This window comes from Mauremys mutica, chromosome 1, assembly GCF_020497125.1.
Source record: "Mauremys mutica isolate MM-2020 ecotype Southern chromosome 1, ASM2049712v1, whole genome shotgun sequence".
NCBI classification, from domain to species: Eukaryota; Metazoa; Chordata; order Testudines; family Geoemydidae; genus Mauremys; species Mauremys mutica.
This window is the reverse complement of record NC_059072.1, coordinates 331981176-332125354: the sequence shown is the minus strand read 5'-3', so window position 1 is coordinate 332125354 and position 144179 is coordinate 331981176. Positions and strand designations below refer to the sequence as shown.

At 43.4% G+C, this 144179-nt stretch overlaps 2 protein-coding genes across 6 annotated transcripts; one reads left to right on the top strand and one right to left on the bottom strand.

Moving 5' to 3' along the window:
* Positions 1-43847: 43847 nt before the first annotated feature.
* On the bottom strand, positions 43848-83176 carry ANGPTL5 (angiopoietin like 5). Its single transcript, XM_045019372.1, has 9 exons — positions 83020-83176; positions 66093-66328; positions 64013-64160; positions 63119-63222; positions 62590-62683; positions 61303-61403; positions 55583-55703; positions 46457-46642; positions 43848-45020 (listed from the first exon to the last, which is right to left on the bottom strand). The coding sequence occupies exons 2-9, from the start codon at positions 66189-66191 to the stop codon at positions 44701-44703; spliced, it is 1173 nt and encodes a 390-aa protein (XP_044875307.1). The 5' UTR covers positions 66192-66328; positions 83020-83176; the 3' UTR covers positions 43848-44700.
* CEP126 (centrosomal protein 126) lies at positions 82967-143632 on the top strand. 5 transcript variants are annotated; one of them, XM_045019226.1, is made up of 12 exons: positions 82967-83243; positions 85206-85325; positions 90471-90616; positions 92734-92845; positions 97072-97270; positions 130253-131831; positions 134665-134820; positions 136294-136418; positions 139746-139833; positions 140324-140533; positions 142525-142589; positions 143217-143632. In XM_045019226.1, the coding sequence occupies exons 1-12, from the start codon at positions 83086-83088 to the stop codon at positions 143322-143324; spliced, it is 3066 nt and encodes a 1021-aa protein (XP_044875161.1). In that variant the 5' UTR covers positions 82967-83085; the 3' UTR covers positions 143325-143632. The 5 variants fall into 5 exon arrangements, with proteins under 5 accessions (XP_044875161.1, XP_044875153.1, XP_044875144.1 ...); XM_045019218.1 differs by having other exon boundaries at positions 130253-131846; XM_045019209.1 differs by having other exon boundaries at positions 130253-132443.
* Positions 143633-144179: the final 547 nt, after the last annotated feature.

The following is a 144179-nucleotide window of genomic DNA, read 5'->3' as shown; positions in this document are numbered from 1 at the left end:
GCCATGCCTCTTCGCTGTCACCTGCCTATAAAGGTGAGTTCAAAGGGGGGAATTAGCTACACTTAGTGCTCTGGTCCTCTGGCCAGGCAGAACAGTACAGCAGTCTATGAGCACTTGGTCAGGGTAGGGCAGCAACAGTTAGTAGGCTCTGACCTGCAATCAGGAGACAGCAATTAAGTACTCCTTGATCCCCAGGCCCTCAGCCAGAGTGGGGCAGCAAAGCAATGAGTAGGCTCTGGCCGGCAATCAGGACAGAGCAGCTAAGCAGTCTATGAGCTTAGGTTAAGGTTGCCAACTTTCTAATTGCACAAAACCAAACACCCTTGCCCCAACCCTGTTCCACCCATTCCCTGAGGGACAGTCCTGATTTTTGGGTCTTTTGCTTATATAGGCTCCTATTACCCTCCACCCACTGTCCCGATTTTTCACACTTGCTGTCTGGTCACCCTACTGCCGTGCCCCTTCTCAGAGGCCATGCCACCCACTCACTCCAACTCCCCTCCCTCCGTTGCTTGCTCTCCCCAACCCTCACTCACTTTCACTGGGCTGGGGCAGGGGGTTGGGGTGAGGGAATGGGTGCAGGCTCTGGGAAGATGTTTAGGTGTGGAAGGGGGTTCCAACCTTGAGCAGGGGGTTGGGGTGTGGGGTCCAGCCAGGCAGCGCTTACCTCAGGTGGCTCCCGGTTGGTGATGCAGTGCAGCTAAGGCAGGCTACCTACCTGCCCTGGCTCCACGTTGCTCCCAGAAGTAGCCGCCATGTCCGGCCCCTAGGCGGACGTGCAGCCAGGCGACTATATGCAGTGCACACTGCCCATACCTGAAGACACTACCCCCACAGCTCCCATTGGCTGTGGGTCCTGGCCAATGGGAGCTGCAGAGGGGGAGCTTGGGAAGGGGACAGCGTGCCGAGTTTCCCTGATCGACCCTGCGCCTAGGGCCTCAAGGACATGCTGGTTGCTTCCAGGAGCTGTGCAGAGCCAGGGTAGGCAGGAAGCCTGCCTTAGCCTCGCTGCGCTGCCAACTAAACTTTTAACAGCCTGGTCAGTAGTGCTGACCAAAGCCGCCACGGTCCCTTTTCGACCGGGCATTCAGGTCAAAAACAGTATGCCTGGCAAACCTAGCTCAGGTGGGGTGCCCGAGAAGCTCTGGCCTAAGGAGGGGAAGTACTTTCACCCAGGGGTAGGGTGGCAGGGGGGACACAGGCCCGCCCAATTCCATCATGTCTCAGCCCAGGGCCCTAACAGTGGTGGAGTGGTCTGCCACTGGGTCAGTGGGGATCCTCCCACAACACATTGACCTTGCGTCAGGCCAGCTCCCAACTATACTGTTGCCTGGTTTCCCTGGGCTGCTTCCTTCTCTCCCTCTTGGGTGCACCTGAGTCTGTCATCTCAGGGAGCTCTGGTCAGTCATCAGGCGGCAACCCCAGCAAGTCCTCAGCGTCTTGGTTGATTAGCGGTCCTGGGAACTCTGGCCAATCCTCAGGAGGCAGCCCTGGCAGCTCCTCTGCAGGCTCCAGCAGCAGGCGGGATGCAACCATCTCCTCTGGTGGCTCCCTGCCCCAAATGAGCTGCAGGGCTCGCCCTTTGTACTTCCCCTTCCTTGTCTCGCTCTTCCATTTCCAGAAGGGCGGACGTGGCTCTCCTGGTTTGGTCCACCAGGTAGCATGTTGTGATCCCTCCCTGTCACTCTCTAAGGGAGGCCATGCCTCCTCACTACATTCATGTTTCTTAAACCAATTTCTATCTAATCCTACCTAAACTATTAGGGATTAGAATAAAATCTTCCTGGAAGGCAGATTACATCACATCTGCCTGCTTTGGAGTTTCTTGCACCTTCTGCTAAAGCACCTGAGGCCAGCTGTCAGAGAGAAGATACTCAGTTAGATGGAGCTCAGATCTGACACAATATCATAAATTCTGTGTTCCTATTGCGGTGTGGGAAAAGGTCATTTTAAAATTTGGAGTGCTAAATAATTTTATCCTCAAAATTACTAAAAAATGTTTAGTCCAGAGAAACGAGAAATGATAGACCAGTTCTTACTAATTGTTTCCCTTACTGCCAATTCAGGGGTGTAACTCCCACTATTTTAGTCACAGGCTAAGTTCGCACTAAGCTGCATGCCCACGCAACTATGCAGCAGGCTATCAAGGGCCATACAGGCATGCAGCAGGGAGAGGTGCCTCTCCCCAGGCCCAGACCCCAGAGCTGCCACAGCCCAGGAGAGGTGCCCCAGCCCCAGAGCTGCTGCAGCCAGGGAGAGGCACCTCTCCCCCAGCCCCAGCCCTGGTCCCAGAGCTGCCACGGCCAGGGAGAGGCACCTTTCCCCCAGCCCCAGGCTGCTGTAGCAAGAGAGGGCTGGAAGAAGTCCTCTCTCCCCACCGCAGCCCTGGGGCAGCCCGCACCCCAAACCCTCATCCCCCCATACCCCACCCCAGAGCCTGCACCCTCAGCCAGAGCCCTCTCCCCAACCCACCTGCTCCAGCCCTGATATCCTTCCCATACCCCAAACCCCTCAACCTCAGCCCCACCCCAGAGCCCCCAGGCAGAGCCCTCACCCCCACACACCCCCCAACCCTCTGCCCTAGCCCTTAGCCCCTTCCCGTACCCCAAACCCTCATCCCCCCCATGCCCCACCCCAGAGCCTGCACCCTCAGCCAGAGCTCTCTCCCCAACCTTCTGCTCCAGCCCTGATATCCTTCCCATACCCCAAACCCCTCATCCCCAGCCCCACCCCAGAGCCCACAACCCCAGCCAGAGCCCTCATTCCCCCCACACACCCCAACCCTCTGCTCCAGCCCTGAGCCCCCTCCTATACCCCAAACCCCTCATCCCTGGCCCTACCCCAGAGCCCATACCTCCAGCCAGATCCCACTCCCCAACCCTCTGCCTCAGCCCTGAGACTCCTCCCACACTCTGAACCCCTTGGCCCCACCCCTGCCACACATCAACTCTATATTGGACCACATAACAAAATTCATTCCATACATGGGTGTAAAAAATTAGGGAGATCATTTGTCGCAGGTGCTCTTTTACATATCTTAGGGACACCATGACTAAAACTAAGATAAAACACCTCAATTGTTAACAAGGACTATTTTATTATTAAAGAAAGGAAAATAAAACATTAAACACAAATGGTTACATCCCTTACTATTTCTTCTGTATGCCTCTCTGTGGAGAGTTTTCAACTGAGATTACACCTTTCAGAGCAGGCCTGCCTTTGGGGCGACACTTTCGGTAAATTGAGACCAAGGTCTTATTTCCCAAAGTTATTGTGAGTCCATTCTTAGTATATCATTACATAACTAAAACTGTTTATCGATGGGCAAAACAATTTTATTTAAGGGCAGGTTTATCCTGTTTGGTCATCAGAAATAAAAAATAATTTATAAATAGCTAAGATAAGCAATTTTAACTAAATTGGAAACTGAAGAAAATATTTAAACTACTTACTTAGAAGAAGCCATCTAAGGAGCTGTCTTAAGACAGGCTAATTAATGAATAATAAGCATCTTGCATCCAACTAAATCCTGTTTTTTTTCTGTTTACCAATGTTTGGCCCGTCTCCTCTCAAGAAATACATGGTTTAACCCAGGGGTGGCCAAACCACGACTGACGAGCCACATGCAGCATTTTTACAGTTAAAGTGTGGCTTGCAGAGCCCCCATCCCCACTCTCCGCCTACCAGACTGGAGGGGGAGCTCAGGGCTTCTGCCCTGCAGCAGAGTGGTGGGGCTAGGGGTTTCTGCCCAGCGGGGAGGGGGGATCTTGAGGCTCAGCCCCATGGGAGGCACCTGCCAGGACTCGGGGCTTTAGCCCCACTCTTGCTGAAGCCCTGAGCCCCAGCAGGCACCTCCCACAGGGCTAAAGCCCCTAGCCCCACCACCTGCCACAGGGCAGAAGCCCTGAGCCTTGGCAGGTGTGCCCAGGACTCAAACTTCTGAAGATTATGTATGCAGCTCAGTAAGTTTGTTCACCCTGGTCTAACCATTTGATGATTAACAGGAGAAACTGTTAACATCTTAAATTATAATGCATTTCCATATCCCAATAAAATCATTATCTGATTTTTACCTCTAACCCCTTGGCAGTACCTTTGGCTACTTACATCTCACCATGCTGAAGTCTTGTTTGTCATCAGGATGGCTTCTTGAGGCTTCCCTGTTCTTAGCTTTCACTTTTCAGCTTCAGTTTTTCTTGCAGAGATGAGCTGTTTTGAGTGTGTGTTTTATGTGAAAGCAGAGAGAATTTTATACCTTTTTCCCCTAATAATTTTACTAGAGGCAGAATACACACCTTTTTAGGACTAGTTTGAATTTAAATATTTTCTGTTGCTCTTTTTGCATTGGCTCAGTCCTTCATGGGTTGGTTTTGGTGATGCCTTCAGCTCCTGAATATGCAGTCTGCCTAATGAATATGCAACATGCTTCAAGTTGGCTTTGTTCTTTTCTGGTAGGAAAGTCTCAGATAACCGTTAAAGTTCAAGTTTTAACTCTTTATTTTTATTCAGTCCATTGTCTGTGATTTCTTCAGTTTCACTAGGGTTCACAAGGAAATTAAATTCTGATTTTAAAAAAGTCCAGACACTTCTTCCGTTTTTTATATAAAAGTTTTTAGTTCACAAAATAGTCCCTCAAATTCAGTAATTCTCCAAGAGGGCCTTCAAATCCAACTAGCCACTAAGGAAAAAGAATGACCTCCTTAACAATCTTTGATGAGGTGATTCTTCTTCTTCTGACAAATGGGGGAAGAGAGGCTTAAATTTGACAAATAACTAATAAATTCTCAGTGAACAAAAATATTCTATACTTAAATAGCTTCTTACATTAGCAATCAGACTAGCAAGGTCATTAGATTTCAGGTTGGTGTACAAAGCATTTTACAAAGAAACGATATTAGGAAATTATACTAGGTATACTTTTGCTTTTCAAAAGTGTCATTTCAACAATTCAGAAGTAAAGAAAAGGTTTTCCACAAAACATTCCCAACTGTACAAATTTTTCCTAAATTGTTAAGCAGAGACTTTCCTATGCAAAGGAGGAGGAGAAAGTGCCCAATTTACAACTTAAGACAAGGATCCTCAGTGCTGCTTATCTTTGAAATATCCTTTCATTCTTTTAGATAATTAGGTTTATTGCAGCATCTGTTTCCTTCAGATAAATAATCTTATACAAGAGGAAGTTTGGTTTGTGACCAAAGGAGTGTTTACTATCTACAGTTTTTTACAACTTGCAATTAAAACTCCTATCAAGTATTCTATACAAAGCATCAATCAGCATAATTAACATATATATAAAATCTTTCAGATCACAGAACAAAAGCAAATCATATTGTGATGAAGCAGGGCGGATTTGACCTGGGAATGTTTTTTTTTCATATAAAAGGGTGTTTTAATTTGTTTACAGAAAATACAGCAATATGCATGATTTCAGAATTGGGAAATACTATAAAATGAAAGGAATTGCATGGGTCCAAGCACTAAACATCTCACACCTTCTCTTTGACATGGTCGCTCAGAAAAATAATGTTATCTGCTATGATTGTTGTGGCCTGCCGCTTCACATTGTTTTTATCTGTATATTCACCGTAGTCTATCTTCCCTTCCACATAGATTCGAGCACCCTTCTAATGTTGCAGGGGAGTTACATTGGGATGAGAAGGAAGCTACCTGAGCCAGGAGCGGGGTGGGGAGAAGTGACACCTTCTGCCAGGAGACTGAACAAAGGAGAGGAGGAGCAGAGGGGAGGGGGGAGAAAGCGGCTAGAGGAACTTTTTAGTTCCACAAAAAGAACAGGAGTATTTGTGGCATCTTAAAGACTAACAAATTTATTTTAGCATGAGCTTTCGTGAGCTGCAGCTCACTTCTTCACTTCACTTCACTCCTGTTCTTTTTAGTTCCAGTTTGGGCTGGGTGGTGCAATGCAGGGAACCCCAAGCTGGGGTCTAAGTTCCCTGAACCCCCAGAAGGACTTGATTGAGGGGTTCTGGTTGTGCCTACAAGCTCTGCTGTAGACTGCATTCCTATTGTCCAATAAACCTTCCGTTTTACTGGCTGGCTGAGAGTCACAGTGACTCCCAGGAAGAGGAGTGCAGGGCCCTGACTCCCCGACACTCCGTAACACATATAAAGGTACTTCGGTCCATAATCCCCAGATTTAGTCACCTGAGGGCAAGTCTTGACTACAAAATTAAGTCGGCCTAAGTTACGTCAACGTACAGCCTCCAAAGTAATTACATTGCTTTTGTGTCAGCAGTGCACATCCTCACCAGGAACACTTGCCCGATTTAACTGACAGTGTGGGGCATTGTGAGATGGCTTCTGAAAGGCAACAAGAGTCAATATAAGCAACATAGTATTTACACAGACACTGCGTCAACCTAACTACATCGACCAAAGTGCTACACCTCTCGCAGAGGTGGAGTTATTAAGTTGGTGGAGTGAGTGAGTTACATTGGTGGGAGCTACATTTTAGTATAGGCACTGTGATGGGGCATCTGCCCCACTCTGGCAGAGAATGGATTAAAAGCAGTCTAAGGAGGCTGTTTAGAGAGCAGTCAATCCAAGAGAGGTTTCAAGAAGCCGCCAATCAGGCCCATATAAAAAGAGCTGCAGGGTCAGAGGTGGTCAGTTGCTGCAGGGAGCTCAAGGGAGAGAACCGGAACATAGCACCTCAGAGAGGACAGCTACTATCAGAGAGTGGGGGAGCTAGAGAGAGATCTCCTGGCTGGCTGCTGGGACTTGATGCCCAGAGAACAGGGTGAAGAAGGTCCTGGGGCTACAGGGAAGTGGCTCAGGGAAATTAAGCAGCATTAATGAGAAGTTAAGAAGAGGTAGCGGGAGGCTGCTAACTACAGGGTCCCTGGGCCGGGACCCGGAGTAGTGTGTGGGCCCAGGTCCTCCCCCTCACCACTGGGGAAGTGGCTAGACTCTAGAACGGAGATAACCCTCCCCAGAATGGGGAAAACACGAAAAGTGACACCGCTAGAGGACTGAGCCATGAAGAGGTTGCTGCAGTAGTTGGACTGAGGCAGGACTGCAGGAAGGACGGGGCGCCAGCAGGAGAGGATGCACTGGCAGAGCTAATCCCCGTGACGGCCAGCAGGAGATGCCACAGTGATGAATTTATATATATAATATATAGTGACCGAAAGGTTTAAATTAAAATCTATGGACCAGATTCATCTCTGCACTGGTGCATGTGCCAGAATGGGAACAAAGGAGAGGCACTTGAATTTTGCCTATTTAAGGCTGAGTGGGGCTGGTGCAGCTCTCGGTACAACCCTAACTTGTGTTTACAATAGCCACTATGGGCCAATGCAGGGGCATAAATCACTGGGGCACAGGTCAGCGCCATCCATGCCCCCTTTTGCATCCAACTCCATTCCATCCACCCTTGGTGTATATTATTTATGCCTGCCCTGGACACTAATATAAATAACAGCACAAAGGAGTGCAACAAGACATTGTAAGAGATCACTGGTCTCAGACCCAGGCTCACAGGCCACAACTGCCACCCAGCAGCTCACCCGAGTAACTAGAGGAGGGTTAGCGTGCAGAAAGCACTGCCCCCAAAGCTACCAATTGGGGGAAACATCAGGTCCCTGATTGGCTTAGGAGAGCTATATAAACCAGGAAGTAAGAAGAGGAAATTGTCTGAGCAACTAGAATTGCTGGCTGGCTGCTACTGTATTCATGCTTGCTCCAAGTTCCTGTCTTCCTATTCCACATTCCAGTTCCTGCTGTCCTGCCCTTCTCCAGGTCCCCACCCCTCTGATTTATCCTTGATTCCATCTCTGGCTCTGACTCTTGGTGTGGCACCTCATGCTGTCTTAGGGTTTGATTCTTGGCTCTGATCACTAGACTTGACCACCCACATGCCAGTCATTGCAGAAATATGCCCAGTTAACATGCTGGTCTGCACATTGCTTCCCCAAACAAGTGTGTCAGCAAGTCAGGGATTATGTCCAGCCCCTCAAATTATTACCACATACCCTAGAGAAGCAGCATGTGCTAACCAGTAGATGGTGAGTGTGTATGCTGCTGCTGATCACAGGAGCAGCAATAGAACCCCACAACACAAAGCCCCAGCCTTCCTCTTGGAATCCTACCCTAGCCAGAAAGATCCTGTGGCAGAGGACAGAGCAGGATGCACCTCTGTGCCCCATCCTGGCATCAGCTGTGCTAAGACAAGATTGGTGAGCCAAATTCTCTAATGGTGTAAATGGGCAAAACTCAGTTGATGTCCACGGAGCAGCACCCACTTACCAGAGTTTCTAAATCTGCTTACTTTACTAATTACAACAAGCCTGGACAACTTTTAGCCCCAGAGAAGAGTGAGTTGGGTTATACTCTGCCTCACACATCATCAGCTAAATTCATCATAATTAAAACCAAAAATTTCAATTTGGAAATGCTACTGCAGTGCCTCATGGGAGTTGAAATTCAGGTACCTCACACTCCTCCTATGGACTGGGCTCCCTGGCCAGTCTATGGATTCCATGATGCACTGCAGTCTCCTGTCTTGTTGAGCCACCATATTTCATCATGGAAGTCTCTGGCTAAAGTGCATCATGGGAGATATAATCTAGCCGGGGAACCTAGCCCACAGAGGAGAATGGAGGCAACCAAACTAAAACTCCCATGGGACACCACAGTGACCTTACAATATAAGTATTTTTGTTTCTGGGTGTTCCCTTTTTTGACAAACAGTCAAGATTTTCCACAAATACACTTTTTGCAAAGAATTCATTTGATCAAAAACCCAGTTTTCCATGTAAAAGTAGTTTTGACACAATATTCCACCTGCCTTACATATAAAACCAAGGTCCTGACCATCTGCAGTCATTAAAATATGATGGAATTTTTCAGAAGCGTATGAATATTAATATAGATGTCCTGCTCAAATTTCTACTTGGGCAGTTACATCATGCCAACCTACTAAAAATTCCCCAAATATCTTCAGTCATATGTGCCAAAGATTTATCTTCTCATTCCCAGTTATTTTAAACCATGATCTGTGGATAGCTAGCTGATCAGAAAGTGATAGCTCCTCTTTATTTCCACTTGTTAAAATACATTATATATATATATATCTATATATAGATATATCTATATCTATATATATCTATATCTATATCTATATATAGATATATAGATATAGATATAGATGGAGGTTATGCACTTGCAGATCGGAGAAGGGTGGTCAGTGTGGTTACAATTAGGAAGTAAGGGGAAGATGATTATGACACATTCTCTCTACTAAAATATGATCCTCAGTGAGCATATCTGAGAACTCAAAGTCTCTGCTATTCTTCACTGTCAGTGCTAAATGCTAAATTGTTGTGCTGTGTTTTCTGCATATCCAGGTTCTGATCCTGCAAGGTGCTGAGTGCCTTGACTGCTCACTGGAGTCAAGATCAGGCCCTTAAACAACTGTCACATTTCAAGAGTGGCTGTATTTTAATAGTGGCCAAAGTGATTCTTCAATATACATTATGGCAAAAGCAGTCATTTGTTCAATCAGCATCTGAAAAGCTCTTTGAGACTGATCTGGATATAGAAATGTAATCATACAAGCAACCATGTTTTATTCAAATGAAAGATCAGAAGAAAGGAAAAACTGCTCATGAAATAAAAAGGACAGAGTTGGAAGAACAAAAAGTTTCTCCAAGCTTCTAAGAAGGTTTAACCAACAGAGTGTAAAACAAATAAAAAAGCATTTAAAAAATTGACTGTCTCTTTAAATATTTGTCTAAGAAGCAAATCAAAATGTTTCCTTTTTTCTTTTCTATTACAATTTCTGTCACAAGAAAAAAGTTATCAAAATTTTAAAGCCTATTTACACTCTGTGAATCATAATATTTCCTTGACTTTTTCAAACTTGAGAGTTTTCATTGGCTGGATTCTGGACATGTTATGTCTTTTCTCCACATGTTACCTTGACTTATTACCTAAGGACCAGTGAAATGAATAACCAATTAATTTAAAGAGTACTATGAAGCTCAAAGATATACCATACACTGCTATAATGCAGAGACTATATTAGGTATTGATTCCAATACTTCATGTTTGAAAGAAGAATTGAAACAGTTCTATAAACAAATTAATTTATTAACAGGCAGAATAGAAAATGTATAAAATCAACCAGGCCTTTTATACACATAAGTTGGTAATTTTGTGGTCTGCCTCAAGTGCTAAAGTCAATTGCTTTCAATAATTGACCTTTTTGTTTATCTTTGCTTACCAATTATAAAGAACATACAATTATTGGATTTTGATATTCTTTATCTGCCAGTTGAACAAAATTAGCCAGTGTAAATATTGAATTTTCTTAGCTGTAGTCACCTATCAGAAGACAGTTAGAGTATATCATGGTTATAAAAATACACATATTGCATTTGCTGTTTTAGCTGTAGTTGACCTGTCCCTGGTTCAATTTAACAGTAATTGGCAGAAGGAGCATTTGTTTCTAGTTTGTTGACTATCTAAAGAGAATTTGGAAATAAATTATAAAGTGAGGAAAAAGAAAAAGGGAATAGGAGAGGGGAAAATCAAGAGATAAAGGATTGGGAGAGTCCTTTGTGAAGTAAGATATTTTCATATGAACATTTATAAATAGACTTCTTGTATACGGACAGATCAGAACAATCAGAAAAACCCTTTGTTACAAGGATGTACAGGCACTAACAGTTACATTATTTGTTGGCCTGTAATTGCAAAAACAGTGAGAATATTTTAGCCTCCTCAATGGAAAGTTAATGGCCACTGAAAACTTAAAGGATTTTCAATGAACCTTATACCACCTACCAAAACTGTAACTTAATATTAATGCAGATTTGGGGCTCTTGACTCAGAAGAATGTGTCTGTGTGTTAGCTTATGGGAAATTACTTGGTTAATTAAATCAGGAACTAAGGTGAGTCTCAGATTCATTGGGATGCTTGAGCTAATCTGATCATAATTCAACTCAATCTAGTCATTCTTATCTTAAGCGAAGACTATGTGATAAGAAAAATGTACCTGCTCTGATTCTTTCTTGTATAATTTTGTTCTGTGAATAACTCATTGGGGAATGTCTATTTTACGATTTTTCTAAAGTGCCCATCATCAAAGAATGTAAGAATTTAGCAGATAAACTAGATGGACATAGAGGTTTTCTATTAGATTTCTTGTATTCTTCTCCTGTCCCTAATTATTGAGACCTTTCTTGGAGTAGGGAGTTTGGGGATGGAGGTTGTGGGGTTTTTTTAGTTTGTTTTTAATTTTGTGGGTGTCTCTAATCTATGTAGGTGCTTATCTGGCCTTTGTCACCGTAGTACTTGAGCGCCTCTACTTATGGTAGAAATGTTTTATCAACATTTATTTTTATATCTTCTCTATTTCATCCTTTAACCTTGTGTGTATGTTTTACATTATAGTCACATAAAATTCAATGAGATTACTCATGTAATGGTTACAGTAATGGGCCCCTATTCCTTAAGCAGCTTATACAGGCAAACCCACCTTTCCAAAGCACACTTTGTGTGAGCTTCTCATGGCACTGTACAGAGTAAATATAAAAATATACTATATAAACCATAAAAATTCTAATACACGGTCAAAATACAATATATTAAAGCTTTTGATTAACTAATCATTAGTGGTAACTCTATTTTGTAAATACCCTGCTGATGAAATGCAAGTACTGGTGTGTTCAGTAGCGGAAGATAACAGGAACACAATACTGTGTTGACCGGAACAGATTGTCCCTTCTTGTTGCCATTAGTTTCTATGGAAACATTAACTTCCAAGTACGATAGGCCAATACAATATATGGTACATAAGCACAACCTATGTCAAGGCAACTGGGAGGACAATTTGTGCCAAACTCCAACTGATGTTCAAAAAAATTAAAAACACTTATTGGAAAATGGAATCTTCTGAAAACCAGACGAATCAAGAAACAATATTTTACATTTGTGTTCTTTAAGCAATACATCAAGTGGAATGCTATCCTCCACATGGTGTACTAATTAAAGAAGAGCCAAAACAAGGAATGAACTCTGAAATGCCTAATGCCAATCTTCAGAGGTTGGGATAAATTGGCACCCAGTTCCAAAGCCCCATTGGTATTGGCTGTGCAAAACCAATAACCAATTGAAAAGTTTTGCAAAACTAAAGCCACTGTCAGTTTGGTCTATGCTGAGTTGCAATGTAGTTGCATATCCAAAAAAACTGATGTGGCCCTGAAGCTACAGGTGAGGAAGATTTATTTGCACCATTGCAGTTTTCAGTCAGGTTTAGTACTGCCAGCTTACTGTCTGTTAGATTTTCTAGATGGGTCTCCATCCAGGCTTACACTGCAGAATTTATTATTTAAAAGAAACATTTACACTGAGGCTTGGATATTGAAAAACAAAATGCCATATAATGACCCCATGTCAACTCCTCAAATGTCCTGGAAATAAAAGCAGCTGTGTAAAGCAGTCTTATGCATCAGTAAAGAATACCGGGACTAAATATAATTAACTATGTGGTTGTATTTATATAAAACAGTTATAACTGAGGGATGCAACTGAGGGATCAGTGTTTTTTATTCTAAGGCTACTAAAACTCAGATTTAAGGTGTCTCAAGTTGGGATTTCAGATATCTAAGCACACTACATTAATAGTCACTTCTGAAAATGTTGATTTAAGTCAGAGGCGGCACTAGCCTCCTCCGGTGGGGAGGCTGAGCTGGGATAGACCGAAAATTGGAGGGGGCTGCGCTATATTAATGCAATTAGCTAGGCTGCTGTTGATAGATGGGGTGGGGGGCTGGTTACAGGTACAGCCCAGCACAGCTGCAAGTTCCTTTTGAAGAGACAGTGAGAGAGAGGCCAGCCAGGGAGGAGCTGGCCACTGGGCGCTGGAGGAGGTGGAGTGAGAGGGGAGTGTTGGCAGTGACAGCCGGGGGAGCTGCAGAGGAAGGGTGCTACAGTCTCAGGGAGAGCTCAGCTCACTGAACACTCACCCAGCATTGTTCTCCGGCTCTCCCCTTCAGTGACCCAGAGCAGGGGGGAAGCACAAACCCTGAAGTCGTAGCTCAACTGTGCATTTTACCATGAGGATCCCAATAGCTCCCCTGTGGTGCTTGGCAAATCCCTGAGCTGGGTGCCTCTATGTGAGCCAGCTGGCAGGCCTTCTCAGCTGAAATAGTTTGAGTTTGCTTCCTCTCACTGTCTCTTCTCCACTGCTGCTGGCGGTGGTGCTGCCTTCAGAGCTGGGTAGCCAGAGAGTGGCGGGTGCTGGCCGGGCTCTGAAGGCAGCACGGCCACCAACAGCAGCGCAGAACTGCAAAGTAAGGGTGGCAATGCCATACTGCGCCACCCTTACTTCTGTGCTGCTTCTGGTGGTGGCACTGCCTTCGGAGCTGGGTGCCCAGCCAGCAGCCACAGTTCTCAGGCCACCCAGTCTGAAGGCAGCACTGCCGCTAGCAGCAGCGCAGAAATAAGAGTGGCAATGCCATACCATGACACCCTTACTTCTGCCTAACATTTGACCTTTGCACTGGCTACTGGGGGGCTAAGGCAAATTTTGGGTTGGCTATAGCCAGGGGCGGCTCTAAGAATCCCGCTGCCCCAAGCAGGGTGGCGCGCCGCGGGGCGCGCTCTGGCGGTGCAGGTCCCACGGCTCTGGGGGACCTCTGGCAGACGTGCCTGCAGAAGCTCCAACGGAGCCGCGGGACCAGCGAACCCTCCGCAGTCATGCCTGCGGGAGGTCCCCCGAAGCCGCGGCTCCGGAGGACCTCCTGCAGGCATGACTGCGGAAGGTCCGCCGGAGCCAGCTGCCGCCCAGCCGGCAAAATGCCGCCCCAAGCGCGCGCTGGGGTCTGGAGCCGGCCCTGGCTATAGCTCTCCCCCCCCCTCCCGCCCCACAGCTGCCCCTGATTTAAGTCCAAGATCACACACAAAGTCTCTGGCAGAATCCATGTCTCTAGACTCCAAATCCCATGCCTAAAAGAAAATTAGTGTCCATCATCACTACCGTACTTGTAAATGTTAGCAAAGTAATTTATTACTTTTAATGTAGCCTTTTCTCTCTTTTATTCCACTTATTACTGTTGGTCAGCATTCTGTCTCTGTGTTCATCTGATTCTTTCTTAAACCAGTTGCTTGGTTGTAACTTACTATCTAATTATTAATTTGTGTGGTTGTGCTGCCACCATCTGGTTAACTTATTAGCAATGGAATTGTATATGGTAACGAGAGCTGGGCAAACTATTTGGATTAAAAGACGCAAACCAAGTGAAACATGTTACCCATCAAAAATTGATCCAGGTTTTCTGGGGTCTATCAAGCTTTGGGAAAACCTGGACATACATTCCAATTTTGGTCTACTCACTCCTTCCCCATGCAATTCCTTCCACACCCTTTATCTTCTGCTGAGTTCTTGGGTGCCCGGTGTCCTGCAGCTCTTCTCTGCTGTTAGCTTAAGAGGCAATTAGCTGGCCCACTCCCAACCTCTTCACCATCACCAACCTCCCTAGAGCTAGTGCAGCCTGCCTGCTGGATCTTCAGGGAAACAGGCTATTTTCTCACTTCAAGTAGGCAGCAGTAGCAAGCCCTAAAAGGGGCTTCAGAATGTACTGTGCTATCATGCATGAATTGGGTCCTATGTGAAGTTATGAAGAGAATGAGTGATCTCCCCACCCCCACCCCCCAACAAAGTCATCAAGAGGTAGTGGGGAAAGCTTGGGCCTATTGAGGAGGTATGGGGGCCTTATGGAGAAAAGAGTTGTTTTAATAGACATGAATGGTGTGACCAGGAGGCAAAGGTGTAGGAGTATGTTGAATGGCCAGTGATACAGGCTGGGATCCTACGATTGGAGACAGAGCAGCTCGATACCTGTTTGCATTCCTGAGGGTCCTGGTATCACAGCAAACTAGGTCTGTCTTCAAACCTGACCCCCTTACTCCAGTTCCACTCATCATACTGCAATCCTGGCTTATAGATTTGTGTAGAAGCCATGCAGAGCTCCCCAGCATCACATTAATTCCAGCCTCAAACCAGGTGAAATTCAGTCATTTTGGCTGTTTCTCTTTGAGTTTTTCAGGTACATTAAAACCTTTCTGCCTTCTCCTCTGCAAACTGATACCAGTTTGAATGGTCTTTATGGCAAAACCAGATTGGCCAGCAAGCTGAGCCTGATAACTGGTTCTGAGCTCTCCTATTCTTGTGATGCAAACTACCTGCTGAGCATAGACTTTTATAAAATAAAAACTAAAATGTACAAAGCTTGTGAACCAATGGAAAAACTTAGGCAAAGCAGAAAACTACACAGAAAACATAAGCACATGAGTCAATTTTATTGTGGTCTTATCAAGTTGCTCCCTCTCTCTCTCTCTTTGTGCATCGCACATTTGAAAGAAATAACTAGATCTAAGCAAAATATAAATATTCAAATTGCTCAGGTTTGAAGAGTAACAGTTTTCAAACATTTCAAAGAAGTTTCTTTGCCGAAGTTTGAATCCATGGAACATACTCTCCTCATCAAAGGAGCAGGCATTATATTTTCATGAAAAGACTGATGCATGAAATACAACCCTGAATACTGCTGTTTTGTGATTTCTCATGATATAAAGGATTTATGACTGTTCCCTATAATAAGAACTTCTCATGATGGATAATAATAAATCATTATGGCTAAACCTAATTCTAATGCACTGACTGTATTTCAAAAGCTGTTTTTCTTTTCTCATTTGTAACTCTTCCTGCAGGTTGTAAAATATAGTGAGATTTATTTTTATACAGTGACCTTAGATATTATGAAATGTCAATACTCAGCTCTATGTGCATGTTTTCTAAGAACTTTTAATAAAAGGGAAAGGGAACCAAGCATTAATTTGGGAAAACACCACAACCACATTCAAAAGCATGCAGCCATAAGCAAAAACCCAACCCACTGTGAGTTGAGCAGTGCCATTTGCCTCAGTTTCCCACTGGTGGGAAAGTCTGGCACACAAATGTCCCTTTAACACAGGGGTCGGCAACCTTTGGCATGCGGCTCGCCAGGGTAAGCACCCTGGCGGGCTGGGCCAGTTTGATTACCTGTCGCGTCGGCAGGTTCGGCCGATCACGGTTCTCACTGGCCGCGGTTCGCCGTCCCAGGCCAATGGGGGCAGCAGGAAGCCATGATCAATACGTCCCTTGGCCCGCGGCGCTTCCCGCCACCCTCATTGGCCTGGGACGGCAAACCGCAGCCAGTGGGAGTTGTGATCAGCCAAACCTGCTGACACGGCAGGTAAACAAACTGGCCTGGCCCGCCAGGGTGAGCTGCGTGCCAGAGGTTGCCGACCCCTGCTTTAACACATCACTCCCCTCTCCCTCTGCTGCACCCCACTCACAGTTGGCTGTCCTTGGTTAGCGAAGACTCGTACTTCAGATGTGTGTTCGCAGGGGGGTTGCCTCCCACCCCAGAAAAGGGGGGAAGTATTGAGCAAAGTTACTAGTTGCTGTGCACTTCTGCAACTGGCTGTTTGCCACTGCTGCTGCTGGATGCTCCCTGCCACTTCTACAATGCCATGTTCTGGGGTTCTACCCCTTAACCCCAATCTTTAGTGATTTCAGCTCTTAGTGATTTCACTAGGAAGCAAGGAACCTCACTGCCAGTACAGCATCTGCATTTTCTTTTCTTCTACTACTGTCCCAACAGCAGGTCTAAAATATAGCTTATCAGCAATTCAGCTTTAGTAATCATGGAACAGTGACTCTCCATTAAGCCTAATTTAAACTCTGGAGAGAGTAAGGTCAAACAGTATCTAGAACTCTTTCAGAAACAGCCATCTCAAGAAGTACAAACTCACACTCCATCTTTACTGGGCTTTGGCATCCCTACCCCTGCTTAGCAAGTAAGGTTCAGTTTAGGGTAACCCCTCTCGATCAGGGCAGAGTAAGTACAGTTCAGCTGCCCTTTACTCTTTCAATAAGGATAACAACATTTCATTACCCCTGCACTCAAGTCGAAAGTGATTTGTAACCCAACTCTAGCCAAAAGTGATCATTTTGACAAAGCAGCTCCATCATGCCACACACCCAGGCACAGTAGGAGTGTCTATGCAAACACTGTCTGTTCCTGAAGTCTTTTCTCCCAGCTCAACACCAGATGTCAAGAGAGAGCTCATTCGCACCCTGCTTATACGTCTAATAAAAGAAACAATGATACAGACATGTATCAGGACAAAAGGCGAGGTCACATCACTTTCTCTGTCTAAGAAGTCTCTGGAGCATCCTGCTTCTGCTACCATCACCTGGAAGGGCCTATTAAGAACATGTAACACAAGAATCAGAGTAGATTTTGGGAAGCAAGAAGGAAATCCTCTTGAGCAACTCTGCTGCTGCTACCTGCTGCTGTGTTTCTTGCAGGGCCACAGTGATTCTTGGCTGTTTTAACAACAGGCTGAAGTCATACACTGTCTGGTTTGGGTGCCAGTCAGTCTGGTCATTTACATCCTTAGGGAGTAAAGTGACAAAGAAGTCCCAGTTCCCTCACTGGCAAACTGGAGAGTTGATCAGAGGCTAACAAACTGCCAGAGCATCTGGCTGTCAGGTGTAAGAGCTGCCAGCTAGACACTAGACCCTTTGTGATATCTGCGCAAATAAAACCTGTTAATCCTCTGCATTGCCTAATATATTACAACAGTCAGTGTGCCAGCTGAGTTTCTGTGTGTGGCACATCCACAGACAGCTCCTAAAATCTGTGGCTCCTCCCAAAGCTCCTGATTCAGGAAGTAACCCTGAGAGTAAGATTGGAGAGGTGGTGCTGCCTGCGGTGGGGAGAAGTGAAAGTGGTTTTGGAAGCAGCAGCACCAGGAGGGGAGCTGCTTCTGTCCCCTCTAACAGTGATAAATACATGTTCTGCCATTAGTGAGCTTGTGCCAATGTCATCGTTCTGTGGACCCTGCCTGCTTGTGCTGCTAACCTACCAAAACAGACCATGAGGTCACACAACAATATATAGATAGTAGTACGTGAATTTAAGTCTATTATAAGGGGAGTGTTATTAGTTTCCTAAGGATTTGGAGGAAGTGAGAAAAGGAGTAATCTTATCACCTCTCAAACCTTTGTGATCTCTTTTTTCCAGTAGGTCTGTCTGGGCTCTTGCTTAGTGTTCTTCACAAAGAGGTGAGCTGTGTAAGCATGTTTTCTGAGATAAGGAGACTTCCTGAATGTTTTCCCACCTCCTCCTCCTCACCTGTACTTAAGTGTGTGTGCATGCAGACAGTTGTATATGGACTTCATATTAAGAATTTGTCCATAACATCAGGTTTGGACCCACATACACCCCTCCAACTCTCATGATTTTATCAGCAGAACATCGGAATGTTAGGGTTTTGTTTTTAAGGATCTCCCAATTTCTTCCATCAATCCTGCAAACTCTTTCCCTTATGAAAAATGGCAGCCACTTCCCATTACCTGTAATTTTACCATGTGGAAGCAAGGCTGTCTCTAGTTAATATGGCCATTATTTCCTATTGTTTTCAGTAAGACTGAAGCCAGGCTTCCCGCTGGGAAAATGGCATCCTCTGGGCTTAAAAGTGAGGAAAATGGCCCGAAATGGTTAGGAAACTAGGGAATATGAACTGTAGAACTAGGAGGAAGAGATTTTTAAGGTTTATAGGCATTAAAATGTGCCTTGAAAATCTGTTGTTTTTTCAGTTCTCTCTCTCTCTTACACTTTCTCTCCTCTTTTAGCTATCTGGTGGCAATCACTCCCAAGAAATGGGACATCTTGTCTCAGGACTCAGGAGCATTAATGAAGCTAAAGCTAAAATATACAATTCCCAGGAAAGGAAATCACTGATGCTTGACAAGTAAGTTTCCTGCTATTGTTATTTTCTCAAATTAAAAACTCCCATAATTTACTTATGGGCAAAATTTCCATCTCCCTTAGTCTAGCTAAGGAGAACCACTGCAAGGTGACAGGCAAGAATACTTGCTCAATTTCCTGTGTAGAGCCCTATTGTCTCCTATATGTTAATTAAGAACCAGAGAAGTGGAAAAACAAAATGTAGGTTTAAACCAGTTAGGAGTTGGTGACCCAAAAACCAGTTAGAAGCTGGTGACCCAAAAACCTGAAAGTTCCAGAGGTCAAACTTCCTGATGCCTCAAGAAGTCTCTATGTATCATTGAATCATTGAAGATTAGCACTGGAAGAGACCTCAGGAGGTCATCTAGTCCAACCCCATGCTCAAAGCAGGACCAACTCCAGCTAAATCATCCTAGCCAGGGTTTTGCTAAGCCAGGCCTTAAAAACCTCTAAGGATGGAGATTCCACCACCTTCCTAGGTAACCCATTCCAGTGCTTCACCACTCTCCTACTGAAATAGTTTTTCCTAATATCTAACCTAGACCTCCCACACTGCAACTTGAGACCATTGCTCCTTGTTCTGTCATCTGCCACCACTGAGAACAGCCTAGCTCCATTTTCTTTGAAACCCCCACCCATCCCCTTCAGGTAGTTGAAGGCTGCTATCAAATCCCTCCTCACTCTTCTCTTCTGCAGACTAAATAAATCCAGTTCCCTCAGTCTCTCCTCATAAGTCATGTGTCCCAGCCCCCTAATAATTTATGTTGCCCTCCACTGGACTCTCTCCAATTTGTCCACATCCTTTCTGTAGTGGGGGGACCAAAACTGGATGCAATACTCCAGATGTGGACTCACCAGTGCTGAACAGAGGGGAATAATCACTTCCCTCAATTTGCTGGCAATGATCCTACGAATACAGCCCAATATGCCATTAGCCTTCTTGGCTACAAGGGCACACTGCTGACTCATATCCAGCTTCTCATCCACTATAATCCCCAGGTCCTTTTCTGCAGAACTGCCGCTTAGCCGGTTGGTCCCCAGCCTGTGGCAGTGCATGGGATTCTTCCGTCCTAAGTGCAGGACTCTTTATCTTTCATCCCAGTTAAGAAGATACACATTTTGTTTGCCTGATTAATCAGATAGACATCTCTCTTCATTCAGTTATTTGTCTTGTTCCTCTAATGTAGTGTCTCAGTCTATCATAAGCTTTGATAGATATGATGAGTGTTAGATATAATGAAAGAATATATGAATCGTGTCTACTGCATTTAGAGGAACTATATAAAAGACTGTGTGTTCTCTAATGCAAGTCATAAACAGAAGAGATAGGAATGGGATAGCACAAGAAGGAAAAAGGAATGTTGAAAGATAATCACCTAACCAGGGTATAACTTTGGAATATTAAGAGCCATTGTTTAAAAAGAGGGATCCCAGTTAATAGTTAGGGAAAGTGAACTACAATACATGAAATTAATTAAACCCTCAGACTAAAACAAGCATTTGAGAAATTTGTTATACACTGACACCATCTACTGGATAGCAATAGAAACAGCACAAAAACTGAGAAACTTGAAAGCCGAGAGCCATTTGGCAAATGGCCAGTAGAAATCACAGGGTATCCCCATCCAATGAGCCCTGATATCAGGGTATATAAAACTGAGGAATCAGTGAAAATCCACCCACTATTCCCTGTCCCACTACTCAGTCAGGCCTAAGTAGATGATAAATGTTAGAGAGATTTCAGACACACAGAAGGAAAATAATTATGACAGTCGATTTATCGCAATTAACTCACACAATTAACTGCGATAAAAAAAAATAGAATACCAATTTATATTTATTAAATATTTCGGATGTTTTTCTACATTTTCAAATATATTGATTTCTATTACAACCCAGAATACAAAGTGTACAGTGCTCATTTTATATTATTATTTTTATTACAAATATTTGCACTGTACAAATGATAAACAAAAGAAATACTATTTTTAATTCACCTATTACAAGTACTGTAGTGCAATCTCTCTATCGTGAAAGTGTAATTTACAAATGTAGATTTTTTTTGTTACATAACTACACTCAAAACCAAAACAATGTAGAACTTTAGAGCCTACAAGTCCACTCAGTCCTACTTCTTGTTCAGCCAGTTGCTAAGACAAACAAGTTTGTTTACATTTACAGAGGATACTGCTGACTGCTTCTTATTTACAATATCACCTGAAAGTGAGAACAGGCTTTCGCATGGCACTTTTGTAGCTGGTATTGCAAGGCATTTATGTGCCAGATATGCTAAATATTCATATGCCTCTTCATGCTTCGGCCACCATTCCAGAGGACATGCTTACATGCTGAAGATGCTCATTTTAAAAAAAAAGCGTTATTAAATTTGTGACTGAACTCCTTGGGGGAGAATTGTAAGTCTCCTGTTCTGTTTTACCCACATTCTGCCATGTATTTCATGTCATAGCAGTCTCGGATGATGACCCAGCACACGTTCGTTTTAAGAACACTTTCACAGCAGATTTGACAAAATGCAAAGAAGGTACCAATGTGACATTTCTGAGGATAGTATAGCACTCGACCCAAGGTTTAAGAAACTGAAGCGCCTTCAAAAATCTGAGAGGGATGAGGTGTGGAGAATGCTTTCAAGTGTCTTAAAAGAACAACATTCCGATGCAGAAACTACAGAACACGAACCACCAAAAAAGAAAATCAGCCTTCTGCTGGTGGGATCTGACTCAGATGATGAAAATGAACATGCATCAGTCCACTCTGCTTTGGATCATTATCAAGCAGAACCCATCATTAGCTTGGATACATGTCTTCTGGAACGGTGGCTGAAGCATGAAGGAACACATGAATCTTTAGCACATCTGGCATGTAAATATCTTGTGATGCCAGCTACAACAGTGCCACACGGAAGCCTGTCCTCACTTTCAGGTGACATTGTAAACAAGACATGGACAGCATTATCTCCTGCAAATTATAACCAAACTTATTTGTCTGAGCGATTGGCTGAAGTAGGACGAAGTGGACTTGTAGGTTCTAAAGTTTTACATTGTTTTATTTTTGAATGCAGTTATATTTTGTACATAATTCTACATTTGTAAGTTCAACTTTCTTTTTAAAGAGATTGTGCTACAGTACTTGTATTAGGTTGTAATCAAAAATAAATATAAAGTGAGGATTGTACACTTTGTATTCTATGTTCTAATTGAAATAAATATATTTGAAAATGTAGTAAACATCCAAAAATATTTAAATAAATGGAATTCTATTATTGTTTAACAGATTAATCACGATTATTTGTTTTAATTGCTTGACAGCCCTAAAAAATAATCCAACACTAATGCATCCAGGGTGTAGATTCAAATCAGCTTATGTTGGAGATCATGACATTTTATTAGAAACCAGATTGTGACAATCCAGCTATCCTTTTTTGTTCAGAGTTGCAACACCTCAGCTAAGTGCAGGCAGCAGACAGGCAGCAGCGATCCCATGATCCCCAAGGACTTTCATTAGAAGTCAGGGAATGGGCCCTTCCTTTTTAGGCATAGGGGTATGATAATCTCTTTTTCTATAGAAGCTCCCAGGCTTTTAACCCTGAGGCCTTCTTTACTCACCATCCTCACAGGGAGAATGATATGTGAAGGGGGATCCTGCCCCTTTATCCCAGTTCTTATTCCTCCCCTTTCTTACTTCCTTAACTGTATTCTACATTGCAGCACAGATCCCATGGCCAAAGGGGATGCATCACCTCAACTGAGTCTAGTGCCTCTTTGCAGCCTGACATTTTGGAAGTCTATGAGCAATATTATCTGCTCCTTCACACCAGAGATTGCCACCATCACCATGTATCATTCCCATGCACAAGGAATGCATTTTGCCATTATCTCTGAGCGTTATTTGGTCCATTTCAGATCTTCTTCCCCGTCAGTAACATGAGAGGCTGACAGGAAAGTTGTGAATAACACCGAGTCTAGTTACAAACCAGAAATCCCTCTCACTTTAGCCTGGGTTGTGGATGATGCTTCTGGACCAAATGGGATACTCAGACATTCAGGAAAAAATCTGCAAGAATGACATCAAATAGACTTCAGGGCAAGTTTCTCCTTCAATGTAAATGCTCATGTAGCACCCCGTATCCACCCGGTGTCCTCCTTTAATGACAAGCTCCTTACAGGTTCTGATGGACAAGCCTGGGTTCATTTGGATCCAGCCTCCTGCTCAGCAGGGTGTAACTTCTTTATTGTCCTCCCACATTAATTTATTTAGCGGTGCCTCCACCCCTGTCATTCCTTCCTGGCAGGGTCACCAGGACAACTTGGAAGGAAAATTCTAAACACAAGGTAACCCGCACTTACATGCCAGATAGTTGGAGACTCCCAAGAAATAATACAAACACATACAATATATTCAACACAGTAATTAATATTAAGCAGGCGGTAAATATAATATAACAGGGTAAAACACTATTCTTAGAGTCACCAGTCCCCTGGCTGACTCAGACACCATGAGGGCAAATAGTGAGGGCACCTGCACTGACTGCCATGTGCCCTTTGTGGGTTGGGAAAAGCTGAGCCATAGGATCAGAAAGCAGGCTGTTTTCTCCTAACTCTGAAGCATTTTGCAGCAGGGGCTTTTAAATCTATACACTTCAATGAGTGGTTGGTTTAATTAGGTAGCTGACTAGTGAACTGGGTGATTTCAGCAGAGGAGGAGGGAGAGTCTGCATGGATTCCAGCTGAAGATTTCTACAAGCAAGCTGTGGGAAGATGTTGTTGCAGTGCATTTGTCTCAGCAGACTGTATAGATTTTGGTGATCAAACACTGTAACTGAGACTCGGGTGAACTCAGCCTAAGCTTTTGGGAACTCTGAGTTACTTCTCAATGTGTTTCTGTGGGGACTGACCTCTTTAGATTTAAATTGTTTTCTTTATTTCTGTTTATGTACAAATGTGACGATAATGTATGTGGATTATAAAGTAGCCATGTTATGTTGTAGAAATTAAGTTGTTTTTATTATTACTATTATTGTTATTATTACTATTATGTTTCTTTAGCTTTATAACGTTGGTACTTAAGAATTAATTTCATTCCTTTTGTTCTCTTTGAACCTGAATGTGGGGAGGTTGACTCTGAGCAATCCTTGCTGAAAATCCTCAGTGACTGAATTCTGGGTCTCCTGGTGCTTTTCTATGGGAGTTTGGGTGGTTTTAGGCACCAGAGAACGGTAGTGAAGTAAACTCTAGCCCACCCAAAGGTTATACATATATGCCTGCTATCCTCCCCTGAGTCGACAGGGGCCCTTGTCCTTCTTAATAGTATCTCTCCTCTCTCCCTCTTGGTTGCCTCAAAAACTTGGAGTCTGCGCTGGACTCCCCATTCCTTCCAGGGATAGTGCACCTCTCCCTGAGCTACCAGCACACAGAGTCCCAGGGATGTAGGTTTGTTCCTTGGGGTTACACTCACCTGACTCTGAAATAAGTTAGGAAGCATCCTCAAACTTACTATGCCTTGAGACACCTCACATGACGAGTTGTAGTTGTACTACAATTGTAACATGAGACCCAAGTTCAATGTTTCTCTCCTCTGTGTTATCCCTTTGAATTTGAGAGAATGAATGAGAACTGCTATGGAAGAAAGGAAACATAATCAGCCTGTCCTGCCAAACCAAAATCACAACAGGCTCAGCTATTTCCAACTTGCCATTCTGCTGTCACTTAATTCCACCCAAGCTGCCCATTTATATCAACCACCTAACAGCCTTTTTGCTAATATCTGTGTCACAGAAATGCTCGCAGGTATGTCCCCATTTTGAAGCTAATCTTAAAGTGACTATGTCAGAAGTCATATTTTAAAATATTATACACACACAGAGATGAAGAGAGAGGAAAAAACTAAAATTTGAAATACTAAACATTGCCAAAAAGCCTACTTATTAAATATATTCAATAAGAAGTTTTTTTTAAAGGAATTGACATTTCTCACTCTTTAAAACACTATATCCACCTTTTAATATAGTTTCATTTTCAAAATCTTTTTTGTAGCATTCAAGATTAATTTTATTTTACTGAGCTTTTCTGTTCTTAAAGTTCTAAATATATTGAAATGGAAATAGGGCTGCATCAACTAACACAGGGATTCTCAAACTTCATTGCACCGCGGCCCCCTTCTGACAACAAAAAAATTACTACATGACCCCAGGAGTGGGGACCGAAGCCTGAGCCCACCCGTGCCCCATGGCCGAGGGTTGGGAGGCCAAAGCCAAGCCCCTTGGGCTTCAACCCAGGCAGTAGGGCTCAGGCTTCAGCTTTGGCCCCGGGCTCCAGCAAGTCTAAGCCAGCCCTGGTGATCCCATTAAAATGGGGTCGTGACCCACTCTGGCGTCACCCACTGTCTGAGAACCGCTGATTGGATCATTTGGGGCTGGGCCTTTCTGCATTTGGATTGTCTTGCTATTCTTATTTGTATATCTCCATTTCTACCCCTGCTCACCCAGTGCATTCTAGCATCTATGGACCTCTGCCTCAGCATGGGTGGAGACATCCTTACATAGATCCCACCACCCATGTGCAGCAGAACTGCTCTGGCTCCTGTCAGGGGACTGAATGGTGGAAATTTGATGTCATTTATCTGAACTAACAACTTTGCCAAAATGTTTTGCTTTTATGGAAAGAGAGTCCCTCAAATTTGGGCCACTTTAATTCTGAATGAGTGTGTTCACCCAGGTTTAATGCAGTTTAACTAGTTACTTTAAATTCACATCTTTACTTAATTTGGATTAATTTTCCTAAGTGTCCCCATGTAGACAAACCCCTAGACACTTAAATGGAAGTGGTCTGATTTTCAGAGGTGTGGAGCACTGGCAGTTCCTGTCAACTCCACTGGGAGCCAGGCTTGGTCAGCACCTCTGAAAATCTGGCCACTTTTGTTTATGTTCCAAAGTATGGATTTCAGTCACCCACATTCAAAAATGTTGACGCAAAAGTATGTAGGGTCCAATCTCCCATTTTTGCAGTTCACCTCCCTACAACCTCCTTGAGGTCCTACCCTGTCAGCTCTTCTTGCTACTGCTTTTTACATAGAAGCCTAGGAGCTTGTTGCCAGTAGCATCACCAAGCAGACAGCAGGCCAGGTGCCCCTCTGCATCTTCAGGGGACATCTCCTCACACTCACTCCCTGCTGTGGGTGGGGACATCCCCTTCTAGCTCTTCCCCAGGAGAGATTAGGAGCTTCTTTCCTCTCTCTGTCCTATTAGATTGTCTGGAGTTCCAGGGGCTTTTCTTTCACCCTTTGTCTCTCCACTTATGCCCCCACTCCATGGGTATGGTAAAGGAGCTTCTCCTCTCTCACTCTCTCCCTCTCTCTCTCTCTGTTGGAGGGGTCCCACCCCCATTTCTTGCCCATGGGTAGAGATGCCCCTTCTGCAGTTCTCTCATCTTTCCTGAGGCGCAGGGCTTCATCTGTTCTTGCAAAGGATCAAATAGGGAGGGAGGAACAGACTCCTTGGATTTAGGTCCATTGGTCACCTCTTCTCCTCTGCTGGGAGATTGGGAGTAGTGATTAGTTCAGGATGTGCTAACTACCAAGCCCCCAGTAAACCCATTTTACCATTATCCCGAAGTGTTATTAAGCCATGTGGCATCTTGTGTCTCCTCAGTAACATGGAGGGCAGACAGGATCACAAAGTTCACCTCAGTGTTAGCTGTGTGTCTGGCTTTTGAATCAATGTATTGTCAGACAAACCGGGAAAGATCTGGAGGAGCAACAGAAAAGAAATGTCAGATCAAGTTTCTCTCAGTGTAACTTCTCATCTGCACCTGAAACAATCTGAGGGGCATCCTCAGACCACCTATGCCCTGACATCATATTTTTTTAGATTACAAGCTCTTCAGAGCAGGGATTTTCTCTTACTATGTGTTTATATAGCACCCAGCACAATAGGACCCCCAATATTGATTAGGACCTCTGCAGGCCACTTTAATAATAACAAATTTAATTAATAATGAATAATACATTACATTAGACTGTCATTAAATGACATTGCATAATTGGGAAACTGAGTGCAAATTATTGAATGTAACCAAATAATTTTTAATCAAAATTCGACATCACAAAATGTATTTGTTAATTTATCTTTACAACTGTAGTTCTTTTATAACACTTCATAATGTACAGGTAAGTGTATTATAGAATATTGTGCAAAAAAAATAAAGTCTCAGTATAATTTGCACAATTTCATTGCACTATTTTATGAATCTGTTCCTTAATCCAGCATAATATAAACATATAGGTCATTAATAAAGTCTTAAATGTAAATTCACTCTAATGGAATACACTGGATAATTCAAGATTATTTTATAATGTCTGAATTTACAGCAAAGAAAAAATGTTAGTAATCTAAGTAATTTTGCAAACATTTTACTGTCCAGTTAGAAGCTTTCCTAAGTGGAAAATGAAAGGCCTTTGATTATACTGTTATTTCCAGATGTTTAACACACACTGAATGCTACACTGCCACGTCAGATATATTCAAGCTACCTAGTTGCTATGGAATCCCTGTTGTCATTTTTTTTTATGTAACCGAAGCATGAACAAATTGGGTCAAAACCTTTGCATTCACCAAAGTGAGATTTACCAGTTTAATGCCATTTGTTCATACCAGGACAAACTACATGTTCTTTAAAGGTGATTTTTATAGTCTGGACTGTCGTTCCTGGAACAGATATTAAATATCATTACCAAGCTTCATTTGACTTGGAACATTAAAGCTGGTTTCTCTGAGTGTGTCATAGCCTTGAAATGTATTTTACTTTCTGTTCAGGAGAAACAAATCACTATGTGGGCTGATGGCCATTTGGTCACTGGCTTTAAATATCTGGCCACCAAAAACTTGGGTATGGTTAATAGCCATCATTTTAAATACTGAACACAAAACACTGGAATTAGTTTTGTGCCCCTTAAGTCTCCATTCTAGATAAGTGCAAGAAAAACAGGCCAAGGAATTTAGAATGCATCTCATTTAGAATCGCTTCTCTCTCTTATGCTATCATGAGGTCTCACAGTCCCAAGCGGTAATATATGTCCTTGGTGCTTCATATGGGCTAATTTCCCAAACTTGAGGAAGACTATGAGCAAAACTGACTGGAAGGAAATATTTAGTCAGAAAAATGAGAATGAAAATTGGGAGTCCTTTAAGAAGAGTCTATTAGATGGCCAAAAAGCCACAATATCACAATCAAGAATGAGGACAACTTTGGCTAAAAGCCCATTCTGGTATAGTGGCAAAGTTAAGGCAGCAATTAGAAATAAAAAAATATATACAGCAAATGGAAAAAAGGGGAAATACATAGCAAGGAATACAAGTTATGAGGAGTATGTAATGAATAAGATACGCTAAAGACAGAGAAAAATCCATGGCTGACATGACTAAAACAATAAAATGGAGGTTTTAGTGCATTCGGAACAAAAGAAATCCTAGCAATGGTATAGGCCGGGGGTGGGCAAACTTTTTGACCTGAGGGCCACATCTGGGTATGGAAATTGTATGGCAGGCCATGAATGCTCACAAAATTGGGGGTTGGGGTGTGGGAGGGGGTGAGGGCTCTGTCTGGGGGTGTAGGTTCTGGAGTGGGGCCAAAAATGAGGAGTTCAGGGTGTAGAAGGGGACTCCAGGCTGGGGCAGGGTGTTGGGGCGTGGAGTGGGTGAGGGCAACATCTGGGTGTGTGGGCTCTGGGGTGGGGCTGGGGATGAGGGGTTTAGAGTTCAGGAGGGTGCTCTGCACTGGGATGGAGGGGTTTGGAGGGTGGGAGGGGGATAGGGGCTGGGGCTGGGGGTTGGGGTAGGAGGGGGGAGAGCTCAGGGGTCCAAGCTCCAGGCTGCGCTTACTTCAAGCAGCTCCCAGAAGCGGTGGCATGTCCCCCCTCCAGCTTCTACATAGAGGCATGGCCAGGTGGCTCTGCGTGCTGCCCCATCCGCAGGTGCCACCCCTGCAATTCCCATTGGCAGTGGTTCCTGGGCAATGGAAGCTGTGGGGGCAGCGCTAGGGACAGAGGTAACGTGTTGAGCCCCATGGCTGCCCTTATGCATAGGAGCCGGAGAAAGGACATGCCACTACTTCCAGGAGCCACGCAGAGCCACGGCATGTGCAGAGTGGGGCAAGCCCCCTACCCCGCTCTCTGGCTGTAGCACTAGAGTGGGACAAGCCCCAGACCCTGCTCCCCAGTGGGAGATCGAGGGCCAGATTAAAACATCTGAAGGGCCAGATGCAGCCCCCAGACTGTAGTTTGCACACCCCTGGTATAGGCCTATAGATCGAGATGGTAAAATTGTTAATAACATTGCAGAGAAGGGTTCAATAAATATTTCTGTTCTGTATTTGGAAAGAAGCAGGATGATGTATTTTATCACAGGAAAATGAGGTAGTATTTTCTAGTGCATTAATAACCAAATAGAATGTTAAACAATGTCTACTAGGGATAACTTCTACTTGGGCTGCCACCTGGACTTGGTGGAGAAGCTTGCATATACTTAAGACCCTAAGAGCGATGCCATCTGGAGTCCTGTACTCCTGGTAGGGTCACCCATGGCAGTAAGCTCAAAGGTGAGGTACCAAACAAAGTGCAGCCCAGCACAACGCAGCCCAGTATAAGACCTCAATGGCAGAACCGGTGGATGAAGCAGGATCACCTCTCAGCGGCTACGAAGGCGAACGAAGGCTGCAATGGAGGAGACACCCCTGTCATCTTGGACCTCCTTGCCACTGAACACAGGTCCCTCTTCCACCAAGATTTGTGTGGCTGCTGGTGCGCATCAGCTCCCCCACATTAAACTACTCATGCACCAGCTTCTTTCACAGGAAGAACTGTTTCCCCACCCCTACCCATAAAAGTCCTGTGACGATGGGCGAGTGGTGACGAGGATAGGTGAAGTGATCACCAGGAGTCCCTAGTCACAGACCCACATGCAATCTTGCCCTCCTCCACAATGGTCCCAAACTCATCCCTGGACTCCAATGATATTATCTTCTTAAATTTGAGCATAGAGTTCCATCAGTTAAAATTATATCTGCTCAAGACGGCCAGCTGATTAGCAACCCTGAGCTGTAGGCCCCTCATAGAGTAGACCTTTCTACCAAAAAGGTCAAGCTTTTTAGAGTCCTTGGACTTAGGCATGGGTCCCTGATGCCCCTGCCTTTCATGTTCATTAACCGCAGACACTACCAACCAGCAGGGCTGCGAGTGGGAGTATAGATACTCGTAACCGTTGGAGGGAATGAAGTATTTGTGTTCTATTCACTTGGCCATCAGGGGAGTGATACCAGACACCTCTCTGTTCTTGGGGAACCAGGATGTAGTATCCAGCCTGACTCATGAAAGACACCTCCCCCACCCCCAGCCTCTGCTTAAACCAAAATCCATCAGAGGAAAAAACTTGCAGAGAGCAGTGATGGGTGTTGGGAGACACACCTAGACCCATCCTGACAAGGGTGACAAAATTAAGACATCTCCATTAGCATACAGAATGGAGAGCAGAGACAACTCCCCTAACCTCATCTGCATGAAAGATGCGACAGGAAGACATCTCAATTTACATACAGAATGGAGAACACAGAACCACACTGAACTCTGGGACCAGAAAAGACAGGGAAGCACTGCATCATGGGAATCTCTGCTCCAGACGCTAATGAACCTATGTCTGCACACACCCAGCTCAGCAATTATCAGACCAATTCTAGTAATGAATCCTTAATTGATATTCAAATACTGAAGCAGCCTAGTTGCATTGTGAGCTCCCTGGAAGAACATACCACCTGTAGCCAAGAGTGATCAGCTCCTATTGTCTAGTCCAGGGGTAGGCAACCTATGGCACACGTGCCAAAGGCAGCACGCGAGCTGGTTTTCAGCGGCACTCACACTGCCTGGGTCCTGGCCACTGATCGGGGGGGCTCTGCATTTTAATTTAATTTTAAATGAAGCTTCTTAAACATTTTTAAAACCTTATTTACTTTACATACAACGATAGTTTAGTTATATATTATAGACTTATAGAAAGAGACCTTCTAAAAACGTTAAAATATATTACTGGCACGCAAAACCTTAATTAGAGTGAATAAATGAAGACTCGGCACACCACTTCTGAAAGGTTGCCGACCCCTGGTCAAGTCTAAAGAAAACCCTTGAGTCATCAGCTTACCTATAAACAAATCAGTTGTTCTCCCTTGAACAATTGTATTTTCTCTACAAAAATCCCTACTCACCCTCTAGTCAGGGTTCTGATGCTTAGATCCAAACTAGGCATCAGTTCCACTGGAACTCCATCTTCTCCTGACTGATCGTGCTGGGGGCTTTGCCTGTCTCCAGAATTCAGGACCCTCCGCTACCACCATTACCTGGGAACCACAACCAGTTCAAGCCTCATGGAGTTGGTGAGCTCCCCCTCTCTTTCTCTCTCTCGGTTTTCCTTTCTACCTTAGGTATTAACCTTTAATAATGTATGTTATGTTGGTTTAGGCTCCTTGTGTAGTTACCACTATTATTCAATAAATAACTTTTATGGTTAAGTTGGTTGCTTCTCTCTCTCTTGCTGAACTTTACTCTTTTGTGTTTTTAGCTTCCCCCATTTACTCTGCAGCAACGCTTCTTTTACCTAAGCTAAATATCCCTGCAGCGCCCAAAATACAGTGTGGTTTGCTCATCAAGTAGGTTACTGCCAGTACAATTGTGTTGTGAAAGTGGGGATAGGGACGTGCTGAATCTGGGACGCATAAGGGTAACAGCTTGAAAGTGCTGCTTGACCCAGTCCATGGAGTCCAGGGGCATATAAGGAGAGTCAGCTTGAAAGTGCTGCTTCATTCAGCCCAGTGAGTCCAGAGACATATAAGGGGTAAGCTTGACAGTGCTGATTGACCTGGTCCACTCAGACTTGCTCTGTTAATGTATGTGTGGGTGTGTTCATCCGGTTTTAGGGCTGAAAAAACCCAGCCCTAGGGAACCTAGGTCCTGCAGGATAGCTCCATTGGGAGGGGACTAGCGGCAGAGAGAAGTAGAGCTCCATATGAAAACACAAGTGACACTAGCAGTACATTGATAGAATTACAGAATCCCCTTCCCCAGAAGAGTAACCCGAATAAATGAGCATACCCCAAAGAAATGGGCAAATCTGGTAACAGGGGTGGAGGCCGGGGTTTGCCACACAGTTTTGGTGTTGCTTTGAATGGTCCAAATGAGTGGCAGCACCACTCGGAATGGACCTTCTGGGGCCAAAATATCCACCATTGGATCATCCTATTCCACCACCTCCTCGGCTTGCAAGCCCATGTTGCACACCACCCTGAGGAGTAGGGTGGATGTCCTGAGACCGAAGTTCCCACTACCGCCTTATCCGGGGAAGAGGACGCAGGCTGGGGAACCGGGTCATCCTGGGCCTGTTGGTCCATTGGGACCTCCTGATCGACCTGCTTTTCCGGGTCGATGATCCCCCGTTTCACCATAGGGGCAAGGGTCTGTGCTGGTGAAGGTGCTGTAATGGGAATCCCTTCAGCACCTTTGGGTGCAGGGTGGCTGGTCGACGCCATCGGCAGCCTGGGCTCGGATGCCACCGACCAGCAGCCTGTAGCCTGATTTGGGGTGGGTTAGTAGGGACAGTGGAATTTATCCACTTAATTTAGTTTTATTTGGTAATTAATTTTCTAATTAATTAGTAATATTAATAATAATTAATCGATATTAATAATATGGGTATGGCTCGCCAATATGTGTGATCAGAAGATAAAGTTCATCTTGAATCAGGCTTCACAGAATTTATACAAGGAGATTGGGGTATATGACAGGAAATTACACTGAGACAAAATTAGTCAATCAAGACCTTTTATTTAAAATCAATAAAACAAGAAGTAAATGCAAAAATGTTAAAAGCAGTTTGAGATTACAAAGTTACAAAATATCACAGTTCTTTAAGAGAAATACCTATGATAATTAACAGTTTTAAATTCACTAGTGCAGTAGCACTAGGGTGTTCACACCTCTGAGAGATAGAGGAAGTGATGAAAAATGGTTATGAGTTTTAACCCTCTATAAACTAGATGCTTAGAGGTAAAGCAGAAATTAGATTCCTTTTATACTTACAAATTTGAAAAGAAATAACACCACGACTTATCAGTAGTTGACAGCTTTCGTAGGTGTAGGCAGGGTGAGACGATGGAAGATAGAAAGATGTATCGCCTACCTAATGGTGGATTGTCACCCTTTTTATAGGGAGAAATCCTTCCTCCTATGCCCAAATTTGTCTTTCCCCCATGGAAATGTTAGGGTACCTATTCTCATAGGCTGACCTTTTATGTGCGTATTAATGACAGATATGTACGCAATTTGTGGTGTAAGTGTGAGATTTGTGGGCAGAAATCCCCCACTCTTCACCCTATCTAGGTGAAAGGTTAGCAGACATTCAAAAGGTCCCTAGACATTTGTGTAGGTTTGTATTCTATTATTACTTTTCTGAGTAAGGGTCTTAAAGGTTGCTTTCAGCGTCACGCAGGAAATTGGCCAGGGTGTCTGGCCTGGATGTCTATAGGTATCTTGCATTACAGCTTATTATAAAAATTCTATAATCTATGCAGCCAACACACTTTTATCAAAAAGACATGTTATACAGACCAACAGATTAATCCTCAGGGCTACAAGCCCTTGGACAAGATACCCTGGGACTGGTGATATGCCCAGGGAGTCCAAAAAAGGCCATTGTGCCAGTCCTTGCAAATGGGGTGGTTATGGCATTGTACCCCATTAGAAGTGGCCCAGAGTCCTGGCCAGGGTCTTCCCATGAACAAAGTGGCCCACAGAGGGAATAGCATGAGCCAGTGACGTGACCTTGTGCCTATGAGGCCAGGGAATGAGGAGTTGTGACCGAAATCCCCCTATCTGTCAGTCTTTCTCCAGCCAGTACAGTCACTTTGCCTGGAACTCAAAGCGAGGTACTGCTCTGCTCACTGTGGGTCTATCACCTACCCATTAGCCACTGGCAGCTGGTCATAAGCCCAGATCAAGGTTTTATCCTCCTTCTGATCCTTGATGAAGTTAGTCACTCTAATTAGAATGTTCCCCTCCTTGGGCGGGGACACCATTTCATTTTTAGGTAAAACCTTCAGAGGGAACTTCCCATGGGCCAGATCCTCCCTCTCCAGGATCCAACTGCTCACCTACACCTGCCAGTGTTGCAGGTTTGAGACCCTGACTCCCGGGGTCCCTTGAGTTAATCCCTTTGGGAACTCTAGGGCTGTTTTAAATCCCAATCCCAATGCAAGATAAGGGCTAGGCTAGGATTAAGGCCTGCCCCACTACAGGGAACTTTGTATTTTCCTCTACAGTCAATTGCATCTATGCACTGGGAAAAGGTTTGACATCTCAGTGAATACACTTCAGAAAAATAGTCTTTCCAGGGCTCTCAGTATTTGGGACCAGGTTGTGCTAGTCCAGGGTCTGCTCAGGTCCAGAATACATCAGGCCCATCACCTCTGTTCCATTTATCCAAACAGGTTATATTAGCTGGGGTTCACTTATGGGCGAGGCTGTCAGTGGTCCACACCTGTCCATAACCACACTCCATATAGGGGCATTCATAATGACCCGGGCACCCGCATGAAAAGCAAACCCTCATTCAGTCAGACACTTGAGAAGTCGCGCAAGACCCATGTTGCCTGTCCTACCAACCTACACCCTTAGGTCTAGGTATTCAACCGCCAGGGTCATTCAATCCTGCCCCCTCCCCAGGTTGGGAAGGGTACCTGAATTCTCCACCTGTTGTGAAGGAGTTGACTCAGCGCTGGTGCCTCCTTTGGGCCAGTCAGAGCATAGCAACTCTCTCTCCAATGGATGACTCCTGCCAATGGCCACTTCTCCTCTACCTCTTCCTGTGACTTGGACCTCCAGCCAGGGTACTTTAAAGTCTCTTCCCTTCCAGGGTCGTCCACAAACAAAATGCAAGGAGAATTAATACAAAAAACCTGAGTTCATAGGAAATAGAGGGGAATGATTCCTTCCCAAGGTGCAACAGAATCTGGTCCTCCCTCCCATCATGGAGGGGCCTTGGGAAGCAGTCATCTGCAATGCTCCTGCCTTCAGATAGCCTTTTCCTCAGAAGGTGAGGGTTGGAGGACTGTTCTCTTCCTTGATCTGCTGACAAGTGAGCTGCTCTGCTCCCCTTTTAAGCTCCTCCTCCAGCATATGCATGTCCAGCAGGTATGGCAGGGTGGAGCTGCCTGAGCCCAGAGCAGCTTCTTAACCCCTTGTGGTTCAGTGTGAAGTTGAGTGGGCTGAAATGTAGGGTGGGCTGAAATCTCATTGGCACTTCCCTGGGCACCCATCTGGATGCCAGTATGGCCAACGGCATTGACATAATTATCACATGCTGTGCACTCCATAATGTTTGTGAGGATAACGGGGAGTGCTTGCGTCCTGATTTGGCATCGGACAAGTATGGCTTACAAACTCTGTACAGGTAGCTGGATCCCACCTAAATGCACTCTGGTCCTGGTTCCCAGCAGGCATGGGAAATCAGGGATACCATATGTGCACACATCATGGAACAGCAGGGAGGCAGAAAGTGGCATCTCCCTGTGCCGAGGAACACCTTCACACCCTGGGCTGTTATTGGAAAAGCACATAGGGGAACATTGACATATCCATGTGGGGCTACATAGCTGTATGAGGGTTTTGTTCTGTTGCCTGATTTTAGGAGCTTAATATTATTGTTTAGATAATATGGGTTATAGGCTCGCCAATTAATCTGATCAGAAGATAATGAGGGTCTTGTCCCAAAATCAGGCTACACAGAATTTGCAAAGACCCTCGAGATGTACTTTATGTTTTAGCTCATCATTACCTATCTAGGATAAAGGTCTCGAACATATGTATGCTAACTTGCCTTAGCTCAACATACAGGATCTAGCCTGTAGGTTACTTGTGTTACAGCCAGAAATACTCTAATACAAATCTATAAATCTATTGTAATAAAACAAATAATCAAACCCATAAGAAAATATATATAAGCAAGCAAGCAGGCTAGCCCTATAGACTACAATTCCCTGTAGCCGATGGTCATTAGCTGTTTATTCCTGTGACAATTCACATCGCCTCTCCACTGAGTTATTATCTTAGGGTGGGATTAGTGCTGTTGAGAGTGGCGGCCAAGTCATACTGCGGTCATTGTGCGAGGCTTGTGTCATAACTGTTCACGCTTGTTTGCAAATCTCTGTTATTGAGAACTCTCAATCTCTCCTGACGACCTTATCAACATTTGCTTTTGGGGCGTGCATTCATTCTATTTTTATAACTGTTGTTTTTCAGTAATGCTAGCTGCACTTAGCAACTGTTAAGGAGCACTAATCCCAAGGCTGAAACAGGTCAAGGGTTTTTGTGGAGGTGGGGGACACGACAATGAAAGTTAGTATCAGATGCCTGTATTGATATTTGATTTGTGTTTCATTTTTCTGCATGTGAAACAAGCCATAAAGATGCTTATCTACCCATTTCCTGGGTTGTGAATTCAGCTGCTTTTAGAACAAGTAGTGCTTTCTGTAAGCACGTAACACTAACTGTACTTTCCCTGTCCCTCCCATGTATCCTTGGGACTTCAGATATTTCTTAACCTGGGGGGCAGGGCTGTGGTGTGGGACAGACAGAAAGGTGTTCGCAGTATCATGGCACCAGAGAGTTACACCATTGCTCTTCATTTGCTGTAAATCCCAACCTGAAAACATCTCACATACTTAGGAAGGGGGTTCCACACACAAGTCAAAGAAACTATCATATTTATTCAAAGTAGTATGTGGAAGGTGTAATTGCAATATTTTAAAAAAGAAATGTAAACCAACAAAACATAATGGGACTGAAACGGTGAAATATGGCCAAATGTTAATGTTTCTGCTAACCACCCTAAGCAGCAGCTGGAGCCAGAGTAGGCAGGGCTGGTGGTTCATGGAGAGGTGCAGAGAACATGGCAGCAGGCGAGCCCTAAACTAATTCAGCCAGTAATTCTATGAGCCTTTCCATTAGGGCATGCTCCCCTGCTCTAAGGCATGCCTCCTTCTCCATGAACCAGTTCATCAGCATCTCTTCCTGCTGAAGAACCCAATCCTTACATACCCTAAGGAACTCAAACTGCTCCTGATTCCTATTGTCCACGCCAATGAGCAGGTCCTCCAGGGTCCTTCTCCATCTGCCTCTGCGGTGATGTCCTGCCTTTCTGGTGGAATGATTTCCCTCTCAGGAGCAAAAGGTCCTGGCAATTCAAAGACAACTGTAGCATTATTTTTTTCCTTTGGAAGAGGCTGAGAAATTATCCCACATACAAAATGATGGGGTCTAAATTAGCAGTAACCCCTCAAGAAAGAGATCTTGGAGTCATTGTGGATAGTTTTCTGAAAATATCTACTTAATGTGCAGCAGTAGTCAAAAAAAGCTAACATTAGAACCATTAGAAAAGGGATAGATAATAAGATATTATTAATACCTCTGTATAAATCTATGGTATGCCCACACCTTGAATACTGCATGCAGTTCTGGGTGCCCCATCTAAAAAAAGATAGATTAGAATTGAAAACAGTACAGAGAAAGGCAACAAAAATTATTAAGGGTATGGAACAGCTTCTGTATGAGAAGAGATTTAAAAGATTGGCACTTTTCAGCTTGGAAAAAAAGACGACTAAGGGGGGGTATGATAGATGTCTATAAAATCTTGACTGCTGTGGAGAAAGTGAATAAGGAAGTGTTATTCATTCCTTCACATAACAAAAGAACCAAGGGTCATCCAATGAAATTAATAGGCAGCAAGTTTAAAACAAAAAAGGAAATACTTCTTTGGCGAAATACTTTGGCGAACAGGGGCTGCTAACAGGGAGTTTCGCAAGAGAGTTCTCCAGGTGAAGGAGGAGCAAATACAGCATCTGTGGGGTAAGTGACTGTCTGTAGTGTGTGTTTGTTTGTGTTTGGGGGTTACTTGTTGTGTGCTGAGCTTGTGTTTGTCCCTAGCTCTCAGGGTGTCAGCCAGAGGGGCGTATTTCTCCAGCTTTTGAGATCGGGCATAAGGGAAGGCCAGGGTCCTGTTTTCAAAGACAATTGTCCCATCCCCAACTGGGATGTTTCTAAACCGGCCTCTCCCTTCCTCTGGTCAACATGGCCTTGGGACCATCACTGCCTGCATGCTGGCTGAGAAATGCACAGACACAGAGGCACAATGATTATTCATCAATATTCTGTTTCATAGCTTCTACCAAGTGCATAATAGTGGTTCATTGAAAATCAATAAAATCATTGATTTATAGCCGTGTCTTGCTGGGGGACCTTCTAAGGGTTGAAGTAGAGCAGCGGCTGAGGTTAAAATCAGGAATGTATCACCAGAGCAAAAGGGGATATTGGTGGGAAGGATGGGGGTCCAGCCATGGCTTGGTGTTCTCCTCAGGTTCGCTGGCAGTGTCTTCCTCCACCAGCTTCTCCAGGTAGAGGTGCAAAATCACATGCCTCTTGTCCTCTGGGTCTTCCTAGGCATTCTCCATGGTCCCTGCTGCCTCCTGGCTCTGGGCCTGATTGGCAATGAGGCCAATGGGTTTGAAGAGGCAGTCACGAGCCACTTCAGGCTCAGTACTGGGGGATCTTGACAGCACCCAGTTAAGCTCCTTGTAGAAGGGGCATGTACGATAAGCCCTCCCAGAGTGACTGTTGGAGTCTTTGGCGCTCCTGCGCTGGAGCCTCACAGGCTTGATGCACTTCTAGCATTGCTGGGCTGGAGTCCACCCAATGCTTTCCAGCCTCCGTGAAAGTTCCTGGTAGTGATGAATGTTCCTGGCACTCTGGGCGAAGTCGTGGAGGACAGTGTATTCCGATCACATGTTGATCAGCATCCGGGTGTGGTTGGTGAGCCAAGCAGCTGCTTTCACAACAGAATCCATTGTTCACTTGTACTGATCAAGAGTGCAATGAAAAACTGTGCTGATGTGGTCAGCTCAGCTCACTACTACTGGTGAAAACGGGGTGTAGCGGGGCAGTCACCCCACTCCAGTTAAGAGGGGTTAAAAGCAACCCTGGAGAGGGCTGCAGCTGAGGAAAAGGCTAGGCTAATTGGGGAAGCAACCATAGCTGGGGCCACACCCCAATCAGGCCACAGGTGGTCCTATAAAAGGCTGTGGGCCAGGAGCTCAGGCACTCTCACCCTAGCTGTGGAGAGAGATGGACCTGGCTGCTTGGGAGCTCGACAGAGTACCTAGAGTGGAGCAGGGCTGAGGAAAGGCCATAGAAGCTGGGGAGCTCCAGGCTGGAAAACCCCCAGGCTGCAGGCCTTGGTAAAGGCCGGGAAGGGTACTGGGGTTGCAGAGGTGCAGTCCAGGGTTGGCAAAGGCAGCAGGTCCAAACCCCCCTTGCTGATGATGAGTGGTATAGACTGCAGTCTGCCCCAGTGAGCGGGGGTTAGATGGTGACTGGCAGTAGCCACTGAGGCGAGGTGGGGGTAGAGGGTTGGGGGTTCCCCTGGGTGAGGAGACCCAGAGAGTGTGGATACTGCCAGGAGGCAGCACCCAAGGTAAAGGGGCACCAGGGTCTGGGAGAGACACAGGGCCAGCGGCAAGGTGAGAAACTGGCCTGCAGAGGGTGCTCTGGAGCTGAAGACCTAATTCCCTGGACGACCAGCAAGAGGCACTGTGGCAGTGAGTTTTCGCTTCGCTACACAGGGGGACAGGGACCTTATAGATTGGGTAAGGGTCATGCAGAAAAGGATGCCATGAGAGTTATGGAAACTTGAGACCTGGTACAGTGCACCGAGTGCACATGGGTACAGGGCTGTGCCGCAGTCTGAGACCCATGCTTACCCACATGCCTTAGACATGCTAGCTTACTTGTCCTCGACTCACCCTCACACATGTGCTTCTGGGGTTTTGATATAGACAATAGGGGGGTTATGGCACAATCACGCACATGGTACAGTTAATAGTGTAGACGTAGCCTAAAAATTTGGTTGCTAAAGTTAACTGCATAGATGTAATATACTTAGACTTTTGTATGGCATTTGGCTTAGTGCTGCATGAGATTCTGATTTTAAAAAATAGCACAATATAATATTAACAGAGTACACTTTAAATGGATTAAGAACTGACTAACTGACAGTACTCAAAAAGTAGTTGTCAATGCAGAATCATCAACACATGGAGGTGCTTGTAGTGGGATTTCTCAGGGATTATTGCTGGAAGAGAATATATAAAATCACTGCTGATAACATTTGCAGGTGACACAAAGATTGGCAGAAAAGTAAATAATAATGACCATAGGGCAATCATACAGAGTGCTCTGGATTGCTTAGTAATCTGGACTCATTCAAACAAAGTGCATGTTAACACTGTGACGCTACACCCCATATTCTTAATGGAAATATGGTTATGTTATGGATATGACATAACTGAAATGTACTTTATGCAAGATGGCTCATGCAGGGTATCATTGGAAAGGTTATGAATTACTGAATGTATCATTGTTGTATCTGAAGTTGGGAATATTGACCATGTCTCTATATTTCAAATGAGCTATGTTGGATGAGGCCAAACAACGTTAGTGGCTTATTGAAGCAATGCACACAAGCATAAGGATTATCCCAGGAACTGTGTGCAATGTATGTATGTATGTTCGTCCATCGTTTTCGAAGAAGACCTTGACATCTAGCAGATTGTGAGCTGTCCACAGTGCGTCCGCAGGTGGCTGATAAGGCCAATACGGGCACGAAATGTTCTGCCACATGTCGGGCAGACATGTATGGGCACCACTGTTACAACATTTACAGCTCTGGCTTTACGGAGTGCTCGCTTCTCTTGTGCTATGGTTATCCTTCTGGCTTCAGATGTCTGGCAGCCTTGGTGGATCAGCGTACGCCATGTCGATCGGTCTTGTGCCAGAGTTTCCCAGGAGGTGATGTCAATATCCAGGGATTTAAGAGAGGCTTTCAGCGTGTCTTTGTATCGCTTCTTTTGTCCCCCGTGCGATCACTTTCCTTGAGACAGCTCACCATAAAAGAGCTGTTTGGGGATGCGGTGGTCTGGCATCCTTACAACATGGCCTGCCCAGCGTGTCTGGGCTTTCATAAGCAGAGTGTAAACTGACGGCAGGCCTGCTCTGGAGAGGACTTCTGTATCTGGCACCTTATCCTGCCACCAGATCCTCAGAAGTCTGCGGAGGCAAGTCATGTGGAAGTGGTTCAGTTGCCTAGCGTGCCTCCTGTATACAGTTCAAGTCTCACTGGCATACATCAGGGTAGTTAGCACTACTGCTCGGTAGACCTTAAGCTTTGTAGCAAGGCTTATTCCACGGCGGTCCCACACGTTGGTCAACAGTCTGCCAAATGCAGAACTTGCCTTAGCGATTCTGCAGTTGACCTCAATGTCAATTGTCACTGCGCAAGAAAGGGTGCTGCCAAGGTATGTAAATTGGTCCACTGCTTGCAGCTTTTGTCCCTTCACTATGATGGTGGGCTCTTGGTGTTGGGCTTTCGGATCTGGCTGGTGCATCACTTCGGTTTTCTTTATGTGCAATAGAAACCTCTCAGAGACAGCTCTACATAATGGGGACTGTTTGACACAGGTCACAGTGAAAAAAGCTTTCCAGCAAGTGGGGGGAAGATCTAAAAGAGGAACAATGACAACATGAGGGGTCCTCACTCTCCCTACAATAACAAACATGAAAACACTGGAGGAACAAAACGGAACTGTGGGAAGTGATGGTCCCAGGCTAAGATCTTTAGCCAGTGTTTGAAAACCTGGGAAAGCCAAGGCAACTTGTGCCTTAAGAATCTGCCAGCCTGTTTATCACTCAGGGTGAGAATTTGTTAATCTGTATTTTACCTATCTAGTGTGTTAAACTCAGTCTGCAGCTTTTGTTTCATTTGCTTAGTAATCTGCTTTGTTCTGTTTGCCTTGAACCACTTAAAATCTGCCTTTTGTAGTTAATAACATTTGTTTTGTTTATAATATAACCCGGTTTCTGTAATTTCTAATGCGGGGAGGAGGTGTGCATACCTTCCTCCACATTGAGGGAGGAAGCAGATTTCATAATATGCCTTGGGTCTGCACTCCAAGGGAGGTGGACACCTAGTGCTGAAGCAAGTCCCTTAAAATGAGTCTTCCCAGAGCTGATCTGCAGCTGGGTGTGGCCCTGCCTGTGTGTGTGTTAGAGGAGGCTTTAATAGCCTGGCTCAGCAAGACAGATTAAAGGGGGCCCATGCTGGCTGAACAGATAGACTCAGTGGTATCTCAGCACATCAGGTGGCATCCCAAGGGGTCCAACCCATCACAAACATAGTCAAATGCAAATGTATCTAGAAATAAGGAATACAGTCTGTACCTAGAGGATGAGGAAAGCAAGACGTTTGAAAAAGATTTAGGGGTCACAGTAAACAAGTGACAAAACTTGAGCTTGTTGCTGTGGCAAAAAATGGCTAATGGGATCCTTAGATGTATAAGAAGGGGAGTAGCAAGCAGAAATAAGGAGGTGATTGCTGAGACCAATACTGGAATAGCACATATAGTTCTGGTATCCACATTTTAAAAGGGATCATGAAAAATTGGAGAAGGTACAGAAAAGAGCTACAAAAGTGATTTAAGGGCTGGAGAAAATGCTTTACCATGACAGCCTTAAAAAGCTCAATCTGTTTAGTTCGTCAAAAAGAGAGAGAGAGAGAAAAAAAGATTGAGTAGTGACTTGATTACAGGCTATAAGTACCATCATTGGGAGAAAATATTGGGTACTAATGGGCTCTTTAATCTAGTGGAGAAAGGCATAACAAGAACCAGTGACTAGAAGCTGAAGCCAGAAAAATTCAAATTAGAAATAAGGCAGAATATATTTTAAATGAGGCTGGTTAACCATCAAAACAAATTACCAAGGGAATTGGTGGATTCTCCATCTCTTGACGTCTTCAAATCAAGACTGGATGCCTTTCTGGAAGATTCTTTAGCCAAAACACAAATTATGCTTTAATCAAACATAAGCTATTGGGTTCAATATTGGGGTAACTGGATGAAATGTAATGGCCTGGGTCACACAGTCAGACTAGATGATCCAATGGTCACTTCTGGCCTTAAATTCTATTCATCAATGAAAGTTAACACCCACCTCCACCCTGCCCAAAGATGCCAGCCTTCATCACCCACTTGTTACAATTTCAAACAAGAACCTTTGTGCTTTCACCCATGCAAGCCCCTTGCACTTGGGAGGAGCTCCCTGTAAATATTTGCAAAGCCAACTCATTGCCCCACTTTAAATCGTTCCTCAAATCTCTCTTTTGCCATGTTGTCTACAAAAAACTTGACACCAGTTAGACAGCTGGTGTGCTGACCAGTATTGTCTCATTGATTCTTATGTTCCTCTATCTGTCTGTCTACACCTGTTGTCACTTGTCTTAAAGTTCTGTGTTTATACAGTGGGACAGGTGACTAGTGTAATTGAGATCAGAATCCACTGTAAGGTTTGGATTAAAAATGTATTGAAGATAACTGGCATTTAGATGTGACTGTCTACACCTACGGGGCCTGATTTCCCACTGCCTTGTTCTCTGTGTAGTTATCTACATCTGTGGAAAGAAGGTGTAAAACATGACCTTTCTGAACAGATCATGTTTCACACTCACTTTTTACAGATGTAAATGATAACCTAGGGCCCAAGGTTATGGAGAATGTGGCCCATAGACACCCTTTTTAGGTTTACAACATTGCTTACAACAGTTACTCTTGATTAAAACTGAAGCAAAAGACGGACGAAACAGGGACAAATACTTTGTGCAACAAGGACGCCAGACTCTGAAACAACATTTGCTCTGACAATATTCATATTTTTATTGATAGCCCTGCATTTTTACTGACAGAAAAAAATACAAACAATCCAGATTACTTAATTTAATAGGCACTTCTATAGAGTGAGAGATGCGAGATCAGGTCCATAGTCCCAAAAATTACAATTTCAAAGACGTTTTGAAATTCCTACAAGTTCTGTTGGTGATCAGGCATGTCGTGCATGCATTCATTTTTAGTGAATTCATAATTTAGGCCATTAGAAAGCCCTACATCTGTTTTACATATTAAGGACTCACTTGTTAAAGAAATCAGCCATGCATTTTTGAGTGCAAAATAGAGCTATAGTTTTGGGGCGTGGAAGTGCATGCCTAACTAGTTTACAAATCAGATCTGAAAGTATCCTTGACCATGTTGACCCTACTTTAATGGGATTTCTATTGAAATCCGTGAGAGTCTTGCTTAAGTAAGGATTGCAGGAGTCTGGAAGTTTATGCCAGATAAAGGAAATAATGTATTTTTCTAAATTATCTTAATGACACACATGTGTTTTGCTGCATTTTACTGATGATAGATTTTTTTTCTGATTGTTTCTTGGCAACTCAGATATGCAGAGAAACTAATTTCAAAAGTCAGCATTACTGTCACTTTATTATTTGAAAAAAATGTAAAATGCAAAGATGTGTGTGTTAAAATGCTGCCATCAGTTCTGAGAATTTCATAAGAGGCAGCTGAATAGAGATTAATGAATGTGAAAAGCCTTGTGCTCATATGATAAATATTACACGTAGGACCTTCTCATTCAGAGGTGAGGGTGCTAACCCATGAGCTATACTGACATATGGTAGTATAATATCATCAGGCATAATTTCATAAAGGAAATAAAATTGATTAAGTAGTGCTGAAAAGTGCAGTTAACAAAGTAGTACTGTATGTAAATAGTTAACATAATTCATAAGACTGGATTATTTAACTACAAGTGAGAGGCTTTAAGATTATGCTGATATATCAACCAGCATAATTGCTAAAAGAGCTATAATTCTATGTTATTAGGCTGCTATTTGAAATACGGATTATAGGTTCTTCTAATTTTCATTGAAACTGATTTAATTCTGATTGGCTTATTATTCTCTGCCCATGTATCCCAATGAATCCCTGTTGCAAGAAACTTTCCTGTGAAACGATGAACACCATTGAGATTTGCAAGGCCACACTGATTGAACCACCAGCCAGTGTTATCGCTGAAATTACTGCAGCTCTTCACGGGCTGCTCTTGGATAGAACATACTGGGTTGCATCCATCATTATCTACATCAAAAGTGCTGAAAGGCATTGCATTCTGATTATCTTCCTTTCTGTATCCTCGAAATGCATCACCTGAGTGAAACAGACCAGAAAGAAACTGCCATAAATGTTAAGATAATTATTTTTGTACAAAAGCAAAGCCCTATAATTAATGCATAAATTGCATTTTTTTAATCCTCTTTTGTTGGAAAGCTGCATTTCTTCAAACATCCAGGGTGATGTGTTGTGGCATGACACCACAACTGTGTGTGTGAGAGAGAGGGGGAGAGGTAGAGTTATGTGCTGGAGAGAGAGGGAGAGAAAGGAATAGTTATTACTGAAACCAGGAGAAATACTGAGAAGTGCAGGAGAATTTGAAAAGTGTCAGAACAGATCATGGCTTTAATGTGGCTTTCTAACAATAAGTACTTAGCATGCATGTAATCTAGAGCTTTCTGTCCTCAAAAATAGAAACAAAAGATGGGGAAACAGAAAAAAGAGAGGTTGTGATTCAGATTTTCAGTGGTGGCCTCTAATTTTGATTGCCCATTTTTAGACACCTAAGGCCTGGTTTTCAGAGGTGCTGAGCAACCACAGCTCCAGATGAGCTGTTTCAAGTTGGAATCTAAAATATGAGGTCACTTTTGAAATCTGGTCCATTGTGAGTGGCTCAGGCCCCCGAGAGAGAGGCAATCTGTAAACTATTTTCATTATAACACAGGAGTTCTTGACTACCAGTCCTGTACTTTAACCAGGAAATACTACTTCCCACAAAGAAGTACATCAGGTTAAATAAGACAAAGGACTGTCTACTGCTGGCTACCAAGAGAGACAACATGTGAAGAGAAGTGAGCAACCATTAGTATAGTTTTGGAGGAATACTGATACATTTTAATAAACAGGAAAACAAAAGGGCTGAAATGAGATGAAGTGTAATGTAGGCTCATTAATAGAAAATTGACATACCTTTACCCGTTTGGAATGGCCTTAACTCTTCTTCAATACAAGTACTTAAATTGTGATTTCATCCACTACATTTACAGAACTGCCAGTGATATCAATGGAAATTCTGCACACTCTGGGCTTCATTTATTCTGTTCAGTTTTTTTTTCACCCTCATCAGCATGGCATCGAAGCATCTTCCAGTAGTCCATTAAATAACGTGACTAACATCTGAAAGACTCTTATTGACTTCAGTAGGCTTTAGATCAGGCCCCGAGCAGCTAAAGAATCAGACCCTTATTGCATAATATATCTCACACTTAACTTGAATTTACTCAAATTCCTTCTTGGGGTGGGATGGGGGGGATTATGCCTACACAAAAAATAAACCTTAATCCAACCAATCACCATAGCATTAATAGTCACTCACTTCCACAACTTTAAAATTCATCATGCACAGAAATAATTTATTTTATAGAAAAACACAAATTAGAAACGGACATTTTTCATATTATCCTAACTAAATATTTCATCATCTCCACCTTTTTTAGACAGACTTATTTTAATACTTAAGAGCGTGGTCTTACCAGCAGTTCCTGAATAACGCCCTAAATGGATTTTAAAGGAACACGCTTCATCCTCTAGCCAAAAGTTGTCATAAGATGCATAGGCATATCTGTCATCTTCAGATTCCAAACCCACATAAAGCATAAAGTTTGTTCTTTTTTGATTTACTATATGAAAAACTTTCCTCAGTCCAAGCCAAAAGTCCCCTGTGAAAAAAATATAATATAAATCACATAAACTTTGTAAAAAATATCTATAGAAGCAAAATTATCTCTTCCATTTTCCCCACTCTATTTCCCTTCCTAGACCAAAAGTAATGAATATTGTGCTGGTTGAAAGGAACATGCTTACTTAAAAGGCTTAGGAAGGAGGAGAAGATTCTCTAGTTCATTGTGAAAATCTATTAACTAGATTCTCCTGTAAACATGTCCTTACTAAGGGCTGGTCTACACTAACGTTGTGAGTTGATCTAATTTACGCTAGTTCAGACACTCTCCCATCGACATTGTACTCCACCTCCCCGAGAGGCGGAAGCTGACATCAACGGGAGAGTGCTCTCACATCGACTTAGTGTGTCTTCACCAGACCCGCTAAATTGGCACTGCTGCATCGATCACAGCAGTTCCAATTTAGCCAGTAGTGTAGACATGGCCTCGGTGACATATATACAGAAGTGAGAACTAAATTGCAGTATACACTGCAGGTGTACAAAAAATTGGGTGGATTGTCTGCTTGGCCACACATAATCCAGTGTCAATCTTAATAGTAACATTGCTAATTAGAGCCACATCAAATCTCAAACCCTCTTGATAAGAACATGTTTGAGGTGTGATGCATTTATGAGCCTTAGGCCATGAAAGTTTGTCCAGCATGGGTTGTGGTTGTTTATGAAGCTGAAAAATTGCGAGCTTTCCTTCCTTGAACAAGCCCTGGTACTCCTCTGAAGGAGGAGCTGTCCTTACACAGAACTTTTCATTTTCTGATCTTTTCATTTGCTCACAACTTTCAGAAACTTGCAGCTATTGGAATGAAATTTTACAGGACCTGGGCTCTGCTTCAGGAGAAAAAAACTGGAGTATAAGCAAAAAGAGCAGAGCCTTTTTAAGTATGAAATGAATGGGGGGAAAATACACTTGATCCTCCAGCCCTTGTGCAGCTAAAAATCCCTGGAATTCAGTGGGAGTTGTGACAGAGTGTGCCCAAAGAGACACTCTGCACCCCAAATTCACCATATTAATACATAATTGTGATATGTTTTATACAAAGTATGCCTTGTGAGGTATCATTTTAAAAGTCTTAATCTGTTGAACATTAATATCCTGCTAAGTTGTGAGGTTGGGAACACCCACAAGCAGCCTTTCAGGTACAACAATAAAAAGGCCAAACAACACGGCTGTCTCATTGAGGAGAATACAAACACTCACAAGGATTACCTCAGGAACTGTGTACAACAGGAGCGGATTTACCCCAAAATATACCTTGCTGTGGCACGGGGCCCTCAATGACAGGGGGCCCCAAAACATAGGTGCGAGAACAAAGGATGTGGGCGGTGCTGTAGCACCCCCACATTTTATGCAGGGCTCTGCTGCCACACGTCCGGGGTCCCGGCTGCCGCCCCATGCCACTTATGTTAAAACATATTGTTAGGAGCCCAGAACCACCTGGGCTCCTGGGGAGACAGGTAGGGCCCGAGCCCAGCCACTGGGGCTGCAGTGCAGCTGCCACAGCTAAGGGGGATCACAGCTGTCTGCTTTGCAAGGACCCAGCAGCCGGGGGAGGCGAGCAGAGATCAGTGTGCGGAGGCAGTGAGGTGGCTGCTCATGGAGCCGTATCCCCCCTCCTCACCTTCAGGTGGGTCTTCAGCCTACATGGATCTCTGCCCGCTTCTCCGGACCAGACAGCGTGGGGCCGCCATGTGCCTGAAGCTGTCCTTGGCCATGAAGATCTTGGTGTCTCCTTCTCCAGCCCCATGGTGGCTCCACTCATGCCTCCAGGGCATGTGGGGTCCCAGCTGCCACCCCACACCCAGTGCTCTGCGGGCTCTACTGCCACCCCACAGCCCGTGCCCAGGTCTGGACCTGCGCCAGGGGTGGACAGAGGTCTGGCTTTCAGCACCCCCACTATTAAAAATGTTCCAGTGCCACTGGCATTAAACCTAATTGGGTGGTCCAAGGCCCACCCAGGCCCACCCATGGCTACGCCCTGGCTCTTTCAGACATTTTTAATTGGCCTAAAATTGAGGTCAGTTTTTTAGAAATAATGAAGTGACAGTATGAGTCTGGCAGTCAAAAACGCAAAAAAATGAAGGCAACGCAAGAAGACTAAGCTAAGCGACAGTTTATCATCTTATTTTAAAAAGCTTCAAGTATTGAATAGTGGACATTCATCAAAAAGTATGGGTGAGGAAACATCTGAATTATATGATCACTTGCCAAGTTGTGGGGATACCACAATGACTGCAAAAGTTGAACAAGTGGACTCTGAAGTGACAATGGAACTACAATGTATTGGTAATTTTGTCAAAGTAAGGGAAGACATCTACCCTGAAGACATTGCATTATGGCCAAAATCTGTTTCACTGGATATGATAGAATATTTCTTAGAAAATAAACCAAAAAATGTAGATAATATGGAAAATTTGAGAAAAGAGTATGAGGTTGGAGGTCAAAAGCAATTAGAGGTCTTCATGAGTCCCATTTTCTGAGGATGAAGAAAAATGGGATGACAGAACTGAGAAATTGGTTGATTTTATTTATTTATTTTTTTGAAACTGTTAAGGCAGTCTACTGTTATGTTTGCAAATTATTCCCTGACCATAGTAAAGGAAAGCAAACATTCATCAACGGGCACTCTACTTGGAGAAACATTGCAAGACATATTGCTGATCATGAAACTCCCAAAGCTCATATTAATGCTACGTGTAAATTCGTTCAAAGGTGTAAATTATCTGGAAGAATTGATTCTGTGTTATCGGCAGAGTTTGAAAAGGAGTGTTCTTATTGGAGGAAAGTGCTGAGATGTGTTGTTGCCATGATCACTTTGCTGTCTTCTTTGGGACTATCTCTAAGAGGACATAATGAGTCATCATTGTCAAATCGAAAAGGTAATTTTTTAACCTGCTTTGAATATCTTAGTGAATTTGATGATTTTCTCAAAGAACATTTGAAAAATTATCAGTTTTGTGGCTCAGGGAAATCCAACTTTTTAACACATCAAACCTACGATGAATTCATCACTATAATAGAAGAGTGGCTCAGAAACCAATTCACTGATAAAGTAAAGGATGCCAAGTACTATCCCATAATAGTCGATTCAACACCAGATGTGAGTCATGTAGACCAATTAACATTAATTTTAAGATATGTGACCGCCAATGGTGAAATTGTAGAGCAATTTCTTTGTTTTGTCCTGCTAAAATTCCACACTTCTGAATGTCTAGAGACAACTGTTTTGGAAATCATTGCAAATTTAGGTTTGGACATCAAAAACTGTTGTGGGCAGAGCTTTGATAACGCCACAAATATGGCAGGAAAATATTCAGGTCTACAGGCAAGACTGAACAATGCAAGCCCCTGTGCTTTATTCATACCATTTTCCAGCCATTTGTTATATTTAATCTGCAATGCTGCAGCCAAATCTTGTGAGGGAGCTACACATTTTTTTGACTTTGTTCAAAATGTGTATGCCTTTTTTTTCAGTTTCCACACATCGGTGAAGTATGCTACAATCATGCTTGGAGCAGGCAAATGGAAAACATTTGACAATCAAAAGAAATTGTGACACCAGGTGGTCTGCTCATGCAGATGCTGGTTTGGCTTTGAAAATGAGCTATGATGATATAAAGAAAACCTTATTAGACATAATCACATCAAATTCTGAAAAAACGCATGCAGAAACTGAAGCAAAATCCTTAGCAATATAGTTTGAAAAGTATGATATTGCTGTTTTCACTTTTTTGTGGAATCGTTTACTTCAAAGAATGAATGCTGTCAGAAAATTCCTGCAAAAGGTTGATACAAATTTACTGAATGCTGCACAATTGTTAGTCTCAGTTAAAAGTTTTGTCATGGAAGTTCGAAATAACTATAGCTCGGTGGAAGCAGAGGCACTAACATTAACAGAAAATATAGGTTCCTCTGATATGTCTGACGAGAAGCCTAAAAAAACCAGGAAGTTATTTTTCTATGAAACTAGAGACAATGAAATCAATTTAAAAGGGAAAGAAAAGATCATTGTTGAGATGTCAATGTTATTTGTGACACAATAATAGTACAATTGAGAGTAGAGGTGAATCTCTAAAGAAAAGTGTTGATTTATTTTGCATGTTTTTGAACTAGGAATGAAAATGCTAAAAGCCACTATAGTAAGAAATTAAGTGAATTCTACCCAGAGGACATAGACACAAATCTTTTTGAAGATGAAGTGAAACATTTAATTCATTTTATAGAAAATGATGAGGTCTGTGCTTCGAGATCACCAGTTGATTTGTATAGACTTGAACATGACGGTTTGCAGGCAACCTTTCCAAATATAGAAACCATTCTGAAAATATTTTTAAAAATACCGGTCACAAATTCTTCTAGTGAACATTCGTTTTCTGTATTGAAAAGAGTTAACAATTATTTGCAAAATACGAACATTTGACAAGTTTGGCAATATTGACAATTGAAAGTGCGTCTTTACAAAATATTACTTACGATGACTTAATTGATAATTTTGTAAAGAAAAAGTGTAGAAAAAAAGCTATCTGAATTTTTTTTTTCAAATTGAAAATTTCTTCAGAGGAAGTTAACTTTTATTTTTCCATTCATGCATCATCTATACTTTTTATTTTTACCCATTTTTCACATTAGCATAATGCAAATACAAGATTTCATATAGACCAGAAGTTCTCAAGAACTCCATTCAGGTGGAGCGAGGAAAGGTTATTAAGTTTTTTTTTATAAAGCACTCTTACCCAAAGCACTTTACAGTAGTTAGCTAACGGTACAAACAACATTTGGAAAGATCATTAAGTGATCCGCCGAGACCCTCAGCAATTTCTAAGTGGTCCGTGGAAAAAAAGTTAGACTACAAAAACAATCAAGGTACCTCACTTATTTTCATTTACTTCCTATTACTTATAATATAGGAGGAAGATGAAGGAAAAAAGAACGAAAACCAGGGTGGGGAGATAAGAGAGAATGTTCTTTTTCTTGGCTGAGTCCCAGGGGGAGGGAGGGCAAAAAATGAAGCTGCGCACAGGGCCCCACTAACTCTAAATCTGCTACTGGCATACAATACAAACCTCTCAGAGATAGCACATACCCAAGGGAGACTTGTGACGGGCTGGATCACAGAAACCCCCTGGGAGCTGCCACCTGATGTGCCCAGACTACTTCTACCCCTGCTTTCCCTGCCAGCTCGGGACTCCAGCACCCTGTCTTGCTGAGTCAGAGACTCCCGTCTGCTCCAACACAGACCCAGGGTCTGAATTACCTGCCCCAAAGCTGCAGGTTTACCTGAAAGCAGCTCACAGAAGTGTTCCTGTCTTTAACACTCAGATGCCCAACTCCCAATGGGGTCTAAACCCAAATAAATCCGTTTTACCCTGTATAAAGCTTATACAGGGTAAACTCATAAATTGTTCGCCCTCTATAACACTGATAGAGAGATATGCACGGCTGTTTGCTCACCCAGGTATTAATACATACTCTGAGTTAATTAATAAGTGTCATAAACAGATAGTTAAGGGTTAATGTCTCTTTTACCTGTAAAGGGTTAAGAAGCTCAGTAAACCTGGCTGACACCTGACCAGAGGACCAATAGGGGGACAAGATACTTTCAAATCTTGGTGGAGGGAAGTCTTTGTTTTGTGCTCTTTGTTTTGGGGGTTGTTCGTTCTCGGGACTGAGAGGGACCAGACGTCAATCCAGGCTCTCCAAATCTTTCTGAATCAGTCTCTCATGTTTCAAATTTGTAAGTAACTAGCCAGGAAAGGCGTGTTAGTCTTATGTTTGTTTTCTCAACCTGTAAATGTTTCTTTTTGCTGGAAGGATTTTTACCTCTGTTTGCTGTAACTTTGAACCTGAGGCTAGAGGGGGTTTTCTCTGGGCTATATAAATTTAAGTACCCTGTAAAGTATTTTCCATCCTGATTTTACAGAGATGATTTTTACCTTTCTATTTCTATGAAATTAATAGGCAGCAGGTTTAAAACAAATAAAAGGAAGTTCTTCACGCAGCGCACAGTCAACTTGTGGAACTCCCTACCTCAGGAGGTTGTGAAGGCTAGGACTATAACAATGTTTAAAAGGGAACTGGATAAATTCATGGTGGCTAAGTCCATAAATGGCTATTAGCCAGGATGGGTAAGAATGGTGTCCCTAGCCTCTGTTCATCAGAGGATGGAGATGGATGGCAGGAGAGAGATCACTTGATCATTGCCTGTTAGGTTCACTTCCTCTGGGGCACCTGGCATTGGCCACTGTTGGTAAACAGATACTGGGCTAGATGGACCTTTGGTCTGACCCAGTACGGCTGTTCTTATGTTCTTATGTTATGTTATTTCTTTAATTAAAAGCTTTCTTTTTAAGAACCTGATTGATTTTTCTTTGTTTTAAGATCCAGGGAATTGGGTCTGGACTCATCAGGAGTTGGTGGGGGGAAAGGAGGAGGGAATGGTTAATTTCCCCTTGTGATAATATCTAAGGGGTTTGGATCTGTGTTCCCCAGGGAAGGTTTTGGGGGGACAGAAAGTGTGCCAGACACTGACTTCTGGCTGGTGGCAGCTTTACCAGATCTAAGATAGTAAATGAGGTGAGGCCTCATCTGGAGTACTGTGTCCAGTTTTGGGCCCCACACTACAAGAAGGATGTGGATAAATTGGAGAGAGTCCAGCGGAGGGCAACAAAAATGATTAGGGGGCTGGAGCACATGACTTATGAGGAGAGGCTGAGGGAACTGGGATTGTTTAGTCTGCAGAAGAGAAGAATGAGGGGGGATTTGATAGCTGCTTTCAACTACCTGAAAGGGGGTTCCAAAGAGGATGGATCTAGACTGTTCTCAGTGGTAGAAGATGACAGAACAAGGAGTAATGGTCTCAAGTTGCAGAGGGGGAGGTTTAGGTTGGATATTAGGAAAAACTTTTTCACTAGTAGGGTGGTGAAGAACTGGAATGGGTTACCTAGGGAGGTAGTGGAATCTCCTTCCTTAGAGGCTTTTAAGGTCAGGCTTGACAAAGCCCTGGCTGGGATGATTTAGTTGGGTTTGGTCCTGCTTTGAGCAGGGGGTTGGACTAGATGACCTCCTGAGGTCCCTTCCAACCCTGAGATTCTATGATTCTATGATTCTATGAAATTAAGCTAAAAGTGTCCATGCAGGTCCCCATATTTGTACTCTAAAGTTCAAAGTGGGGAAAGAAACTTTGACAATAAGAAAAAAGTGATTTTATTAAATACAGAAAGTAGGATTTAAGTGGTTCCAAGTAGTAACCGACAGAACAAAGTAAGTCACCGAGCAAAATAAAATAAAATGCGCAAATCTATGTCTAATCAAACTGAATACAGATAATCTCACCCTCAGAGATGCTTCAGTACGTTTTTTCCTCAGACTGGACATCTTCCAGGCCTGGGCACAATTCTTTCCCCTGGTACAGCTCTTGTTCCAGCTCAGGTGGTAGCTAGGGGATTCTTCATGATGGCTCCTCCCCTCACCTTGTTCTTTTCCACCCCTTTATATATCTTTTGCATAAGGCAGGAATCCTTTGTCCCTCTCTGGGTACCCACCCCCTCCTTCTCAATGGAAATGCACCAGGTTAAAGATGGATTCCAGTTCAGGTGACATGATCACATGTCACTGCAAGACTTCATTGCCCACTTGCCAGCACACACATATACAGGAAGACTTACAGGTAAAACACACCCATCTGCAGACAATTGTCCTGGTTAAAGGGAGTCATCAAAATTCCAAACCACCATTAATGGCCCACACTTTGCATAATTACAATAGGCCCTCAGAGTTATATTTCATATTTCTAGTTTCAGATACAAGAGTGATACATTTATACATATAGGATGATCACACTCAGTAGATTATAAGCTTTGTAATGATACCTTACAAGAGACCTTTTGTATGATGCATATTCCAGTTACATTATATTCACTCATTAGCATATTTTTATAAAACCATATAGACTGGGTCCTGGGGGGAGGAGGGGCGAAAATGAAGCTGCGCACAGGGCCCCACTAACTCTAAATCTGCCACTGGCATACAATACAAACCTCTCAGAGATAGCACATACCCAAGGGAGACTATTTGACATATGTCACAGCAAAGGATCCTTCCAGCAAGTTGGAAGAATATATAAAAGGGAGAAGTGACATCATGAGGCTTCACTCCTCTTGCAACACAGCACCTGAAAAGACCTCAGGAACAAAGACTGAACTGGGGAAGGGGGGCCCCAGGAGGGAAAGAAGGAAGCCTGCCTCTGTAAGGAAGCTTGGTGGGCTGTTTGTACTATCTAACAGGGTGAGACACTGCTTGATTCAAATCCTATCCAGTTTAGATAATTTAGATTGTGTTTTTGTTTATTTCCTAAGTCATCTTCTTTGATCTGTACACTTATCACTTACAATCACTTAAAATCTATCTTTCTGTACTTAATAAATCTATTTATATTTTACCTAAAAACAGTGTGGTTTGAGTGAAGTGCTTGGGGGAAAATCTCAGCTCAGTTAACAAAGGCTTATACACATGCCTCTCCACACTGAGGGAGGGGCGAACTGGGTAATAAATGTATACTGGTCAGGCTTTTGAACAGGGCAAGACAATACAGCTCTGGGGTCCGAGGCTGTGGAGCTGGGAAGAAGCCTTCATGTAACTGCAGCTGCGCGGATCCCTGCCTGTGTAAAAGTTTGCGTGAGTGCAGGACTCAGCATGGTCCGCAGCTTGTCCCAGCAGCACGGTGTGAGAGGGCACCCAGGCTGGTGAGACAGAGCATTCAGTGGTACCCCAGCTCCAGGTTGCACCCCAGGGGGGACCTGTCATAGGAGTGTCGCCAGCATTAGGACATCATGATTGGGTCCAAAGCCCTTTTTTACAATAGAAAATATACTTAGAATCTGGAAAATTTAGAACATTTCTCTCTTGAACATATTAAATTAGTACCTGAAAGATCTCCAAATCCATCCAGGTATTCTGACCAATTTCTTTGGAAGTCAATTATCCCGTCGGTTCTTTTCTGAATCACAGTCCATCCACCTCCTTTAAAATCCATATCACACAAAACCTAAAACAGAAATGTGAATGGCTAGTGAATATCCTCTGATGAACCACTTACTGATGCAGCTGCAACATGGAAAATAACTTTTAAAAACCAGGACATTTTCCAAAATAACATCCCTTTAAAATGTATCAGAAAAAGTACTCTAAGATAAATGACTGGAACCAATAATGTTATAAGATATTTCTATATTGCCTCTTAATTGATTGGAAGGCTTGATCAGAGAATTATTGAACTAGTGGAACCACCTTACATATATATATGAATAAATATATTATCAGATGTGTTGGGGGAAGTATGTGTGTAGACACAGACACACACACCAATAAACATTATACTATGTTTGTATTTGTCTCTGTTTGAATTGGAAACATTTGCAATGAGTATGTATTAATAATGTTCAAAATTACATATATGTACAAGAATATTCAGTATTACATTTCTACTTCAGCAGAACAAAATTGGAAAAAGACATTAAAGGTGACAAATATTTCATCACCATTTTGTGCATTTTCCTCCTTTGCTTCCTACTGATCCTCTTAATTTAGTTTTCCAAACAACTTTTTATCTGAGATTTTTTTTTCCTTTCCAGTATTGTTTGTTATGCACGGGAAACACAGACTCCTAAGTGAAGGACTCACCAGGTACAGGAAGTAAAGAAAGAACTTCTTTTCAGACATATCAGAATCACACTAATTCACCCTAGTGGGATGGAAAACTCTGCATGAAATAGATCCTGATCCAATCAAGCACTTAAGTACATGCTTAACATAGGCAAGCGTGTAGTCCCATTGAATGCAGTGGGACTACTCACATGCTTAAAGTTCTTTGCTGGATTGGTACCTTAGTCAAATTTATGCTGTAGTGTGTGTTAGAGATAGAGTCAATGTATGCGAGATCACATTCCCCAGTAGGGAATATCACATCATGTGCTTCACTTTCTCCTGATGTTCAAAACTTTTTGAACCCCAATATAACCTGACTCAAATATTGGCATACTCACCCATTGTCAGGGCTTGTGTACACTAAAGATATTTTTCAAATATTTCCCACTATAGCTAATGCTAATTCAGCTGCACAGGTGTTATCAACATTAGGAGCCCTAGTGCAGAACAGTGTGCACCATTTTAGACACCGCGTCACCTAAACTTGTTCAAAGGAGGTCTAATCATCACAGGGCTTAAAATGGCAGTTGCAGACAGTGACCTATTTATCTCTAGGCTCCAAATGTTACTAACACTAATGGAGCTTAACTCCTTAGAGCTGTAAGTCAGTGGGAGTACTCATGACAACAAGGGTAAGTACTGAGTACACTGCTGTTGCTCAGTAACTGATAATAATATAAGTAAAGGAAGGAATCCTGGAGCGAGTTTAGAAAATTGTCTCCATGTTCTGCTGAGTGAAAGCAGCAGAAAGTTTATGAGCCAGATCCTTAGCTGTGCCACAGCAGCATACAGCAAAGCAAAGGAGAGGAGTTGTAACATTGGTCACCTTTGCCACTCCCAGAGCCTGAGTCTGGATAGGAGCCAATTTGGACCTCAACACAAGTTACAGCAGCCTCAGGGCTGCACTCTGCTGCACCCAGTTGCTTATGTCCCCAAGTGGCTTTTCCTGCAACCAGGGACTGCAGGAACACTGCAGCATCCTTTCCAGGCCCTCTTTCCTCTGGAAACATCCCTTATGCTAGAGCCAGGAAGGGGATAGCAGAGCTCACTATGCTGAATCTCTATAACCTGGGGATTCCTGAATCTCAGGTAGCTGAGTAAGTCAACTTCCTGGATGCTTTGAGCTGGCCCTAAATTGTGGAAAGAAAGAACAATGCAGGTGCTAGAGCAAGTCAGATCTGCTTGCTGGGAGAATCACAATGAGCTACAGGGGCAGCCTAAAAACCCCAGTCTGAAGAGAGAAGGATACAATTCTCTACCCATAGAGAGGTGATGGCATTTCTAGAGCAGACCACAGGAGGGAAACAATTACAGTCACCCCAAAAACTGTGACAAGGCTAAAGATATTTTGTTTTTATTTTAGTTCCTGTTCGTTTGAGGGGCTTTTTGTTTATTGTTGTTGGACAGTTGGTTACTGAAATGAATACTTTTATGCTGGCTTTGGTTGTTTGTTTTTTTTACTGGGACATACTGTCTTTTTTGTAATTTTTTCATTTAGTTATGTTTTACAAGCCTTCCACAGCTCTTGACTATGAGTGCCTTAGAAATGAATTATGAGTTATTTTGTCTACAGGTTTATGTCTTAATTCCTTGAGACTTTTGTTCTTCTATGTTTTAAGCTTTAATTGCAAACGCGTGTGTTTGTCTTTTGCTCTTTTTATGCCTTATCACATTGGTGGTTTTACATAAAAATATTTTCCCTTTAATATCATTCTTTAATAAGTATCAGAGGGGTAGCCGTGTTAGTCTGGTTCTGTAGAAGCAGCAAAGAATCCTGTGGCACCTTATAGACTAACAGACGTTTTGCAGCATGAGCTTTCGTGGGTGAATACCCACTTCTTCTTGCATCCGAAGGTGCCACAGGATTCTTTGCTGATTCTTTAATAAAACACACACACATACTTTTGGACATTCTCAGGGAGATCCTGTCAGCATGATCTGCATTCAGATCTGTGTGACATCTATTAGACACGAAATGAGATACTTTTCTGTAAGTGGAGGTTTTGTTCTCATTATTTATTGTTCCTTCATGGTTATAATTAATTTATGACTATTTTTCCCTTTGTCTTCTACTCTGTCAGTATTTTAAGGAATGTCCCCACTTACTTGATGTCTCCCACATCTTCAGATATTGGCAGTAAGCGCAAAATGTAGAAAAGTGTCAAAAATGCATTTGAAGTGAAAAGAACTTTTTCATTTCAGAAGTGTTTGCACTGTGCTCTGAAACAGGTCATAATTTAACCACTTGAAGCCAAAAGTTACAGCAAATGGACTGAGTAATCTCTTTTCTCACTGAGAGGTAATAGTTAGATCTCCTCCAGTAAACACCTGATTTTGGAAAAGGCATGAATAGTTTTCTCAGCTGGAACCCTCCACTTCAGAGCCAAATCCTGACTCCTGAAGAAAGCCTGGAATACATGAGTTTGTGCAGTGGGTCTGCCTGGAATTGGGACAGAGAGAATCCTCCTCACAACAATCTGTGGAGCATTAACGCAACTGCTTCTGTGAACACTACCTCTGCTTTAGTAGCATCTGTGGCCTCTGCAGTCCACTTCCATGCGTAGAGTTGGCTGGTGATTCTGGGTAAAACATTTTTTGTCCTAAGCCCCATCCCCTACACTACGGTGAGAGAACTACTGAAAGACAAAGTTCTTTAGTACCAGGTGGAACCCAGACACACTGTGTAGCCTCTGCAGCTGGGAGAAGAACCAGATTTCTGTTACTTTTGAGGGCTCCCAAGGCCCTTCTTTAGCCCTTTCATTAGATTTTGCCATATATGACAGTTTTATCTGCACAGGACTACAGGTTTGGGCTCAGAGTTTTGTGACTATTTTGTGGGATACAGTAGTAGGGTCCTCAGTGGGGTGGGTGGCCTAGTGGTTAGCATCCACTCAGTCAGGGGGTAGTGGTAGGTAACGCCAGCCCACCCACTCCACCGAACTCCAACCCAGGCTCCTAGGAGGGTCAGTAGCATTGACCCCTGGAGGTGGGGGGGGGACCTTTTGAGTTATCCTCCCTGGGCTGCTTCCTGTCACTGCTCCCTCTGTTTCTGGTCCCAGATAAGGAAAAAGAAAAAGGAAACCAAACTGTCAGCACCAGCCAGGCTCATACAGTCCTTCAGGGCACCTCTAGCCCCTTTTGGCATGAGCTTGCAGCATAGGTCTGTACTCCTCTCCAGCCTTCTGAGCTGGGTTCTTCCCTTTTCAACCCTGTCTCCAGTTGGAGCATGCTCTGCAAGATTAGAGGGGTGGGGGTAGCTGGGCCAAGTATTGTCCTTCAACCCCTGCCATCCCAGTGTGCGGTTTATATACCCCATCACGGGTACCAATTGGCTAGGGCTGGACGGGACATTTCTACCTGCTTCCCCCATCCCCGTTTTGTTACAGCAGAGGTGTGTGTATAATTAGGTATTATAGTGTAGTATTTGTTTTGTCCTCCATTCTTCTTCCAATAACTGAATATCCCAGACATGTATATGCAAAATTAAAGTGGAAAGGCTGTAGATGCAATGCCAAATCTCAGCTAACACATATGGACTTCTTAAAACAGAGCACCCAGAAGCAGAAACAAAAGAAAAACATTGGACATTGAATATTCTTTTTAAAAAAATAAGAATTTAGTCTGTTTGGTTTCTGCGAGTTCCAATTTTACCCAGACTTTGAGGTCAGAATCAGAACTAAGATCATTATCCTCCTCACCCACTACCTCCCCCACTGACACGGAGAAGAGCAAAAGTGTGGAAACATGTGGATTGGGTGGAAGGGACAGCTGTTTGCATTGCATAACCAACCATACATAGGCTTCAAGGTACTGATGAGGGTTTTAAAATTCACATTGCTGGGGGGAAAGGACAGTGCAGCTAGGAAACCGCAGCCCTGTATGCTCCCAAGGAAAGAGGCCCTAAATTTTCTTGCAAAAGGCCACATAGCTTAATGCAGCATTAACTCTTCCTCTACTCCTGTACCCTGCCCTTAGATAAGGAAGGATTATGCAGCCACAGTGAGGAACCCAGTGTCCATGTTGCAAGAGAGCATCTCTGTCAGTTTTGAGAAACTAATAGAGGGAATAAAGATTACAAGAAAATACCCTGACATCTCTGGTTGTGGGGACAGAATTTCTTTCAGTTCCTTAGTCTTTGTGCAGGTGTGTGCCATTGTCTAGTCATGCTCCATGGCCCTTCCATGGCCCTTTTATTCACACTCATAGGAGGAGAGCAAAAAAGCAATGGCTTTTCCACTCATTGAATGATGTGGAGTTTTTATAGATAAGGATGATTCATTGGTTAATGGCACTAGCCTAGAATGTTCAAGATCAGGTTCTGCTCTACCACAGATTTCTGAGAAACCTTAGGCAAGTCACTTAGCTTCTCTGTGCCTCAATTCCCCACCTGTAAAATAGGGAGAATTGCACTTCCCCCACCTCACAGGTGTGTTATGAGGGTGACAAAGTGGGTGAGGAAATAACTTTTATTGGACCAATGTCTGTTGGTAAGAGAGTGCTGTGTCAACTCAAAAGCTTGTCTTTCTCTCACCAACAGAAGTTGGTTCATTAAAAGATACTACCTCATCCACCTTGTCTCTCTAATATCCTGGGACTGGCACAGCTACAACAACATTGCATACGAGGGGTGTTATAAAGCACTCGGCTATTATGCTGATGAGGCCATATAAAGTACCTAAGATAGTAATTTTTCTTCCAGGTGGTTTTCACTGTATCTGAAAAGAGAGAATATGGCTCTGTATCTGAGATTATATTTCTTTGCAAGAACTGGGAAAGATTTCAAGATTGTAATTATGGCAGAACCACTTAGATGGCTCTTAATATAAATTCTTATTCACACAATGAGAAATATCCAAGGAAAATACTTTAAAATTATTAAACATATTCTATATACATATTTTCAAGTAAAGTCTGTCCAATATGTGAGATAATTTTATTACCTCATAAGGGTAATTTGATCCTTCTGGATGGATTATGTACAGACCACTGGGAGTTTTTGCAACTGAACCTATGGTATCTTTAATATCAGTGCAATCCAGTCCTAGAGAACAAAATTATTCAATATAATTTAGGTTAAACATTGCAATAACAAATACAGATTGCAACAAAAGGAAAGCACTTAGATGTAAATGTATGAATGATCTCAAATTAAATTTCGTTGTCAAGTAAATTACAAAATTATCTTTAATCAGAGATTTATTTTGAAAATGTGAATTCTCTGGAATGTGGTAAGACAGAAATAGGCAGAGAATAGAGAAAAAGGAACTTTCCACACAAAAAAAAAGCATTATGTGCAGTTGATCTTTCTAACCATAACTAGCACTGCATAGAAGATTACACACCATGGATCTGATCCTGCAAATCTTACTCAGGCAAAGATCATATTGAGTCAATGGAAGCTTTGCCTGAGTAATGGCTGCAAGATAAATCCCTTTATGTAAAGCAATTGCTGACCCCCTCTTGTAAAGATTTAGATTTACAGTTTAAAAATCCTTTAAATCATACCATATATCAAAAATATTTTGCTTAAACGTATTAGGACAAATCCTGCTTGACTTACTCAAGTGAGCGGCCTCATAGAACCCAATGGGACTGCTTAGAGGTGAAATTCCTCTCCTTGGAAGCATCAGAACAAGGAGGGCTTAAGTGTAACACAGGTCTTGTGTTTTACCAGATGCACAGGCATGAATTTCACCCAGTGTGAATAAGGAAGCAGGATTTTGCAATGTGCTGAACAACCCTGCATCCCCAATTCAGAAGGGACTCAGCACCTGTGTGACAGCAAATCTGATATTTTCCACAAATATCATCCATCTGGCGTAAGTTTTCTTTAAAAAGAATCCAAAGTACTTTTGCAAAATTAAGATTTTAAAACAGTTCATAAGTTTTCCAAAGCTTATGCAGTACAAATCACTTCTGAGTAGCTATTATAAATCCCCAGGAGCGCTGCCAGTTTTTTGGCGCCCTAGGCGGCGGAAGGTCCCGCCCCCAAAATGGCACCCCCGACAGAGGCGGCGGAAGGTCCCACCCCCAAAATACCGACGACGACCAGGGCGGCCGCCGCCCCTCAAATGTTGGTGCCCTAAGCGACCGCCTAGGTCACCTAATGGGTTGCACCGGCCCTGTAAATCTCATATCTTCTTGACTTTGCTTTTCTCATTTCCTTATCAGGACACTTATAAAGATAAAGAGAAAAGACGTAAAGGTTAGACAAGAAAAATACTTACCATGAGACTGAACTGCTTTGTAAGGAAGTGGATCCAAATGTTTTCTCAAAACTTCTGCATTCAAAAGAAGGACCCTGTTCATAAGTTCACTCACCTGTAAATTCAGAAGTAAACAAGAGTTTAAATACACTTAGACTGGAGCACTGAGAACTGAAGTCTTATGACTTGCTTCTTCCCTTATACAGATGTTCTGTAGTTAATTTCTATGATGCATGGTGATGCACACTTTACATATCCATAGGCCATGCTGAGTGCCTGATTTTCCACTGCCTTGTATTTGAGCAATCATTTAGGACTTGATCCAACTGCCACTTAAGTCAAGAGAAATTTTTCAAAGGACTTCAATGGGACTTGGGCTGGAGCCTTATATCTGTGCAAAGTGAGTGCATAACGGTTGTTAGACACTATCAAAGAAGAATGGCAGCGTTTTACATGCCATTAATACTTAGATTTACCACAGTAACACAATAACTATTAATGTGTGTCCTAAGTGAAAATAAATTTTCATATTATAAATAAAAATTAGTACCTGATTAGAAAGATAATCCAAAGAAGACTGTTGGTCATCCATCATATTTCTTATCAGCTTTTTTGTACTTCTTGCATATTCAACAAGAGAGTTCTGCAAATTTCCTAAAAAAGAGATATTGTCACCCACTACCATATTAAAACTGTAGAACCATTTTAAGCTGCATAAACTTCATGCTTATTTTATGAAGTTTAAGTGAACACCAAAGATGTCTTATTTTAGGGGGCTTAAGTGAGACCTAAGTGGTGCATGGGCTCTGGACTAGGCCCTCAGGAGACATGAATTGGCATAGCCCCATTGACTTCAGTGGAGCTGTGCTGATTCTGCAGAAGATCTGTCCCTTCAGAAAGGCTCTCTGCACAAGGATGAATCTCAGCCTCTTACAGCATTCGTAGGTACCAATGTGAATGATACCTTAGAAATACAAATGCAAATAAAAGACAGATAGATATCTAAGGTTTTCTGTCACCGCAGCTTCAAATCTTTTGCTCATCTACCAACACTCATGCTTCTGGGCTTTGCTCACATGCCAATAGACCTAAATGTAAGACAGACAGAAGATGAATAATGCATGTTAAAAGAGACATGGAAAAGATAAGCGACCTGTTAGAATATTCTATGGCAGATTGAAGCAGGCTCTGCGGGATTTGACAAGGCAGGGGAGAGAGCACAAGGAGTCCTCTTCCACCTGGGTATCTGCACAAAGGATAACCACTATCTCAGCCCTTTTATGCCCATCAGTAAATCCTCTGCATGGTGCCCAAACTGAGTAGCTAGGTGTAGAGCTGGCCCACGTGCCTGGGAAGAATCAAAAGTAAATACAGTTTGCTATAGGGACATAGAGCACAGGTGAGTTTGTTGCTGACCCAAAGGCTTTTCTTAAGGAATACATACGGCACATGTAATGTTTTTCTCCTCGTAACATTTTAGCTTGAATATCACATGGCACAAGGCATTGTTCCTTTTGTTTTGAAATAGCTGTTGATGTATTTTTTTCTGCAGTCTTGGGTGGTGTTTGCATAGCACTGCCATTGAGTGTACCCTGTTATACCAAATAATGGAAGACAGATTATGTTTTGAATTTGCCTTTTTATCCTTGTCGTAAAAAATTAAAGACAATAATTGCCAGCTAGTAACTCAAAGCAAAGACCATAGAGGTTTGAGCCCAGGTACTGTTGAGTGTTTCCTGCTCAGAAGCTTCCCCAGAAGATTGAGCCAGAAGTAAGTTAGACGTTTAAAAACAGTCTTAAAAGGTTCCTAAGAACTGGCTGGTGAGCTACTTCCACCTCCTGGCATTGTAAACCTAAGGCCTGAACTCGCAAATATTTACTGCTATGCTTAGAGCTTGCTGCCATGAGCAATCCCATTAGAGTCAATGGGACTGCTCACAGTATAGCAAGCATCACATCCAATAGTCCTTGTTAGCAGTCAAGCCCCACAACTAAACAAAATTATTTATGTTGTGGTGAAGAAGCAGGTCTTCAGGCTTATCCCGTTTTACTCACAATTGTAGTCCCACTCTGCCTAGTACATAGTACAAATTCATCAGGTAGACCTCAACCTGGCAAATACTGACATATAGATAGATGCATATCTCTACCCAGCTAAGAAGTCAATAAACTCTAACCATATAGACAGCTCATATTTACAATCAAAAACCACATCGGCAAAATATCTTTAATTTCCCTCGAGCAGAAAGTTTAAATGGACACTATCAACTTGAAATCTAGCCAATTCTAAACAAAGGGGGTCAAAAACAGTTTCAAGGCACTGCCCCCATAGGGTTTTGTGGTTATACATTAACATGTTCACACTTTTAAAATGTTTTTCACTCCCCTGTTGCTGTGTGAAACCCACACCATCAACAGGGGAAACTTATTATTCACAAAGTTCTGTCAAAGTAAACAAATTGAAAACATGTTTTCTCTGATCCCTTTGGGCTGTGATAACCAGGGGTGTTACTTGTAACAATATAGGTAAAAACTCAAAACTAGTTTCTGCCTTGCAGAAAGGAAAAAATGCAATTGACTTTCCAAACATTTTCTCCAGATTCCTTTTTTGCCCTCTAAAGACTGATGTTTTTAAAATGTCATTGTTTTGTTACAACACTGTATAGTGATTGTCTATTGTGTTGTGCAAACTGAAGCATGATTCTTATAGTATTATGATTTTTAAAGGAAAACCTAATTTATTCCTGAATATTTCTAAAGCATTTTTGGTCCTCCCCTCCTGCTCCAGATTCCTCCCTCTGGCACTAGGACAACAGTGGCATAATACTGAATAAGTTTTTCATTAGCACCTGTTTTTCATTTTTAAAAGTGAAAGCAAAAATTACAAAATATTGTGAACTGACGGGTTTTAGAAAATCTCTTGAATTACTAGGAGTATCTTGTGTCTCTTCTGCAGATAAATTTGTATCTTTCTTGGACTGCAGACTCCACTCTCAGTTGAAAATAATCACAAACCGAAGCAAGCAATTTTATGTAACAGTTAAAACCAGAGTTTCGGAGCAGGGTTTCATCCTGGCTACCAACCAGGCTATTGGTATTAACCAACATCCATGTTCAATTACACAGGGTCAATCTATTATTTTTAACCAGTATTTATATAAAAACAAAAGCAAACAATTATTAAAAGACAAAGGGTCAGATTCTGATCTCAATTATATGGCTATAAATATCTGTGTAATTCTACCGAAGAAATGGAGTTACTCTGGAACATATAAATTAAAAGATTCAAAACTCAAATAACACTTGTTAAGAGGAATGTTTCTGTGTTTCACTGTTAATGAACTAATTTTCTTGCTGCAATTTTAACAGAGTTTTTTTCTTTCTCAGAGGAAACTTAACTTTTATATACATCATAATCCATCTAGGATAAAACAATCTACATTTTAAAAGCATCACTCACTGTTCAGAACCTCTATTCAGTTGCGTTAATTATCTTATGAAATCAATGTAATTGAAAACCTTACCTTAGTAGAACAGGGTCTGACATTACCTAGCACAGTCTCACCCCCAATGAAAAAAATGATATTTAGACAGATCAATGAAGTTGGACTAAACTGGATCATCTTTTACTTGAAGAAATGCAAACGCTTCAACAGGTTTCAAATTTCTGTGGAAAGGCTTGTTCACTATGAAGTCCTGAGTCAAGTATTTGGGAATGTGTACAGCACAAATAGCAGCCAGCACATTAGTCCTTTTATGCCTGGATTTAACAAAACACATTTTATTCATAGAATAGAAGATTTATATACTGCACTTAATACAGTGTTTTGACCCTGAAAGCAATTACTGCTTAGTACCTGCATATGACACAACCAATGTATTAACATTTACATTGTATTAGGATTGTGATAGGTCTTGGGAAATGTTGCTCTTCAAACATGTTTATTTGTATTTAGTGGGCTGGACTGGTTGAAAGAAAAAATGATTAATTAGTGTCTAAATCCTTTTATAAACACTTTAACCTAGAAAAAAACTGTCCATATTTTTGTACTAGCAGTGCTATATCTATGGGTAAGGAGGCAGTTTCAGAATACAGTATGTAGGTTTTCTGGTTTTAAATTTAAACTGATAAAAATGCACTGCAGCTAAAAATCTGAGATTGGCTTTTTATAAAAACTTACCATTTGTGCTATATTGAAAATTGTTTATAGAGGGGACTAATGGACTTTTAAGATCCCTCAAACTCAGTGCTAGAACATCTCTAGCACTAAAGGGATTTTGAATGGACTAATTTTTTAAATAATTCAAGAAAAACAATTTTTATTCCTAAAAAATTTCCAACAGTGGATGTGCCTAAAAATCTGAAAAACAGGAAAACTAAGCACCTAAACCATTAATCCCTAATTATAAGCCCTATATTCAGGTACTTACATCTTTTACATCGAACAGTACAATTTGGGCCTGAAATTCCTCATGCTTGATTTCACCTCAAAGCTGAACTGGTTTTGAAAGTTTAGTAAAGATCCACTTTACTATTTTCTGTGATCCAAGTACATGTGAGGATTGATATTTGGTATGATATGGTTCAATACATGAAAATCCCCAGCCTGCGGTACTGTATTAAGAGAACATCATGGCTAGTGAGCAATTGGTATATGCTGTAGTAACCCTGACTGGAGTAAGATTTGAAAATAGCTATTAAAAAATCCCATTTTGTACCAATGATTTTTTTTTCAGCATGAAAATATACTGTATGTGACCTGACTCTGACAGGAGAACCTATAACTCTCACTCAAGTCAATAGCAGCTACGGATGCTCAACATCTCTCAAAATCAGACCCTAATTTGTTCAAATGGGCTTCATAGCATCCCTGTAACAGTGTCAGTAGGATACAATAATATCTAATCAGAGCACCAATAACTTACTTGCTCATGGTTTACAGAGCTAAATTGTGCCCCACGGGACATGCCCACACAGGAAAGTAAGGGGGTGAAAGACTGCATCTTACTCCCCTGCACCAGCTAACTACAGAGAATGTTACTCGTAGGGGACTTCTGTGCCACTGCACATGCAGAATTTACACAGAAATTAATGGGTTTTGCGCAGAATTTCCTTTTCCTCCACAGAAATGAGCTGCAGAGCTGCTGACTGTCACTAGAGTCTGCTGGACCTCGCAGAGCACACTGCCAGGGGATGGGAAGGGAGCCCTCAAGGAAGGAAGTGGCATGCAGGAATATCCACACAAGCTCGGGACCCAGAATCAGGCTGTTTCTCCCTCTGGATCGCTGTGGGGGATGGGGTGCAAGTGTCTGGGCAGGAGGCCTGCAGCTGGGATCCAGGGGGAGGAGCTGCGGGTGTCTGGACTAGGGGGCACCCCACAGCTGGGCTCTGAGGGATAGGGGAAGAGGATGTGAGTATCTGGGCTGGGGGGTGCCCCACAGCTAGGCTCGGGGGTAGAGGGTGTGTGCAAGTGTCTGGGCTGGGGAGCACCCCGCAGCTGAGCTCTGGAGGGAGGGGGTGTGGGTGTCTGGCCCCGCTGCTGGGCTCTGGAGGGAGGGGGCAGAGAAATAGGAACTGGGTTGTCGTAGGGGTTTCCTTAATTCTCTACTCCAGGAGGAATTTTTTTGTGTCTGTATTGTTACAGACATAGTTGCTGATAGGTATTTGAAATAAATTACCAAAATAATTGAAATTGGCATGATTGTATAGTATTATTTTAAAAAATAAAAATGCAGATTTTTAAAATATTGTGCACAGAATTTGTAGTTTTTTGGTGCAGAATTCCGCCCGGAGTAGAATGTGTGGAGGGAGATAGCATGTTTACTCCTTCTTCTGTACACATGGGTGAGAAGTAGAGGGGAAGTAGGCAGAGCCTGTTCTCTACCCCCACTCCAAGCACCAGTCACCACCACTGAGCTGAAGCATAGAGACAAGTAAGATACACAAGGTAAATGACTGCAACAGATTTACTTCCCCATGGAGAAATGGGGAACCAGATTGGCCTGCTCCTGCAGCAGCACAGCTACCTCTTACTCAAGGCTTGCTGTAAAACCACAATCTTCATCTTTGCTCTCAACCAGGCAAAACTCCCACTGACTACATTGGAACAGAAAAGTATTGAAGTACCGACCTATAACTTAAATTCAATATTTAATAAGAGAGTTGACTAAGTTCCAATGGATTATTGGAGACATGTTTATTGGAAAATATGTATTACAAGCGTGTGTGTATATATATGATGTCTGATGTTTATAACATGTTACATACAACATTTGAAGTTAATTAATACATCATTAAAATGGTGGAAGTAGCTGGAAGTTGAAGTTAGATACAGTCAGAATGGATATAAGGCATAGGGTAATTAACCATTGGAACAGGTTACCAGGGTTGTGATGGATTCTCTATCGGTGGCAATTTTAAATCAAGATTAGACGATTTTCTAAGAGATATGCTCTAGGAATTATTTTGGGGAAGTTCTGCGGCCTATGTTATACAGGAGGTCAGACTAGATCAGGGATCGGCAACCTCTGGCATGCGGCTCGCCAGGGTGCTTACCCTGGCGGGCTGGGCCAGTTTGTTTACCTGCCAAGTCCACAGGTTCGGCCGATCGTGGCTCCCACTGGCTGCGGTTCACCACTCCAGGCCAATGGGGGCTGCAGGAAGCAGCGGCCAGCACATCCTCGGTCCGCACTGCTTCCCGCAGCCCCCATTGGTCTGGAGTGGCGAACCACGGCCACTGGGAGCCGCGATCAGCCGAACCTGCGGACGCGGCAGGTAAACAAACTGGCCTAGCCTGCAGGGCCGGCTCCAGATTTTTTGCCGCCCCAAGCAAAAAAAAAAAAAAAGGCCAGAGTGTGCCGCCACTGAAGCAAAAAAAAAAAAAAAGGCCAGAGTGCCACTTCTTCAGAAGTGCTGCCTCAAAGAACCAGAGTGCCACCTCTTCAAAAGTGCCTACCCAAGCACATGCTTGGAACGCTGGTGCCTAGAGCCAGCCCTGCCAGCCCGCCAGAGTGCTTACCCTGGTGGGCCGTGGCCCGAAGGTTGCTGATCCCTGGACTAGATGATCACAGTGGTCTCTTCTGGCCTCGGAATCTATCTATGAAATGAAGTTGCAAAGTAAAGGATTCCGTAGTTAGGAAATACCAGAATTAAAAGACAATCCATTTTGTCATGTCCCAGACAGGGGTTTGAGGCTAGTCTCTGTGGCTGATTCAGAGTACTGGAGAACATGCTCAGTGCAGATGCAGTGTTCAGCGATTTTGACATCCAGCCTCCAACAAGCTCCAGTGCATGTGTGCAAATGTGATTTAGTGTGGCTGTTATAATCTGGCCCAATCAGAATGGATTTTCATAGATACAGGAAAAGGACCTCTAGGATCCTAGGACAAATGTTAGGTTCCTGATGAAAAAACCTGAGGCGCTCTAGTTTTTCCTTAAAAAAAATTAACAATCTATTTTCCCTTAACCTCACACTAAAAAAAGGGTGAACCATTTTTGCCAAAACATAAAAATAAATAAACCTGAGACAGAGACCAAGCATGGACATTTTTAGCCTGAATGGTTTAAGTTTAGTAAAGTTGTAAGCAACTGAAAATAGAGGGTTATAATTGGAAATGTTAGGCAACCTCAGTAATGGTGATTGCCACCAGCCTCATTGCAATTATAGATAATTAGATTTAATAAAACAATAAAACAAATACTTTATTAAATAAACAATCATTGAGTTTTAACAATTATAAGTAAATAAGCCCTGCTGGGTTTGATTCATGTGGGTTACACAAACTGGATACTGTAGCTCCTTTCATAGGGTTGGATATTACAACAAATCCTGCCAGTTCACTTGAAGGTTGAGGCCCTAGCAATCACACTAAAGTTTATGGGGACTGTACCTTCCCATGACTTAGTATATTAGCTACTGAAGGGAGATTGGGAGCACTTCCCTATTCCTTCTGTTTTGTGGAGGGCTGGGATTAGGCTGCTTCCTATCCCTCAAGAACTATATGGATTTGGAGAGAGTCCTCATTCCCCTCCACCCCCACCAAAGCTAAAAGATGTGGAAGAAGCCACCTGTGGAAGACCTTGAAGACCCTCTACAAGGGGGCATCCAAGCCCCACAGGTTCCCAAGAACCGGTTGCTAAAATTAGACCTCCGTGGAGAACCGGTTGTTAAAGGGCCAGGGAGTGGGCAAAGAACTCCGGTCTGCGGGCCGGACCATCCTGTTGCTCCCAGGATTCCTAGCTGGGGAGGCTGAGGCTCCCCCGGCCCTTCCCCCGCTTTCCCCCAACTGCAGCATGGCCAGCCGCCGGCATCAGCTGGGCAGCTCAGCTGAGCTCCGGAGTCATCCTGCTGCTTTGAGCTGCCGGCAATGTAAGGGGGGAGGGGGCTGCAAGCTCTAGGGCTGCCGGGGGGGGGGGGCAAGTGGGGCAATTTGCCCCAGGCCCTGCAGGGGCCCTGGCCCCACGAGTATGTCTCCTCCTGCCCCGGCCCCTCCCCCGCTCCCCCCCTTAAATCAGAACTTTTTATAGGGAACCAGTTGTTAAGATTTTGGCAGCTCATCACTGATCCAAGCCATTAGGAAATAGGAAGAGGAGGCCCAGAAGACATGTAAATCCCCACCATTGCTCTCTCCTGCAATCCCCAGAAGGTAAATAAGGTAAAGCTGAGGGTCCTGCAGGCTGGGACAGCTGTTTGCCAGGAGGCTTGGGATGTGCAAATTTTGTCAGTTCAGGTCTGTAACTATTCACAGATCTAGGCTGATTTTTTTATGGTTAGGATTTGAACTTGAATTTTCCCAGATTTCAGATAGGTTTAGAATTCTAGCCAGACTGTTCTACAGCCCTATTAACAACTCTGTTCAAATGAAAGATGTTGATTAAGGGCTAATAAAGCTTTTCTGACATAAACTTTATCAAACAAGAATAAATACATGGATTAAAGAAGTGAACTGTGGGTCAAATCATAAGTGGAGATACCTCACAGAAGCAACAAGTAAGCAGGGGTTATTCAGTATTACACTTTATTTAGTCACAAATGTTATATTTGGACCCAGCAGAGAGGGACATAGACACAGGCACAGAGGGAGCTGATAGAAATACAGCTGTCTACCCAGGGGCGGCTCCAGCCCCCAGCATGCCAAGCCCGTGCTTGGGGCGGCAAGCTGCGGGGGGCGGGGGGGGCTCTGCCGGTTGCCACGAGGGCGGAAGGCAGGCTGCCTTCGGCGGCTTGCCTGCGGAGGGTCCGCTGGTCCCGCGGCTTTGGCGGACCCTCCACAGGCAAGCCGCCGAAGGCAGCCTGCCTGCCGTGCTTGGGGCGGCAAAATACCTAGAGCCGTCCCTGTGTCTACCATGCTCACTTTATTGTTATGGCTGCAAAACTGAAATGAACATAAAAGTGAGGCTTTGCACTGGGTAGGCAGAAATGCTCAAAGATTTAAAGAGACAGGACATCACATGTCTTCATCCTACTTTTAAAAGCTTTCTAAACACATATACATTATCATTTACATGGCTAACATGAAACACTACATAGCCTAACTAAAAGTTGCAGGTGGACTATCACAGATTCTTAAACTGCAAGGGACTATTCTACTTGAAATAGCAACTCACTAACTAAACAATTTATAAATTCAGGTGAACAACTGTTTTTTCAACTCTCTTGGGATAACATGGTGACCGTGGTACTGAAGTGTCCTGAACAACAGGAATCAACTGGACTGGTACAGAATTAACTGCATCTGGTACCAAAATTTCTCCCATTGGTTTCTCCATGCCATTAGGAAAACTATGGGAAAGAACTTCACCCACTCCATATGGTGAAGCATCACAAGCCAATTGTAATGGTAGTGAAGCATCAAAGTCCATAAAAACTTTGGCTGATATCAGCAGTTTCTTTGCTTCTCTAAATGCACACTCACATTATTTAGTCCATTTCCATTTTTTAATTTGCTTGTAAGAGTTTATGTAACAACACCACTACTGTCACCAGATTAGGCAGAAATTTGCTGTAGTAATGAAGCAATCCTAAGAATGAATGTAATTGTGACACATTTTATGAAGTTGGCACTTCAAGAGCTGCCTTCTCTTTCTCAAACATGATCCCCTTGATCCTTTCCTGTAACAAGAATGTCATTCAAGTAGCACTGAACTCCATTCAGTCCCTTCAGGATCTCATCCCTGGCTTTCTGGAAGAGGGCTGGTATTGATGTGATACCTAAAGTCAACCTGTAACAAAATTAGCCTTTTTCTGTACTGATTGTGAGATATCTGCAAGATGCCGAATCAAGCTCCATTTGTAAGTATGCATTGAGCAAATCTAATTTACTGAAACACTGTCCTTTACTAAGAGTAGCAAACAAATCTTCCATACAAGGTTGTAGATACTGGTCTGCAGATAAAACTGCATTCAGTGTTAATTTGAAATCTCCACAAATTTAAATGGAGCCATCACTCTTGATCACTGGTACATGGGCGTAGCCCACTCACTGTGTGAAACCAGTGACAGGATGCCAGTGTTTACTAAATGGAGCAAATCAGCTTCTACCAGCGGCCTCAGAGTATAAGGCATAACTATGGTCTTGCAATATTTTGGCCGGCTGTCAGACTTAACACTGAGCTTCACTGACACATTGCTCATCTGTTCAAGCTCTTTTTCAAAAACTTCAGTCTGTCCAGTATTTCTTGAATATTTCAAGATGCTTTTGTGATCACCTTGATCTCAGTCCAATTCTCTTTGTGCTCCTCAACCCAAGATCTGCCAAATAATGGTGGATATTTTTCTTCAGTCACATACAAGGTTAAAACAACAGATTGTCCATCTAGTTTAACTTTCACCTGGGGTATCCTTTTTGGGGTATCCTAAATTTTCTCTGGTATAAGTCTTCAAAACTGTGGAGGTTTCTTCCAGAGACGATTGTGACAAAGAATGATGATAGGTACAGGCAGAAATCAATGAAACAGCAGTTCCAGTATCAAGCTCTATTCTTGTAGGAGATTCTTTGAACAAAGGCGTGAGCCAAAGCCATTTCTGACTCCAACTTCTAATAACATGTGTAGTGCTAGGTCTTGGTCAATGTCACTAAAGCTCTTGTCTTTTTTCAACTTATGAATTCCTGATTTCTGTCCTTTCTTAGGTTCAGGCTTCAGAGGTGTCTTCTTGGATGTATGGTTACTCTGTGTTGCTGGTCACTGAACTGTACGACGGGTCATGGCAGTGTGTCCTTTCTTCTGGCACTTTGTGCAAATAGCTTGGTATGCCCAGCAGTCCTTCTCAGTGTGTGTAGGTTGTGCACAACAGCCACATGGAAATTCTTTACATTCGTGTGGTCCTCTGTCACGCTGATGCAGCAGGTGAACATCTCAGTTCACCCTAATTTCCATAGAACCCTTCTCTGCAGTTTCCATTGCAACTGCTACTTCAACGGCCTTCTTGAATGTAAGCACTGATACAATCAGTAACCTTCTGGAGCTGATCATTGCATAATCCGAAGACTAATTGGTCACACAAGACATCACTCAATGTTTGTCCAAACTGACAATGCTCTGACAACTTCCTTAGAGCAGCAACAACCTGCGCTATCGACCCTTCACTTCCCTGATGTTGCCAATTAAACCGATATTGTTCCACTATAATCAGTGGGGTAGGAGAAAAATGTTCCTGCATTGCTGCAGTAGCTTCAGCATATGTGACAGTTCCATGCACAGTAGCCAATAGGTCACACAACAGTCCATAAGCCTTCAGTCTCATCATTGTCAGCAAATTTGAAACTCTTTGTCTATCTGGAATGGTGTTGCAGGTTAAAAATTACTCAGAATATTCAAGGTACACCACCCATGATTTGCAGCTGTGGTTGAATTCACCAACAGTCCCTACAAAAGTTGCCATTTTCTCTGCTCTCCTGTTGGACGTCCTCTGGATTTCTTTTGTGCCACAGGAAACTGTTTCGTTGTTGTTAATGCACTGTCTGTACTCCTTCTTCCTTTTCTGGCTGTGTGCCAACACTGCAGATTTCAGAATTCTTCCTTGGGCTGTTCTTGGACTCCCTCTGCTGGCTATAGATCCTCAGTGCAGGCTAAGCTCTTTCTCCCTCTGCCTGCTTACATGTGGTCAATCAATATATCTGCTTACTTTCCCTTCACTGTTTCATGTTTGAATAGCTCTGGTAGTAATTGCAGTACCCTTATCCTTTGTTCTGTCTTTATTTGTCCACTTCCCCTCTCTAGCTATCTGGCTCATGCTGTCCCAGGTGCAAAAAGCAGCAGTCTGTCATCTTGTTCCTCAAGGTGAAATGTCACACTTTTTATATAGTATTATTTGCTTACTTTTTCTTGTTCTTCAGGCTGAGACAGCAGTGGACACTTGCGGGATAGAAATCCTGTGTCGCCAGATGATACATTTGGACCCAGCAGAGAAAGAGAGAGACACAGACACAGGGGGAGCTGATAGAAACACAGATGTCTGCTTGGCTCACTTTATTGTTCTGTCTGCAAAACTGAATGTACCACAAAAATGAGGCTTTGTACTGTTTAGGGGGGCATTGCTCAAACATTTAAAGGGACAGGACTTCACAAAATATGTGACAGACTGACAATATCCTGTAGTATCCTGGACAAACCTTAAGGAATTAAGATACATTTTACTGAATTACATTAAACTTTATTGAATTAAGATTAATACCTTTTGGGGTATATTGTATTAAAAATGCAATTGTATATGTTCTCTAGTAGGGAGGAAGGTGCTAATGTACTTCCCCCGTTATCAGCCCTTGAAGCTACGTCCCTGGAAAGGTTTATTCATAGATTCATAGATTCTAGGACTAGAAGGGACCTCGAGAGGTCATCGAGTCCAGTCCACTGCCCTCATGGCAGGACAAAATACTGTCTAGACCAGGGGTGGGCAAACTTTTTGGGGCGAGGGCCACATCTGGGTGAGGAAATTGTATGCAGGGCCGGGGCAGGGCGGGTGGAGTGCGGGATGTGGAGGAAGGGGCTCAGGACAAGGGATTGGGGCAGAGAAGGGGTGCAGAGTGTAAGAGGGGGCTCAGGGAAGGGGGTTGGGGTACAGGAGGGGTACGGAGTGCAGGATGGGGCTCAGGGCAGGGAGTTGGGGTGCACGGGGTGCAGGGTGCAGCAGGGAGCTCAGGGCAGGTGGTTGGAATGCACAGGAGTGCAGAAAGGGGCTCAGGGCAGGGAGGTGGGTGCAGGAGGGGTGCGAGGTGCAGGCAGAGGGCTTAGGGCAGGAAGTTGGGGGGCGGGGGGCAGGAGGGGTTTGAGCTCCAGCCCGGTGCCGCTTACCTAAAGTGGCTCCGGGGTGGCAGTGGCGCACACCAGGGCCAGGGCAGGCTCCCTGCATGCCTGCCCTGTCCCCACGCCACTCCAGGAAGTGCTGCGGCCCCTGGGGGGGGGCAGAGGGCTCTGCGTGCGCACATGGAGCCCTTTGCCTCCCGGCCCGGGGGCTGCTTCTGAGAGCAGCGCCGGGCCCGCAGCACCACCAGGGGTAATCCCGCGGGCCGGATCCAAAGCCCTGAAGGGCCGGATCCGGCCCGCGGGCCATAGTTTGCCCATCCCTGGTCTAGACCATCCCGGATAGACATTTATCTAACCTACTCTTAAATATCTCCAGAGATGGAGATATTTAAGGTTCACATATACTAGTTCAAACTGGATTCTCCAGGGACCAACAAGCAAAGAAATGTTTTTTGGATAAATAGTCTGGTTTTAAACTGACTCATGGCCTTCTTCCTCATAAATCAAATGGACAGGATTCCTGGTCCACGGAGGGCCCCAATCTTTATGACAGGGATGGAAGGACTGGGCCTACTGAGGCCTCATAAGACTGCGTGCTTGTTCTGAGCGGAAGCTCTGAGGAACTGGTAACTGCAAAGAATCCCCTTGGGTGGAGGGTTGAAGGACTGCACCTCCCAGAATCCATGTTAAGTTGAACTCTGGTGAGCTTATTAGCATGCATGTAGGATCTTTAATTGTTTTTACTATGTTTTCTCTGTAATGCTTTTACCTGAAGAATAAAATAGGCTTTCATAGAAAGAACTGTGTGGTGCCTTATAACTGTAGCAATTACACCTGATAACTGTCTCTGATGAGAAAGCAAGCAGATGTCCTTGGTAAATCTGCCTGTGTTGGACATGACCCAGTGAAGGCAGGGAACTGTGCAGCTTGGCAATAATCCATTCAGAAGGGAGAGAGATATGGGACTCCTCCCAGAAAAGCAACGGCTGGGGAGCTGGAAGCCTGAGAGTGGATACCCTTGCTGGAACATTGAGGTGAAATACAGGTACAGTTGCCCTGAATTGTGACAATATTCCCAATTTAAAAGTGGGTGTGAAATATTACTATTCTGTTTTGTTAATGCTTTCTATCTAATTTGTACTGGTGAAAAGCATACACGGTGACTATTGCGCTAGTGTTTAGTTAACTTGAGAGCCAGGATTCTTGGAGTCTTGTCTCAGCTCTGACATTTATATGCCAGGTACTTTTAAGCAAGTCGCTTACCCTTTTGAGCTTCAGTTTTCCCACTTGTAAATGGTAATAATAATGCCTACCTCAGAAAGTATGGTGAGCCCTGTAAAGCAGTTTTGAAAAAAGAACTCAGATGCAAAGTATTATTTTTATTCTCATCAGCACAGCCACAGAACAGCTGCACATTATGAAAGAGAAGAAGTGGTTTAAAAACAAACATAGCTTCCAAGAAGTGCCTTGCCAGGAAATCACCAGGGCATTTGGCCTTGTGCTAACATCTCATCCAAGGTGTGGTAATATCCCAGTATTACACACCCTGTTCTGTCTTATTGCTTAAAGTGCAGTTCTTCTCTGAAAATAATGGAACAAACAGTACATTTTTATTCCACACAGCTGCTCCCTTTTTGTATTATGTGTTATAACTGCATACTGTAATTACAAATATAATTGTTCATTGCTGTCTATTCATTTTAGCGTTGCAAAGTCAGCACAGCTAGCAGAAAGTGAGCTGAATTCTATTTTATGTTCTGCACCATCGACAAACAAAATTATTTACTAAGGTAATCAGTTACATCTGTGCAAACTCACTGAAGGCAATAGGCTCACTAAAGCATGTTTTGATCTGCAAAATCTTTATTTTCAGTAACAAGACAGCAAAGAATCCAGCCTGAGTTTGTAGGGCTGAGGGGACAGGTAGAAAATGAAATCCTTTTACCATAAATCAAGAACAATATGGAAATAGTTGAGACAACAAACATAGAACCCCAGGTAATGCTATTTACTTTTTAGAGAAAAAAATTCATATTATTCTAAAAGCATGTAAACATTCCCAGTTAAGCATGTTAACACCCTGTGCTGCCACATCACTAGCTTGGCTGTCCTGCCTGCTGATGAGCAGTGTCTATATGCCAAGTGCTGTACTGTGTGGAGGGAATGAAAGGAGAACAAAATCCTCCCAAATGCCTCCAAAAGAAAGCAAAGTGCAGCAATGAGTATTGTTCTCCATATCATCATTCTGAGCCAATAAAAGGCCCATTTGAAACAACGTCAGTACTGCCAACTCCAAGCATTCAAAAATTAGTTCAGGCCTCAAAGAATCATGAGATTGGATTAAATTCATTAAATTGTTTTCTAATCTTTAGGATAGAACAGGGGTCGGCAACCTATGGCATGCGTGCCAAAGACGGCATGCAAGCCGATTTTTAATGGCACACTGCTGCCTGCCAGGGTCCCGGCCACCGGCCCCATTCAGCCTGTTGCCGATCCCAGGCCGGCAGCAGGCTGGGTGGGGACAGCGGCCAGGACCCCGGCAGGCAGCAGCGTGCCATTAAAAATCCTGCCTGGCCCAGCCTGCTCTTCTCCACCCCCTGGCCACTGCTCTCTCCTGCGGGTGCAGAGTGCAGAAGCTTGGTCCTGCCGGCTGCTGCTGCAAGGCAGCCTCCACCGGCAGCCAAGCTCCCTCCTCCCCCACCTCCTCCCCCAGCATGCTGGGTTCCTGCCCCTCCTCCTCTCCCTCCCTGCGGCCAAACAGCTGATGGCCCTGGAGAGGGAGGGGGAGAAGCGGAGCCAGAACTGCAGCCGTAGGGAGCTCGCTGCTCCGGAGAAGAGGCAGGGACAGGGCCTTGGGGAAGGAGGGTGGAATCAAGGCATATCCCCTCCAGCCCCCTCCTGTGAGCTGCTCAGGGCAGAGGGCTGGGAGCATCCCCACGACTCCAGCCCACCGCCCCAGCCCCCTGCCCTGACTCCAGAACCTCCCCACCCCCCCAGCCCTCTGCCCTGAGCCCTGCACCTCCCACAACCCCAACCCTGACTCCAGCACCCCCCATACATACCCAGCTTCCTGATATTCCATGCCCTGACTCTTGCACCCCCCTCACATGCCCCCATCTCTCTGCCCTGACTCCTGCACCCTCCTCACACACACCCATCCCCCTGCCCTGACTCCTGCACCCCCCACACATACCCAGCCCCCCACACCCTATGCTCTGACTCTTGAACCCCCCACATCCCCACCCCCACCTGAGCACCAAACTGAAGCTCCTGCACCCCCACACACACATTCCCACCTGCACTCCTCACACCAAATGGGAGCTGCCCAGGTAAGCACTCCACACCCAAACCTCCTGCCCCAACCCTGAGCCCCCTCCCTCATTCTAGCTCCTGGCCAGACTCTACACCCCAACCCCCAGCCTGCTCCTTCACCCCCAGCCCTCCCCCAGCTCAGTGCACTCCCACCCTCAGCTCAGTGCAGAGAGAGAGGAAGAGAATGGGCTAAAACCAGGGAGAAGGTAGGTACCCACTCTATGTGGGCAGGGCCGGGACCCCAGACCTGCAGCGGGCTGAGCAGGGCCAGGACCCAGGCTGGCAGGAGCTGTCGGACAGAAACCCATATCAGCAGCGGGCAGTGATGAGCTGCCAAAATCTTAACAACGGGTTCCCTATAAAAAGTTCTGATTTAACAACGGGTTCCCTATAAAAAGTTCTGATTTAAGGGATGTGCGACAGCATGTATTTTTTGTACCAATAGGGTTACCATACGTCCATATTTTCCCAGGAGGTGATTAAGAACCGAAAAGCCTGACATGTCCAGGAAAATACAGATGTATTTTAACCCTACCTAAAGTTCTTTTTTAAAAAGATGGGGCTGAACTAGAAATGAGCTCTGTTTCACATGTGTGGGTGGTGATCAGGGACAGTCTCAATTTTTGGGTCTTTTTCTTATATAGGCTCCTATTACCCCTCACCCCCGTCCCGATTTTTCACACTTGCTGTCTGGTCACTCTAGGGTGTGCACATGTGTGGGTCCCAGCTGCTCCCTGCCCCCCCTCATTAAAGCAGGTGTGCAGGGTTACTGCCCTGGGAACTGCAGGGCACCAGTGGATGTGGGGCTGGCTGCAGATAGGGGCGTGGGGCAGGGCTAGCTGGAGGCAGGGAGTGACACGGGCTGGCTGTGGGCAGGTGATGCAGACGGTCGGGCTGCAGGTGGCTGTGGGCAGGGGGTGGCTGCGGGTGGCTGTGGGCAGGGGGTGGGGCAGGGGGCGGCTGTGGGCAGGGGGTGGGGCAGGGGGCGGCTGTGGGCAGGGGGGTGGCTGTGGGCAGGGGCTGGCTGGGGGCAGAGGGCGGCTGTGGGCGGGGCTGGCTGCAGGCGGCTGTGGGCAGGGGGCGGCTGTGGGCAGGGGCTGGCTGGGGGCAGGGGCTGGCTGGGGCTGGCTGGGGGTGGCTGCGGGCAGAGGGCGGCTGTGGGCAGGGGGTGGCTGGGGGTGGCTGGGGGCAGGGGCTGGCTGTGGGCAGGGGGTGGCTGCGAGTAGCTGCGGGCAGGGGGGTGGCTGTGGCAGGGGGTGGCTGCAGGCAGGGGCTGGCTGGGGGCAGGGGCTGGCTGCGGGTGGCTGTGGGCAGGGGGTGGGGCAGGGGGCGGCTGTGGGCAGCTGTGGGCAGGGGCTGGCTGGGGGTGGCTGGGGGCAGGGGGTGGGGGCAGTGGCTGGCTGGGGGCAGGGGCTGGCAAGGGCTGGCTGGGGGCAGGGGGTGGCTGCGGGTGGCTGGGAGCAGGGGGTGGCTGGGGGCAGGGGGTGGCTGCGGGTGGCTGTGGGCAGGGGCTGGCAGGGGGCAGGGGGTGGCTGCGGGTGGCTGGGGGCAGGGGGTGGCTGCGGGTGGCTGGGCAGGGGGTGGGGCAGGGGCTGGCTGGGGGCAGGGGGTGGCTGTGGGTGGCTGGGGGCAGGGGCTGGCTGTGGGCAGGGGGTGGCTGGGGGCAGGGAAGGCGGGGGAGGGGCGCAGATACTCACACGGGGGGGAGGGGCTGGGAGCAGCAGGAGGCAGCCGGGGACTCACGGGGCAGCAGCCGGAGCCCCAGGGCCAGAGGTCCAAAGAGCAGGAGCAGCAACAGGGCCAGGAGGCAGCTCACATGGCTCTCGCAGCACAGCGCAGCGCCCCCCGGTGGCCGGGAGGAGGAATTACAGGCTTCCCAGGCAGAGCCCATCAAAGCTTCCCTCACAGGGAAGCTAGTTAACAAGCGGTTCTAAAACTGCTTCTAAATTTAACAACGAGTTCATGCGAACCGGTGCGAACCGGCTCCAGCTCACCCCTGGCAGCGGGCCTAGCCCCCTACTGCCGGTCTGGGGTCCCAGCTGCTGGTCCCGCTCAGCCCGCTGCTGGTCTGGGGTTCTGGCTGCTGGCCCCTTGCCAGCTGGGGTCCCGGCCACAGGCCCCGCTCAGCCCGCTGCCAGCCTAGGTGAATGGAACCCCAGGCCGGCAGCGGGCTGAGTGGGCCGGCTGCGTAAGATCAGCATTTTAATTTAATTTTAAATGAAGCTTCTTAAACATTTTTAAAACCTTGTTTGCTTTATATACGACAATAGTTTAGTTATATAATATATAGACTTATAGAGACCTTCTAAAAAACATTAAAATGTATTACTGGCACGCGAAACCTTAAATGAAAATGAATAAATGAAGACTTGGCACACCACTTGTGAAAGGCTGCCGACCCCTGGAATAGGATCTTTAGGATAGGAACATCTTTAGGATATTCTTCTATTTTTCAAGGTGCACTCAGGTTTTCCAGCTTTTCTCAGCAAACATGAAAGCTAAAAACTTGCAGAAAACAAGTGTAACACCAACAGGCCCTGGTCATTGGTGGGTGGGATTGAACCTAGGACTTGTGGACATAAATGCATGAGCCTCTACTGCATGAGCTAAAAGCCACATGGCCCTTAGCTAAGACTGTAGAGCAGACTCATTAATCTCTTTCTAAGTGGTCTCGGTGCCACTAGATGGACAAAGTAGAACACCCAGGAGGTGTGTAGGTTACATACTTCCCCTAGCTGAGGAAGCATATCCCGAGCGTCAGAGACTTCCCTGTTGAAATCCTGGATGAGCCCCCACTTTTAACCTCGACAGACTCCAGTTGTCGGCGGGTGGGATTGAAGCTGGAACCTCTGGAGCTTAGTGCATGAGCATCTGCTGCATGAGCTAAAAGCCACATGACCCTTCTTAGCTAAGGCTGTAGAGCAGACTCATTAATCTCTCTCTAAATAGTCTCGGTGCTACTAGATGGGACAGAGCACCACTCCCAAGAGGTGTGTGGGTTACACAAGCAGACAGTCTTACCAGATACAAGTCATGGAGCTGGGGCTTTAAGAAGAAATCACAAGACTTCTGAGAAAATTATGAGAGTTGGCAAAACTGTTAACATGATTTACCCATAAAAGTGTCCCAGTATTACCAGCTCCCGCAATTTTATCACACGTTTGGTGTTTTTGTAAAGCCCCAGCTCCAAGAATCACATTGAAATTCACCTTTCATTTTTTTTAAAGAAGCACCGTAATTTTCTTAGAAAACATGACCCCTTAAAGCCTCAAAAATTAGACAGGAAATAAAAAGAACCCCAAATGCACATTTTTTTAAAAACTCATCTTTTGGATGTTTAAAGTTTTTTAACAGGTTAGCAGCGTTAGCAATCAGGGCCGGCTCCAGGTTTTTTGCTGCCACCAAAGCAAAAAAAAAGCTGGATTGCCGCCCCTTGAAAAGGGCCACCCCAAGCACATGCTGGGAATGCTGGCGCCTAGCGCCAGCCCTGTTAGCAACAGTCTCCCACGTGCTTCTCCCTGCAATTCTCAGCCAAACCCCTTCAGCTCCTATCCCGCCCTCTACTCAGGCCCCACCCTCTCTCCCAGCCCCTCCCTGCTCCTAGCCCCGCCTCCTTCCCGGGCCCCTCCCTGTCTCCCAGCTCCTCCCCCTCCCTGCCCCTAGCCCCGCCCCCTTCTCGGGCCCCGCCCTCGCTCTCAGCTCCTCCCCCTCCCCGCCCCAGCCTTACCCCCGCTCAGGCCCCGCCCCCGTCTCCTTTGCCGACGGTGCCCAGGCTCCTCCCCCTCCCCTCGCGTCGTCCCTGGTTTCCGTTGCGAAGGAAGCGGCGTCTCTGGTTGCCAAGATGGCGGCGGGGCGGCAGAGCCCCGGAGCCGTGGGCGCCCCGGCCCAGCACTGACCCGGCGTGTGAGGGACCGAGCGGGCCGGCGGCAGCAGCTGTCATGGGGGCGGCCCGGCGGGGCTGAATGGAGCCCGGCGTGAGGGCCGCGGGGGGCGTCAGCCCCGCACAGCGGGAGCCGGGCTCGGCGGCCCCGGGCGGCCCCGGCTGGAGGAGCCTCTTCCGCCCCGAGCCGGACAGCGCCCTCCAGAGCCAGGCCGGCGCCTTCGCGGGCAGCGCGTGCGCGTATCCTTCGCGGGTCCGGGGCATGGCCACGCGGGCTGCGCGGGGGGAGGGCTGGCGGGCCCCCCGCGACGCGCCCCGCCCCGCCCCCCGGGAATGTTGGAGGAGGGGGAGACGGGCCCCAGCGACAGGCTCTCTGGGGGAGGAGGGGCACGGAATGAGTCCCTTGAGGAGGGAGGCTGGGGTCACTGGGGATGTGCGGGAGAGGCTTGATTCAGAAGTCCCAAGAGGTGGTTGCCTCAGGAATAGGTAGGACAGGCACCCTGGGGTGGGTGGGACTCAGGATTGCTCAACAGCCCTCAGGTTGACATGTGGGTGGGGTTTGTCCCATGGATGGGCAATATCCTCCCCAGTGGTTTTACAAGAGGGACCTGCTTACACTATTGTCAGGGTACCCAAGGTACCCAGTCCCTGTGGTGCCCCCCAGTGTCGTGGCAATATGGGGTTATTCTTGGAGTCTAAAGCTAGAAGGAACCATTTTGATCATCTTGCAGCAAGATATTGTGATATTACAGCAAGATACATGGGCATAAAAGCAGTCTCTTTTTACATCAAGGAGAATAAAACAGTAACTAAAACCATTTGGTTTTAGTTTGGTTTGAACTTTCTCTCTTTCTCTAGTCGTGCATACAGTAGATATTTTGAGGACATATCTCACTGTTGCACAGTTTGATTCAGCTTTACCTGTGATGGAAATGATGGGAGTCCTAGTGTAGACAGGACACTCATGCTCAGCAGTATTTTTACTACTGTGTCACTGAGACTTGCTCTGATTAGACAACATAGCAATAACAGCCTGTGCTCTGTGTGCATTTTTGCTCCAACTACTGCTACCCTTGGTGCAACTATACCAGTGGTAATACAGTGGTTGGCAACTACCAGAAATGTCTAGCCTATGTGTTTGTTTCCCTGCTGTCTGTATAATCTTTGTGCCTAATCGTATTTCTACGGCACCCATTGCTGTAATGGCTAAGCATATGGGCAGTATCTGATTAGATACTATTATTATTTATTTGTTAAGTAGTGACGTGCTTGGTTTTGAATAAGACAAAGAAAAACACTCAATCTCTGATCCAAACATTTCATGATCCAAAATACAAAGATTATATTTTAGACTGGCAGCTAGGACTTTCAAAGAGGCCTAAGGTGGTCAGGCACTCAACTCCCATTGAATTTTAATGGGAGTTGGATGCTTCAATCCTTTGGGTTGCTTTGAAAATCCCAGGCCTCAGTATTATAATGACAGGCACTTTACAAATTCCTTAAACAGATTATATTAAATAAAACATTAATGTGTGTGTATTGGTGCCTCAGGAAAGTAAAGGACACAATGCTAAGATAAGGCAAATATTGTATCCAGCTTGACATTTACTGTATAGATATGTATTTTAAGAAAGAATATTAAATAATTTTGAGTTGGAATTACTCATTACATTACAGATTAAACAATGACCATGTAGGGATTTTTAATGTAATTTTAAGAAATATTTTCCCTTTGATAACCTTGCTGTATGGTAGCTAGTTCAGATAATAAGAAATGATGTATCCTCAACTCTACATAATAAAGCTGTAATTCCATGTGGTAACATCATAAACCCAGAGTGCAAAGCCAGAAACTAAGTGATGGAGTTACCATCTTAGTGTATGTAAATTAAGGCAGTACCTTTATTTAAAATTATACATTTGTGATAAGGAGCTATTGTGTAATTACTGGTAATCTGAGGAATCATCATCTTTTAGTTGCTCATGGATAGTTTACACTTTCTCAAAGAAGTACATAAGGCTCGTCATGCAAAAGGATCCGTGCAAACATGCTATTATACCCATGAAAAGTCCAATTTTAAATCTGTACCTAAGACTGCAAACTCTTTTGTAATCATTCTGAAACTTAATAAGAATACTGCATAGGAATTTCAAGGATTTTACCTACATTTTCTGTTGTCTTTAACATAATGCCATGGTCAGAACTTTGAAATTTCTTCTTGAAAGAGATTTAGAAGAAGAGCGTGAAGCATTATTAGAGGATCAAAAAATATGTCGGAGTCGGGCACGAAAACTTTGTATAGAGACAAACAGAAGAAGAAAGTAAGTAATTATGGAATTTGGTTTGGGAGGGTTGTTTGTATTTTGTTTTGTAAGGACTTAGTCAAGTTGTTAGATATTTGATATATTGATATTGTTATTCTCACATTTTAAAAAAATCTATGGATCTAAATAGTAGCACAGCTCCATTCCAGAGAAATCGAGGATTAGTTTGTTGTTACAGGACACCCAAAATATGAAAAGAATAGTGTGAGTCTTCTTCAGAGTTTCTCATTATTATGGAAACTTTTTTCTTTAATTAGCTTTGTTGATCAGAATTACCTCCCTTTAGCAATATTTCATCATCTCCTGGGCCTCATCTGTATTCCTTGTGTTCTCAAAACTCTCATTGGCTTTAGTGGGAGCTCTGAGTTTGTAACAAATGCAGGATTGGACCTTTTTTATTTTATTTGTAACAGTCATCTTGTGGGTATTTTAAATGGCAACTCTGAATTTTCTACCTTTCCTAATACTTGTTGTATGCAAAAACATGACAGTTGGCTAAAAATGATCAAACACATCATTTTGACTGATGACCTTTGAAAAAACTCTAGAAGTCTGTGTATTATAGTGGACTACTGTCATTAAATTGGTATTCATGTAGATGTTATATGTACTTGCATAAGAATTCCATTATAATAGTAGCCTTAAGAAATGTGCTGTGTTTCTAGATTATGATCCAGGTAAAATTATTACTTAAATAATGTAGGTATGATGTATATCAAATAAATAATTGCTTATTTCTATGGCAGCTGAGATATAATTTATCAGTGGTTGAACTGTAAGTGTGTTGTGACAGGTTAACAAGTGGAAGATGAAAGGGAAACTGTACCTATTTTGTTCTGCTCAGCAGTCTGAAAGTTGTAAAGTTCTTAGTGTGAATAAACTGTGAAATATACAAAATATAGAAAACTTGAAAATCAAGAGCCACTGTTCCCCTTTGTGGGAAAAATAATGTAGGGACTAGGAAGCTCCTTGAGTTTTAACTCATTCTTTCTTCCTGATTGTTCCATTGAGAGGGATGTGGTTTACCTCCTCATGAGTGGTTCACTGGGTTAGGCCTATAAAATTTGGGGATATTCTGAAATCCATTGGGATTTCAGAACACCTACAAAGGGCATGAGTAATCATATGAATGTGGCAGCCTCTATGTTGCTATCTGGGCTCTCCCAGGGCCCACACTGCCAAGTGGCTGCACCAGAATTCATCCCTGAGGGGTTTGAATGCATGTAGCAGAAATTACTCTTGGTACCACTAGCTGTAACTTCACATTTATTTCTTATTTAAAAAAAAATAGATCCATGTGGACCTGACAGGAGCATACCGCTGAGCACCTAGCTCTACCCCCTTCTGGCTCCTAATAGCAGTAAGATCCCTGTGCTGTTTGGGCCTACAGAGTGTAGCAGAGATGCTGTTCCACCTTCTCTGCCTTCTTGTGTTGTTATGTTTTGTTCTGCATCGCAAAGGGGAGGGGAGCTTGTGGCCTAACATTTTTACTATCACTTTTTAGCAACACAATAACTATTACCAGCATACACTTGAAATGCAAATTACATGACAAACTTTGAGCCCCAGTCTGAGATAGCTCAGTGTGCAGAGAACTTTTTTTGAAGTCAGTGAAAATTCCTTATATAGAGGGCTTGCAGGTTTGAGCTTTTTATTTTCAAACTTTTCCATGTTTATTGATTCTGCATAGTATTTCTTAACTTCTGAAATTTCACAGTGAGTTATAATTTTCTCTTTAAAGTCATATATATATAAATGAGCTATCATATAATGTGCTGTTTATGTCCCATATGTGTTCAGTCAAATGATGAAACACAAAAGTATTGAAACACATGCCTGATGTACGGTGTTCAAATTAGTGGTTGGAGTTGGGCAATTGCCTCTAGTCTCCTTATGTAGCTGTCTATTATTCATAGAAGGGGCCACATTTAGTAAAATTTACAATCAAGTGTCTTACGGCCAATATCTGAGCTACTTTGAAATTTGGGTAGTAAATCTGCCTATTGTAATCTGGGTAGTGTATGTCCTCTCCAATTGTGTATTGAACTTGCCCTGTCCTTCTTTGAGCCACATACTCCAGCTGTAGGGTTGTAGGATTTCCCATTATCTAAAGTATACAAAAGACAGATCCAGCATATGAATTTGCAGATCAAGCAAACTCTCCTTTCCCTGAGTTGCTGCATGGAGAGTTGTTTTTAAAAAATGTTTTTCAGGCTGAGTAGGTCTGTCTGTTCTTTATCCAATATTCACTACCTTAATGGGTTGGGTGACCTAGAAATATATAATGCCCTTCCCCCGCCATAGCTTCTATTGACACCATCTTCATACAATATTTGGTTTATTTTGAGGGTATAAAGTACAAATGCCTTCAAGTGTGTTTGTATGAAAATAATCTTTATTACTTAGGTCAGTGGTATAATATAATTAAACATACCTCATAATGCCTTTGTTTTATAAATAATAAAACAAGCAACAAATATAATAATAATAATAATAATTTTCACTTTCATTTGAGACTCTAACAGCATTAATTAAGCCTCATACCATCTCTCTCAGGTATGTAAATAGGCCAATTTTACAGAAAGGTTAATTGAGCCACAGAAATGTTCTCCCTCTGTGCCCCCCATTCCACCAAGCGTCCACTATTTTTAGTAACTTTTGAGAGCTCAGTTTGATACACCAAGGGCCTAATTTTCAGAGATGCTGAGCTCCTGCAGCTCTCATCGACTTCCATTGTATTTTGGGATGTTCAGGATCTCTGAAAATCAGATCTTAAGTGTTTCAATTTCAACATTCAAAACAAAGGTAACAGCCAAAATTTTGGCTAAATTGCTTGCTCACAGTCACATAGCAAGCCATTGACAGAAATGGGAATAGAAACCAGAAGTCCTGATTCCCAATACCTTCCTTTAACCATTAGAGAATGTTGCTACCGTTCAATGAGACAAATGGACTGATTGCATACTCCCTATGAAGTCATAATTGCCAGTGAAGTCAACGGAATGTAGCTTGAGGAAGGAGTGTAGGACAGGCCCTTTATCATAGGAGCTTATGTTGTAACTGGTTTTTACATGGCCTAAATTCAAATAAAAATTTACTATAGTTTTCTTGTAAAAGCAGCAAAGAGTCCTGTGGCACCTTATAGACGTCACATGCATCTGACAAAGTGGGTATTCACCCACGAAAGCTCATGCTCCAATACGTCTGTTAGTCTATAAGGTGCCACAGGACTCTTTGCTGCTTTTACAGATCCAGACTAACACGGCTACCCCTCTGATATAGTTTTCTTGTACATGTCTTCCTTTTCCAGTAGGTTATATTCTGATCTGGGCACACTTCACAATAATTTACAGTCTCAAGCAAGTAGAAGGCATTTATCATATCAGTCTAGTACTGAATCCAGTATTAATTTGACATATTTGGATTACAAATTATTTTTCTGCATAGACAAACCTGCTGATAGTTATTGGGGGCCATTTCATGATATTGTTTTTAAGCAGAAGTCCTCATCAATTTCAATGGGAATTTAGACTAAACATGCTGGGAATTTTTTCTTGGAGATGAGCTTCTAGTCACTGTGATCCCTGAGCAGCAGAGTTCAAAAATTTAATCAGAGTGGTCACTGCTGCCTTTTGGAGTTGGCCACAAGAAGGGCCGGGTTCAATAACTAGGAGTTCCTTTTCAACAATACAACACTAAACAGGCTCAAGCCCCACCCAGTAGCCTGGGACAATTACATACCACCCCCTGGGCGCCTCTAAGAGGCAATACTTCCCTTCTAACAAGCACAGAGTCTGAGTGTAGAAAAGAAACTTTTTAACAAAAGAAGGGAACCTAGCATTAATTTGAAGTAACCTAGCATTAATTTGGAAAAACGCCATAAACAGGGTTCATAAACATAAACCATGAGCAAAAGACCCACCTCCCCTTTTCCTCAGGTTCTTAAGTCCAGCCACCAAAAAAGTCCCTTTTAATGTGCTCATCCCTTCTCTGCACCCCACTCACAGTTGTTATCCTTGGTCAGTGCAGACCCTGAGTTCAGAAGTACATTTGCTGAGTTCACCTCCGACCCTGGGTAGTAGTGGGGGGGTAAGAAGGCACTTTATTCGCTTCACTGTCTGGGCACTCGCTCGCCGCTCCTCTCCGTGGCTGCCCTGCTTCCTAGTCGCAGCTCCGTTCCTCTCCACAGCTTCTGCACCGCCGGTTGCCTCTCCACCAGCTGCCCTGTCAGCCAATCACTGCGTCTCTCCGCCGGCCGCCTCACTAGCCGATCACCGTGCTTCTCCACTGGGCTTTGCTTCACCAGCTGATCACTGATTCACTGGGATGTCTTTGGGTCCCATCTCTTAACACAGCTCTTAGTGATTTCAGCTGTTAGTGGAGGAGCCTCACTGCTGGTGCACGCTGGGCAGTCTTTTGCATCAGAGACACTGTCCCAAAGCAGGTCTAATGCTTAGACCTAGATTACCAGTGACTTCAGCTCTGCAGAGTGTAACAAGACTCCAGGTGAGTCTTAATCAGCTCTGTTATTACACAGTGGAGAGAGGAAGGGTCAAACGGTGTCTAGGGCCCTTAGGCTTGTATTTTCCATGTGTCTTTGGTTAATAAACTTGACCCCTCAGAAGGGGCATTGTTCCTTATGTAAAGCCTCTTTAAACTTATTGATGACATGGGAAACTGAGGCAGGGAACACCTGCAGTGCCACATTTGGCCAACAGAGTGCATTATAGGGAGGATATGCCTTGTTACATAACTCTTCCTTGTGAAGCATCTGGTACTGGCCACTGTCAGAGACCAGATACTGGTCTAATATGCTGGGTGATTATTATATTCCTCTCATAAGGGAGGGTCAGATCATCTGATCAAAGTAAGCAAATAAGATTGTGATATGACCCCTCTTCTTTGGCACTTGTAGGACATTGTCCAATTTCAAAAATGTTCTCAACTGAACCCTCATTTTCCAGTAACTCTGAAGTTTGCGTGGCACTGTAATCTGTCGAGAAGTAAGCTTTTAAACTAAACAGGATATTATAATATTATGCAAATAGTTTTATGAAGGCATTTCTCTGAGTGTAATTATAATTCCTGTGTGATGGGTTATGTTCATCAGAAAAATAACTGTTGCTTTTACTTTTTAAATAGAGCACTCGAGGAAAAACAAAGGGCAAAAGAAGAAAAAGAACTAAGATCTAGAGAACAGATCCTGAAACAAAGGAAACTGAAACTTCAAGAAGCAACTGAAAAGTTCCAGCGTGCTCATCTCCCTTTTTCCCAACGCAGGAGAATAGGTTTGGAAATTCATCGCACAATGTAGTGAATCCTCATATTGTATGTATTTGTCAGTCTAATGCTTCCTCAAAGTGCCCAGAACTATGAGTCCACTTGGTACCCTTCTGCCTCCAGTGATAGGAAGATTTGCTTGTACTTAACTTAGAGTCAGCTCCCTGACACCACCAGTCTGTCAGCTACCCAAACAATCTTCTCAGGGAGTGCTAGCCCTCACTCTGCATTGCAAGTTAACAATAGGTGCACCCCAATCCCTGAGCCCCCTTAAAGTGTTCCCCTGCAGTGTTAAGCCCTTAACCACTGGATACTCACAGAAATTATCCTCTAAAGGAACAGTGCAAACACCAGCCTGTTTGATTTAGCTGAGGATCAGCCCTAATGTAAGCTCGCTGCACCGAGATATATTTATAGTGAAAACAAACATGTTTATTGTCGAAAGGCTAAGATTTAAGAGATAGTGGAAAAGGATAATGATAGAAACAGATATGGTTACATATAAAACAAAGTATAACAGAGCATAAACTGTAATCAGATCAGTTTATATAAAGCCAGCTCAAACAGGATTATGGATAGACAAATGTCAGACAATATTTGAAGAGTACTTGGAACCATCCATAGTGCCAGATAAAAAAAGATCCATTTCTCTTGTTATTACTAGACACAGAGAAAGCCTTTGATAGAATAGAGTGGAACTTTCTTTTTCAAGTCCTGTTCCATAAGCAATGTTCCCTCTAATTTTTTACATCCATGTGCGGAATGAATTTTGTTATGTGTATCAATATGGAGGTGAGAGTGTGGTGGGGATGGGGGTGGGGAGTTCAGAGTGGGGAGGGGGCTCAGGGCTGGGGCAGAGGGTTGGGGCATAGGGGGGGTGAGGGCTCTGGTTGAGGATGGGGGCTCTGGGGTGGGGCCGGGGATGAAGGGTTTGGGGTGCAGGCTGCCCCGGGGCTGTGGCGAGGAGAGAGGACTCCCCCCAGCCCTCTCTTGCTGCAACTGCTGGGGCTGGGGGAAAGGCGCCTCTCCCCGCTGCTCACCTGTGCAGCCCTTGATAGCCTGCTGTGCGGCCGCAAAGCTTAGAGGGGACTTAGCCCATAAGGACTTTGGCCCCCCATTCCTTTAAAAGATAAGTTGTCTTTACACCTGTCCAAAGCAGCTGTGCAAGTTAATGAAGTTAAATCTCCCCTTTCTGAATTACACAGAGGGAATAGGCAGGGATGTCCATTGTCTCCTTTTCTTTTCTTGCACTCGAGCCTTTTGCAAAGAGAATAAGGAACAATGGATCTATCATGGGATTAAAACAGTCAGGAGCACATCAGAAAATAGCATTACATGCACTGGTATTATATTATTTTTATCTAAACCGAGTATTTCCCTAAAATGAGTTTCTAAAGAAATCCAGGACTTTGGGAAAGCATCTGGATTTAAAGTAAATTATGCCAGATCTCAAATGTTAGCTTTCCGTTTGCCAGACTCTGAAAAGTCACTCCTCCAGAAAACATTTGGGTACAAATTCTATAAGATACTTGGCAATTCAAATCTCAAACAACCTATAAGAACTCTATGAGTTAAATGTCAAACCACTACTTCAACAAATGAAAAAAGTAGGCAATTTTTTTTTTGATTGGGAAGAATAGCTACAGTCAAAATGAATATTCAGACAAAGATATCTTCCTTATTTTAAAATCTTTCTGTGATTAGCCTAGATAAAACTGTTGCAGGAATACTGAGGATGCTGTTAGAATTTATATGGAATAAGAAAAAAACAGGAGAGAGAGAAGATACTTTGTACAGACCCATTAAACAGGGTGGACTAGCTTTTCCAAATATTGTATGGTATTACATATTTCTTTCAGCAATGTAGACTAAAGACAAATGCTAAAATTGTAAAATTCAGATCAGGCTCCTGATTAATCCATATTTAGGCATCTAAATAGAACTGGCCTGGCTTTTGTCTTCAGCGGTATTGAGCAACCCCAGCTCCTAGTGATGAATAAACCATTTCTGTTTATTGTTAGTCTGACTTTAGGTATCCAAGTTTGAAAATTTTGGCCAAAACGATTTATGATAAAGTTTTATAGAATGTTTCCTGATGATGTGTCTTTCCCTTTAACCCAAATAGTTCAGAGAAAACCAGCTCCTCGATTAGAAGAGGCTCTTGAACAAATTCAAGGATCCGTTTTAACATCAGGGTTATGTTTATTATCATCTAATAGGCACAAAAGTAGCTGCAGGTAAACATTTCTATTTATTCTATTGTGTTTAAAAACTAAATTATTTAGCTAATGCATTGCAATATACAGCAAATAATTGACACTACTCTTCTGGAATTTTGGCAAACTATTTAGTGGCAAAAAATGCTGCTATGAGTACTCTAGCAGCAGGGTCGTTACCCTGCTCCTGCCCTGAAGGGCTTAAAACAGCCCTGGAAGAAGGTTGTGGCTGGGATCTGCAAAGCTGGGTTGACTGGGAAGCGGCTGCAGCTCGGCCACGCCCCAATCAGGCCCCAGCTGGCCTGTATAAAGAGGCTGGGAGCCAGGAGCTCATGAGTCTTTCTCTGCCTGTAGAGGGAGAAGGGCCTCGCTGTAGGGAGCTAGAGACAGAGTACCTGAGTGGAGCAGGGCTGGGGACAGGCCAGGGCCGGCTCTACAGTTTTCACCGCCCCAAACAGCGCGCCGCATTGCTGCCATGGGTGGCGGGGGCAGTCTGTGCGCCCTTAGGGCGGCAGGCAGGTTTCCGCGGCAGCGGCAATTCGGCGGCAGCTTCTATGTTTAGCTGAAGCCACCACGGACAGCTAAACATAGAAGCTGCTGCCGAATTGCCGCCACCGTAGAAACGCGCCTGCCGCCCTAAGGGCACACGGACTGCCCACGCCATCCACTGTGGCAATTCGGTGCGCTGCTTGGGTGCAAAACAACAGGGACTGCCACCCCTTGTAGAATGCCACCCCAAGCACCCGCTTGGAATGCTGGTGCCTGGAGCCGGCCCTGGGACAGGCTGAGGACCTCAGGAGCTCCAGCCTGGAAAGCCCCAGGCTATGGCCTAGCATAAGGCCAACAGGTACTGGGGGTTGCAGAGGGAAGCCCAGGGGTAGGCAAAGGCAGCAAGTCCAAACCCAACCTTGCCAGTGATGAGTAGGCTGATACTGCAGTCTGCCCCAGGGTTCGGGGGCTAGACAAGGACTGGCAGTACCCTGATACTGAGGTGAGTTGGGGATAGTAGGTAGGGGTTTCCCAGGGTGGGGAGACCCTGAGAGAAAGGGGTTACTGCCAGGGGGCAGCATTCCAGGTAAAAGGGCGCCGGGTCCAGGGAGGGACATGGGGGACAGAGGACAGGCGGATTACTAGCCTGCAGAGGGCACTTCAAAGCTGGAATGAGCTAATTCCCTGAGAGACCAGCAGGAGGCGCCGCAGGGGTGAGTCCGCTCCGCTACAAGTACTATTAAAATTAAAATGTTGTGCCATATCCTTAAATTGTTTGATGTCTACATGGCACAAAAGCAGAGGAAAGGAGGCCAACATTTGCACTCCCCTAATCCTGGGGGCTAGTTCAATCCCCAGCATCAATTAGAGCAACCTCAGGACTGTTCTAGCCTGAACCAGTTGCAGTGGCTGCCAAAGGCCATTCTCCCATCCCAGGATTAGAATGGAATGAATAATGAATTTTCTTTGTTCTTGGGCAGTTCCAAAAAAAAAAATTTTTTTTAAGTTTCATTTTGGGTTGAAATGAAACATTGAAAAAATTTCAAGTCTCATCAAAATGAAACGTTTTATTTCAACCTAACTTGAAATTTTTTGTTTCAATTTTGTGCATTTTAAGGAAAGCAGAGGAACAGCTTTACAAACAGCAGGAATGAGGAGGAGAAGGAGGTGGAACCCTCCTTATGAGCATTAGCCCAGTGGTTAGGAAACTCACCTGGGATGTGGGAGACCCAGTTTTAATTCCCCTGCTTTCCCCCTGCCTGACGTGAAGAAGGAATTTGAACTTTGAGCTCCCATGTTGCAAGAGAGTGTCTTAGCCACTGGGCTATAGGATATATGTGGCATTGGTCTTTCATAATCTCTCCTGTTGAAACTCTTCCACTTGGTATAAATAATAGTCATTGGAGCAGGGAATTGACCTTGGGTTTCCCACATCCTAAACAAGTGCCCTAACCACCAGGGTATAGAGTCTTTCTCTCTGTTTGTTCTGGTCCCAATGCCTATTCATTGTCATTCCCAGTAGCATTTTGTAGTCCTTCTAATAACAATTTCAAGTTGGGTTGAAACAAAATATTTCATATTTTCATTTTCATTCTGAAACATTGCAGTTTCAATTTGGTCAAAGCTTATCAGCGAACTCAACACATATTAGTGAATAATTCTGGGTCATCCAAAACTGCATTTTTCAGTGAATAAACTATAGCTGAAAAAATTTCACCAAGCTCTACCCAGGATTGCTGGAGCACAAGAAGATATGATATGAGTAGGTAGATATTCCCATTTCATGTATGGAGAACTGAGGTACAAAGATTAAGGTCGAGACTATCTATTAATTTTGAATTTGAGGCACTTAGGACCTGATTTTTCAGAATATTTAGCATTGTACAGTACTTACTGTGGTCAAAGCAGAGCTCCCATTGACTTCAGTTGCAGCTGTGAATGAACAGAATTTCTTCCAATCAGACCCCCAGTATATCAAGATGGGCACCCAGAAAATGAGGAACACATAATTATTGACCTCCCATGAAATGTTTGCTTAAGTGACTTGCCCAGGATCACATAGGAACTCTGTGGCAGAGTCAGTTCTCCAGGAAAGCATTCAACTGCTTTAATTGTGATACTGTCCTTTCTCTTTCTGAAATCTTCTGCCTCATCCACTATACACTTTCCAGCTTCTATAAAAAATAGTATGTGATCATGTATTTAAAGACTGTATCCTGATATGTACAACACAAGGGGGCTGAATTAAGGTTGCACAGTCAACTTTAATCTGGTATTTCCTAATTTATCACTGCTTGACTTTGAAATCTTAATGTTCTTTGAATATAGTTGTTGTGTATGGTTTCCTAGTTTGTTTGTTTTTTTTAAAAAGCAAACTGAAAAAATAGAAACTCTATAATGTGACACCATATTGACACCCACATGGATCATCAGGAAGGTTTGAATCTTTATATTCACTGCATAGACTTTTCCCACTTGAATTAAGTGGCTAACTGATAACAGTGGTAGGTTGTCATTCTCTCTGTGGACCAGCACTAGAGGGGAATGGGACATTTTGTGGATTTCACTAAGAGGGTGGTGAAGCACTGGAATGGGTTACCTAGGAAGGTGATGGCATCTCCTTCCTTAGAGGTTTTTAAGGCCCGGCTTGACAAGTCCCTGGCTGGGATGATTTAGTTGGGGTTGGTCCTTCTTTGAGCAGGGGTTGCACTAGATGATCTCCCGAGGTCTCTTCCAACCATAACTTTCTATGATTTTTCTGTGATTTGCTGACAACAGAGGAAAGGTAAGGCTCAGGAACCTTTGGTTCTAATCCGGGTGGTAGAGGAGTGTGTGTTTTAGTGGGCAGCACAGACTCTTCTGCCCAGTCCCCCCCAAGCATGGTCCCTTCTGCTCCTTCCCCTTTTACCTGCCCCTGTCCCAGTTCTGTCCTTTCTCCGCTCCATAGGCTTCTCATCCCAGTCTCATTGCCCAGTCATTCCCAGTCCCTCCCCCCTAGCTTCTTGTTCTCAGTGTCCTGCCCAACCAGACTAAGTACCCTCCTGGCTCCTCATCCAATCTGTCTCTCTCCCTTTCAGTCACCTCTGCTCGCATTTCTTGACCTCAGTGACTTCCAGTTTTCCTCCCTGGCTCCTCATCCAATCTCAGTGTGTCCCTTGCCCACCACTGTGTTCGTGTCTTGGTCTTTGCCCAGCCAATCCCAGTTTTCATGCACCATGAGTCCTCCTCCAAGCTGTCTCTACTATCTTCTCCTTCCCCCTGCACCACCAATTCTCATGGGATGGCAAAGCCACATCCCTGATACAAAGCTCTCATCCACTCTTTGCCAAATTCAAATTTCTCTTCCAAGGCATGGGGGCACTAGAGCTTCTCAAAGAAAATATCACCAGTATTTTTTAACATGGGCAAAAAACAAACAAACCCTAGACTCATTCTTGGAAATGGCTGAACCATTTTGTCAGAAGCTTTCCAAAATAATTCAGCCTGAGGCAGTCATTAAGCATGAAAAATGTCAACCCAAATGGTTAAAGTTTGGCAAAGCTATAAGCAACTGCACAACCTTAATAATCAGTGGTGCTATCAGCCCCACCAGTAATTATGTATATATTATGTTTCCTTTATTTGGGAGATATTATATTCTTGCCATGTACTTCAGCATATTTCTTATTTTAAAAGCTATGTATTGTAAACTGTATAGTTAGATCAAGAAATACATAGTTTAGTTACTTTTGGCTTAACTTTTATTTTCTCACACCAAGAACTACAGATTCTCCCTCTGATTCATCAGCATCTAAAAATGGCTTCTTACATCGAAAGCAGATCTCCACAAATGGTGGCTATGATAAAATGATCCAAGAAAACAGTGGAACAAACTTGGATAGTGACCAACTTCTCTTCCAGCAAAATCTGGAGGAAATGCAGCGACTCCTTGAAAAACAGCATCTCAGCAGCTTGGCGGTAGGATTCTTTGAAGTTATTCACTAAATAATGTTTCTTAAGTGCCTTACTAAAAATGAAAAGTCAGATAGGCAGCTATCCTCCTGACAGTCTGATTCTGTTTCAAGTGATTGCACGTGTCTATTCAACTCTAGGGGTGTGTGTGCCCAGTATACTAGTAGTATCAGTAAAAGCAGCAAAGAGTCCTGTGGCACCTTATAGACTAACAGACGTATTGGAGCATGAGCTTTCGTGGGTGAATACCCACTTCGTCGGATGCATTCACCCATGAAAGCTCATGCTCCAATACGTCTGTTAGTCTATAAGGTGCCACAGGACTCTTTGCTGCTTTTACAGATCCAGACTAACACGGCTACCCCTCTGATAGTAATATCAGATTTTCCCTTAGTGGTACCAGTCAGGACAGTATGTGCACTGTCTGCTGAAGTGTCTTGGAGAAGCTCTCTGGCCGCCCAGCTCTGAAGGTAGCACAGACGTAAGGGTGGCAATTCTGAAATAACCTTGTGATCCCCCCTGCAACTTCCTTTTGGGTCAGGGCCCCCAATTTGAGAAATTCACGGGGGAGACCAGCAATCTGTATAGTATAGAGGAAAAGCACACACAAGACCACATTTCATGGGAGGAGACCAGATTTCAGGGTCCGTGATGTGTTTTTCATGGTCATGAATTTGGTAGGACCCTGCTGATGAGGCAGTAGTGTCTGGTGTTTCCTCACTTCTCCTGGACCATTACGGGGCCCACCAAGACCTCCTGAAGAGGGTGACTTCCTCCCTACATATGCAGATAGTAGTAGTTCAGGAGAGCTCACACAGATTGTTGATATTTTGGGATCTGTGGGGCCCTCTTGAGTGGCATTCCCAGTAAAGAAAACTATTCTGGAATTCACAAAAATATTGTGGCCAAATGCTATCTTCCCTGACTCCCACAGCTAAAAGGACTGAATGGGAATAGTATGTCCCCTCACAGGGGTTTGAACATTTTTATATACACCCCCTACCCTGGGGTCTTTGGTGGTTTCAGCTGTTAACTAAAGACAGCACCAGGGTCCATACGCGTCTACCCCAAAATCAAAAGATGCAAAGAAACGTGACCCTTTTGGGAGAAAAGTTTATTCTATAGCTGAACTACAACTATGGATTTATAATCCATAAGCATTGCTGGGCATTATGACTTCTCCCTCTGGGATAATATTTTAAAAATTACAGATGAGTTGCCAGAGGATGCCATACAAGAGTTTCTCACAGTGTAGTGAATGAGGCAAAGATTGTAGTCAGGACTTTGCTTCAGGCTGCATTGAACGCTTCAGATTTTGCTGCCAGAGCCAATGAATCAGCCATTACAGTGCATAGCTGTTCGTTGTTCCAGTCAGCAGGTCTTCTTCAGGAAGTCCAATAGACCACCCTTTTGAGGGACCAGTGGTTTTTTTCTCAGCAGATCGACTACAAGCTTCAGAGCCTTATAGATTTTTAGAATTCCACTCCCAAAAGAAGATGCAGTTCAGCCTTCAGTAGTCCAACCATTATACTTTTTTACACATTGTCAGCAGGACCAGTCTAGGAAAAAAGGGAACAGTTACAGGAGGAGACCACCTTCACCTTTTTTGTCTTCTGTGAGCTCATCCAGCCAGCCTAGGAACGCCAACACTCAGTTTGACATTTTTGGACCCGTATCACTACAGACCAGTGGGTCTTAAGTATGGAGGAATTGGGATATCTCCTTCAATTTTACTTCTAACTCCATTTCCCCCTCTTTCCCCCTCCCAATTCCTATTCAGGGACAACTCTCATGAGGAAGCTCTCCTTCAGAAATTATAGAACCATACAGTTAGAAAGGACCTCAAAGGTCATCTAGTCTAACCCCCTGCCAAGATGCAGGATTTATTGTGTCTAAACCATCCAAGACAGATGGCTATCCAGCCTCCATTTGAAAACCCACAGTGAAGGATCTTCCAAAACCTCCGTAGGCAGTCTGTTCCATTGTCATGTTTGTCTTAAAGTTAGGAAGTTTTTCCTGAAATTAAATCTTCTGTGCTGTACTTTGAACTAGGGCTGTCAAGCACTTAAAAAAATTAATTGTGCAATTCATTGCACTGTTAAACAATAATAGAATACCATTTATTCAAATATTTGGATGTTTTCTACATTTTAAAATATATTGATTTCAATCACAACACAGAATACAAAGTGTACAGTGCTCACTTTATATTTATTATTGATTACAAGTATTTGCACTGTAAAAAAACAAAAGAAATAGTATTTTTCAATTCACCTAATACAAGTACTGTAGTGCAATCTGTTTATCATGAAAGTTGAATTTAAAAATGTAGAATTCTGTAAAAAAATATATATATATTGCATTCAAAAATATAAAATTTTAGAGCCTGCATGTCCACTCAGTCCTACTTCTTGTTCAGCCAGTCGCTCAGACAAACAAGTTTGTTTACATTTGCAGGAAATAATGCTGCTTGCTTCTTGTTTACAATGTCACCTGGAAGTGAGAACAGGCGTTCGCATGCCACTGTTGTAGCCGATGTCACAAGATATTTACGTGCCGGATGTGCTAAAGATTCATATGTCCCTTCATGCTTCGACCACCATTCCATGTGTCCTTGCTGATGATGGGTTCTTCTCGATAACGGCCCAAAGCAGTCGCTTGTTCATTTTCATTATCTGAGTCAGATGCCACCAGCAGAAGGTTGATTTTCTTTTTTTGGTTGTTCAGGTTCTGTAGTTTCTGCATTGGAGTGTTGCTCTTTTAAGACTTCTGAAAGCATGCTCCACACCTAGTCCCTCTCAGATTTTGGAAGGCACTTCAGATTCTTAAACCTTGGGTCGAGTGCTGTAGCTATCTTTAGAAATCTCACATTGGTAACTTCTTTTGCATTTTGTGAAATCTGCAATAAAAGTGTTCTTAAAATGAACGCGTGCTGGGTCATCATCCGAGACTGCTATAACATAAAATATATGGCAGAATGCGGGTAAAACAGAGCAGGGGACATACAATTCTCCCTCAAGGAGTTCAGTCACAAATTTTAATTATTGCATTTTTTTTTAACAAGCATGATCAGCATGGAAGCATGTCCTCTGGAATGGTGACCAAAGCATGAAGGGGCATACAAATGTTTAGTATATCTGGCACATGAATACCTTACAATGAAAAATGCCATGTGAATGCCTGTTCTCACTTTCTGGTGACATTGTAAATAATAAGAAGGCAGCATTATCTCCTGTAACTGTAAACAACCTTGTTTGACTTAGTGATTGGCTGAACAAGAAGAAGGACTGAGTGGACTTGTAGGCTCTAAAGTTTTACATTGTTTGAGTGCAGTTATGTAACAAATTCTACATTTGTAAATTGCACTTTCACTGCAGTACTTGTATGAGGTTAATTGCAAAATACTATTTCTTTCATTTATCATTTTTACTGTGCAAATATTTGTAATAAAAAATAATACAAACTTTGATTTTAGTTACAACACAAAATACAATGTATATGAAAATGTAGAAAAACATCCAAAATATTTAATAAATGTCAATTGGCATTCTATTTTTCAACAATGCGATTAAAACTGTGATTAATTGCAATTTTTTATCGTGATTAATTTTGTTAATTGAGTGAGTTAACGGCTATTAATCAACAGCCCTACTTTGAACCCATTGCCTCTTGTTCTGCCTTCTGTGGCAAGAGAGACCAACTTTTCTCCCTCTTTTTTGTGACAGCCTTTCAAGTATTTGAAGACTACAATCACATCTCCCCTTAATCTCCTCTTTTCCAAACTAAACATACCCAGTTCCTTCAGCCTTTGCTCATATGGTTTACATTACATCCCTTTGATCATCTTTGTTGCTTGCCTCTGGATCCTTTCCAGTTTCTCTACATCCTTTCTATACATTGCTGAAACAGTACTCCAGCTGACACCCAACCAGCACTGAGTAGAGCAATACTGTCGCCTCCTGTGACTTGCATACTATGCCTCTGTTAATGCAACCTAAAATTGCATTTGCTTTTTTTGCAACAGTATCACATTGCTGACTCATGTTCAGGTTGTGATCCACCACAACTCCCAGATGCGTCTCAGCTGTGCTGCTACTGCCAAGCTATCATCTTCAGTTATCAGCTCACCTGCATTGACCAGTGGACCCACCACCATCCCTGATCTTTCTTTTTTGTCTTACGTATTTGAAGAACAGGTTTCAGAGTGGTAGCCGTGTTAGTCTGTATCAGCAAAAACAACGAGGAGTCCTTGTAGCACTTTAGAAACTAACAAATTTATTTAGGCATAAGCTTTCATGGGCTAGAACCCACTTCATCAGATGCATGTAGTAGAAAATACACGAGCAGGTATAAATACATGGAAACAATTAAAAATGGAGACAATTCAATTAACAATTAATTAGAATTTCCCCAATACTAATTTCCCCCTATTGTTACTCACACCTTCTTGTCAACTATCTGAAATGGGCCACTCTCATTACCACTTCAAAAGGTCTTTTTCCTCTCTTGGTATCATGCTCTTAATTGAATTGTCTTGTTAGACTGATCTCAGACTTAGTAAAGCAACTCACATCTTTCCATGTATTTATTCCTGCTCCTGTATTTTCCATTCCATGCATCTGATGAAGTGGGTTCTAGCCCATGAAAGCTTATGCCCAAATAAATGTGTTGGTCTCTAAGGTGCCACAAGGACTCCTTGTTGTATCTGAAGAACCCCTTCTCTAACTTTCCTTGCCAGCTGCAACTCATTCTTTGCTTTGGCTTTCCTGATTTTGTCCCTATACGCTATTCCCTTGTATACTTCCTTGGTGACATGCCCTTTCTTCCATTTCCTGTTTGTTTTTCCTTTTGGTTTGAGATAGCTGAAAAGCTCCTTGTGAAGCCATGTTATGCTCCTGTGGCTCTTATTATCTATCTTCTGTACTGGAATAGATGGATGTTGAGCCTCTAGTATTACATCTTTTAGGAACTGCCAGCCTCCTTCAACTCCTTTTCTTCCTAATTGGTCTTTCCATGGGACCTTGCCTGCTATTTCTCTGAGTTGGTTGAAATCTGCCTTTCTGAAGTCCAGTGTACTAGTTTTGCTGTTCTTATGTTCTCCTTTCCTTAGGATCTTGAATTATATCAGATCATGATTACTTCCTCCCAAGTTCCTGACCACCTTCACATTCACAACTGATTCATCCCTACTGATCAAAACCAGATCCTAAACTCCCAGACAAACTTCCTTTGTTTGCTTCTCCTCTGTACAATCTCTTCTCCTGTTGGGAGCCATAGATGAAGTTCGTCCTTTATGCAGAGGAAAGGGGTTACTTCCTAATTCCAAAAGCTAAAGAAGGTCTCAGACCCATCCTAGACCTGCGAGAGCTGAACAAATACATAAAGAAAATTAAAGTTTCACATGATCAGTCTGGTTTCCATTATCTCCTCCCTGGAGACTGATATGCTGCCCTAAGCAATACCTCAAAGCCACAGGAGAGTCCTCAGATTTATGGTTAACGAATCCCACTATCAGTTTGCAGTCCTGCCATTTGGCCTATCCCCCATATTTTTACAAAGTGCATGAGAATGCTGGCTATGTTCCTAAGGAAATCAGGAGTCCAGCACTGGGATTGCTAATAATGAGGGAAAGGTAGTTCTCTCACCTGTTCAGAGAATACAGTTTACAGGAGCAGTCTTGAATTTTATGGACGCCAAAGCATTCATCCCACAAACCAGATTCTAGACAATGTTTGCCATTTCATTAGAACTGACAACATGGAATTGCCTCAGGCTTCTGGGGCACATGGCCTCATGTACTTAACATGGTTTGACATACCAGGCTGCTTCTCAGGAGTCTGCAGAGCAGTCTGAGCTCAATGTGCTCTTTGATTTGTGATCTACTGGACATGTTGTTTTGAGTACTCACAGAAGTCTTAGCCTTTTTGGATTGGTGGATGGACCAGCATATGTGTGGGAATTTGGTTTGTTTCCCCACAGCCTACTTTGACTCTGGTTATAGACTCTTCTGCCCTAGGTTGGGGAGCCTAGCTAGGAATGCTGCAGACAGCATTCTGGCCAGGATTTAGCTCTCCATATGAACATGAGAGTTGAACTCCATTTGTCTAACTTGTCATGCTTCCCTCCTCCATACCAAGGGAAGGAATTTACTAGGTCTTACCAACAACAGAGTGGAGATGTTATATATGACTAAATAAGGAGGGGCCAGATCGAAACTTCTATGCCAAGAGGCAATACTGCTTTGGTAGTTTGGCATCACCAGCTCAGTCCACTTGAAGCCTGCCTCCTTCCAGGTGTCCAGAACTATCTGGCAGATGGATTGAGCAGATTTTTCACCAGTCGCAGTGAGATACCTTTTCCAGGTCTGGGCCATTTACCACATAAACCTGTTTTCAACCCAACACAACAGGAAGTCTCATCTCTTTTGTTCAGAGGCAGGTCAAAGTCCCAGGTCTCTGACAGATGCTTTCCTGTTGCCCTGGAAAGACAATCTCAGGTATGCATACCCTCCAGTTCCACTCCTACCCAGTGTTGTTAAAAATCAAACAGGACCATGCACTCATAATTAGGGCTCTACCAAATTCACGGTCCATTTTGGTCAATTTCACTGTCAGAGGATTTTAAAAATTGTCCATGTCGTTGTTTCAGATATTTACAGCTGAAATGTCATGGTGGTATAACCATGGGCTCCTGACCCAAAAGAGGTTTGCGGGGGGATGGCAAGGCTATTGTAGGGGGTTCGCGGTATTGCCACTTCTGCACTGCTGGAAACCTTCAAAGCTGGGCAGCCAGAGAGCAGCAGGCAACACAGACATGAGGGTTGCATAATATTGGGGGAGGGTGTGGGGGCAGGGACCAGCATTGCCTCCCCAAACTGCAAGTCTCGGGCACGCGTGAAGCAACACCGGCAGGAGCTGCACTTTGTGGTTATAATAACGGTGATCAGCTCTCCCATCATGTAGTGCAGCCCCTGCCAGCACCGCTCCGTGCCTGCCTGAGGCTTGCAGTTTGTGGGGGGGGGCAACTCCACTCCCTACCTCCCAAACTACGCCCATGTTAAAAATCCCCCCTGGTTCTGATGCCGTTGACTTGGTGCTCCTACCATGTGCCAGGCTGCAGCTGCTAGTCCCAGCTGGGCTGGGGAGGGATGGGACTTCCTCTTCTCCTGCAGGGGCTGCAAACAGGGCGAGATCAGACCCCACCTCTGGGAACTTCCCCCAGCTGCAAGAAGCTCTGCGGCTGCTCCCTCTGCGTGACACCTCCCCCCATGGCTTGGGGTGTGATGGGGCAAGAAGAGGAGCGAAAGTGCTTAGCTTCCTGCAGCCAGGAGAGACTACTAGGATGATCTGAGGAATGGAAAATCTACCCTAGGGAAGGAGACTCAAAAAGCTTGGCTTGTTTAGCCTAACCAAAAGAAGGTCGAGGAGAGATACAGTTGCTCTCTATAATACATCAGAGGGATAAATACCAGAGGGGGAGGAGTTACTTAAGTTAAGCATCAATGTGGACACAAGAACAAATGGATATAAATTGGCCATCAACAAGTTTAGGTTCAAAATTAGGTAAAGGTTTCTAACCATCAGAGGAGTGTAGTTCTGGAACACCCTTCCAAGGGGAGCAGTGAAGGCAAAAAACCTAACTGACTTCAAGACTGAGCTTGCTAAGTTTATGGAGGGAATGGTATGATGGGACTTCCCGTGATGGCATGCTTCATTGGCAACTGCCAGTAGCAAAAATCCCCTGGAGACAGGGCATTAGATGGGGAGGGCTCTGAGTTACCTCAGAGAATTCTTTCCCAGGTATCTGCCTGGCGGGTCTTGCCCACATGCTCAGGGTCTAACTGATTGATATAGTTGGGGTTGGGAAGGAATTTCCCCCCGGGTCAGATTGGCAGAGACCCCGAGGGTTTTTCACCTTCCTCTGCAACATGGGTTGCATTTCACTTGCAAGTTTAAACTAATGTAAATGATGAATTCTCTGTAACTTGAAGTCTTTTAAACCATGATTTGAGGACTTCAGTAATTCAGCCAGAGGCTAGGGATCTATTTCAAGAGTCGGTGACGTTCTGTGGCCTGCAATGTGCTGGAGGTCAGACTAGATGATTGCGATGGTTCTGACCTTAAAATCTGTGAATCTACAGTGATCACTCACTTTTCTCCAATTGCACGTCCCTCCGGTTTTTGAAGAGCCTGGGCCGGTTATATCCTCAAGTAGAGGATCCTATTTTCCCTTGGAGCTTAAACCTGGTGTTAGCAAAACTAATGGGTCTGCCCTTTGAACCATGACTACCTATTCATTGCTTCATCTTTTAATGAAGGTGGCAATTACCTGTGTAGAATAGGAAAATTGAGAGGTCTGGTATCTGACTGGCTTTATACAGTATTCTGCAAGAAAAAGATGCACCTACACCCTCATCCAAAGTAGTTTCTCACTTTTACATCAGTCAGGCAATATACTTATCAATTTTCTTCCCTAAACCTCAGGCACACACTGGCTGCTAGGAGGGTGTTAGTGTTTTACTTGGATAGGACTAAACTGTTTAGGTCATCCTTGCAACTGTTTGTGGCAGTTTCAGACAGGATGAAGGGCCTTCCGGTCTTATCCCAAAGAATCTCGTTGTGGATTTCCTCATGTATGTATTTGTGCTATGAAATGGCCAGCGTAACTCTGCCAAACAGGGTGCTAACACACTGAAAGAGACCCCACACAGCCTTTCTAGCTCAAGTACCTATTCTGGACATTTGTAGAGCCCCACCTTGATCTTCAGTACATACTTTTGCTTCTCATTATGCTATCTTAACAGTCTAGAGATGATGCCAGATTTGGACATGTGGTCCTTCACTCAATATTCACATAGACTCCAATCCCACCTCCAGATTGAGTTGCTTGTTTAGTCAGCTGAAGTGGAATTGACTTGTGTAATCACTTGAAGGACAAAAAACAGATACTAACCTGCTCCATAACTGTTGCTCTTCCAGATGTGTTGCACATGTCCATTCCACATTAAAAAATTCTTACAGCCATTTAGTTGAGATAAACTAGCACCGCCATGCTTTGTAGCAGGGACTTGAAATTTGGAAAGGAGGTTGCCCAGATATCAGGGATGTGTCTTTTGTAGTCCATATAAATTTGTCTGTGTTATAAGCCTCTAAAAATTCTCAGTTCGCATCTGCTTTGAGGAGACTTGTTAAAGTTTGGCAGTTGAATTTGACAAATATTCCATCTGTAATGAGCATGCTCCAGTGCAGAGGCTGAGCAGGCTTTTCCCTGCAACTGCTCTTTTTGGCAGCCAGAGGACACTTTTTAATGCTGAGCACAGTAACTGTGAGAGTAACTTCTCTCCTGTGCTCTCAGTGCTCCTGCTGCTGGGGCCCAATCCAGGCAGTGTGCAAGAGAAGGAGGAAACAGTCTGACTGGACTGCAGAGGAGTGAGTAATGCAGGAGGTGAGGGGAACAGGGAGAATAGGAGCAGGGAAAAGAAAGCATAAGGGACAGCAGAAGGGAAAGGGGGTAGAACTGGAATTATAGGAGGGTTGGAAAGAAGATGGGGGTGTAAAGGAGCAGAGGAGGAAAGAAAGCCTGGGCAAAGGGGTGTAAAAAGAAATAGAGTATACTCACTTAGAGACCGTGAATTGAACCCAAGAGTCCTGAGTGTCTACATTACTCTGCTGGTGGCAAATAGCTGTGAAACCCAGTGGCAAAGTGTGTATCTCATCTGCCTCTAGTGTCTACATCAAATGGAAGAGGTCTGTGCTGTGTATGTAAAAGTCCATTCCCTAATGACGCAGATAAAATAAAAACTAACCAAAAAATAGAAATTTTATTTTAATGTAATTTCTTATGTTAAAAGAATGGTAGGTGGCAATTCAAGCATTCAAAAATTAGAAAATACTAGTATTAAGGATTGTGCATATGTATTATATATGATAAAGACTTTAATTACATGATCACAAACTATTTTTTCCACATGATCCCTGCCTCATTCACTGCACAGGATGGCTGGGGCTTTATCAAATGTGTATATAGTGACTGGTCTGCAGGACCCTGCCTCATTTCTTGCAGAAGTTGGATGGTGTGTAGTGGATTAGGCAGGGGATTGCAGGAAAAATAGGTGGGATCATTGTTCAGGAAATTGAATGTCACTCTGGTGAATTGGATCCTGTCTTTGTCTCTGCCACAGACTTCAATGGGTAAGTTTCTTAAACCGAAATGTTTGCAATTGGCCTCTAATTGTGTTTTCTCATTTTTTCTGGTACTCCACATGAGATTTTCTGGTGCTCTGAGCACTCACAGCTGCAACTGAACTCCATTGGCTCTGTGCTGGCTATAAAAATGCTAAGTATTCTGAAAAACCAGGCCCAAGGTGTCTCAATTTGGGCACCCAAAATTAGTGGACACTTTTGGTCTTTAACACTCTGTGCCTCAGGGTTTCCAGTTATAAAATTAAGATAATACCATGCGACTCAGAGGTTTGAAATTCATTATAAATTCATTAATGTTTGTGAAGTAGCTATAATTGCGAGAGCATCATAAAAACACCTTTTAGGAGAGGGTTTCTCAAACAGGGGTTGCCACTTGTGTAGGGAAAGCCCGTGATGGGCCGGGTCGGTGTGTTTACCTGCCCAGTCTGCAGATCCGGCCGATCGCGACTCCCATTGGCCGTGGATCGCTGCTCCGGGCCAATGGGGGCTGCGGCTCCCACTGGCTGCAGATCGCTGCTCCGGGCCAGTGGTGGCTGCTGGGGCCACTTCCAGCAGCCCCCATTGGCCTGGCGCAGCGATCCACGGCCAATGGGAGCCAAAATCGGCCGGACCTACGGACATGGCAAGTAAACACACCGGCCTGGCCCACAAGGGGCTTTCCCTACACAAGCGGTGACCCCTGTTTGAGAAACCCTGCTTTAGGAAATCAGTAATTTTACATTCAACTCAGGTTTGGATGGTGTGCATAAAAAGGCGTGGTCCACACATTGAATGAGGGGAATAAAAAGAAATATTGAATAATTAAATCCCCATTTACTGAACAAGGCAGAAACCTGTAGAAAAATAGTACCTGATCTGTACTACACATATATAAATTTCATTGTATTAAACATATGGGAAATAATGAAAAACGTGTTTTGTTTTTATTTCATGATGAGTTGATAAATTCAACCTTCAGAAGACCAATCCTGCAAACACTTATGCATGTGGGTAACCTTGCTTGCATCTCATTGAGTTGACTTATGTGGCCATTGACTGCATTAGTAAAGTTTCTCCTGTGTATTTGCAGAATTGAACTATACTTCTTTAAAACTAAAATTTTAAAGGTAATTCATGGGAAAATTGAATTCATTTTTGCAGTACCTTTGCACTATTGTGGAAGGAGTTGACCTGCATCATCAGTTGCATCTTCAGTGCATGTTCTATCATGCTGCCTTGTTCAGAGATCTAGACGTGACTGAGATTAAAAAAAAAAAAGAGCGCATTCCATTCTATACTTTACAACTTTTTGACACTCTGATGAATGTTTGCAGTGTTGTTGTAGCCGTGTTGATCCCAAGATATTAGAGACACACGGTGGGTGAGGTAATAACTTGTATTGGACTAAATATTAAAATATTAAATATTACATTAAATTTAATTTATTAATATTACTATTAAAAGATATTTTCTCACCTACCTTGTCTTTCTAAGAAGTTGTATAGTTTCTTGGGCTAATTAGGGAAAACAGTTTCTTAAAAGAAGTGTTAGGGAGTACATGGAATTTGCATAGAAATCAAGTTTAATTTTGATGAAGAGTTACATTCAAAGAAATGGCCATTTTTATAGGTTAAGACTGATAGCTAAAATTGAATGTGCTGGTGATATGACAGAATCAGATGACCTCTATATTAATTTTCCTCTTAGGAAGGCGAATGACATCAAGTTTTTGTTGGCTCTCATTCCATCCTGCAATATAGCAATGTAAACCAGATTATTTTTCTATTCCAAATGACACTAAAATAAACTTTATTTTAGCTAAACTCTTTATTAATCAAAGTAAAATATAGCTGCCCAATTAAATTAAAATATAGCTGCCAGTGTATTTCTCAGAGTATTCTTATGTTAGTGAAATTACAATTGGTTCCAATCACATGCGCTTTCTTGATTCATAGAATGGAATCACACCTTCACTCAAGATCTGACAATCTGGGCTTGTGGTTTCAAGGGTACCTTGCATAGATACAAGGGTCTACTTTAGCAGATACTTATGAGGGTAGGGGCCACAACATAGCAAACCACAAATGAAAGGAATCTACTTCACAGATTAATTAATACCTCAAAGCACTTTGTTGTGAAGAAGTTAGGGTTGCTACACACACAACATGCCAGGCACAAACTACAAAAGCAAGGAAATGAGAAGTTAAGACACCTAACAGTACATAACTGTCAACTCTTCCACCCACAAGTACACACCCTTACCTTTACAACAATCATGAACACAACTTTAACTGTGCACCACCAACCCGTCCCTTTTGCTCTTCTGCACACTCCCATTTGCCAGATTATTTTTTCCCCAGCACTAGTAGTTGTGTTTGTTTGGTGAAGTGGTTGTGCTGGGAGAGGTTAGTTTTATAAAGGAATGCATTCAGAAGGATAGTTGAAAGTTAGGAAACATCAGAATTAAGGTTGCCCACACAATCTGTTTGGTTTCTTTGTACATGTGCATTATGATACAGTCTTGTAGCCTGATTTGGGGTGGGTTAGTAGGGACAGTGGAATTTATCCACTTAATTTAGTTTTATTTAATAATTATTTTTCTAATTAATTAGTAATATTAATAATATTTAATAGATATTAATAATATGGGTATGGCTCGCCAATATGTGTGATCAGAAGATAAAGTTCGTCTTGAATCAGGCTTATACAAGGAGATTGGGATATATGACAGGAAATTACACTGAGACAAAATTAGTCAATCAAGACCCTTTATTTAAAATCAATGAAACAAGAAGTAAATGCAAAAATGTTAAAAGCAGTTTGAGATTACAAAGTTACAAAATATCACAGTTCTTTAAGAGAAATACCTATGATAATTAACAGTTTTAAATTCACTAGTGCAGTAGCACTAGGGTCTTCACACCTCTGAGAGATAGAGGAAGTGATGAAAAATGGTTATGAGTTTTAACCCTATAATGCTTAGAGGTAAAGCAGAAATTAAAGTCCTTTTTATACTTACAGCTTTGAAAAGAAATAACACCACGACTTATCAGTAGTTGACAGCTTTCGTAGGTGTAGGCAGGGTGAGACGATGGAAGATAGAAAGATGTATCGCCTGCCTAATGGTGGATTGTCACCCTTTTTATAGGGAGAAATCCTTCCTCCTATGCCCAAATTTGTCTTTCCCCCATGGAAATGTTAGGGTACCTATTCTCATAGGCTGACCTTTTATGTGCGTATTAATGACAGATACGTACGCATCTGTGGTGTACTTGTGAGATTTGTGGGCAGAAATCCCCCACTTTTCACCCTATCTAGGTGAAAGGTTAGCAGACATTCAAAAGGTCCCTAGACATTTGCATAGGTTTGTATTCTATTATTACTTTTCTGAGTAAGGGTCTTAAAGGTTGCTTTCAGTGTCATGCAGGAAATTGGCCAGGGTGTCTGGCCTGGATGTCTATAGGTATCTTGCATTACAGCTTATTATAAAAATTCTATAATCTATGCAGCCTACACACTTTTATCAAAAAGACATTTTATACAGACCAACAGATTAATCCTCAGGGCTACAGTCTTCAATTACATGACTGCAAACTTTTTTCCACAGGAGCCCTCCCTAATTCAGTGCACAGGATGGACTGAATAATCATCTATTCAATATGTATTTTCATCCTCATCATTCAGTTTGTGGCTTTATGCATTTATGTGGCTCCAGTAATTAGGTGGGTGGCCCTTCATTCTCTCGTGTGCAGCCGCCCACGCATGCACCTTAGAGGGAACTATTCGTGGACCACCTGAATGCAGCTCGCGGACCACAGTTTGAGAATCTCTGCTGTATAGTAATGCATACACACAAGAGAGCCAAATCAAGGTTCCAAAGGAACCTTAATTCTGGCTTTTCCTATCTTTTGAGTGCTTGACATTGCAACATTAACATTATTTTAATATAGTTTATTTAATGTGATTTTCTAATTTTTTTCCAAAATTAAAATAAATAAATATCTTCATGTGGACCCCATATTGTGACTATGGGTCATTAGCAAGATTGGGTTCTTTAGATCTACAGTATAGCCTTCCACCACTTGAGCTAATGAAGAAACTAGTAGAAGTACAATGCCATTATCATCCATTCTCAAACTGTGGTCCGCGGTCCTGCTTTTATCCTATCCACTCCACAAATCCTGACCCTCTGCCTACCCTCTGGTCTTGTAATGTAAAGTTTTGTGTAGCCTTAACTATAGGTGTTACTATGTGTGTTACATGTAATCCCAAAAATCTTTATGAAAGATATTGTTCTCAACCAGATTTTACAGGGTTTATAGGATTTTAGACACATTTCTATAAGACTTATATTCATTTCATCTTGTTCTGTAGGACTTTTCCCTAAGGGTTCCTCAAGTAGTGTTCCATCTGAAATGCATATTTAAGTTACTAAGCTAAATTAAAACATAAATGGATAAATATTAAAATGTTGGATAATATATTGTGCTTCTGGAAATTCACAGCCATTTGCAATAGCAGGTCTTATCCCACAGGGACAAACAGACTACCTTACCTCCTCACACATCAATCATTCACATAACTGTGAAAATGGTTATATGTAAATAGCAAATAACATGAGCCACAGAATGACTCCTGGGGACACCACATGGAGTTCAATAGTAATAGAGTCTAAAACTACTGGCAGTAGCATTTGAAGTGAGATTTAAATTAGAGATCTAAATGTCTCTAAGACTTGCACTGAATTCCATATACATTACACACTGTCATAATGAAATATATTCCACAAAGGGTATTAGCAAATATAGAATATAGAAAGCATACTGATAACTGAGTGTAGAAGATGAATTACTGGGTCTGAGCAAAGCCTTTCAAATCTCTGATCAATTTAGAAGCTTCAGGATATCCGCGTTTGTGACTGCTGGGAAAACATAGGTTTGGGGTAAAATTTTCAAAAGCACTTAAGACCCATTAACACTCAATGAGAGGTATGCACCTACCTCACAGAGGTGCTTTTTAAGACCCAACCTTTGGTATTTGTTGCCATCCTACTTATATAATCAGTAGTACAAAAATGACACAGAGTGGTTGAGAAGACACTGGATTTTTCAATTCCAAACCAGACAGAAAAGAATTTAGGATTTGAGTACTGTTAATGAAATTCTCAGTCCCAGAACATACATTATGGGGATTGAATATTTAGTTTCACCTTAGTAGAAATTATTCACAGGAAAATGCTGTAGTTAAAATCAAACTTTTCCCCAGTGCAAGATGTCTTTTCCAAATATCAAAATAAATATTAAGACAGTCTCTAGTAGTTTTTTTTCAATATTTGTACATTCTGTTTTCATATTTCTAAGTTGTTTATATGTAGGTTTGGAAGGATTTGATTTTTATTGGTTAATATTGGTAAACGTTGATTTCATCAGACATACAGAAATTTACAAAAAATATTTCCACCGATAACTGAAATTTACAGATAGTCAAAGTAAGAAAAATGCTACTTGAGAACTTGAGTTTGATTTACCAATATTTATTTTGTATATTTTGTCATGATATTGACAACTAATATTTTAATGTTTATAAAGCTTTAACTTTGAGTCTGTGTCTACTGTCAATAAATAATTATTGTCTGATTCCCCCCCTATTTTTCTGCATCTGTGAAAATTTAACTCAATGAAATGCTTCAAACAATTAATACTATCCCTCAAAAATTTTAAAAAATCCAATTCTCTCAAGCCTACTTCTATATAAGAAGAGAAAATACATTAAGTTACTTGTGGGCAGAAAAAAACATGATGATACAAGAAAGGCTTATGACATCCTGCAGATAACTTAACCACAGCGACAGCAAATTAGGGAAGTGACTCAGTTAATTCCAAACTAAAAACTATTTAACAAACCTAGAAGACTGAAGGAAACCACTTAGTGCTAAATTACCGTGCATTTGGTGGTCCACTGAGGCAACAGAGCAATATCAAAAGTAGCAGAGGGTGAAGGAGAAATCAGTTAACTTTAAAATCAGAGAGAGAGATCCAAAGCAATGATAAAATCCTGACTTAATGTGCATCATATGTGTCTGGGATGATGGGATTAATAGGATTAGGCTGAACTATGAAGACTCTGGATAATTCAAATTCCGTATGTCCAATATCTGAAGTTTGAAGTCATACAGTGTAACAATTTCAGAGCTCTCACAAGAAAAATTGTTATAGATTCAAAATCCCTCAGAATGCTTCCAAACTTTGGACCACTTTGTGCTCATTGATATTTAAGAGGAATTTACCCTTGAAAGAAAGTGAGGGAGTCCTGCTTAAAAACTGAAGGTATAATTTAGCCCTTTTATTGGATATTAAGAATAACACTTTCAAAAGCTTGAAACACAAACTTAGGTACCTTTCAAAATGGGACTTAGATGCTGGTGAAAATTTTACCATCAGGCCCTGGGTCAGCAAAGCATTAAAGCACATAGAATCTTAGAATCATGGAAGGGACCTTGAGAGAAGGGTGACCAGATGTCCCTATTTTATAGGGACGGTCTCAATTTTTGGGTCTCTCTCTTATATAGGCTCCTATTACCCCCGACTCCCTGTCCCGATTTTTCACATTTGCTGTCTGGTCACTCTACTTGAGAGGTCATATAGTCCAGTCCTCTGCACTCATGGCAGGACTAAGTATTATCTAGACCATTCCTGAGAGGTGTTTGTCTAACCTGCTCTTAAAAACTTCCAGTGATGGAGATTCCACAACCTCCCAGTGCTTAATCACCCTGACAGGAATTTTTGCTAATATCCAACCTAAACCTCCCTTGCTGCAATTTAAGCCCATTGCTTCTTGTCCCATCCTCAGAGGTTAAGAAAAACAATTTTTCTCCCTCCTCCTTGTAACAGCCTTTTATGTACTTGAAAACTGTTATCATGTCCCCTCTCAGTCTTCTCTTTTCCAGACTAAACAAACCCAATTTTTTCCAATCTTCCCTCAAAGGTCATGTTTTCTAGACCTTTCATCATTTTTGTTGCTCTTCTCTGGACTCTTTCCAATTTGTACACATCTTTCCTGAAATGTGGCACCCAGAACTGGACACAATACTCCAGTTGAGACCTAATCATTGCAGAGTAGAGCGGAAGTATTACTTCTTTTGTCTTGCTTACAACACTCCTGTTAATACATCCCAAAATGATGATCACTTTTTTTTTTGCAACAGCGTTACACTGTTGACTGATATTTAGCTTGTGGTCTACTTTGACTCCTTTCCGCAGTACTCCTTCCTAGGCAGTCATTTCCCATTTTGTATGTGTGCAACTGATTGTTCCTTCCTAAATGGAGTACTTTGCATTTGTCCTTATTGAATTTCATCCTATTTACTTCAGACCATTTCTCCTGTTTGTCCAGATCATTTTTAATTTTAATCTTATCCTCCAAAGCACTTGCAACCCCTCCCAGCTTGGTATCGTCCGCAAACTTTATAAGTGTACTCCCTATGCCAACGTTTCTCAAACTGTGGTCCGCGGACCACCAGTTGTCCGCAAATAGTTCCCTCTAAGGTGCGTGCCTGGGCGGCCACACACGAGAGAATGAAGGGCCACCCACCTAATTAGTGGAGCCACGCAGGCCTGGCTCCACTAACTAGGTGCCTAGACCCTGGAGAAGATGTACATGTAAGGTGAGGTGGTGGCCTTGGGGGAAATAGGGAGTAGATGGGAGCGGGCAGTGGGATGAGAAGACAGGGTGGGGGGAATTTGGGACATGCAGGGCTGCGAGGGCCAGAGAAAAAGGCTCCTTTCCCCAGCTCCAAGACTGCAGCTGCCGGGGAGAGACAGCCCTCTTTCCCAACCCCAGCTCAGGGGCTGCTGCAGTGGGGGAGAGAGGGCACATCCATCGCATTAGAAAGGTAAAACTACTGATATTAAAATATGAGTTGTGTGCTTTTATTTTTAGAACAAAAAAATGTTTATTAAGGGTTTTTTTATAGCACTTTTATCCAAAGTGCTTTACAATAGTTAACTAACGGTGCAAACAACATTTGGAAAGAACATTAAGTGGTCCGCCGAGACCCTCAGCAATTTTCTAGTGGTCCGCGGAAAAAAAAGTTTGAGAACCACTGCTCTATGCCATTATCTAAATCATTGATGAAGGTATTGACCAGAACCAGACCCAGAACTGGTCCCTGCGGAACCCCAGTCATTATGTCCTTCCAGCATGACTGTGAACCACTGATAACTACTCTCTTGGAACGGTTTTCCAACCAGTTTTGCACCCACCTTATAGTAGCTCCATCTAGATTGCATTTCCCTAATTTGTTTATGCATAACTTTAAGCACAGAGAGACTACCCATGAGATTAAAGTTAAGCATGTGCTTAAGTGCTTTGCTGAATTGGAACCTGTTATGTAGTGAAAGCAAGAAGAGTGCTAGAAAAAACGAGAAAAGAAGAATAGTATTTTCAGTAGATGATAAGCAGTAGGTTCTCAGTTCTTACACACTTTTGTTTAAAAGTAGGCTAGCGTTAGGTGATGGTTATTGTAGTCTTGGTGTTGAAATACATCAAAAATGTAACATACAGTATAGACTGTAGAGTCAATCTTGCATTTAAGTGCATAGTGGTCATCAAAGAAGCCCACAAAACAAATACAAGTAGAGGCTTCACAAGGAAGCAACTAGTATTATATGCTACACACAGTCTTCACTGTTGTTGGCAGTAAGCCTCAGATCGCCTTTACCTCTTCCCTTACTTGCAGTGCACATTGTATGGACAGGGAAGACCATGGGCAGAGAACGATTATGTCATAGGAATCAAGGGCTAAAGTGCTGTCCTCGTGTAATGAGATGCTTAAATGTATTTGCCTCTTCTTTGGAGGTGTAACTTGGTAGTTGTGCAACAAAACTCTCAGTTAATAGAGGTTCAGATTCCTTTGGATTCCCCGACTTGCTTATTGCTTTTTACTTTGCACTTACATAAGCAATCTCTGCACAAGGTCTATGCAGGACCAAGCCTTAATGTAACAGAACAAGCAACAGAATAAATAGTTTAATATGGAGAGCTTAATTCTCCACTGCACCCACTCTGTGTTTGGGTGCAGTGAAAGAGGGAAGACAGAGGCCAGCTTCAGCACAAGTTACAGCTGCAGGTGCGTAGCTTTAAATTACACCATTGATGAAATGTTCCCTTAAGGACCTTACCCCAGTGGGCAGTCAGGCATAGCAGACCCTCACTCTGCCACACACACCCTGCCATGCCCCCAGTCTGCTCCTGACAGACTCCTCCCTTCTCTTATGTTGAGGGAGAGAGAGTTTCTGGCATATTAGCATCTTTATGTGGCTATTCCCCCTGTGCAGTGGAATTCTCCCATGAAAATCTCCAGCTATTTCAGGTTCACTTTGGTCCGGTTATATGGCACAAAATGAACTTGGTTGACTGGCGAATCTAGGCCTGTCTACCTTAATGCCTACCAGACTTAGTGCCTTTTTAAATTTGATTTTAAAATCAAAATTAGCTAATCAAAGGCAACATTTTCTAAACATTTCATACCCTGTGCTCATCTAAATACTATCAAAAGAGTGCCAGTGTGAAAATTGTCACCCATACAGTTAGATGCACATGAGATTTACACATAGTACATCCTCTATTAGGAGAACCTGCATTGCAGAAAATGAACTAGTAGGTGTTTTCCATTCTAATTAATGTGTACTGTAATATGACCTTCTGAGCGGGAACAAAAAGAGTGAACAATAATGCTAACTGTTTCTATGATGCTATGTAAATAAAGTATTGTGTGCATTTTTAATAGAAAAGTTGTGATCTCTTCTGTTATAAGCAATGGATGTGGTATACCTAGACTTTAGTAAGGCATTTGATATGGTCTCGCATTATATTCTTATCGATAAACTAAGCAAATACAATTTAGACGGGGCTACTATAAGGTGGGTACATAACTGGCTGGATAACCGTACTCAGAGCGCTGGGGCTTTGACTACACTGGCACTTTGTAGCGCCGCAATTTGCAGCGCTGCAGAGGGTGTGTTTTCACACCCTGCTGCAGCGCTGCAAATTTGTAAGTGTAGCCAAGCCCAGAGAGTAGTTATTAATGGTTCCCAATCATGCTGGAAAGGTATAACAAGTGGGGTTCCACAGGGGTCTGTTTTGGGACTGGCTTTGTTCAATATCTTCATCAACGACTTAGATGTTGGCATAGAAAGTACGCTTATTAAGTTTGCAGATGATACCAAACTGGGAGGGATTGCAACTGCTTTGGAGGACAGGGTCATAATTCAAAATGATCTGGACAAATTGGAGAAATGGTCTGAGGTAAACTGGATGAAGTTTAATAAAGACAAATGCAAAGTGCTCCACTTAGGAAGGAACAATCAGGTTCACACATACAGAATGGGAAGAGACTGTCTAGGAAGGAGTACAGCAGAAAGGGATCTAGGGGTTATAGTGGACCACAAGTGAAATATGAGTCAACAGTGTGATGCTGTTGCAAAAAAAGCAAACGTGATTCTGGGATGCATTAACAGGTGTGTTGTGAGCAAGACATGAGAAGTCATTCTTCCGCTCTACTCTGCGCTGGTTAGGCCTCAGCTGGAGTATTGTGTCCAGTTCTGGGCACCGCATTTCAAGAAAGATGTAGAGAAATTGGAGAGGGTCCAGAGAAGAGCAACAAGAATGATTAAAGGTCTTGAACATGATCTACAAAGGAAGGCTGAAAGAATTGGGTTTGTTTAGTTTGAAAAAGAGAAGACAGAGGGGACATGATAGCAGTTGTCAGGTATCTAACAGGGTGTCATGAGGAGGATGGAGAAAACTTGTTCATCTTAGCCTCGGGTATGTCTACACTACAAGACTATTTCGAATCAACTTAAGTCGAATTTGTGGAATCGACCTTATGAAGTCGAATTTGTGTATCCACACTAAAAACACTAATTCGACTGTGTGAGTCCACAGTAACGGGGCCAGCGTCGCATTTGGAAGCGGTGCACTGTGGGAAGCTATCCCACAGTTCCCGCACTCCCCGCTGCCCATTGGAATTCTGGGATTTCCCCCCAATGCCTGCTGGGGGAAAAAATGTGTCGAGGGTGGTTTGGGGTAACTGTCATCACTGAACCGTCAATCACGCTCTCCCTCCCTCCCAGAAAGCGCCTGCGGGCAATCTGTTCGTGCACTTTTCTGCTCAGTGACAGCACGGGCACCACAGCACTGCGAGCACGGAGCCCACAGCAGTTATGGCCGTTGTCAACTCCTCGCACTTTATCGTCCACCTCTTCCACAGTCAGCTGCTGAGAAATCGGGCTACTTTTCAATGGTGCTGCGAGCACAGGTGGACCATGGGGGACGTTTTACCAACATCAACGTCTGGTGGCCAGGCAAAGTTCACGACGCGCGTGTTTTCAGGAACTCTGCTCTGTTTAGACGCCTGCAGGAAGGTAGTTTCTTCCCGGACCACAAAATAACTCTTGGGGATGTGCAGATGCCTATAGTGATCCTCGGGGACCCAGCCTACCCGCTAATGCCCTGCCTCGTGAAGCCCTATGCAGGCACCTTGCACAGCGACAAGGAACTCTTCAAGTACCAGCAAGCAGCGTGACCTGTGACTGTTCAGTTTCTTTACAGAGAAGCTGAACCTGCCCCTGTTTCTTTACCAAGTTACTGTTGACCAGCATCTGCAGTTACATACCCCGTCCACCCCGCTTCCCCCACTTCCAACACACGTTTAAAAATAAAATACATGTTCCACTGTAACTTTACAAAGGTTTCTTTATTGATGACTTTGCATTAAAGGGTTGAAACTGGGACGCAGACTGTGCTGGGTAGGGTGTGCGGTGATGTAAAGACCACCTCTAAACTCGAGGAATGACAGGCTCCTGCTCCCAGAGCGGTCTGCAGTGCCGGACTGGTTGTTTCAACGGAGCCTGCCATCCCTCCTTTTTGGGACTCTGTGTGCGGGGGCTATGTGGCCTTGTGGCGGGGGAGGACGGATACAGATTCCTCTGCTGCGTGGCTCTGTGGTCCAGGACAGGGACCGTTCCATGAGATCTGTAACCCCCCTCCCCTGCTACAAAGTCACGTACCCCCCCACCCACACAGAACCTGCAAACCACCTCCCATACTGACCAGGGTGCCTACTGACTGCACTGTGTGTGTGACCTGCTGCTGATCCTGCCCCCGTCTCTGTACCCTGCTAAAGGAGACTGTCCTGTGCAATACCTACCCCCTTCCCCACCCACCCCTTCAAACGCAGAGTTGGGTAAAAAAGCATGACGGAAACAGTAATTAACAGCAAAGTATTTTTAATAATTAACCAGACAGTCAGGGGATGAAACTGGGATTGGGGCTAGGGTGAGTCAGGAAGGGAAGGAATTCTCAAAAATTACGGTATGAGAGCTTTTGGGTACTTGAGCACTCTGCTGGGGTGCAGTGACAGTTTTCACGGCCCCTGGCGCCACTCCTTCTGGTTACTTTGGGTGACGGGAGGTATGGGACTTTGTGGTGGGGGAGGGCGGCTGCAGATACACTGCGGGGGGGCTCTGTCCTCCTGGCTGCGGTCCTGCAGAACATCCACAAGGCGCCGGAGCATGTCCGTTTGCTCCCTCATTAGTCCAAGCAGCGTTTGAGTCGCCTGCTTGTCTTCCTCACGCCACCTCTCCTCCCGTTCGCTGAGTGAGCACTGCTGCTGAGAGAGGGTCTCCCTCCACTGGCTCTGCTGGTCCGCCTCGGCTCGGGAGCACCCCATAACTTCAGCGATCATCTCGTCCCGTGTCTTTCTCTTTTGCTGCCTAATCTTTGCCAGCCTCTGCGAGGGGGATGCTGTGGCAGGTCTGGAGACAGTCGAAGCTGTGTGATGGGAAAGAGGGAGTGAATTCCTTGCAAAGATACATTTCTGCGAACAATGAACACAGTCTAGTCTGTGTCTGTGAACAAGACCATGCACAGCACCTATCTCGTCCGCACTCCTGCAGCAGGCAATCCTGAAAGCATAAACTCTGCTCCTGTTCTACCCCATCGCAGTGTCCCCCGACCCTTGCACTTCTGGGTTGAGATCCCAGTGCGTGATGGTGCAAATTTCATTGTCGCGGGTGGTTCTGGGTAAATGTAGGCAGTCATTCCTTCCTCCGGGAAAGCAATGCCAGACAATCATTTCGAGCCCGTTTTCCCTGGATTGACCTGGCAGACGCCATAGCGTGGCAACCATGGAGCCTGTTTTGCCTTTTGTCACTGTCACCGTATGTGTACTAGATGCCGCGGACAGAGGCGATTCAGCAGCGCTACACAGCAGCATTCATTTGCTTTTGCATGACAGCAGAGATGGTTATCAGCCATATTGCACCATCAACCACGCCAATGTAAATTGGCAAGGTGATGATGGGTAGCTGTCCTATTGCACTACACCTTCTGCTGCTGTCATAGGTGCCCCTGGTCGAGATCGGCCGGGGGCACAAAAGACAAAACTGGGAATGACTCCCCGAGTCAATCCCTCCTTTATGGTATCTAAAAATAGAAACAGTCCCGCCTAGAATATGGGGCAACTGTACTAGGGTTTTAGTGTATCAGAGAACTACAGAGCACAGCTGCTCTGTGTCAGATCCCACAGGAATGACGAGCTGCGTGCCATTCACAGGGGGTGCCCCTGCAACAACCCTACCTGTTGCTTCCCTCCTCCTCCAGCCTTCCTGGGCTACCGTTGTCGTGTCCCCCCATTTGTATGCTGAAGTAATAAGGAATACAGGAATAAGAAAAGGTGACTTGTTATTGAAATGAAATGAGGGTAAGGCAGCCTCCAGCTGCTATGATAGTCCAGGCATTACAGAATCTTTTCTTTACATATGAAGGGCGGGGGCTGATGGAGCTCAGCCCCCTGTTGCTATGATGAAGACGGTTAGCAGGCCGTCTACTTATGGGCTGATGATGAGGACAGGTAGCAGTCCTATTGCACTACATCATCTACCGCAAGGCTGATGATGAGGACGGGTACCAGTCGTTTTGCACCATCAGTCACCCATGAGGCGGGGGAGGGGGGGCGAGGATGCTACCGTAGCGTGCCGCAGCATCGCGTCTACCAGCAGCATTCAGTACACATAGGGTGACATTTACAAGAGTCAAGAGACGATTTCTTTCCCTTTTCCTTCTGGGGGTGGGGGGTGGCTGTACATTGACGAGCTATGCCCTGAACCACCGTGGACCCTGTGTTTGACCCTAGAAGCATTTGGAGCTCAGCCAAGAATGCAAATGATTTTCGGACACAGCGGGAACTGTGGGATAGCTTGCGTCCTCAGCCCCCCCCCCCTTCCCTCCATGAGTGTCCATTTTATTCTTTGGCTTCCCGTTACGCTTGTCACGCAGCAGCGTGCTGACTCTCTGCTACGCCATCTGTCCGGAGATTTTTTTAAAATACTTTGGACCAGGTGTAACATTATGGTAATTTTCCTAATTAGATGCAGGAGTCGCCAAGCGAGATCGCCCTGAGGAGGGTCACTGAAGGAGATAGAGAGCGCATGCTGCGTGAAAGCCAACACAAACCAGGGGCCTATGCAGCCGTGCTCGGGGAGGCAATGCTCCCTGAGTACCTCATGAAAGCCTGGCGCGGAAAAGTGTGCTACCACGGAGCACCCAATAAGGCAGCTCTCCCCAGGAACCTCCTGCGGAGGCTTTTCGATTACCTCCAGGAGAGCTTCGTGGAGATCTCCCAGGAGGATTTCTGATTTATCCCCATATATATAGAGACCTCCTTTTCACATACTTCAGATTCCTGTTATATTAAGAATAAAAGTTTACATGTTTAAAGCACTTACTGAGTGATCCTTCCCCTGATTCAGGGTCCGGGTTAACGGCCGGGGAGGGTTGGTAGGGGCTCTCCATGAGGGTGATGAAGAGATCCTGGCTGTCAGGGAAACCAGCATTGTAAGCGCTGTTGCCTGCCTCGTCCTCCACAAACCCTTCCTCATCTTCCCCGTCCGCGAACATCGCCGAGGAACTGGCCGTCGACACTGTCCCATCGTCAGAGTCCATGGTCGCTGGTGGGGCAGTGGTGGCAGGCTCCATAGCGTCCGTTTGCCGCTTTGATTTTTTGGTAGCCTTGTCTGGGGTCCTTGATTTTCACGCGGCGCTGCGTTGCATCCCGCCTGTATCCTGTGTTTCTCATGGCTTTGGAGACCTTCTCGTAGGTCTTTGCATTCCGTTTTTTGGAGCGCAGCTCCGAAAGCACAGACTCCTCACCCCACACACCGATCAGATCCAAGACTTCCCGGTCAGTCTATGCTGGGTCCCTCTTTCTATTCAGAGATTACATGAACTCCTCTGCTGGAGAGCTCTGCGTTGCTGCCGGTGCTGCTGAGCTCGCCCCGATGTCCAACCACGAAATGAGATTCAAACTGTCCAGACAGGAAAAGGAATTCAAATTTTCCCGGGGCTTTTCCTGTGTCGCTGGTCAGAACATCGAAGCTCGGACTGCTGTCCAGAGCGTCAACAGAGTGGTGCACTGTGGGATAGCTCCCGGAGCTACTAAGTTCGATTTGCATCCACACCTAGCCTAATTCGACATAGCCATGTCGAATTTAGCGCTACTCCCCTCGTCGGGGAGGAGTACAGAATTCGAACTAAAGAGTCCTCTATGTCGAATTAAATGGCTTCCTGGTGTGGACGGGTGCACGGTTAATTCGAATTAACGCTGCTAAATTCGAATTAAAGTCCTAGTGTAGACCAGGCCTAAGGGTAAACAAGAAGCAATGAGCTTAAACTGCAGCAAGGGAGATTTAGGTTGGACATTAGGAAAAAGTTCCTAACTGTCAGGGTGGTTAAACACTGGAATAAATTGCCTAGGGAGGTTGTGGAATCTCCATCTCTGGAGATATTTAAGAATAGGTTAGATAAATGTCTATCAGGGATGGTCTAGACAGTATTTGGTCCTGCCATGAGGGCAGGGGACTGGACTCGATGACCTCTCGAGGTCCCTTCCAGTCCTAGAGTCTATGAATCTATAAGATACATAATACTTTCATTTATCTAAATTTAAGTCACACTTGCAGAATTTTTCTTGCTTGAGTGAATAATATATTTTGATGGGTAAGGTAGACAAATAGAAGTTGTGCCTGGGCTGGTACATTTTCATGATGCTTTTGCAAGGCTGAACTAAGTAAAATTTTCTGTCTGTAAATCAGAAAGCCTCAACTTATTTAGCTACTAAATTGTCTCTTGGGGATTGATTTGACTGGAATTAGATCGATGCTCTTTATAAGGAATTATTCTGCAGGGTGGGAGAAAAGAATTCATATATATAAACACAATAGCAACTCCTGTTTGAAGTTTTCAGGCAAACCTCTGTATGGACACACTTGTATCAGTTTAAAACTGCGTCTAGCAACTTAGCTTGCAACTTATAAATTTACAAATGCAACTAAATTGATGTAAGCCAAGTTTACTCTGATATAATAGTGTCCGCACAAAGTTCTGCCTCAGTTTAACTAAATCAGTTTAGAAATACACCTTTACTTAATATGGTGCAACTTTAGGTGCAACATTTTTCCCAGATGGAAACACTACAGCTAGTCCCAAGGTGTGGTCTTATGTAGAAAATTTAGAGAGGAATTTTTTCCCATTTTTTCCCTTCTTTCTTCAGCTATAAAGCTCAAATAGAGGTTAAAATATAATTTGGCTAAAAGGAAAGGTTAATAAGTAACTAACAAAGCTCTATATATTCTGTTTTACTAGAAAGACACCAGCTTGCATAGTCTTACTTTGAAAATGTTCCCTAAAGGAATCTTTGCCTACATTTGGTTCTTTGTTCTTGTATTTGGTTTCTTTATCTCAGATCATAACTATAATATAAGCCTGCACCCACATCTGAACATTTAGTGCAAGATAAGATTTAATTCAACCATAAAAAGTCTTTCAAGATACTTTTGTATCAAAAGAGCTCTCTAATTTTTTTATTTTGCTATTGAAAATTGTTGAACAACTTTAAAATATGCAATATTGTAGTTTAACTATAACATTAATATTAAATTAAATAGCATTCTGATGGGAAAAGATGTGCTTATTTATTAACAGGTTTTTTTTGTGGTTTCCTTAATAAGCCTTCAGAAATTCAACTCTTTCAACATAATTGTTAAAGGAGCTATAAATTCTTACTGCAGTTAGTCCTGTTCCTTTCAATTTGCAAATGTTTCCCTTTAAAGTTACAAAACAAAACAAAAAACAAAAAAAACCAGTGCTCGCACTATTATTCTTAATGCATCTCCTACCCTTTTCCCCCACCAGAATGTAATTAGGGTTGCCAGGTATCCTGTTTTCTACCAGAACACCCAGTCGAAAAGGGACCCTGGTGGCTCTGGTCAGCACTGCTGACCAAGCCATTAAAAGACTGGTTGGCTGCACTGCCAGTGCAGCAGAGCTGGCAGGCTCCCTGCCCTGCTCCCGGAAGCAGCCAGCATAACCTTCCGGCTTCTAGGCAGAGGGACAGCCATGAGGGCTCTGCACATTGCCCCCACTCCGAGCGCCAGCTCCGCAGCTCCCATTGGCCAGGAACCACCGTCAATGGGAGCTGCAGGGACAGCGCCTGCAGGTGGGGACGGCACACAGAGTCCCCTGGTTGGCCCTCCCCCTAGGAACTGGAAGGACACGTTGCTGCTTCTCGGTAGCCGCCTGAGGTAAGCGCCACCCAGAACCCGCACCCCTCACCCCCTTCTGCATCCCAACCAAGTCCTGAGCCCCTTCCTGCACCCAAACTCCTTCTCGGAGCCTGCAACCCTTCCCACATCCCAACCCCCTGTCCCAGCCCAGATCCCCCTCCCACATCCTGAACCCCTCAGCCCCACCCCCCAACCTGGAGCCCTTCCCCATCCTAGAACCCTCACCCCCTCCCACATCCCAATCCCCTGCCCCAGAGCAGTAAAAATGAGTGAGGGTGGGGGAGAGCAAGCGACAGAGAAAAGGAGGATGGAGTGAGCGGGGAGGGATCTCGAAGAAGTGGTGGGGTGAGGCCTCGGGGAAGGGGCAAAAGGGCAGGGCAAGAGTGTTCGGTTTTCTGCAGTTAGAAAGTTGGCAACCCTAAATTTAATTCAAGTTAGATTCTGAAATCAATTGTCTAGTCTACAGTGTTGAATCAGGGCATCAGGGCGGGTGCAAGCACTAGGCAAACTAGGTGGACACCTAGGGCACCGAGATTTGAGGGGCGCTGAAAAGCGGTGCCTAAAAATAGGACCAGATAGCAATCAAGACGCAGGCTGCAGATGGCAGACTGTAGGGAGGACGTAGATAGGAACTACGCTCTCAATGAATTGCTCTCCCGCCATTTAGACAGCCAGCGATTAGGGAAGTCCTTTGATTAGATCACAGGCTATAGGGAGGTGATAAGAACCACACTCCCAGTGAATTGCTGTCCGACTCCTGCCATTTAGAAAGCCAGCAAAGTCCTTTGATTGTGAATCGATAATTGTACAGATTGCTGTGTTGGTAGGTACTGTGACAAAGTTCCTCCTCTACCTTGATGGGTCTTGCGCTTATTGGCAGATTTGCTCGCCTCAGAGATCTTCCCCTCTGGTGGAACCCACAGTCTGGATCAACTCCTGTATCGGATCAGGAGTTGGGAGGTTTGAGGGGAACCCGGGCCCACCCTCTACTCCGGGTTCCAGCCTAGGGCCCTGTGGATTGCAGCTGTCTATAGTGCCTCCTGTAACAGCTGCAACTCCCTGGGCTTCTTCCCCATGGCCTCCTCCAAACACCTTCTTTATCCTCACCACAGGACCTTCCTCCTGGTGTCTGATAACGCTTGTACTCCTCAGTCGTCCAGCAGCACACCCTCTCACTCTCAGCTCAAAGCACCTCTTGCTCCCAGCTCCTCACACGGATGCCACAAACTGAAGTGAGGTCCTTTTTAAACTCAGGTGCCCCGATTAGCTAGCCTGCCCTAATTGATTCTAGCAGTTTCTTAATTGGCTCCAGGTGTCTTAATTATCCTGCCTATCTTAATTGGTTCTAGCAGGTTCCTGATTACTCTAGTGCAGCCCCTGCTCTGGTCACTCAGGGAACAGAAAACTACTCATCCAGCGACCAGTATATTTGCCCTCTACCAGACTCCTGTACCCCACTGGTCTGGGTCTATCACAGTACATTATTACAGTACTAGCGCCTCAGTCTTGTAGATTGCACAGCAGCAGCCAGAAGGAGAGTGGAGCAGCTTGCAGCGGGAGGTGTAAGACCCCCGCTGGGGCTGAGCTGTGCTATCAGTGTGTTGCAAGCGTGGCCAGCTTGCACATGGCATGCTCCTCGGAGAGCGGGCTGCAGGATTTCCAGGGCAGAGGCTCTGCTCCCTGGGGAGAGAAGGGAGGGACACCATGGCTGGCAGCTCTACGGGCTCTCTTTTGTGGAGGGGCGGCTAAGCTGCTTTAACCCACCTCCCTGCGCCCCAGCTTTCTACCCTCCTGACCCTGCTTTGGCATAAGGGCCGTGCACTCTCTGCCTCACAGTCCTGCCTGCCCCACCCCCTCCTGCCGGAGCGAGAGCCCAGCATTCAACTCCCCATCCCAGGCACAGGACGGACTCGTGAAGGCAAAGCAGGCCACATGCTCCCATTGCCCTGTTGCAAGTGCACTTGGCCCGCTGCTGCTGCATGCCAGGGACTGGAGAGGATAGTGCCCATTTCACCTTGCGGCTCTTTGAATCCTACCCTGCCCACCGCCCCACTCCACACCCAAACCCGGTCTGCTTCCCTTCCCCTCCCCAGCCAAACCCGATACCCCACTGACCGAACCCGATCTGCTTCCCTTCCCCACCTAACCCGATACCCCACTGACTCAACCCGGTCTGCTTCCCTTCCCCTCCCCAGCCAAACCCGATACCCCACTGACCGAACCCGATCTGCTTCCCTTCCCCACCTAACCCGATACCCCACTGACTCAACCCGGTCTGCTTCCCTTCCCCTCCCCAGCCAAACCCAATACCCCACTGACCAAACCCGATCTGCTTCCCTTCCCCACCTAACCCGATACCCCACTGACTCAACCCGGTCTGCTTCCCTTCCCCTCCCCAGCCAAACCCGATACCCCACTGACCGAACCCGATCTGCTCCCCTTCCCCACCTAACCCAATACCCCACTGACTCAACCTGGTCTGCTTCTCTTCCGCTACCCAGACAAACCCAATCCCCCACTGACCCGAACCCAGTCTGCTTCCTTCTCCTCCAGACCAAACTCGAACCGTCACTGATTGAATCTGGTCTGCTTCCCTTCCCCTCCCCAGCCAACGCAGAACCCCCACTGACCGAACCCGGCCTGCTCCCCTTGCACTCCCCAGCCAAACCCGAACCCCCACTGACCGAACCCGGCCTGCTCCCCTTGCACTCCCCAGCCAAACCCGAACCCCCACTGACCGAACCCGGCCTGCTCCCCTTGCACTCCCCAGCCAAACCCGAACCCCCACTGACCGAACCCAGTCTGCTCCCCTTGCACTCCCCAGCCAAACCCGAACCCCCACTGACTGAACCCGGCCTGCTCCCCTTGCACTCCCCAGCCAAACCCGAACCCCCACTGACCGAACCCGGCCTGCTTTCCTTCTCCGTGGAAAAATAAATTCTAAATTATTAGTGTTACTCTGTGACAGTGTATTGTGTATAATGTATGTGATTTATTTTAAGATCCATGCTATGTTGTGCAAAGTGAAAACAATAACAATGTCAGCACTGTCAGGTTATTTATTTATTTTCATTAGTAGACTAAATAATTAAATTAATAAATTTTCAATCCAAACGTATTAATTCTAATGAACAATGCCATAGTATGCAGTATTCATTTTTGGAAGTTTTTAATAAGCGATGCTGGGGGCGGAGGGCAAGGTAGAAGTTTCTCCTAGGGCGCAAAATATCCTTGCACCGGCCCTGCAGGACATTATGACTATAACAAAAAGAAGTGGAGAGAAAATAGGAAAACAATTAAAATGCAGTTTTTCTTTCATTGTTTGTGTACAGTTTCAGACATACTACCTTGTGTTATGATCCCATTAGATGTCATAAATTATGTTTGTTCAGGCTTGGGCAGTACTGAAATGAAAGACATCCACTGAACACCTAGGTATTGAAAGAGATGACGTTGATGATTGAGTAGGTTCCACGCCTTCCTCTGAAATATTACCTTATTAGTGTCTCACTAAGGTGTTTTGGGGAAGTGGATGGCACTGCACTACTGTATGCTTTTGGATGTGATGTAATTTCCTTTCTCCTGAGAGACAAAAAGAAAGAAATCAAGATCCTATGTATTTATTTTTAAATGTGTTGTGTTAAGATACTCTTGTGATGAATGTTGTATAAGATCATAGGTGGTTGAGTTCTAACCGCTAGTATTGAGAAAAGATTTCATGACATTTTGCATAAGGATATTTATTCCAATATTATGGACAAATTCCAGTTTGAGTTATAGCCATGGCCTCACTCCATCTTCTTTGTGCTGCTCCAGAAGTGTAAAGGGGATGGAAAGGTAGCTTAAGTAAAATTTCCTCATAAATACAGTACAGTATACTAAAAGTTAGAAGCTATGCTTTTTGCTGTTATGGTTCCTAATTCACAACCCAATTATCTACCCCTGCAGAGATTCTAAAATTACAGAGGATTCATGGTGGTTAAGTCCATAAATGGCTATTAGCCAGGATGGGTAAGAATGGTGTCCCTAGCCTCTGTTCATCAGAGGATGGAGATGGATGGCAGGAGAGAGATCACTTGATCATTGCCTGTTAGGTTCACTCCCTCTGGGGCACCTGGCATTGGCCACTATCGGTAGACAGATACTGGGCTAGATGGACCTTTGGTCTGACCCGGTACGGCCATTCTTATGTTCTTAGGATTAGAAGTGATGAGGGTTTTACCATCAGATATTTGGTATTAGCAATAAACTTTTAAGGTGAATTTAATTGCACACTGTGGAAAAAAATCATTATTGGATTCTCCTGTCCACTAAATGAAGATAGCAAGTTCCCCTTCATATAGGGGAACACTGTACCCGGTGAAAGTTGTCAGGGGCAGCATAGTGCTTGAACATGGTGGAGAGTCAGGGCTTGAATTTTTAAAATAACATGCATCTGTTTTATTAAGTGGGCCAGTTTGAAAGTTCACATGGGAGCTGCATTTCTCACCATGTATTGACTGTAAAATATCTTAACAAATAAAAACGCCTAATTGTTGGCATTTCACTGCTTAGTGCTGACAGTAACCATCTTGTTGGAAAGTAATGTAATTTGTGGGTCAAACAAAATGAGATCAGTTCAGTGCAAGAGACTAAATATTTTGTAGCCCCACAACCCCACAGATGTATATGTCCCTGACCACAGCAGAACTATTGTGATTTCACTGCATGGATGGCAGCAGAATTTAGGAAACCTATGTGTATTGACCCTTGAATTCCATAAAGCCCAGATCTCCAGGATGCTCCTTGTGTCTTAGCACCCAGGGAAGTTTTGAGGATTAGACAGTGGCAATAGATCCATGAATACACCAATATATTTTTTAATTCTGCTCTTGAAGAACTGATATAAAAACACAGAAATAAAATCCTTGAATTAGACATCTGTTTCCTTAGAATGTGATCTCAAAAGTTCATTCTTTTCTTTTGTAATAAATGCCCAGATATTAATTGACTTGAATGAGAATACTTCAAGGCAATCGATGATGCTGTGAACATAAGAGTGAAAATAACTTCCATTACTCTACCGAAAGTATAGTAGTGTTTATCTGATTTTAACCTAAGCTTTAATTAATATAAAGAACAAAACTGTACTAATCAATACAATAGCATATTATGACTGTAACAAGTCCTATTTTTCTCTGTTTCAGAATTTTCACCAAGAAGTCAACCAAATAACAAATTCTGACAGCCCGTCAAGCCTGGACAGTCTTGAGGCAGGAGAACAAAATGAAAATTATACAACACCCAGTGAAACATCTTTGACTACACAGTGGGACGACTCTATACCCTACAATTCACAAAAATCACAGTCTGTGAATAAGAGCTTCCTTGATACACCTGAACTAACTTTTTCTAAAAATCAGCATGTAAATAATTGGCTGATAAATTTAGATACCCAAAATAGCCAGCCAAACACTCCTTTTCATGACACTTTAGCTAAACAAAATGTTCTAATTCCTGCTGAAAATGTACACAATCCAAAACAGAAATCATTTGTTCTTAGTGGAACAGAAAAAAGAACAACAGACATATGTACTTCTGATAATCAAATAACCTTTGTAAACAGTCCGTGTACTTTTATGCAAAATCGGAAAGAGGAAAAAACCAATATGTTGAAAGTTTCATCTTCTGGAATGGTTAGTAGAGAGAGTTCATTAGCCACTGATAGCCCTGTGTTCAAATCCAGCAAAGCCTGGGTCACCTCTGATTCTACTCCAGGAGAAAGAGTTCTAGATTCTGTACAGGAGCAGAGTTCTGAACTGATCCAACAGAGAAGAACCACCTCATCAGTACAAACCTCAAATCAGCCTATGGCAACACCTGTAATCTTACCTCCGAAACAGTGGAGTTCAACTGGTGTTCACAACAGTACTTTCTCATCTAATCCTTTACAAAAGGGCAAAAATACAAATACAGTGCCATGTACTGATAATCTAGACAATTTGTCAGAAACAAAAGATGAAAACATAAAAAATGTTAATGGTATTAATCAGGGATCATCTTTATTTCAAGACACATCTAATGCTTCCATTTTGTGCAACACTGATCAAGAAGAGGACAAAAAAGAAGAAAAGGGAAATGTGGCTGAAGCCATGTCACCTTTGTCTAATGCAAAGTTTAATGGTGAATTGTCTGAACATCACAGATACCTGAGAAATAACATGCATGAGCGAAAGGGAGTGAAATTGCCCAAAAGCATTTTAAAGAAAGAATCTAAATATGAAAATTATTATTTCAAAGCAGTAGTTTTGAACCGAAGGATCAGTTTTGGGAATCAAACTGCATCATCTATCAGAGACAGTCTAGAATTGGCAAAAATAAAAGGGAAAGATGCAGAAAATCAAAAGACCAATAAGAAACTCAGATGGTTTGATGAAACTGACAAAATAGTAGTAGAAGATGATGAAAAGTGTTCAGAAAAGTACACCACAGGAGTATCTCAGGCACAGTTGCAGCCATCTTATGTTCAAAGTAAACTCAATGATGCTAACAATAATTTAAGAAGTATTCCCGCTTGCACCACAAATTCTATCTGCACAGAAAATCACCAGGATTATCCCCCAATATCCACAAAAATTGTTGCTGCTGGAGGCTCAGAAAGAGACTGTATGCCTCTGCGTTGTTTTGTATCTACAGGTTACCACTTTGCTAAACAAGCTTGGATGGCATCAAAGGGTGATGAAAGTAAACCCCCTGCATATAGTGGTGACTCTAAAATTCAGAAAGGTAATCTGTGTAAAGGTAAGACTAAGATAATCAGAAGACCAAGATCTGCCAAAACCCAATCAGGTTTTACACCTAAGAATAGAAAGGGCACTATAATCCGACCGCAGTCTGCTAGTGAAGTTCATAAGGTTATAAAAGCTCAGGGTAAAATCATTGTACCTCATCCACCACCTAAACCTGTACCAGGCAATAGGCCAGATCAGAATGTAGCAGACACTATGTGTCAACCAGTAAATTCTTCCAAATGTCAGTCCAACACTACAAATGGTAACTATGTAAATGCAAGACACCTTTTGCCAGCAGATCAGGTTTTAAATAGAACCACTATAGAAAATAATAAGAGTATTACTTGCAGTTCTGACTTGGTCACTGAGAAATTGGCACACCCACCTTCCTACAACATATCTCCAAGTGAGCCTTTGGAAAAGACAAATTATACTGTAAATAATATTCAGACAATTGCCCAACAAGACAGCTTGATAACTGGTACCAAAAGGAAACCTGTATATGCAGAAAATGGACTACGTCTTGATCGTACACCAACTGATGAAGAAATAAATCTTTTGTGGCAGGGTGTGCATAGTGCTCTAGCTCAAAAGGATTATGCTGCTGGTAAGAATCATTCTTGTTTTTTTAAAAATAGGGAGTTTTAATGATAACATGATCTTGCATTCAGTTACACATACTGTTTTCACCCTTTCACACAACAGTTTGAAGAGTTTCTACTTTTATCATTATCTATTATCTCCTAGAGACCCCAGTCATAGATGAGGGCCCCATTTTCTTGGGTACATTACAAGCATTAAATAAAAAGAAAATCCCTTCCCCAAAGACAGGTGGATGAAACAAATAGATGTGGGAGGAGGAAGGCAGAGAACAAGTTAACAGTAAAATGAGTGAGTTTTACATGGTAAACTATAGCTTACCACCTGCCAGCCACTATCAGCTGGCAGGACTCTCTCATTTGGGAAAATGTTTTTTGAAAGGATCTCATGAAAGAGCCATTAATCTGCCATGTTTTTAAAGTGATTGCTCTGTAAATATTTGGTATTGGGAAGACTCTCAGTCTCGCTAACACAGGGAATGTTTCAAAGAAAGTTGCCCATGTTAATAGAGTAAAGAAAGTGGAAGAAATTTCTGACAGCCATATGTCACTGTGCTGGCAAATATTTGTGTCAGAGAGAATTTATAGAAGCATTACATGCTTTACAAAAACGTTTTCTGGGAACATAACTGTAGCAATAACTATGGGCAAGACAGAGCAAAAGATACACAAGAAAATTTAAGAGAATACATCATATCTTCCTGCTAATTAACTTTTCAAGCATGTTTCAGACTGATTAATTTATATTTACAAATGCTTTCCCAGTAACCCCTTTGCACTCTAGCCAAGTTCTGTGCTTTGGAGCAGTAATGGAATCCTGAGTCCCCACACTGTACCCAGCTGAGCTGCTGTATGGTTTTCCAGCCTTGCAACCTCTTCCAGAGGCAGAGTCCATGACTCCACCAACTCCACTTCATGTACCAGCAGCCACTCTGTGCCTCCTACCATACTGTTGTGACCATCCTGACGATCACTCAAGTTGGTGCAGAGCCCCTTCTATTAAAATAAAGAGCTTCCATGTCCCTTATTGGGCCTGTCACTTCATGTACAGTACATACACTGTATGTCTCAAAAACTACATCTTTGGGGAAGAGCAAAGTGCTTTGAATATATTTTGTAGTAAAGAGGCAAGAAGAGAGAGGGGAGAGTTTCTGTTTCCCTACCCTTCTGTGTCTTCATGCAACTGAGCACTGTAACTTTTAGAGACAGATTTTACATGTCACATGCAAATATTTTAAACCTCTTCCCCCGCGTCTCCCCACCATACACACCTACGTACTGGAGGGATAGATGGAGACATTCCCTTTTCTTTGAAAATCAGCGGGTGGTATTCTTTCGGTATCTATTCATTATGTCTATTGCATTCTTTAAGTCAGATTATTTATATTAAATACCCAAATTTGGTTTTAGTGACTCATTATTTATATTTCAGTAGTGCCCAAAATGTTCTCAGCACTGTACAAGCATATGAGAAGACACAATCCTTGTCCTAAAGCTCTTTCCAAGAGAGAGCAAATCCTGCACTGTTCTTCTTCAGTGACATATAGTGTTGCAACAATATCCTGAAGTTCAGCAGTGTGTGTGAGCAGCTTAGAAAACAAAACATATTATTTACTGCAACATACAACCTAGTGTATATTAAAGAAAAACAAAATAGGGAGGGCAGTCAGGGAGCAAAATGTTCATTTCCGTAAACAAAATGATCAGCTATGAGAGTCTTTCTTTAAATGTTTTAAATGGAACTGGAAGCATCAAGTGGTGTATTTACTGACCAAGACATAGTATTCCCTAAGGGTTTGATCCTACATGGTGCTAAGCACTCTGGCCCTTATCCAACAAAGCGCTAAACATATGCTTAACAGTAAGCACTGGAATGGTACCACTGATGTCAGTGGGACTAATTCACATGCTCCGAGTTAAACGCTTGCATACGTGCTTTGCTATATCAGGATAGAGACCTCAATACCTTGAAGGATCGAGTCCTAACATATTCTATTACTGTGTTGGGTAAGTCTCACTAAAACTTTAGTCCATAGTTTCTTCATAGATCTAAATACATCTTGGCTTACTTACCAATAAAACTAATCTTGGTGCTGATCAAGAAGTTCACTTCCAACTCTCACTGTTTTTCAGAAATGTGTTACTTGATTAATAATTCAGCGTTTTAAAATTTTTAATGTTCCTCAGTATATAATGAATACAATTTCATTACATTCAGTTTCCTTTCAGGTGATTTCCGTCATTATGATGCTCGTTACAATAATTCCTGTAGCACTAATTTGCAACCTATTAAAGCTAACATATCCCATGTTACTCTTGATGGTGGCAACCTTCTGACCACTTTTAAATCATCTAGAATGAATGGATTTTTCTCTTCATCAAATGGTAAGAGACCTCATTTGTTAGATATCACTGTAGTAAAAATGACAGAAAAAATGCTGTTAAAAGCACCAAAAGACATTCTGGGGAAAATTTTCAAAACCTTACCAAATTGTGTACACAAAAAATGGTCAAGCACACCTATAATTGCACACGCAGAACCTACATTTTCACATCAAGTAACTAAGTACAAAATGGCATATAATATCTGGGTATACAAGTTCCTGATTTGCACCTGCAAATTCCATGTGCAGACATATTTTTCCCTGCAGGTGTAGGTTAGAGGCTGAGTTTTGAAAATGTATTAAAACACTGAAGAAAACTGAATTAAGTTTGCAGTATAGTATCTAGTTTAGGCTTATGCGTCTGAAGAAAATTGCTGCAGTGGTTTTTTTTGTTTGTTTTAAATACATTAAAATGAGTACAAATACTCATAAATTAGCAAGGCAAAAACAAATATAGCTAAGGAGCTCTAATATGTACAGCAGTGGTAGTAAAATCTCATGGGATGAAACTTAGTCAAGTAAATTCAATTCTGTGAACTAGTGAGCATCCCCTACAATGTGCTGACTTCTCGTAATTACTGTTAAATCCAATGGGAGCTGAGACCATGCAGCCCTTGGTAGGAAGCACTGATTACCCTGGATAGTTAGGCCCTAAGGTTGTTTCCTAAATATTGCCTATCTTATAAAATAGAATTATTGTTTGGCATGTCATTAGACATTGCTGTATCACAAAGGTAACTCAGAAGTTAGCTAACTATTATATTTTCATCAACCTTAGGCATTTATAGAGGATCAGTCACTATACAGTAGAACAGGGTTTCTCAAACAGGGGTTGCCGCTTGTGTAGGGAAAGCCCCTGGCGGGCCAGTGTGTTTACCTGCCCCATCCGCAGGTCTGGCCAGTCGCGGCTCCCATTGGCCGCGGATCGCTGCTTCGGGCGGATTGGCCAGGAGCAGTGATCCATGGCCAGTGGGAGCTGCGATCGGCCAGACCTGCGGATGGAAAAGGTAAACACACTGGCCTGGCCCGCCATGGCTTTCCCTACACAGGCAGCAACCCCTGTTTGAGAAACCCTGCAGTAGAACCTCAGAGTTACGAGCACCAGAGTTACAAACTGACCAGTCAACTACACACCTCATTTGGAACCAGAAGTACACAATCAGGCAGCAGCAGAGACAAAAACAAATACAGTACAGTGTTAGACTTAAAATAAAAAGGGGCGGGGGACAGCATTTTTCTGCTGCATAGTAGTTTCAAAGCTGTATTAAGTCAATGTTCAGTTGTAAACTTTTGAAAGAACAACCATAATGTTTTGTTCAGAGTTATGAACATTTCAGAGTTATGAACAACCTCCATTTCCGAGGTCTTCATAACTCTGAAGTTCTACTGTAATATCAAAGTGCCAATAATCTTTGCACCTCTCTATTTAGCATGGCTTTACGTACTGGATGCTTTTTTGTGTTTCTCATTTTAGGTGTTGTTCCTGTTACAAGACGAAAACAAATTTCTGACAATAGCGAAAATAAACATAGAGCTCTTTTAGAACAGAGAAGACAAATTGTAGCCTCTGCAGGAAGGAGACCCACTGATCATGCACAGGTAGATATCAATTTCTGGGATGTTGAACTGAAAATGTCAGTCAAAGGTTGTCACAGAATAATAGTTTCCTACTGCTGTATACTTGTTGGAGGAATAATGGAAAATAAATATTGAAGTAAAGTCAGGATGTTAATTTTAAAACAGGAAATTCTGATTCTATGACTAGTTACTTTAGCAAATCATTGATGCAGATACATTGATTTTGTTTGATGGATAGTGATACAATAATGTGAGAATTACTCAATGTCCTTCTATTGACCTGCTGCATTCTGATTGTCTTAAAGAACATATTTAGTGTTCTTCAGCCAGTAGACGACTAGCCAAACAACTCCCTAGCTGAATATAAATATATATATAGCAATCTAACTGGCTGGTGCACACTCCAGGGGCGGCTCCAGGCCCTAGCACGCCAAGCGCGTGCTTGGGGCGGCATGCCGCGGGGGGTGCTCTGCCGGTCACCGGGAGGGCGGCAGGCAGGACTCCGGTGGACCTCCCGCAGGCATGCCTGCCGCCCTCCCGGCAACCGGCAGAGCGCCCCCCCGTGGCATGCCGCCGTGCTTGGGGCGGCAAAATGTCTAGAGCTGCCCCTGGCACACTCTCAGCTCGTTTAAATAAGAGGTACAGACAAATATGTGAAAATATGTCTTATTCCCTTCTTTTTCTCCTTTCATCTCCCACTTTAATTTTTCCCTTTTATTTTCACACAATTTTCTCTTTTCCCCTGTTTTCTACTGTTTTCTCTATTTCTCCCTCAATCTCTGTTTCTCTCCCTACTTTCCTCAAATCTCTTTGCCTCCTCACAACTTTTCCCTCTCTCTCAATCCATGTCTCCTTCTGCTATCCATGATTATGGTAGTACAGTTCCCAAGCCTGGAACTTTTCTTAGGGGCATGTGGCCTTTCTCCTTTGCTGCCCTCTAATGCTAGTTTGAACCTAAGAAGAGAGTGGTTTGGACAGAGAAATGGAGTGCTGATATGTGATGCTGCCAAGAAGAGCCTGTATGGCATTCATGTGTATTTGGAGCACTGAACTGGTGTGCAGCTAATATCTTAGGGAAAAAATGTCTATCTGATCTTTGTTGTAGAGCACTATTGAATAATCTGCACTTATTTTGCACATTGATTTTCCATGGGCATATGGGAGCTCTCCCTGCAAAACAAATGCAGAATGTACAACAGAAATCTACATTGACTGTCAGAGAGGAGAATTTTACCTTAACCTTGAATTTTAGTTAAGAATGGAAATTGCATGCACTAGTTATACATAATAGAACTTCATGTCATAAGATTTATGAGAACTTTGAGAAGGCCAAACCAAAGCCGCAATCATGCACATGTTTAACTTTACTCATGTGAATAAAGTTAAAGTGTGGGAAGTGCTTGCAGGATTGAGGCCTAAAATCGATTGAGGCCAAACTTACTTAATTCTTTCCAAGATTTATATTATCATGAGTATTATAAAACACCAGCAAACATACAGGGTACTAAAATTAGTTACTTGCTGATTATATGTATTGTTAATTTAAGAGAACCTTTTGTTCACAAAGAAAAATCACTTGGCTGGATCAACTCAGAAGTTTCCTATGGCTTACGTGTCTATCAGATTACATCACCAGTGAAAAATAACAAGCACTTCCAGGAAACTAAAAAGGAAAGTCACAAGTCCAAAGAATCTTCCACTGAAAATGAATGAGAAAGTCCAACATTCCTGCAAACATAAAAATAGTTTCTCTGCACATTCTCAATAGTTTTTAACTACACCTCTACCTTGATATAACGCGGTCCTCAGGAGCCAAAAAATCTTACCGCCTTATAGGTGAAACCGCATTATATCTAACTTGATTTGATCCACTGGAGCGCGCAGCCCCACACACACCTCCGGAGCGCTGCTTTAACACGTTATATCCGAGTTCGTGTTATATTGGGTGGCGTTATAACGGGGTAGAGGTATATTGTCACAGTGAAATACTTTATCTTCCCTTACAACAGATGTATTATTTTCTTTGGGGGTTTTACTGCTATAAACCAGTCACCAGAAATACATAGACCAAATGTTACTAAATATCTTTATAGAAGGCATACAGCTGTTATGAGATTCATTAATCATCATTGTTTATTCCAAATATAAATGTTTCCTTTGCATAAAAACATTTCGTTTTCATCATTTTGCATATAAAAAGTATACATAGCAGTATTAAATATTGCTGTGGCTGTAAAAACTTGTAGTGGTAGTGACATCTTACTGGAATGTGATTTAGTTTAGGATCATCTGATATGATTGACATCGTGGATGCTGTTATTGGCACCAGGCTACTTGTCATTGATTTCAGAGCTAAATGCATTAGACAGGCATGCAAAAATGCTCAGAGTTTTTATTAGAACTTTTAAATAAAATTTCTAATAGTCATTGGGCTCCTTGTTTTTTAATATTTGTAAAAGAAATGAATAAATAAAAGTGTTAATAAATCAAAATCAGTCAGAGGATTTTACAAAATGCACATTCGGGAGGGATTAATAGATTCTAAGACCAGAAGGGACTGTTGTGATTATCTAATTTGACCTCCTGCAAAACACAGGTTCTGGAGCTTCACTGAAATAATTCCTGTATACACTGTCAATTAGATAAAACATCTAATCTTGATTTAAAAATTGCCAATTATGACAATAAAGAGACTATAAAAATACCAAACTATGTGAGTACAATCTAGTAAAAGTAAAAACAAAAGTCAACCAGAATGGCTCTAGGGTCTCTTGTTACTATGGATCCTCTCCACACTTCTCCAGTGCAAGCTGTTGCTTAGCAACCACAATATAGACCAGGGGTAGGCAACCTATGGCACGGGTGCCGAAGGCGGCACGCGAGCTGATTTTCAGTGGCACTCACTGCCCGGGTCCTGGCCACCAGTCTGGAAGGCTCTGCATTTTAATTTAATTTTAAATGAAGCTTCTTAAAAATTTTTAAAACCTTATTTTCTTTACATACAACAATAGTTTAGTTATATATTATAGACTTATAGAAAGAGCTTCTAAAAACATTAAAATGTATTACTGGCATGCGAAACCTTAAATCAGAGTGAATAAATGAAGATTCGGCACACCACTGCTGAAAGGTTGCCGACCCCTGATATAGACAAAGGTATATAGACATTTTTGTGTGCTTTATAAAAGCTTTATTAATTGCTCATATTTTTCAAAATAGCTTTTGAACTTGAAAACACACAGCCTGTAAACTTCAGTAACATAAATATCTTAACTAAAACATTAAAAATCTCCAGAAATGTTAACCTTATTTTAAATAATATTCTGATAAAGTGATCAATTTTTTCAGAATACAGTACATACTGTCCATCTAAGTCCATTTCAATGTGCATTTGAGCCAGTGCAAACTGTGAGTGGCATCCCTAATTCTGATGAAGGTACAGTAGTTCATTTCAGTTCCATTCTTTGTTATAGATAAAATAGTTGCACTGTGCATCAGCTGTTGCCTTGTAGCATCAATGATTCTGAATCAGAAAGTATGGTCTGTTGGCTGGAAATAAAGATCTTTCCACTAAAAGTTAATACAGCACAGCACAATATCACTTATATCTGATTGGTGGATTTAGAAGAGCATCATGAAAAAAATAAAGTCTCTATTCCTCTAGTGTTGTATTTTTTTAAGTGTATGACAGCTACGTATACAGGCACAGTATGTCACTATTAGCTGGCTGTAAAGCTGGCAAGACTGGCTCCTCCACCAACTATCTTCCTCTGCCCCATATTAGGAGCACAGGCAACCTTAATTCTGGCATTTCTTAACTTTTGAATGCATGACTTTGCGACATTAATATTGTTTTAATGTGGATTTTTGCGTGCAGTATATCCATGAAAAAGTCCAGACTGTGACCAGCTCTGTAAAATCTTTAGTTTCAGAAAGCACTGCCCAGTTTTTGCTGGCAGAAAATCTAGCAGGTACATCAGTTACAGAAGGTGAAATCCTGGCTGCTTTGGAAACAGTGCAACCACCTGGACAAACCATGGTGCTTAACAAGGCCCAGCGGCGAGGCATGAGTGCACTGTCACTAGAAGAACAGAAGATTCTTCAGTCACTTGATCGTCTCAATCAAAGGTTGCAGAGTAAGTACAATATATAGCAGGGATCCCACTGGTCACGGTTCACTGCTCCAGGCCAGTGGGGGCTGCGGGAAGCCGAGAGATGTGCTGGCCACTGCTTCCCGCCACCCCCATTGGCCTGGAGCGGCAAACAGTGGCCAGTGGGAGCCGCGATCAGCTGAACTTGCGGACGCGGCAGGTAGACAAACAGGTCTGACCCACCAGGGTACTTACCCTGGTGAGCCATGTGCCAAAGGTTGCCAATCCTTGATATATAGTATTAACATAGTAATAACTTACATTTTAAATAATGGTTTGAATGATATATATAAACATAAACTATGTGGCTATAAAGACCTATAGGTGCATATGCTCTGTCCTGTTGCATTTGTTATTTAGTAAACATATCAAACAGTAGTACAAAACTCTTACTCAGGCAAAACTCATTTAAAACAATGGGAGTTTTGCCTGAGTGAAAACTAAGTAAGATATTTGGATTTGTCCCCCTGTTAAACTTGTGTATGCTGACTGGTCCCACATGATATGGTAGCCTGAATGACATATCAATACAACTTCTGAAAAGGAATTCAGGTTTCCCATTTCCCATAGGAGTGGCAAAAGCAGAGGAGAGTAACCTTGCAACCACTGGGAATCTGCTTAGCTGTAGCACAGAGTCACTGATCCCAGAAAAACAGCAGTTCAAACTTCTCTGTTTTAAGAGGCAGTTTTAGTATGATGTCCTCTGGATTAGGCAGAAGGAGATATTAAATGAGAAACACAGAAAAGTAGAAAAGAAAATACTCTATGAACTGTAAAGGAAAAAGAAAGACACACACACACATAGAGGCAAATAGGAAAGAGACAGGAGACAGTGAAACTAAAGAAGATAGCAAAGCAACAGACAGAAGATAATTAAAATGGAGAAAAAGTCAAGTAAACTAGAAAGTAAAAAGGAAAAGTCCAACAAGGAATATTAAGGGAACAATGAAAGAAATGTAAAAGTAATGACTGGAAACCATACAATTACAAAAACTAAAGTAAAACATTGCTAGTGTGCAGTTAACTACTGCACATTGTATTCCAAATTTATCAGACATCGTGGGCTCAATTCCCCTTTTTATCTAAGCTCCATTAGGTGTAACAAGGGGGTGGCCATCAGATCTGGCTCCCTAATTGTGGTAGGTAAAGTAGCTGACAGGTCCCAGCACCATCCACATTATGCCCTTTCCCTCCCCTGATGGACCCCTACAACAGAGGCAGGGGAGGGTGGCTCGTGCGGAAGTCAACTCTGCCAGCTTTACCTCAGCAAGGAGTTCATCTCCACAAGACGAATTATCTCAAGACAATGTAGCCAGAATCCAGCCACTTTGTAGTATGAGTACGATCCATCACCACCTGACATTTCCAAGTGGTCTTACCTCCAAGTTACGTAATTCTATATAGAATGTGTTGCAGTAATCCATTCTGGAGGTGACAAAGACATGGATCACTATGTCAAAGTCCATATCTGAAAGAAAAGGTGACAACTTTCTGGCCAGGTTTAGCTGGCAAAGAAAGCATTCTTGACAGAGATGCCAGGGTTTTGTTGAATCTTCGCCATCTCCGCTCCCTTTATTGTTTTGTTTTACAGAAAATCTAAATCTGGGACTCAAACTACAAGACAGTATGCCTTCAACATGGCCATGTAAATGGATAACCCATTCTGAGTGGTGTTTTGTTTTTGTTTTTTTGATATCCCATCTCTGAGGAACTGGCCTTCTCTTTTTCAGATTTGGATTTCTTTTTAGATGTTAATGTTTAATTTACAATTCCAAATTTTAAAAATACAATTAAGTAGATGTTTCAACCTCCCTCAGGCCAAAGAAAAATAGTTAACTTGTTAAATTGCAGTAAAATTGTTGTATTTTCCACAGTCTTTAAGAAGGCTGGTACTGACTTGTTGACTGTTGGTCATATTTTTGTTCTAGCATGTGTTTTATATAATTGTTGCATCATAGTTTTGTACTATTTTTTAGATGTCCAAGAAACCATTGCCAAAAACCTATCCACGTCAAGTGTTTTACAGATAATCTCTCCTTTGGTAAGCATTTAGATTTACAGTTTTCTGACTTAGACAGTATTGACATTGGTTTGTTTTAGGATTAACTGAATTGCTAGAATTTCAGAGTGCCATTTGCGTGGGATAGTGTTCATAACAGGGCTGTCTGACCTAGTGGTCAGAGCCAGAGGTGGCATTGGGATTGCACTCGGGAGTCACACCAAAGATCAAAGCCAGAGTCAGAAGCCATGTTTTTTGTTAGTACACTTGTTTTACTTTTACTATAAACCAATTCAGTGCTGTGTTTGAAGGGTTGTATTTACCACAGTTAAATTAATAAAGTGTGATTGACTCTTTAACAGACCAGAAAACGTAATATCTTCTGTGAATGTACAGTGTAGGGACTTCGCATTGCAGAGAAACATCTCTGAGGAGCTCGGGGGCTAGAGTTCACTGATTGCTATGTACTAGGCGAGGTTTGGACTGGGAGAGCCTTGAAGAGTTTGCCGGGAGGAAGACAGACTGGTTTAGCAGGCAGCTGACACACTGTCTGATAGCCAGCAAAAATCGCTCTTGTTGAGGCAGAGGGATAATACAGTAGCTCACAGCTCTGGGTATCCTCAGCAGTATGTTACACATATAAAAGCATTATTCTTCAATTTGTTATAGAACATTCATCAATCTGCATCCTCCCCTTCTGTGGACCCTCCATTAGCCATGCGAAGGTATCGGAGTATGTCAGCTGATACTCTGTCACGACTACAGAGAAGATACTGACATGGACTAACAAAGGCCGCTTCACTGGATTTTATTTTAATACCGCCTCGTGTTCTTTATGTAATGTATACTTGTATTCAAACACTACACACTATAAAATCAACCACAGTGTAAAGATGTAAACAGTAACACAAGTAATGAATGTCAGTTAACTAGTTTACATTTAAGACATTTTATTATGCACTTTATTGTAAAATATTGTATTTTGAAAGAATGGAAATACCTCACATTTTAATGAGTCTATTGCTGGTTGTAAATGTACTGTATATTTAATTAAAATGACATGGAAAAGAGATTATTTTGCTACTCAGGTTAAGATTATGTATAAACTAATCTCCTATCTTCATGGTTTTCCAGATTTGCTAATAAATTCTATTACATTTGTAAAAGGTATGTTGTAGAAAATGATCTGATTATCAATAATCCATGGAGCAGCCAGGTAAATGTTGCATCTCTTATCTTTCATCTGATGGCCCCTATGCTTCTCAGTCAACAAGTCTGTTTGATGTCAGCTTCATGCTTCTCTTGGGCCTGGTCCACACTAGGACTTTAATTCGAATTTAGCAGCGTTAATTCGAATTAACCGTGCACCCGTCCACACCAGGAAGCCATTTAATTCGACCTAGAGGGCTCTTTAGTTCGAATTCGGTACTCCACCCCGACGAGGGGAGTAGCGCTAAATTCGACATGGCTATGTCGAATTAGGCTAGGTGTGGATGCAAATCGAACTTACTAGCTCCGGGAGCTATCCCACAGTGCACCACTGTGTTGACGCTCTGGACAGCAGTCCAAGCTCAGATGTTCTGATCAGCCACACAGGAAAAGCCCCGGGAAAATTTGAATTCCTTTTCCTGT

Coding starts and splice junctions, on each gene's coding strand:
- CEP126 (XM_045019209.1), top strand. CDS start 83,086: ATGGAGCCCGGCGTGAGGGCCGCGGGGGGCGTCAGCCCCGCACAGCGG. Junction 83,244..85,205: donor TTCGCGGGCAGCGCGTGCGC/GTATCCTTCGCG, acceptor TGCCATGGTCAG/AACTTTGAAATTTCTTCTTG. Junction 134,821..136,293: donor ATTTTTCTCTTCATCAAATG/GTAAGAGACCTC, acceptor TTCTCATTTTAG/GTGTTGTTCCTGTTACAAGA.
- ANGPTL5 (XM_045019372.1), bottom strand. CDS start 66,191: ATGATCCAGTTTAGTCCAACTTCATTGATCTGTCTAAATATCATTTTT. Junction 61,404..62,589: donor CAAAGCAGTTCAGTCTCATG/GTAAGTATTTTT, acceptor TTTGTTCTCTAG/GACTGGATTGCACTGATATT. Junction 45,021..46,456: donor GCGTTATTCAGGAACTGCTG/GTAAGACCACGC, acceptor TGTTTCACTCAG/GTGATGCATTTCGAGGATAC.